The sequence below is a fragment of the Mesoplodon densirostris genome, chromosome 3 (assembly GCF_025265405.1).
Source record: "Mesoplodon densirostris isolate mMesDen1 chromosome 3, mMesDen1 primary haplotype, whole genome shotgun sequence".
Lineage (NCBI taxonomy): Eukaryota > Metazoa > Chordata > Mammalia > Artiodactyla > Ziphiidae > Mesoplodon > Mesoplodon densirostris.
This window is the reverse complement of record NC_082663.1, coordinates 177,536,949-177,681,127: the sequence shown is the minus strand read 5'-3', so window position 1 is coordinate 177,681,127 and position 144,179 is coordinate 177,536,949. Positions and strand designations below refer to the sequence as shown.

General features: G+C 44.0%; 2 protein-coding genes across 5 annotated transcripts; both read left to right on the top strand.

Moving 5' to 3' along the window:
• The first annotated feature begins 26,082 nt into the window (after positions 1-26,082).
• On the top strand, positions 26,083-71,524 carry GFPT2 (glutamine-fructose-6-phosphate transaminase 2). Of its 2 annotated transcripts, XM_060095060.1 has the most exons (19): positions 26,083-26,192; positions 41,589-41,696; positions 42,576-42,674; positions 43,173-43,298; positions 45,756-45,814; positions 46,482-46,616; positions 48,917-48,978; positions 51,345-51,424; positions 51,862-51,979; positions 57,729-57,892; positions 59,316-59,411; positions 59,491-59,588; positions 59,875-59,995; positions 62,854-63,011; positions 63,165-63,279; positions 66,004-66,131; positions 68,074-68,241; positions 69,268-69,429; positions 70,649-71,524. In XM_060095060.1, the coding sequence occupies exons 1-19, from the start codon at positions 26,186-26,188 to the stop codon at positions 70,691-70,693; spliced, it is 2,049 nt and encodes a 682-aa protein (XP_059951043.1). In that variant the 5' UTR covers positions 26,083-26,185; the 3' UTR covers positions 70,694-71,524. The 2 variants fall into 2 exon arrangements, with proteins under 2 accessions (XP_059951043.1, XP_059951044.1); XM_060095061.1 differs by lacking the exon at positions 43,173-43,298.
• An 8,668-nt stretch (positions 71,525-80,192) lies between these two features.
• MAPK9 (mitogen-activated protein kinase 9) lies at positions 80,193-139,888 on the top strand. Of its 3 annotated transcripts, none has more exons than XM_060095057.1 (12): positions 80,193-80,414; positions 98,892-99,062; positions 111,358-111,487; positions 113,975-114,033; positions 116,664-116,802; positions 125,979-126,144; positions 127,600-127,671; positions 131,066-131,248; positions 132,270-132,394; positions 133,419-133,482; positions 135,317-135,388; positions 136,755-139,888. In XM_060095057.1, the coding sequence occupies exons 2-12, from the start codon at positions 98,941-98,943 to the stop codon at positions 136,895-136,897; spliced, it is 1,275 nt and encodes a 424-aa protein (XP_059951040.1). In that variant the 5' UTR covers positions 80,193-80,414; positions 98,892-98,940; the 3' UTR covers positions 136,898-139,888. The 3 variants fall into 3 exon arrangements, with proteins under 3 accessions (XP_059951040.1, XP_059951041.1, XP_059951042.1); XM_060095058.1 differs by having other exon boundaries at positions 136,750-136,850; XM_060095059.1 differs by lacking the exon at positions 136,755-139,888 and adding an exon at positions 136,645-136,737.
• Positions 139,889-144,179: the final 4,291 nt, after the last annotated feature.

Below are 144,179 nucleotides of genomic sequence, written 5' to 3'. Positions count from 1 at the left end.
ACTCCAGGATAGGAAGCCCCACTCCTGTCTACTTCCCTGCTCCCGCAGGGTGCTGACCTATTTCTCCAGCACATTCTTGGCAGTGCCTTGTTCCTGCCCCCAGAGAGGCAGACCTTTCCCAGTGACTTCCTGTTCAAGTTCACGGGCATGGGATGCAGACTCACAGTTGAAAGGACCAGGTGTGCAAACTTGGCTGAACAAAGTTTCTTTTCTTCCTTCACAAGAAAAGTGAAGGCCAGACCTCAGGCTCCTACCAGTGAGGGGAGGGGTTTGGCCCAGCCTTCGGCTCAACTGGAAAAAAAAAGAGCACAGCATTCTCAGACACAGGACCTTCTCTATTTCAGGGACTCAGAGTTCCAAGTTTCAAGCCAGTCTCTGTGTTCATGGCAAGGACTGGCTTTGGGTTTCCAGGACAGGAGGCCTCACATGTGTTACCAAGATGGCTCCAGGGTTCTCTGAGCTGCTTCCCTGGCTCACAGATATCGCCCCAAGGACAGAGACAAAGGAAGCATAAAAGCTCACTGGGGTTCTCTCTGAAAAGACCTTTTAGAGTACTTGGTGAATTTATTCTTTATTGTTATTTGTTTTGCTTTAATTTATTGCCATGAATCATGCTTTCATAAAAAATAAATGAAAACGAAAAAGTTATTTTAAAAGGTAAGTTCTCTCAGACTTCCCTGGTGGCACAGTGGTTAAGAATCTGCCTGCCAATGCAGAGGACACAGGTTCGAGCCCTGGTCAGGGAAGATCCCACATGCCACAGAGCAACTAAGCCCGTGCGCCACAACTACTGAGCCTGCGTTCTAGAGTCCGTGCTCCACAACAAGAGAAGCCACTGCAATGAGAAGCCTGCACACTGCAATGAAGAAGAGCCCCCACTTACCACAACTAGAGAAAGCTGGCTCGCAGCAATGAAGACCCAACACAGCCATAAATTAATTGATTAATTAATTTAAAAATATATATATATATATATATAAGTTCCCTGGTTGGGTTATTTAAAGCTTTGCCTAAAATGAAGCACAGGGCAACCATTAAGAAGTATCTTAATGCATAAGCAGACAGACTCTTCCTCTTCTTTCTATTCTAAGAAAAATAAAAGAAGCAAGGCATGACTCTTGAGAAAAAAGTGGACAGAGAGCCTGTTGCTGACCAACATGGAGACAGGAGCGATTAGACGTGGCAGCCAACCAGACCCTGCAGGTCCTGGGTCTCCACCCCCATTCATCCAGCTTGGATGGACCTAAGGGGTCCTCAACCTCAGTCCACCCTCCATCCCATCCCCACACACTCTTCAACCAACATAAACAGTGTCTACACATCAGGCACTGTTCTAGAACTAGGGCTACAGCCATGGACAAAACAGACAAAAATCCCTCCCCTGATGGAGGACATTCTCATGAGGGAGATGGGCAAGGGACACAAACCCAGTGGGTGGCCAGCTGACAGAAGCTCTGTTCTGAAGATAAATAGAGCCAGGAGTGAGGGGGAGAGATGCTGGGATGTGGCGTGTGTGTGGGGGGGTGCTTCATTATTGAGCACCATGTTCAGGGAAAAGTTTCATTGAGAAAGTGACAGGGGATCAAAGACCTGGAGGAATGAGAGAGGCTCCCACAGGATTCTGGGTGAGGAGAGCACCAGGCACAGGGAACAATGTGTGAGGAAACAAGCTGACACGTTCCAGAAGCACCCAGGGGGCTGGCCATTCTGTGTGACTGGATGAAATGATGGGTGGGAGAGCGGCAGGAAGTGGAGGGAGGGGCTGAGATGGTGGTTCTGAGCAGAGGAGGGACCCACTTGTAGTGGGATCCCCCCAAAAATAGATATGTCCCTGTCCCAGAGTCTGTGAATGTGACCTTATTTAGAAAAAGAGTTTTTGCAGATGTAATTAATTGAGGATCTCAAGATGAGATCATCCTGGATTATCCAGGTGGGCCCTAAACTCAGTGATAAGTGTCCTTATAAGAAACACAGAGTAGAGACACAGACGCAGAGGAAAAACCAATGTGAAGATGAAGGAAAAGATGAGAGTGATGCAGGCACAAGCCAAGGAATGCCTGGAGCCACCAGAAGCTGGGAGAGGAAGGAAAGGATCCTCCCCTAGAGCCTTCAGAGAGTGTGACCCCGCTGACTCCTTGATTCCAGCCTCGTGAAACTGATTTCGGGCTTCTAGCCTCCAGAAACTGTGTGACTAACTGTGGGTTGTTTTAAGTCACCAGTGTTGTTACGGCAGCCACAGAAAATGAATGCACCACTGCAACGGGCCGGGGTGAAAGTGGGGAGACCAGTGTGGTGGTCATTCCAAGACCCAGCCACCCAAATGACTGCCAAGTCCATCAGGCCTGCCCATATCCAGAGTTTGCCGTGTTTACCCACCACCTGGTTTATTTTTTACTGTCTCTCCTTGTTTTAATTTAAATAAACTTATTTCAAAATGTCGTATTAGATCACTAAGTTAAGTATAAAACTAGATCCACTGTCCATAAATAGAAGGTAACCATGAAAATAAATTCAAGGAAAGCCAAACTGTTACTACATTCTAACGACATGCTCCACCACCTACTGAGTCTGTAGCCACCTCTTTGTGTCTAAAAACATAAAATACCTCTAGTGTCAGAGAAGCGGCAAAGGCCTTTAGCCTCACAGAGAGCTGCTCCAGCAACGCCCCACCTTGTCCCTGCACCCCTGAGGTCTGCGGGGCTCTGCTTTGCACGGCCCACCCACATGTGGGCCAGCACAGCCTTCACTTCTCAAGTCCCCAAGCCCCCAACAGCGGCAGTTTGGGTGGTGTTGGTCTCTGTGTCAGACCCAGTGGGTGGAGGGAAGGGTTTCCATGATGGGGGCAGGGACTTGCACACTAAGGAAGCTGCAGGAAGGTTCATTCACTGGAAATGAATGGTTAACTTGATGTGAGCTTCTCCCTTGGACGATGGACAGTCTGGGGATGAGCCCAGTTTTATTGGTATTTCTAAATGTTGAGGTATTGGTGAACAAAGTGCACCAATATTGAGTTCCAGATTTGTTTTGCTCCACATGGTTTTTAAATCACGCGCACACAGAACTCTGGCTTGAGTTTTTCAAGACACAGGGAGCACACAAAGGAATGACGCCACAGGCATGATGTAAACACTTGCCAGGTTCAGAAACAAGTTGTAGGAGACCCAAATCTCCAGCTGTGAGCTCAGAAGTATAGGAAATGAGTGTCAGTGACTTCCGTTTGCTCTGCAGAATGACTCTGCGCCCTGCTTTGTGCTCCAAGAGCCTGACCTCTGTGTAAATCATAAACCCACATGCCTTCCTCAGTGGGGAGTGCAGGTCGAGGTATTTCTTCCCCAGGGCTGTCTGTCTTCCTTTGCCAGAGGTCATAGCTCCTGGCTGGCAGCCCCTCCACATAGCCCCCTCCTTCTGCGTTTCTGATGCGGCACACTGCTCCTGTTCCTGTAGGCAGAGGGTGGTGGAAAACCTCGCCATTACAAAGCCTGGGGCTCTGCACTGTCCCTCATGGCTTTCCTACATTCTCCCCGCACCTTGATGGAGTCCTTTATTAAACTCTCCTTAACTTACCCTATTGGAATGTACCTCGGGAAACACATCCTCAGAGTGGTCCCTGGGACCCAGCTATTTACGTGTTCGAGGAACACAGACCACACCTCCTTGCCAGGGAGAAGGGGGATGTGGGATATCTGGCATGCAGTGGCATCATGAGCCCCCAAAGGATGGCTGGTGGTGGCATGAGATAAGTGCATGTGGAGGGCAAGGCATCGGAGCATCAAGTGGCTGTGATACTCAGTTGCTTAGCAACTATGATCCAGGGAACAGTAACAACCTTAGAGCATCATTTGTCAAAATGTGGCTTCTGTCCGTGGACTGGTGCCATCCACTGATTGATTGTTGCTGGTCAGAAATTAGATAAATTCAGAAATTGAGCACATTTGGAAATCTTTGTAGCATTTTGATCTAGCTGCAACATTCAAGTGCATACAAGGGCATGACCAATGTTCTTACTGCACAGGGCATAGACCTGTTGGGGCATTGTCAGAGACTCATGTGAGTCACACATGGTGCAGGAGTGTCCTTAATGTGTGAGCAGAACCTTGTTACCATGTGTGGGTTTTTAGAATTAGTCTTTTCTATAATCCGAAAGTATTTAAAATATGGAATCCATTTCTTTCTTTGAAAGATAATTTAAGTTAACTATAACTTGTAGAATTAATTGTTGTGATTTTGATTAATGAAGAATTACAGATGAATTTTTAAAATATGACATGACTTGCTCCATTTTAGAGAAAAGTTTAAAATGGACATCCCGAGCTTGCTCACTTTAAAATCTCTGCATTCATTTCAGACTGCCTTGGTTTCTCTACTATTAAATTACTAAAGCAAAGAATAGAAAAAGCTTAGATGTATATTATTCCCTAAGTGTAGCTCTGTGTCAACTCAATCTATTAGATAGATTAACAAGCAAGAAGCAAGTCCATTTAAAAGCTTCCAAAATGGGAATCATTATTGGACTCTTTTTTGTCTATTTACAGTTGCAGAATGACAGTTATTAGTGTAGTTGCGATTCTTTATATTAATCATCTGTAAGTACACTTTCAGTGAAAGGTTCAGTTTTGTGATTTTAATAATTTTTTCTGAGGCAATATTGGTTCTAATTATATTTACTGAAAGTAATTTATGTATGCTAAATCTAATATTTTCTATGTCTTGGTTTTTAATTTCTTTCTTTTGTAAATCATTTTTACTGTGTTTTACATAAGTACTGGTCTGCAGTGGATTGGAAATTTTTTTAAATGACCCTTCCCCACAGACAGTTTGAGAAGCACTGTGCTACAGAGGGAACCTAGGGGCAAGGAGAAGTTCAGAACTGAGAATGCAGGTGCAGGGTCAGGAGGCTCCCCAGCAGCCTTGAAGATGTTGTCATCTCCTGAGAAGCAAGGCAGATGTGAGGGAAGACCACACCTGGGGCCCTAACTGTGATGACAATTAAATGCTCAACACTGCTGGTACTAGTTACTCATGGTAAGGGTGTGGGGAAGAGGGGGACCCTGAGCTATGGTACAGGGACAGTCAGACAGGCGCAAATGAGACTGAACTCTGAAATCCCCAGGTGCCCCCCAAGCCTCCCTCGACAACAGAGGCACCCTCCTGCTCCAGGAAGTAGCCACCACTGCACAAAGGCCTCTCAATGGCTGTGTCTGGGCATAGCTGTACCCCTCAGGACCACTGGACCCAGAGTGAGTCACAGTTCACTACATCCAGACAGAGAAGTCCAGGGCCTAATTTCAGAAGGGGGATCCTAAACCCCCCAAAAGTTACATGGCCTTGCCAATCAATCCAGATGACCAGGAGCCCAAGGAATATGGAGGCAGGGGCTGTGGCACAGATTCTAATGCATTCATTAAGTGTAAGAATATATTTAAGAATCAACCGGTCCCTGTTCATTCACGGATGTACCTTATAGTAATGTGCTTGCTTGCGTTAAGGGAGTGATGCTGTTGGCTGGCCAATGGAAGTCTTGAAGGAATATGGTTGAAAAGTTGGAAAACCCTGGCACACTGAGCATAGAGTTTGGAGGCCTAGGAAGGTGGGCATTTGGAGTCACATAATAGGTGTAACCTGCTCTACCGCTCTCCAGCCACCACCCCTGGAAAGGCCTGGAGTCAAGCCTTTCACAAGGGCACTAAGTAAGGCTTTGGTGAGGGGCCACCCACAACCTTGGAAAGCTCGGCGGTGGCTATCTCTGCAGGCTGGCAGCACAGAGGGGGTGGAACAGGGTTTCCCACCCTCTGTGGGAATAATGGTACCCTGGAGAGGCAGAGGCCAAGTGGCAGCATGTAATCAGCTATAACAATATCCAGGTGGTACAGTTACTACAGGCACAGAGTGGTAGCAGGGTGATCTGACCATGGGAACCTGCGGTGGGGGCTAAATAACCACAGAGCCCTTGAGATGAAACTAATAAGCAAAATGTAACTCCAGTGAGTACAGGGGGGATGCGTGGCCTCTTACCAAGTTCCTAGACCAAGAGTGCCGGGACAGAAGGCGAGGCCATGTTCTTTGAGGAAGAACTCTGAAATATCAGCATTATACTTTAAATCTTCCCTTATGCCTTCCCCAGTGGGACTCACTGTCATTTTCCAGAGCAACTATGCACTGGGCAGAAGTACCTAGACCTTCTAGGAATTCGATACTGGCTATGAACTGATGCTAACACTTGGAGACCTGAAATGGTTCACTGGTCAGAGTGGGGCTTACGGAAGTGAGGTGATAGGTGGAGTCTTGGCTAGGTCCATCTCATAGTGGGTCCGATCATTATTTCATAAGTCCCAGCATGCATAGAGAGTAACATGTTTCATACCTAGACGAATCCCCACACTGACTCCCTGACTCAAGGCCATTATGTTAAGTATGGAGCCTTGGCATACTCCCATATCCCACCAGGATAGTAAACTGAAAGCAATACTGAATCACTGGGGTGTGCAGGCATTGGCCCACCCTCAAAGGCTTGAAAACTTCCAGGTGGGGACTCCCACCACATCCTCACTTAACTCACCTGTGTGTTCAGTGCAAACACTGGGGGCGGTGGAGAATGCAGTTCCATATGTGGTATCTTTACCAGAGCAAATAAACTCAGCTCCTGGCACCTATTATCCAGCTAATAAATTTGTTTTTCCTATTCCTGTCGAGAAAGAAAACCCAAAGCACTTTGTCCTCACATACCCTGGAGCCATGTCACTTTCTTCTTGAAATCGCACAAAACAAAATGCTGGTCCATTGCACTGATCACATTATGCTACAAGGGTCTGAAGGGCAGGGAGTAGCAAGCATCCTAGAAGCCCTAGTAAGATACATTCCTGCCAGGGTGTATGAGGTAAACTGTGGGAAACTTCAGGGACCTCCACAAAAGCAAAGTTCCTAAGTGTCTGATGATCTTGGACAATGCCTCTAAAGTGAGAGGTAAGTTGCTATACATTGCTTCACCCACCAGAAAAAAGGGAGGTAAAAATCTTTGGATTTTGGAGGCAACATATGCCACCTTTGAATAACTGTTCCAACCATTTCCTGGGTAACCTGTGGTTGTGAGTGAGGCCTGGAACAGGAAAGAGCCCTCCCCAGCACAGAGGCCAGGGTCCTGGAGTAAAGCCATGTCCTCTTCTGCCAACATGGTTCTCCACTTGAAAACAACTTTCTGACCTACCGCTGGGCCCTGGTAGAGCATGTACATTTGACTTTGGGATAGCAAGTGTTCCACATGACCCAAAATACCCATCAGGAACTGAGTGCTATCTGACCCAACAGATCACAAAATTGTATGTACAAAACAGCCTTCCGGTAAGTGCAAGCAGGTTGGGAAGGCACAGTGTGCTTCCCTGCCTCTTCCCCAACCCACTGTGGGTGTTTCAGGGAGCTGCTCCATAACCAGTTAACAGGGAGTTAAAGGCCCTGTCTCATGCATAGGTTCTATAGCAAGCCAGCATCAGAACAAAGTGAATGGCAGCTCCCCTACAGCCCCCTCCCCCAGCTGACCCAGAAAGAACATGGTGAAGGGAAATCCTCTCTGTGGAGGCCATGTATAATGTGCCCTTGGTGAGAGGGATGGAGACAGGCATGGGCTCAACAGCATGGACTTTGCTGCACAAAGGCTGATCTGGCCACTGCCACTGCTGGTAGGTAGCTACCAACAACAGGAGCCAGTGCCAACACCCTGGCATGGCACCACTCCCTGAGGGACCAGCTGACCATTTGTTGGCAGGTGCTTGGTCTAGACAGTAAATGATGTGTTGACCTACATAGAAAGTGCTGGGCTAGTCTAGGGGACAGTCTCATTCTTTGTCCAGGCTATCCAGCTGGCATCAGCCCCCTTACCTAGTCTGGCACTGAGCTTTCAATCCTTTCAGTTTCCAGTAGCATCCTACTCTCTCCTGACCACAGAGCCTTCCCTGTTCTGCCATTCTCTCAGCTTCTTCTGCCCACTGTTCTAGCCTCTTGGGATTTATCAGTGAACAAAACGGTGGTGGGGTGTGGAAAGCCCTGCTTGCAAGGGTTTTTCGTCTTTGTGATTTTTGAAAAGGTATTTGTAAGGCTATGAACTTTCTTCTGAATACCACTTTGGATGCATCCCCCAGGTTTTAACATGTACTTTCTTACACAATTTCTAATTCCTCTTTTTCTAGGGTTATTTAGAAGGATTTTGGTTTTTATTTTCAAGTAGTTTTTTTTTTACTATCTTTTTATTGTACTCAGAAAAGTATTTTTCTTGGCTTCTGCTTTTTGAAAAATCTTTAAATTTATCATAAAATATCATCAACATTCCTGTCACCTTCTCTTATTTAATCCTCACAAAAACTCATCCAGCTAGAGTATCATTCCCATTTCACATGAGAAAATGGAGGTCCAGAAAGGGCCAACTGTTAAGGGTCTTAGGGACAGAGCAGGGATTCAACCCTAATCCAGCAAGTTGGAAGCTGCTTCCCTGCCATGAGAAGAGTCCCTTGGGAGCTCTCAGTAGGAAGAGTCTTCTGGGCAGCTGCTTCTCAGCGCTGGCTTGAGCTTTGCTTCTTCTCAGTGCGTGACAGCAGAGGAACAAGGTTGTCCAGTCAGAGATGTGTGGTCACCCTCTCAGGTCTGAGAAGCCACCCCCTTGGATCCCAGTGGCAGCCCAGTCCCCACGTGGTCCTCCCTCCAGTGCAGCAGAGGAAGCAAGGCACTGGCAGAGAGGTTACCTCCAGCCTTGCTCACTCAGTCCTGTACTCCCAGAGGCATCAGGGTGAACAGTGGCCCAGCATTGGGTGTCAGGCAAGTAGCCAGGACCATTAGGTGGCCCCTTTTAATAGGGGCAGGCAGGGGAGGGTTCTCTGAGGGGTGACATGAGCCAGTCCTGTGTGGAAATTATGGCAAGGGAACTTCCAGGCTGAGGGAAGAGCAAGGGTCGGGACCTTGAAGATGGAAAAGGTGACTTCTTGTGATGTCCACTCCTTGTCACTAGAGAATCAAGCTCACACATCTGAGCACAGCCCTTGAGGTCTTTCATACCATCTCCTGGCCTCCAATTTGCTCTTTGTTCACACATACACATACAGACACTCATGAACACATACCTATATATACACGTGCACACACTCAAATACATACGCAAGTTCATACATGCACGCGTGTGCGCGCGCGCACACACACACACACACACACACACACACACACACTCCCCAGAACATGCTGGACCCCTCTGATAACATTCTGAACTAATGTGGGCCATGGATAGTTTTTGTGTGTGTGTGTGTGTGTTTTTGGCTGCTTTGAGTCTTTTGTTGCTGTGTGCAGGCTTTCTCTAGTTGCAGCGAGCTGGGGCTACTCTTCGTTGTGGTGTGCAGGCTTCTCATTGCACTGGCTTCTCTGGTTGCGGAGCATGGGCTCTAGATGCACAGGCTTCAGTAGTTGTGGCACACAGCCTTAGGTGATCTGCGGGATGTGGGATCTTCCCGGACCAGGGCTTGGACCTGTGTCCCCTGCATTGGAAGGTGGATTCTTAGCCACTGTGCCACCAGGGAAACCCCCATGGGTAGTTTTGAGGAGTGATGGAGCATGTGCCAAACCTAGGAGTGCCACCCCACCTGAAGGGCCAGTGTCAGCACCAGCCTGTGGTCACTTGAGGGCCCCCCAACTGACAGATGATTCTGCCCAATGCCCTGAACTTCTCTGGCTCCTCTCTCCATCTGTCCAATGGGTGGATTGGCCCAGAAGGCCTCGGAGTTCCCAAAGCCGGCCATAGTCTGACTCACCCACACTCTGTAAACAAGCAATGCACAGCTTATTTTCTTCATCTGTTAATGACAAGATGAAAATCCAAAAATCCTGTTGATCTGGGAGGGGTGGCAGAAAGGCCATCTGGCCAACACCCATCCCCATGCCAGTGATCTTTCATTTCCCAGATGTGTTTTTAGGAGAAAATAAGTAAGACTCCAAAAGCTGCCAACAGGGTGGCTCTGCAATTGTCCTTGGCAGTGACCCCACAGAGAGCCCCCAGTGATTATGCTCCCTTGCCCTGGCTGGAGCCCCACCCATTGGTCCCTGCTGGGGCCACTTTAGTTCAGATCATGGGGCAGCAGCAACAGTAGACCCCTTTCCACGGATGGCCCAGCCTCTGTCTGGGCTGTAGCTCTCAGACCCTCTCTGGGCTTCCCCACTGTCCTCTGAGCACCTATCCTGTGCTTCATGGTTTGCAGAGCCCATCCTCATCTGTCCTCATAACTGCACAGGAGCTATTATTTCTTAGCCCCTTTTGACAGATGAGAAAACCGAGGCTCAGGAAGATGAAGGGGCTTACAGGGTCACAGGCCAGCAAGAGGGAGCACCAGAAGTCTGATCAAACCTCTGGATTTGGATTCCTTGGCATTCTCTCTCTTTCCCCTTATACCCTCCATCTCTTCAAATCCAAGTCCCCAGCTCCAAACTCTGTCTCCAGCATAGTCCCCTCTCTGAGCTCCAGACTCATGTCCCACAACCTATAGACTCCTCTGCTGGGTGTAGGTGTCCACAGTCGCCTCAGATTCAACAGGGCCCAAACAGTAGTCCTCACCCCACTCACCCTGCTACCATCTTGTATTCCAAAGACCAGCAAATTGCTCTCCTGTTGCCTCTAGAGCCGAATACTGGGGGCTATACCAAGGCTCTCTTTCTCCCCACTATCCTCTTCTGTTAACTCTGCCTGGGCAACCTCCCAGGTCTCCCGCTCACCTCTCCTGTCACCCCAGGCCTGCACTGAAGCTACCCACCCAGCCTCCTACTGCTGCAGAGATCTTTCTAAAGTGCAAAGCCCACTGGGTCACTTCTGCTTAAGGACTTCCACTGAGCCTCTGTGAAGTTCTGAACTTCTGACTGAACTTCAGAAAGCATTTTTATGATTCTCAGCTGATTGAAGATCTTATTTATATTTTTCAATGGTATAATTTTTTTCCAAGCTGAGGAAAACATTGGCCATCTAGGAAATGGCCCATCCTACAGCTTAAGTATAGTCAGGGCGTTCAACATCACTTCACTTGAAGCTGGAAGCATTTGCTTTTGAAGTTGTACATAGTAATAATATGTCATTGTAGATGTTGAAACGTTTCTATGGTACTAAAAGTTGTATTTTATCAAAAATTAAATTTTTTAAGAAAATAATTGGACAGTAAAATAAACTTTTCTTCTTGTCCCCCCCCAAAAAAAACAACAACAACAGAGGAAACCCCAGGTCCCTGTGCTCCACCTACTAGCCCAACCTGAGGTCTGGTTTCACCTGGGTGGGCTTCCAACATACTACTCTTCTGCCTTACCTGTCCTACCGGTTTGTGAGAGACAAAGGCTACCCTGGAGAGGGTGTGGAGAAAAGGGAACACTCTTGCACTGCTGGTGGGAATGTGAATTGGTACAGCCACTATGGAGAACAGTATGGAGGTTCCTTAAAAAACTACAAATAGAACTACCATATGACCCAGCAATCCCACTACTGGGCATATACCCTGAGAAAACCATAATTCAAAAAGAGACATGTACCAAAATGTTCATTGCAGCTCTATTCACAATAGCCCGGAGATGGAAACAACCTAAGTGTCCATCATCAGATGAAGGGATAAAGAAGATGTGGCACATATATACAATGGAGTATTACTCAGCCATAAAAGGAAACGTAATTGAGCTATTTGTAATGAGGTGGAGAGACCTAGAGTCTGTCATACAGAGTGAAGTAAGTCAGAAAGAGAAAGACAAATACCGTATGCTAACACATATATATGGAATTTAAGAAAAGAAAATGTCATGAGGAGCCTAGGGGTAGGACAGGAATGAAGACACAGACCTACTAGAGAATGGACTTGAGGATATGGGGGGGGAAGGGTAAGCTGTGACAAAGTGAGAGAGAGGCATGGACATATATACACTACCAAACGTAAGGTAGATAGCTAGTGGGAAGCAGCCGCATAGCACAGGGAGATCAGCTCTGTGCTTTGTGACCGCCTGGAGGGGTCGGATAGGGAGGGTGGGAGGGAGGGAGATGCAAGAGGGAAGAGATATGGGGACATATGTATATGTATGACTGATTCACTTTGTTATAAAGCAGAAACGAACACACCATTGTAAAGCAATTATACTCCAATAAAGATGTAAAAAAAAAAAATCACACACACACACACACACACACACACACACACAAAAGGCTACCCCATTAGCCATGCCCGTAGTCTGGTAACAGCACCTTAGATTTTACTTGGGTATGTCCACCCCTACCCTCACTCCCTCAGACACTCAGCAAGTGTGATGGATGGATGTGGACCACCCAGCATCTTCCCCCTTTCCCATCTGGGGACCTTCCCTTTTGCCTCTCATTCCAGGTGGCTTTGGGTTGAACCCTAGTCCCCAGCTGCCAGTTCAGGTCCATGACTGGGGAAGTGAACTCACTTCTCACCCCTCACCAGGGTGGCTCATTGTATAGACCCCAGTCACAAGGAGAGGGCACCTGCCTGAGCCCTGAGACCACCCAGAGGCAGGCTGAGTGGAAGACAGCACCGTGAAGACACTGTTCAAGCCCCTGGATCTACTTTCAGGAACAGGAAACTTCCTTTCTTTATTGCTTAAGCTGATGTTGTAGTCAGATCAGGCTGTTATAACAAAATCACTGTAGACCAGGTGGTTTAAACAACAGACATTTATTTTTCAGAGTTCTGGAAGCTAGAAGTCAAGATCAAGCTGCTGGCAGATTTGATTCTTCTGGTTCCTGGTGAAAACCCTATTCCTGGCATGAAGACAACTGCTTCTCACTGCCCTCACATGGCCTTTTCTTTGGTGCATGTGCATGGAGGGAAAGAATGTTCTCTCTTCCTCTTCTTGTGAGGGCATTTATCCCTCAGGAGGATTCCACCCTCAATGACCCTTGCTAAACCTAGTCACTTCTTAAGGGCCCCACCTCCAAACACCATCACTGAAGGTCAGGGCTTCAACATATGAATTTGGGGGGACACAATTCCGTCAAACATCCAGTTTGAGGTACTTTCCTGCTCCATGAACTGAGCAGAGGCCTGAGGCTTGCACTGTGTGGGACTCCAGGGTTGGTGACAGAAGGCAGGAGGCAGGCTCAGGCAAGAACCCTGTGCTTGGCAGAGACCTTGGAGGTCCCGTCACAATGAGATGCTGAGGTGCCCAGTCAGAGGATTATAGGGATTTCCTTGTTGACAAATGAGAGAACACAGTGTCACCCCCCAATCATCTTCAGTCAGCCAGGTATGAAAGGCACCTGGCACAAAGTCACATGATAGCCAGGACCCCTGGCAGGGGCAGTCACCACAACCTGCCTGTGTGCTTAGAGAGCTGAGACAGGGTTAGCATGTCCCTTCTAGGAAAGGCTTCTGTGGTTAACTGGTATCAGTGTCTCCACCACGATTCCACATATGCACATGGACATGCCCGGCTGGAGGCAAGGGATTCTGATGTCAACCTGTTTTCAGTTATTTTTGCTCACCTTTGTCTGCAGACCCATGAGCATTTCCCAAATATTTCACTCCACAGACTGAGCCCAGTCAGCTTCAGGACACGGGATGATTTGCATCCCTGTAGGACACAGAGGCTCTTGTTCTCCTTGCCCCAGCTTCTCTGCTGAGGCGCTGGCCAGCCAGGCAGGCTGTGCCAAGAAGGCCAAGACCTCAGCTCAGCAAGCACGCAGGTGAGGGAAGTGCCAGGGGCCACCAAGAAGAGCTGGTGGTGTAGGGGATGCTGGCCCCATCATACCCCATGGGCACTGTCCCTCCCCAATGAGCCTCTGAGGTCCCCAGAACGCAGAGACCTGGTCCTGGAAGGCCTGCATGTGCCCCACAACCCTCAGACTCACAGCACCAGCTAGGCCTGAGTCACAGACCTGCCATCGGCCAATTTCCAGGCAGGACAGAAGACCCACACTGCTACTCCCAGGTGAGGGACCAGCCTCTCTGCTCCCCAGGAACACCTAAGCCTTAAGGACAAGGAGCCCTTTCTGCCAGCCTTGGAGGCTCTTGATTTTATTTTTGAAGGGAATGATGAAAACGTTCTCAAATTGATTGTGGTGATGGTTGCACAACTCTGTGCCTAAGCTTAAAACCATTGAATTGTACGCTTTACACTAGTGAGTTGCTTGGTGTGTGAATTATAACTCAATAAAACTGTTACATATGAAGCAAAACACAGTAAGGATTACACAGTACATAGCATCTCTGTAGCCCTCTTTTCTACTGAACCACCTATAGCCTGTACATATCTGTGCTGCCGTTTCACGGTGGATACTTTCCACTCTTCATGTAACCAGTCTCCTGTCTATATATATTGCCAAATTTCTCTCTAGAAAGTTGTACTCGTTGACACTTTCTCAGGCAGTGTGTGAGAGTGCCTGCTGTCTTCATCTTATGGAAGAGGAGATTGCCCTGCTCAAGACCACACCATGAGGCTGCAGACAGCCAGGGCTTATAGCTATAGCCAGCCCAGCTCTGGGGCCAGTGTCTTCTCTGCTGTCATAGCTGCCTGTGGCTTGCACTGGCATCTCCATTCCCTCCTGGTCTCCACACCTCCTGCCTGCTCCAGGCCCTGGGGTGCTGCTTTTCCAGTAGCACGTGGCCCCCACACAGCCTACTCTGTCTGCTCTGAGCCAGGCAGGAGACAGACATCCAAAGGAGCAGTTACGCAGGGCCTGGCAGGGTATAAAAACACTTGCTGTTTTCAGACCATCCCAAGTGGTAGAGGCAAAGGTGTGGCGGAGATTTTGTATGTTTTATGGATTACAAATTTAAAAGTCTTAGAGAAGTATAACACAAAGGCACTGTGTAGACGTTGTTAGTATACTGATCAACAAGTTATAAAAAAACATTTTTGAGACAATCAAGGAATATGGACTACATTCCAACATACATCAATGTTGAAAATAAGTAGACACTGCAGAAATACAAAAGAGACACTGCAGAAATACAAAAGATCATGAGAGATTACTACAAGCAACTCTATGCCAATAAAATGGACAACCTGGAAGAAATGGACAAATTCTTAGAAATGCACAACCTTCCAAGACCGAACCAGGAAGAAATAGAAAATAGGAACAGACCAATCACAAGCAGTGAAATTGAAACTGTGATTAAAAATCTTCCAACAAACAAAAGCCCAGGACCAGATGGCTTCACAGGTGAATTCTATCAAACATTGAGAGAAGAGCTAACACCTGTCCTTCTCAAACTCTTACAAAATGTAGCAGAGGGAGGAACACTCCCAAACTCATTCTACAAGGCCACCATCACCCTGATACCCAAACCAGACAAAGATGTCACAAAGAAAGAAAACCACAGGCCAATATCACTGATGAACATAGACACGAAAATCGTCAACAAAATACGAGCAAACAGAATCCAACAGTACATTAAAAGGATCATACACCATGATCAAGTGGGGTTTATTCCAGGAATGCAAGGATTCTTCAATATACGCAAATCAATCAACGTGATACGCCATATTAACAAATTGAAGGAGAAAAACCATATGATCATCTCAATAGATGCAGAGAAAGCTTTCAACAAAATTCAACACCCATTTATGATAAAAAACCCTGCAGAAAGTAGGCATAGAGGAAACTTTCCTCAACGTAATAAAGGCCATATATGACAAACCCACAGCCAACATCGTCCTCAATGGTGAAAAACTGAAAGCATTTCCACTAAGATCAGGAATAAGACAAGGTTGCCCACTCTCACCACTCTTTTTTTTTTTTTTTTTTTTGCAGTACGTGGGCCTCTCACCGTTCTGGCCTCTCCCGCTGCGGAGCACAGGCTGCAGACACGCAGGCTCAGCGGCCATGGCTCACGGGCCCAGCTGCTCCGTGGCACGTGGGATCCTCCCTCCCGGACCGGGGCACGAACCCGTGTCCCCTGCATCGGCAGGCGGACTCTCAACCACTGCACCACCAGGGAAGCCCCCCACCACTCTTATTCAACATAGTTTTGGAAGTTTTAGCCACAGAAATCAGAGAAGAAAAGGAAATAGAAGGAATCCAAATTGGAAAAGAAGAAGTAAAGCTGTCACTGTTTGCAGATGACATGATACTATACATAGAGAATCCTAAAGATGCTACCAGAAAACTACTAGAGCTAATCAATGAATTTGGTAAAGTAGCAGGATACAACATTAATGCACAGAAATCTCTGGCATTCCCATACACTAATGATGAAAAATCTGAAAGTGAAATTAAGAAAACACTCCCATTTACAACTGCAACAAAAAGAATAAAATATCTAGGAATAAACCTACCTAAGGAGACAAAAGACCTGTATGCAGAAAATTATAAGACACTGATGAAAGAAATTAAAGATGATACAAATAGATGGAGAGATATACCATGTTCTTGGATGGGAAGAATCAACATTGTGAAAATGACTCTACTACCCAAAGCAATCTATAGATTCAATGCAATCCCTATCAAGCTACCACTGGCATTTTTCACAGAACTAGAACAAAAAATTTCACAATTTGTATAGAAACACAAAAGACCCCGAATAGTCAAAGCAATCTTGAGAACGAAAAATGGAGCTGGAGGAATCAGGCTCCAGGACTTCAGATTATACTACAAAGCTACAGTAATCAAGACAGTATGGTACTGGCACAAAAACAGAAAGATAGATCAATGGAACAAGATAGGAAGCCCAGAGATAAACCCACACACATATGGTCACCTTATCTTTGATAAAGGAGGCAGGAATGTACAGTGGAGAAAGGACAGCCTGTTCAATAAGTGGTACTGGGAAAACTGGACAGGTACATGTAAAAGTATGAGATTAGAACACTCCCTAACACTATACACAAAAATAAGCTCAAAATGGATTAAAGACCTAAATGTAAGGCCAGAAATTATCAAACTCTTAGAGGAAAACATAGGCAGAACAGTCTCTGACATAAATCACAGCAATATCCTTTTTGACCCACCTCCTAGAGAAATGGAAATAAAAACAAAAATAAACAAATGGGACCTAATGAAACTTCAAAGCTTTTGCACAGCAAAGGAAACCATAAACAAGACGAAAAGACAACCCTCAGAATGGGAGAAAATATTTGCAAATGAAGCAACTGACAAAGGATTAATCTCCAAAATTTATAAGCAGCTCATGCAGCTCAATAACAAAAAAACAAACAACTCAATCCAAAAATGGGCAGAAGACCTAAATAGACATTTCTTCAAAGAAGATATAGACTGCCAACAAACACATGAAAGAATGCTCAACGTCATTAATCATTAGAGAAATGCAAATCAAAACTACAATGAGATATCATCTCACACCGGTCAGAGTGGCCATCATCAAAAAATCTAGAAACAATAAATGCTGGAGAGGGTGTGGAGAAAAGGGAACACTCTTGCACTGCTGGTGGGAATGTGAATTGGTACAGCCACTAAGGAGAAGAGTATGGAGGTTCCTTAAAAAACTACAAATAGAACTACCATATGACCCAGCAATCCCACTACTGGGCATATACCCTGAGAAAACCATAATTCAAAAAGAGTCATGTACCAAAATGTTTATTGCAGCTCTATTTACAGTAGCCCAGAGATGGAAACAACCTAAGTGTCCATCAATAGATGAATGGATAAAGAAGATGTGGCACATATATACAATGGAGTATTACTCAGCCATAAAAGGAAACGTAATTGAGCTATTTGTAATGAGGTGGAGAGACCTAGAGTCTGTCATACAGAGTGAAGTAAGTCAGAAAGAGAAAGACAAATACCGTATGCTAACACATATATATGGAATTTAAGAAAAGAAAATGTCATGAGGAGCCTAGGGGTAGGACAGGATTGAAGATGCAGACCTACTGGAGAATGGACTTGAGGATAAGGGGAGGGGGAAGGGTAAGCTGTGGCGAAGCGGGAGAGAGGCATGGGCATATGTACGCTACCTAACGTAAAATAGATAGCTGGTGGGAAGCAGCCACATAGCACAGGGAGATCAGCTCTGTGCTTTGTGACCGCCTGGAGGGGTTGGTTAGGGAGGGTGGGGGGGAGGGAGACGCAAGAGGGAAGAGATATGGGAACATGTGTATATGTATAGCTGATTCACTTTGTTGTAGAACAGAAACTAACACACCATTGTAAAGCAATTATACTCCAATAAAGATGTAAAAAAAAAAAAAGAAAAGAAGTAAGTGTCTGATAATATTAAGGTATTGCTATTAATTTTGCTTGGTGTAATAATGGAACTGAAGTCATAAGAGTATTTGTAAATACACATAATGAATTATAAACAAATCAAATCATGTCAGGATTTGTTCCAGCAAAACAAAACAAAAGCTGGAGCGATAGGTGAGACAAGGTCAGCTATATGTTGGTAATTCTTGACTCTGTGTGATAAGTACTTGGGGATTCATTAGACTATTTTTGAAATTTTTCATAACGAAAATATGTGTATATGTGTTCATATCTGCTAAGATCAAGAAGATTTTCTAAAGATAGTATTGTTAAGGATAGGAAATTAAAAACTGCACAATCTGGTTTCCATTTGCAGGAAAAGGAAGAGCGTTTTTTTAGACGGGTTATTTCAGAACATATGTAAGACATTGCCATGCCAGCAAAATGGGGAGCCCTGCTTTATTGTCCCGCTTGTCTTGTCTCTGAAGGAGGTGTTTTCACCAGTAGAGGCATCAAGGTCTTTCTTTGTGTCACCTCAGGCTGCACAGAGTAAATCTCTGTCCCTAGCAACAGAGTCACTTCACTTCACTTCAAAGGTGGAGAACAGACACCCAGCCAGGGCTCCTGCATTCTCTGGCAGCTGGTTTCCTGGAGCACCGTAAGGTGTTAGACCCCCAACTCCCCATATTGCACAGAGTGTCGAAGTTTCGGTAACAGTTGGCTCACAGGTTATATAAACAGGTGGTGATGCTACCTGCATCCTGTGAGAACCCTCAGTGCATTTCACAAAGATCAGTACTTGTAGGACCATGTCCAGCACATGGAGGACAGAAGGACCTGCCCCCACAGTGTACTGCACGGGAAGGTCGTGAACGCCCACTCGGTGAATGAGCGGGCTGCCTGGAATCCTCCAAGCAGGGGCCAAGGAGAGGGCACACAGGGCAGGAGTCCTTGTGGGCAAGGGTCAACCTCACCAGCTAAGGCAGGGCCCCTACCCAAGCAAGGACAACGTGCCTAAGAAGTCCAGGCATGCACAACTTCAGACAGGACTGGGTCCACGTGTGCAGATCTGTTTTCCTCTGTTTTATTTCCACTCCTGGATTTTCCCCACCGGGGTCAAGCTGGTTACAAATGGCATCCCAGTCTTACATTCTAATACCTTAGTAAATTCACCGGAAACCAAGTCCCTCTTTTCTGATGGGTCCAGCAAAACTCCTCCAGTATGACACTCACTGGTTCTCATAGACCTGATTTAAGCCCCTTGTCCAGCCCAGACCCAACCCCTGTGTTCAGAATATGGTGCCCTCATTATCCAGACCTGGGTCATGTGCTCACCCCAGGAGCCAGGTGGCAAGCCAGCCCCTGTGATCCAAAAGGCTGAGAGTAGAGAAGGGGTAATTCCACAGAGGAATCCAGGGTGTGGTCCCCAAAGGGGAGGGAAACAGGCCCAGATGTCTCCTCTGCCCATCGGTCACTCCAGAAGGCACCTTTGCCTGCCTACCTAGTGAACACCCAGACAGTCCCTCCCTGAAGCCTCCTTCCTGCGCCAGCAGGGTCTGGGAAGGTCTCACATCCCACTGCCTCAACAAACATGTAAATGAGGCCACACATGGGTCAGGAGTAGCTCCAGTAATGCTCTGGGGCCCGGTCCCCTGCCTGGTGGGATTGGACTGACCCTTATGTAGGATGCCCTCCATCGCCCTGCAGGGTGGCCCACCCAGAAGCACCCCCTCTCCACTGATGGGAGAGGGAAACCATCAGTGAAACTCTCCATGGAGAGTTCTGGACCCCACACCTCCACCTTCTGTCCTTTCCCGGGGCTCTAAGAATCACATCCAAATGCCACTGCTAGACTGGACGACTTGGAGGGACACTTACCCTTGGAGAGCCCCTTTCTCCACTCCCCCACCCCTACCGGGGAATCTGTAGGGTATCAGCAGTGTGAAGGAGTATCTGGCCCGGCTGCCTTCGGGGCCAGGCAGGAAACCCAGGCAGGTAGGACAGGCAGCACCAGCCTAGGAGAGACAGGGAGAATGTGGGAGTCAAGCTCTTCTCGGGACACTGCCACACTCAGTGATGGGCAACTGATCCTCAGCGTGGGGCCCGGATTGCCAGCTCTTCTAATTGGTCACAAGAAACTGGGAATCCAGGGCACAGCCTGGGCCCTTTTTAATCTCGGCTTAGTAGAGGGGAAAGCAAGGAGACAAGAATGCATATCAGAGTCTCTGCAGGGATCGGTGGCAGCTAGAGTGACCAACTGTCACGGTTTGCCCAGGATTGAGGGGTTCCCGGAACGTGGCAACTTCAGTGCTAAAACCACAACAGTCCCAGGCAAACTCAAAACAACCCAGGTCACCCTGGGTTGTGCCCTTGGACAGAGGGATTCAAAGCATTTCCTGAAGGGAATGTGCAGGGTTAAGGAGACCAGTAAGGCTGGGTCAGCTTCACGGGGTACTGAGCCCAAGCATAACCACTCTGTCAGGAGCCAGAGAGGGCAACTATGGGAGAGGCCGCCAGACAGAACCTGAGGCCGTGGGGAGAGGATGGCTATCCTGACCGTAACCCCCACCCCAGGCCCCCTGCTGGGTTTCTCCCCCTGGCTAGAGCCAACCAGAAGTCAGAGGGCTTGGGACCCCAGATGAAGGCCAGCTTCCCAGGGCACAGAGCAAGGGGAGGGATGAAGAGTGAATCTGGTGCCTTTTTGTCTCTGAGATGCTTGCCTGAAATAATATACTGCTTGGCATGGGTTGAGCTCTGGTAGTGCCATGCAGGCATTACCATCACCAGCTCCTGTGTCTTGGCCAGAGAGCCTCCAAGGCCTGCACTCTGTGGGGTGGGCCTGCTGCTCACTGCCATCCCACAGCCAATGCCTGATGCAATCTCAGACTTTTGCTCATCCCGCACAGACCCACACCCTCTCCTGGCCAAGCAGAGCAGAGACCCAGCTTTCTCTGGGTGCAATGGCACCAGAGTTACATCGGGTACAAAGCTGGCATTCCTGGGTCAAATCCAGTCTTCACAGGACAATCTGAAATTCTTTCTAATCAGAATTCAAACATCAGCTATGAAACAATTTTTGCAGTAAGGTGTTTTACCAAAAGCCCGCTTTTGGTTTCAATGTTTGTTGGATTTGCTGGCAAAATAACCACTCGTTTCACACAACTGAACAGATCTAATTAATTTTTAATAGAAGATTATTAATTTATATAACTTCAATATCCAGTCATTAGAAGGGGGAAAAGTATGAGAAACATAACAGAGTATAAATCACCAGATTGGGCCGACACCTACATCCAGATTCAAACAGCAGCTGGGAAGTACCGCGTAACAGCAATCTGGAGTCCCAACTGGGAAGGATCCTGGGCGGTGCGTCCACCCCATAGGTGAGACTTCTAATTGCAGTTCTGGGGACTTCCCTTTATAATCCCAGGCCACAAACTGTTATCATCAGTTTGCGCGCAAAAACGCAGCTTTGGTTCAATCATAACAATGCTGTTGGTTTCAACGTGTGAGTCACAAGATTTTCTAGACCCGGGGGGACTGGCCAGGTCCCCAGGGCTCAAGAAATTCTAAGACCCACTCCCTTTCTTATCGTAAGTGCTGCTTGACTTGTTTATAACAATTGTGTGTGAGCAGGCACGCAGTCCAGGCAGGGTCACAGGTTGGCCAGAGGCCTACTTCTGCCTCTGAAGCCTGAACAAGACTACTTTACTAGTTTTCCCAACATAGGGCCATGTTGTTGTTTAAATAATGACTATATATGCAAAAAAAAGAGCGTTTGTAGTGGGGGCAGGGGGAGGTGTCATAAAACGTTGACAGTGATTAACCCTTAAAAAATTTTTTATTCTGTATTTCCTAAAATGGATATGTATTTCTTCCGAAGAATGAAGTTATAAAGATTTATAATTAGCCCTATTTTTAAAAAAATTAACTTACAATTATAAAAGAATACATAAGTTCAGCCTTGTGGCAGACCTCCTCCTCAGTACCTGCAGGAGACAGAAGGTGAAACAACTTCTCCAAGGAACTCCTCAGGAAGGTCACCTCTGTGCAGCACCAGCCTGTGGTGAAAGGGTGGTCTTCTCTTGCCTCAGAGCTGGGGTGAGGTGGGGGTGGAGTGGAACCATCTGGCGGCCAAAACTTGAGCTGCACAACCCTCCCTCTTTCCCATGCCCTAGCCAAGCTTCTGAGGCCTTCCTCCCCCAGGCCCTCCCTCTGTGGAAGGATTCCTGCCTCACTTTCCCACCTAGCTCACCATTTTTGCCTGTCCTTGAACCCTGGCCCTTGGCCAGTCTCTCAGACTCTCCCTAGCCATGGGCTTTTTGTACACCACTCATCCCCCATCCACCTACCCCAGCTCCCAGGAGGGAGGGCGTGGAGGGCTGGAGGGTAGCTTCCTGCCCCACAACCAGGTCTGGTCTCATGCTTTGCTGCTCCTTGTTCTCCCCATCTCAAGTCTGAGCCGAGGCCCAGCTGTCCTGAGTCAGGGTACTGCATCTAGGTATGACATCTGAGGTCTGGCCGAGGCTCCCTGAACCCCATCTGCTGTGGGGATCACTCAAGGTGCCCTTAGAATCTTGTGCCTGCCCCCAGATGGAGTGATCCAATACAGGGCTCCCAGCTGCAAGCACCAGTACCCTGCATCCCCAGCTCCCTGGACCCCCCCGAGGCCTGGGAAGCACTGTATTCCACAGCTCTGGGCAGGGTTGGGTCTCTGGACAAAAGGAGCCAATATCGAGGTCTGCCTGGCATTTCTGCTCCCAGAGGGATACAAAGAGATAAGGAAGAATAGGTCATCATCCCAGGTTGCTCAGTGGTCACAGCCCAGCCGGGGCAGTTGGAGACGGGGGGAAAGGTCCCTGATGGTAGTCCTTGAGAGCTGGTAACAGCCCAGCCAGAACTCCTGCAGGAGTTAGAGAATGGCCTTCACCATACCATGACCCTGTAACACTCCCTATGCGCCAGCAGAAATGTCAAAGGGAAAACAGCTGAACAGGGCTTATATCAGCCTTCCAGGAGATAGCAGGCACCTTCTCTGTCTTCCAGAACAGTCATGGGACTCAGCTGTACTGTGTATGGGGTGCAGGAGAGCAAATCTTTGGGTTGTTTGGGAGAAACTAGATCAATGAGCAAATCTTCTGACTATAAAAGTTGGCTTGAGGTTGGAAAAAATGTGCAGGTGAAGAAGCCATGTCTATGGCTGCAGTTTGCAATCCCAGTGTGAGGTCCCACCCTGCTGGCCAGAGGGGTCAAGGTCATTCCTAACAAGTGGGATCAGAGCTAGCCAGGGTGATCAGTCTGGGCACTAGACACCTAGAACCCACTGGGAGTAAGCTCAGAGCCCTGCTCCACCAGGCCCCGTGGGCTTCTGGCTCCAGCTCCTCAGGCTCAACCTTCTGGAAGCACAGGTATGGGGCCAGGCTGGGGAAGGTGTCTATGCATGGTCCCACATCCTCCCTCCTCTGAGAGGGACCAAGCCTTGGTCTCCAGATCCAGACCAGCCCCCCACTTCCTGGCTTTGTGACTCTGGTCAGATTGCTTAAGTTCATCAAACCTCAGGGGACTCCTGGGCTGCACCCGGACAGGTCCCAGACAAGGCGAGAGCAGGAAGGGGCTCCAGCCAGCAAGACCTTATGGGCTGGGGCCACCAGCTGCCTATTTGCTCCCCTGGACCTCAGATCCCAGTTCCAACAGGTTGAAGGAATCAGGACTCTACTTGCTTGTAAATGATAGAAGTCACTTCAGAGTGCCTCAAGTGAAGATGGGAATTTATTGTGCTCTGATACTGAGAAGCTTAGCGATAGATCCTGGCTTCAGGCCCGGGTGAACCCAGGGCTCCAAAAATGTGTATCTTTCTCCATCTTAGGGATCTGCTTTGCTCTGGATCCTTCACTCTCAGACAGCCTCTCCCCACCCAACCCCAACGGTGACAAGAAGGTCCCGGCATCACCACTCTACCCTCTAGCCAGCTGTGCCACTGGGCAAGGGACAAGCTCATCTTTTCTGCTGATTTTCCCATGTCCATAAGCAGACTGACAAGGGCCCAGCATGGGCCACACACTAATCCCTGAACCAATGCCAGGACCAGGGGTATCTAGTGGTTATGTGGCCAGGCCCAGGCCACTGTCCTCCCAAAGGTCTCTCAGGGGCTGGTCCCCAAGGCAGGGCAGCAGCAGCAGATACCTCCACAGGGGTCCTAGCATTCATGCTCCTGTGCACCAGAGAGCTGTGAATCCCCGAGGAGGATAGGGGGCAGATGTGGACCCTGCTAGGACCTCAGGGTTCCTGCTGTCTTGGTGCTAGCAGAGGGCCTAAGAATATCATCCTATCCCCACCGCAGTTACAGAGGGTAGAGGCCCTGGGGCAGAACAGCCTGATTTCCCAACTCAAGCTCTAGCCCTCAGCCATGGGACCTTTGCACATACCAGTACCTCCCTTTTCAAGTCTGTTAACTTCCTCTGGCAACTGCCCTGACTCTATACTGACCTGCACCAGCCCCAGCCTCAGGCCCAGCCAAGTTCCAGGCAGCCTGGCACCCTCCACATCAGCCAGGCCTGTCCCTCCTCCCTATATCCCACTTGGAACCATCTGGCTCTCTGTGACACTAGACTAAGTGTCTGCTGCCCACCACTTTTTAAGTGCCACGAGGGCCCAAGCTGGATCTATTTTCACTCACCATTAGGTCCCTAGTACCAGGACAGGCATGAAGCCGGCTGCTTAGGAAAGAGGGAACGAGTGTGTGAAAGTTGACAGTGCACTGTGGAGGTTGAGAAGCAAATGCGGCAGCTCCTGAACCAGCTCTGCTGTTTCCTAGCAGGATTACTCAACCAACCCGCTCCTTACTGTCGCTGAGCCTCAGTTTCCTCAAAGGTCCAACGGGTGCAATAAACGCCTACTCCTGCCAGGGCCTGCAGAGCCTTGTGAAGCTAGAGACGGATTACATTAGGAAAAATGCTCTAGAGAAGACATAAAAAGCTTCATTTTTTCTCTAACACAACTGAAGAGTATCTGTTTAGAATTTCAGGACTTTTTTTTTTTTTTTTTTTTTTTAAGTAAAATAAAAAACACCAGATGGCTTCGAAGTACGCAAATGTTGGGCCAGTTCTCGTGACCTTCCTCGTGAGACCCAGCCCAAAGTACAGGGGGAAGGGGAGGGGACGGCCGGGAACCAGGCGGGGGAACGCAGGCCTCTGTGACTCACGGCGTGGCCAGATTAGGGCTCCCGAGATTAGGCCGGCGTGGCCAGATTAGGGCTCCCGAGATTAGGCCGGCCAAGTGCAGGCCAGCTGCGCGGAGAAGTCAACCAGCGCCCCTCTGGGAGGAGGCGGCTTCCTGGGTTCCCCCAGCTTTGCTCAATACTTGGAGAATCCCGGCCTCGGACTTCCGGCTCTGCAATAAATCCCAGGTTCGAGCTCTGACACCGCCTCGGCTGCCCAATTTTGGCAAAGTCCCTTTCCATCTCTGAGCCTACCTTGTGCTGCGTCTCTGGTGCCCTGAGAGGAGTCTGGCACACAGAGGGGCGCACACCCGGAACACGTGTTATTATGCCCGACATTGTACTCTGTGACTTACACAGACTGCCTTAAACAACATTACGACCCGGGAAGTAGGTTCCATTGTTATCCCTATTCTACAGACAGAAAGGCTGAAGCGCAGAGCGATTCAGTGCCCTGCCCAAGGTCCCACGTCTACTCACTGGTTGAGTCTGGGTCTGAACTCAGGAAGCGTGCTGCCGCCGGACACCCACGTGCTTCAGCCGGGACTTGCGTCTGGGAGCCGCCCCTAGCCCGCTGCCCAGACTACTCGGGGGGAAGTGCCCGCCGTTGTCACGACAACCGGGGGCCAATGGGAAGCGGGCAGGCGGGAGGAGGCCACGCCTCGACCCCGCCCCTGGAGGAGGGCTACGAGCTATAAGGGCCAGAGGCCGAGCGGCGAGAGCTAGAGTCCAGGAGCGCGAGGTGCGCACGGGGATATCCAGTGTCAGCTGAGCGTAGAGGCCCGGAGCCGGGAAGGGTGCGAGGAGCGGCCAAGATGTGTGGTGAGTGCAGCGCCCACCTGCGGCCCCCTCCGTGGCGGCCGCGGCTTCCGGCGCCCGGGCCTCTCAGAGCCTGGGCCCAAGAGCCGGGCCCTGGGGACTGGAGGCAGCGCGAGATGGGGGCGTCGATTTGCCCTGGTCCCCGACAGAGGGGCTTTCACGGGCTGGGCCTGCCTCCCCTTGCCCCGGCCGCCGAGTGGGTGTCCCAGGGAGGGGTGAAGGGGAGGGTGCCCAACCCCGTTCTCGAACCCACAGGGGGGAGGGAGTTGGTCCTGTCCTAGGCCTGGACCCTCGAAACACAGAGGTGTGTCCGCACCCCATGTCCAGTGAGGAAAGCGCCTCCAAGTCGCCCACAAGGCGGCCAGGCGCAAGCTAGCGCGCATCCCGGGCGCAGGGTGCCCAACGCGGCTCTTAGCCCATCGCGAACACCGATGAGAGGCGACCACACCTGCACCGTCCCCGTGGTGTCGGGAGCAGCCCCTGGTGCGCTCGGGAAGGGCCTGTGGGTCCTCCTCGCGTCCCAAAATGAACTTCTTGTCCCTAGAAGGGTTGACTCCGGATTGCCGCCTCTTCGCTGGAAAGAGCTCTCGGCGAGGCGCGGGGAAGAAGCAGCACCTACCGCCGAGCTTCGGGCGGAATCTGGGAGAGGGAGCCCTGGACTGGGAGCGGGGTCGGGCCCCGGCGTCTCGAATACCGCGGTGACTGGGCGCGGTCCCTCAAGGCTCCGGGACGGTGGGGAGGGCGGCCCGGCCCTGCGCGCACATCTGCAATTCCTTACTCTCCTTGCTGGACCGCCTCCGCTGGCTGGGGAGAGGGCCGAGAACTTCTGCTGGGACAAAAGGTCACTGTGCTTTTTTTTTTTTTTTTTTCCTTGAGTGGGATTCAGTTTCCCATTCCAGCCTCCTGTGGCTGGAGGACCTGGTGGAACTTTTGAAGCCATGAAAGGCCTCTGTCTGACCGTGTTCAGGGCTGCTGGGGTCGGGTGTGCCAGCAGTGAGCCGTGGGCCAAGGTCTGTACAGGCCTTGTTTCTGAGGCCAGGCGCTCCTGAAAAAGTGAAAAAGGACAGACAGACCAAGGAGCAGGCAGCTGACTTTTGGGGTGCAGCCTCCCCCAGGCCAAGCAGCCATCAATTTAAATTCCTGAACCCTCAGCAAAAATGTCAGGACTCCTGGGCGTCATTGGTAATGTACATATAGGGCTGCCTGTTGGCATTCCTGGGGAGAGAGATAAGGCAAAGGTGGCAATTTTGCCAAGAAGCTTTGGGTTCCAAACTCCTTAGTGTGGCATTCAAGGCCCTTGGCTACCTGGTGGTCTTAGAGCCAGACTGGTGCACCAAGACCCTCCCACTGGGTCTGCCCCTCCAGCTTGAGCAGCTTCCCTCCTTCCACCTCTCAGATGCCCTTCCGCCCCTACCACCACCCTAGCCATCCTGCTTCCTATGTACATCCACCTTTCTCCGTTGTCCTTCTGAGCCTGGGGGCGCTCAGACTCTCAATTCTGAGTTTGTTCTGCTTTCCTAAAGGGCTGCTGTGTTTTTGGCCCCTAGGGAAAGGATGAGCTTTGGTTTGTAACTACCTGTGTCCTCCCAACAGGGCTCCCTGCTGGCACACCCCACCCTCCAGCTCTCAGTGAAGTCTGGGAGTCTTGTGGAATTCCTGCATGGGAAAGTTATTTCCTTTTCAAGTAGCCAAGAGAAAGTCTCAGCTGGGTGCTAATGTGCCTTTAACATCTTTCTGACACTTGCCCCGAGCACCCCTTGCACAGAGGAAGCCGTCCTGGGCTCAGAGCTCGGAGCAGCAGATGGCTAAAATTGAACCCATTGGTTTGGTTTGTTTGTGGTTTTTTGTTGTTTGGTTTTTTTGGATTATGATCTGTGTATATATGGCTAGTGATATTAGTTTTCCTTTATGTTTGTTTTCTTTTGTAATGAATTTATTTAAGTTTTAAAAACTTCGGTCAATTTTATAGAAAAATATTAAAGAAATGATAGTGCATTTGGTACAAGGATAGTGCAAAAATTGTGAAGGTGCTCCTGGAATAAACCACTTACGTCTTCACTTTACCTTCACTTGAGGAGGTAAACCACTTACCTCCTCAATTTGGGGAAATTGAGGCCCAGAGAGGTCTGTGCATACCTTTGTCTGAGCAGTTGTTTTAGGTCTTTTCTCTGGACTGGCTGTAACCCTGCTGGGATTTGCCACCTTGAAGCCACCTCAGAGCTCAGATCTCTGGGGCTGGTTCCGCAGTGGTCAGCAGGGGTTGAGCTATAGGCCTTTCCTTATCAGTTCCTGATGACCCGGGCTCACAGTGCCTCCTGCTCTCCCTTGTCTTTGCTGCTTCTCCCACAGGAAGCTGGACCTTCTAGTTGATCATCCACACACTAAACAGATAACCCTCAAAGTTTTAATGAACTGAGAGTTTATCTGAAGCAACACGTAGGTACTCATGGGTGGTCTTGTTGACATCTGGGAATTGCTGGCATTTTGCTGACTTTCTGCTGATAAAAAGGTTACTATATTCCCTCTTCCTCCCTCCTTTCCCCACTCTGGAGAATAACTGCTCCTGGAGAGGCCCTGTTTTCCAGGCCCTGGGGCTCTGTGGGCATGGTCCTCCCATCAGAGAAGGGGCAGGTAGTTGGAGGGGCAGTCCAGAGGCTGACCAGGGACGGAGTAACTCATGAGGTAAATGCTGCCATAGCGGGAAGACCTAAGGCACGAGCTGCAGCCTGGCAGCCCCATGCCAAACCGGCAGCCGGACATCTTTCTGTTTGGTGCACAGAATTTAAACTTTTTTTTTTTTTTAATTATTGTAGTTACCAAATAACACAATTGGGAGATTTCACATTAAATAGGTAGGATTTCGACTTCTCTTGAAAAAATCCAAAGATGAGCAAATCTGAGTCCATGTTTCTGAAGTTTACACTGATACCTGGGATGACAGGTGCAAGCTCCCCATTTCTCCCTCCCTGACCCAGCTGCCCCACTCACTGATGGTACCTGATGGCCCCCATGCAGTCCGAGGTTGGGACCCCAGCACAGTGGAGGCAGAGACACTGACTTTCCCCAGAAGAGGGAGAGGGACCTGGGACAGTGTCACAGGCCTGATTTCAAGTATGAGCTCTACAGAGAGAAGAGGGTGATAGGTGTGCCAGGCTGAGGGCACAGCATATGCAAGGGCATGGTGGCATGCATGCTTGGGGATGTGACAAAAAGGATTGCATGTCCCGTCTATGAATTCTTAAATCTTCCCCGTCCTTCATTACTACACTTAGTCATCTATGAGGCGGGAAAAAAAGACTTGAAGAAGAAAAAATTCTTAGTTTTTGCTAGAAGGTAAAGCCCTTGCCTTGAATTCATCATCTTTTGTATTAGCTCCTCTGGCTGCTGTAACAAATTGCCACAAACTTGCTGATTTAAAACAACATAAATCTATTTTCTCACAGTTCTGAAGACTAGTTGTCCAACAGTCAGTTTTACTGGGCCAAAATGGAGGTGCCAACAGGGCCCCACTTCCTCCAGAAGCTCTAGGGGAGAATCTGTTCCTTGCCTCTTCCAGCTTCTGGTGGTTGCCGGCATTCTTCGGCTGGTGGCTACTCATTCCAGTCTCCTCTTCCATGGTCACGTCACTTTCTCCTCTTCCATATTAAATCTCCTTCTGCTTCCCTTTTATAAGGACACTTGTTATTTCGTTTAGGGCCCATTTGTATAACTCAGAATAATCTCCCATCTCAAGATCCTTAACTTAATCACATCTATAAAGACGCTTTTCCATTTACAGGTAGATTCTAGGAGTTAAGACCTAATATTTTTGAGGACGATTATTCATCCTGCTACAGTTGGGTTCTCGCTTTCAGATGCCTTCTGCACGAGTAGTCCAGTGTTGCCAATCCCAGATGGCTACAAGAATGTTGACCAGAGGGCTGCCAGCATCGCCTGCACCACACACACCCAACTCCTCTGGTCCCAGTCAGAAGGTGAATGTAGGCATCAGTTAAATACCCCTTCCTTCACTGGCATCATGCCACACACCCAGATGGACCAAACAGTGTTCATACTTTCTCTAATAGTCAGTTCCCATGTCATATAAATATCGTGCATCTTGCTCTCCATGTGTGTACGTGATACCCTTCCCACCCATCTCTTCTCTGCAAGAAACAGGCATAGTTTTATTCCCCAGAATCAAGAGGGGCCAGGACACACACCCACACCCACACACAGTGTGTTTACTGCACAGCAGTCTCTCAGGAGAACTTGTCAGATGCTTACAGGGACTCGCTTGCCTCTTGTCTTAGGTGAGGAAACAGCAATCCAGGGAGATTACTTGGCTCGGGAGAGCTCATCCTTTTGTCCCAAACTTCTTTTGGCTCTCAGAACCCTGTCATATTTGACACTCCCTTCCTCCTTATAACAGTTCAGTTCATGGATGGATGCCTCAGAAGAGACTGGACTGGAGTTCATGGGGCACAGACTCTGGGGTCAGGACACCTAGCTTGTTGCCTCTCCAAGCCATAGGAGCCTTGAGAAACAGAGCCCCCTACACAGTAGTGTGCAGATAAATGTTTAACAACCGGCTCTTTGGTTTGCCAGTTTCTATGGTGTGAATACTCTCACCGTGGCTAATTTCAGGTCACCAGCATGAGGTCCCTGAGCATGGAGTTGGGAAGAGATGCACACAGTTGGCTCTTCGGAGCCAGTCTTAGCAGCTCTCTAACACTCCTGCCACTACTTATGGGACTTTTGTGGCACTCTCTGGAGGGCTGCAGAGAGGCCAGCTGGGCGGCCAGCCGGGCAGGGGCTCAGCGCGGCCTCTACCCTCCTCCACATCCTCCTCCTCCCCCCCATCATCATGCCATTTCCCCATCAGTCTTATTCATCAGGGGTTTCCCAAGTTCTGAGAAACCTTCTGGACATTTTGTGATATAAGATCAGTAAATAGTGCTTTTAAATTGAGGAGTTATTTTTATATTTAGCAAAATTTGCTTATAAAGGAGTAGTAACTTGAGGTTATAAACACTCTTGGGAGATCGTTCTGAAGATTCTTTAGGTGCAAAGCCAAGTAATTTAATCTAGTCATCTGCCTCTTTAATTTTCAAAGGAAATATTTCACTGGAAAAAAAAAGTCTGGCTTTTTCGTAGCTGAATTTGGCAGTTTGAACTTCTTTTTTTTTTCTTGAAAGTTTTTTTTTTTAAGTACAATGAAGAGTATTTGTATGTTGCTTCCCCTTTGTTTTGGTGAAACCCTAATGGGACAGGGACACCAGGAATTTTCTACTAAAAAGAAAAATGCCTTGCCCACATTTACTGCAGGAAGCAGAGTCCCCTGTTATCTCAGGGATTAGAGTGTTGCGGTAACTTTAACCCTTGGAGTCCCGGGAGGCCTGAAACGGGGCAAGGCTGTCCCCAGAAGAGCCAACCGCCTCCTGACCCTGAGCCAGGCCTGGGGACTCATCTGCCTTTGTGAGGGGACCCGGCTGTGCCATCTCCACCTTTACTCTCACTTCTGTGAGGAACCAGCAGAAATCGTCCTTCCCACTTCATGAATAAAGTGGCCTTCCCCAGTCTGCACAAGGGAGGCCTGGACATCCAGAGAGGGCACAACCTCCTTTTGCAGCCCTTGCTCCTGGCCCAGTGGCCTCCCCTTCCTCGGGACCTCACCTGGAAGGGTATACTGCCCACCTCCCCTGGCATGCCACACACACACTCACACACCCAACACACTCACACATACCTGACACTCAAACACACACACACACACACTCAGGAATTTTATGAGGCATAAATCCAACTGGCCATGTCTTCCAATTTGGGACTTAGAATAGTACCTAATCTCTAGTAGACTCATGGACTAAGGAGGTCAACCTCTTCAGTTCTGAGAAGCATCGGATGGTGGTGGAAGGAGTGCCCTTGGTCTGGAGGGTCCCCTCCTGGCTGGGTGGTGACACAGCTCCAGCGGAGCGAGCCCTACCCTGTGTGAGGTACAGGTGGTATCTCTGCCTGGGACTGTTCGCCCTCAGTCACAGTGAGGGCAGTGTCTTTCATTGGGAAGCTGATCCTTGGAAAGATGGAGAAGTTTTCCAAAACGATAGCCACAGAATCATAATGTGGACCCTAGCCCACCCACTGTAAACTTAGACCTTCTTCCTTCATCCTGCAGGCCCCAAACAACCCCTCCCCCCATCCAATACCCCGAGCACCCCAGGGGTTGTGGAGAAGGTTCCAGGAGTTCAGTGATCCTAGTTCTGTCTGGGAATCCAGAGACATTGCCCCTCCATCTTGTCATTGTCATTATCTGTCACTTGAAGGTCAAAGTGCCCCTACCTGCATGAATGGACCTCTGTGGTGCGTTTGGTCCTGAGTTCCTATATGATCTCTCAAGCCGTATTTGGAGAGAACATGAGAATTCCCAGCCCCCCAAGGTGGGCTGGGCCAAGGGGCCACAGTCCCCTCTTAAAGGGCTCGTGTCTATCCTGCATCACATCTACAGTCTCTTCTGGAGTCCCTCTGAATTTATCTGGGTGTTTCTACCTTTGGAACCTTTTCTCACTCACTTTTCCCATCAGTTTTAAGAGTGGGACCCTGAAAAGCTGTTTCAAAGCTCTGGATGCTAGGATGGCAGTGTAGGCAAGGGGTATACACTGAGCTGCAGTGGTTGGGCCAAGGCAGCCTCTGCCCGAGGGCTGGGCATGTCTCCAACCAGCTTGGAGGTATTTCGCCATCCCTCTTGGGCAAGGGAGGTGTGTAGTGGGAGCCGGCCTTGCTGTGGTTGCCTCTGCCCTGGGGGGAGGGGGCTGGATGGGAAGAGGAAGGTGGAGTTAGAAGCAGGAGTGTCCTGGGGAAGGAGTGACCTCCCAGGGGTCAGGGGAGGGTGTATCAACATGGCCTGGACCTCAGCAGGGGAGCTCTGAGTGTGTCCATCAGGGGCCAGATGGGCATCTCCCCACGGGCCAGGCCCCCTCTGCAAGCTATTTTTCATCCCTTGGAGTAGGATTCTAAGACAGGTCTTATGCTAACTTGGGGGGCAGCAGTGATGAGCCCCCTGCAATCAGGTAGACCTGGTTGTGAATTACTCAACTCTTTGGACTTGGAGCCAGAGATTCCCTGTCTGTCCATGGGAACCACAGCCTGGATGTAGGCATCGTGAGGATGAGACAAGATGAGGTTCTGAAGGTATTGGCACATGGGAAGCCTTCATGAGTGGTGACGTGGTGGTTGTGACTTACCTTGCCGTCCCACCCAGTGGAGTTCTGGGATCCTTCCCCAGGGCCTGGTCCATCTATCTAGAAGGCTCTCCACTCCATTCCTAGGGTCCTCACAGTGCATGATGGTTGGGGGTGGGTAATGCTGGCGCATATACGCCTGTGCGCTTGAGTGTCTTAGGGTTACACTTAGAGCAGTGCCTCGCTGCCCTGGTGAAAGGCGCTAACGCTCAGGGACACCAGACTCAGCACTACCCACCTCTCTTACCTTTCTGTCCCTCGTGCTTACACTTGGGGGTTCTCTCTGCTTGTCCATGGTTGAGGGTGGCTGTCTTCAGCCCAGCTCAAAGGTCACCTTCTCTGATCAACACCCCTCCCCCAAATCCATTCATTTATTCATGCATTCGTTCATTCAAAAAGTAGTTACTGAGCACCTAAAATGTACCAGGCTCTCTACTGGGTTCTGGGAATATAGGAAGGAATAAGACAGAGAAACAAGACACGTGTGGTCTCCATCCTCATGAAGGTTACAATCCAGTGGGGAGTCAGACAAAAGACACGAAGGGAAGTGCTATATAGGAAATAAACAGGGCCATGTGACTTTTTAAAAATCGGGAGAGGAGAAGGCCTGTAACAGGCCGGGTGGGTGAGCTGTCGGCCACCTTTGCAGAGAGCCGGTCCAGGAGCCTCCTGCCCCTTTCTCACCTCTCAGCTCTCAGCCTCTCTGCCTGCAAGTCTCTTGAGGGGTCGGGTGGTCCCTGTGCATCATGTCCTCTCATGACTCACCCTGCAAGGCCCCCTGACTGGTCCATCTCGGCACTTCGCAGCACGTAGCACAGTGATGAAGCCTCTGTGGGCCAGAGAAATGTTTATGGGATGATTTACATCTTAATCAATCTGCAACCAGATCACACATTTGGTTTAATCATCCTTTCCCCAAGTAGAAAGCCAAAAATAAATACCAGTAAACTGCTACTATTTTCCTTCTGGTTTTATTTAAAGATAATTTCTCAAGGGCTTCCCTTGTGCTGTATACATACCTGCATTTGCGCCGCATGCTCCCCAGGAGGAGGAACCTCTTTGCCTGATCCATTTTCACAGGTACAGACACTTACTATGCGGCAGGCACTGTTCCTCTTGCTTGACAAAGACTCCCGTGAATTCTCACAACAACCCTAGCAAGTAGGTGCTGCCATCACCACGCTCCACTGGGAGTTCAGTGACTTGCCCCAGGCCACACAGAAGCAAGGAGTGGGCTGGGATTTGACATGGATATTTGGCAAAGGTGGTAGGCCATAGCCGCCACCCTCTGTGCTTCTTGCTGTCACAGACTAGTGAGCAGGCGAGGGAGGAGGAGCCCAGGCGGGGTGACCCTGAGCCTGTCTTTTTATGCATTGGACCGTGTGCTCAGACTGCTTTCTGCCTTCTTGTGGCTGTTGTCCCTCCAGGTGAGCAGAGCTGGGCAGCCACGGTGACGTTGGTTGGGCTAGCTGACAATCCTGTACCCACCACTCTCTAATTCATATAGCGGCACATGGTAACATACTACATACAGGCATGTGGCAAAATAACCTGACTGTACAAATAACCTGACTGACTGACACATGCAGTGGGAAAGGAGTTTCTGCCTTCTGTCCAGCACCCTCGTCAGTGGCAACCACTGCTCCTTGGGTCTTCCAGAAACATGCTATGTGTCTCCCTGCCCCACCTTGGGTAATTTACAGATGTTCTGCAGGCCACTTTTTCCCCTTGACACATGTTGGAGATGTAGCCTGTTTTCCAAGAGAACATACAACTTCACCTTGTTCTCTGTATAGGGCTGCCTGCATGTGGCCCTACAGTGGCCACGTGTGGCCGTGCCATCACTTACCTGGGCCCTGCCAGGCATCAGGCTGTCCCCAGTCTTCAGCTACCACAGATAGCGCTGAGCAACTATCCTAATGCACTCACACTTGAATCTCTGCACAGATATCTGTTGGATACATTCCTAGAAGTGCAGAAGCTTTGTTCAACAGATGTGTACATTTTAATTTGAGAGATTGCCAAATTGCCTTCCAAAGAGAGTGTACAAATTTAAACTCTCACTTGTCAAACTGGTGGATCTTTACTGATTTCATAGGTTAAAAATGGATTCTCATTGCAGCTTTTATTGCAGATGAATGGGATTCCAGAAGGGAATTCTGATATGAATAGCAAACAAAATTCCTGGGGAAGCAGCTTTATTCTATTTCATTATTTTTTTAAATAGTAAGAGCACAGTATAGGTGCTGTTTTATTCACTTTCATCTGGTGGCGTGCAGAGAGAAGCCAGCCAAGAGGAGAGAGGAGAGAGACAGTGCTTAAAAGAATTTACTGAACAGAGGTTGGTATGCAAGAGATTTCATGTTAAAAATTAGATTTATGCCTTCTTGCGCAAAGACCTTGAAAACCACTTCTTGGCAGCCCCTCTCACCACAGTAATCAACCAAACGGTGCTTGAGTGGCTGCCAAGCCTCCCAGCTGGGTGTGGACACAGCTGGTGGTCCTGATGGCAACGACCCTTTAGCCGTTCCAGCCATTTCCAGCCCACCAGGGGCTCTGGCAGCAGCACCTCCCACCAAGGTGGCTGTTCTGGGTCTCAGAGCCAGAGATGCATACGTGCCTGACGTGAGTTCAGAAGTGAAGTTTGTGTGTGGTGTTAGGAAGTGTTCTAATCTCATACTTTTACATGTACCAGTCCAGTTTTCCCAGCACCACTTATTGAAGAGGCTGTCCTTTCTCCACTGTACATTCCTGCCTCCTTTATGAAAGATAAGGTGACCATATGTGCGTGGGTTTATCTCTGGGCTTTCTATCCTGTTCCATTGATCTATATTTCTGTTTTTGTGCCAGTACCATACTGTCTAGATTACTGCAACTTAGTAGTATAGTCTGAAGTCAGGGAGCCTGATTCCTCCAGCCCCGTTTTTCGTTCTCAAGATTGCTTTGGCTATTCGGGGTCTTTTGTGTTTCCAATTATCAAACTCTTAGAGGAAAACATAGGCAGAACACTCTATGACATAAATCACAGCAAGATCCCTTTTGACCCACCTCCTAGAGAAATAGAAATAAAAACAAAAATAAACAAATGGGATCTAATGAAACTTAAAAGCTTTTGCACAGCAAAGGAAACCATAAACAAGACCAAAAGACAACCCTCAGAATGGGAGAAAATATTTGCAAATGAAGCAACTGACAAAGGATTAATCTCCAAAATTTACAAGCAGCTCATGCAGCTCAATAACAAAAAAACAAACAACCCAATCCAAAAATGGGCAGAAGACCTAAACAGACAGTTCTCCAAAGAAGATATACTGATTGCCAACAAACACATGAAAGAATGCTCAACATCATTAATCGTTAGAGAAATGTGAATCAAAACTACAATGAGATATCATCTCACACCGGTCAGAATGGCCATCATCAAAAAATCTAGAAACAATAAATGCTGGAGAGGGTGTGGAGAAAAGGGAACACTCTTGCACTGCTGGTGGGAATGTGAATTGGTACAGCCACTAAGGAGAAGAGTATGGAGGTTCCTTAAATAACTACAAATAGAACTACCATATGACCCAGCAATCCCACTACTGAGAAAACCATAATTCAAAAAGAGTCATGTACCAAAATGTTCATTGCAGCTCTATTTACAATAGCCAGGAGATGGAAGCAGCCTAAGTGTCCATCATCGGATGAATGGATAAAGAAGATGTGGCACATATATACAATGGAAAGAATTGTAAAGAAAATTGAAAAGAAACGAAATTGAGTTATTTGTAGTGAGGTGGATGGACCTAGAGTCTGTCATACAGAGTGAAGTAAGTCAGAAAGAGAAAGACAAATACCGTATGCTAACACACATATATGGAATCTAAGAAAAAAAAATGTCATGAAGAACCTAGGGGTAAGACGGGAATAAAGACACAGACCTACTAGAGAATGGACTTGAGGATATGGGGAGGGGGAAGGGTGAGCTGTGACAAAGTGAGAGAGTGGCATGGACATATATACACTACCAAATGTAAAATAGATAGCTAGTGGGAAGCAGCCGCATAGCACAGGGAGATCAGCTCCGTGCTTTGTGGCCACCTAGAGGGGTGGGATAGGGAGGGAGACGCAAGAGGGAAGAGATATGGGAACATATGTATATGTATAACTGATTCACTTTGTTATAAAGCAGAAACTAACACACCATTGTAAAGCAATTATACTCCAATAAAGATGTAAAAAATAAATAAATAAAAAATAAATAAATAAACACAGAAGTGAAGTTTGGCCCAGAGGATGGGGAATTGCAGGGGAGAATCGGCAAACATACAGGGCTCCTGTAAAAATTTCGGCTTTAAAAGAGTTGGTGTTTTTCCTTTCAAAACATTTAAAACAATTTATGCATATATTTGTTTGATGACCACCTCTCATTCTGACTATAAGGATCATGTATGTTTTATTTTCCTTGATATTTGTAAGACCTAACAGAGTGAATGCCACGTAGGAAAAAGGCTCTAGATATTTTCAAAAGAATGAATAAGAGGATGAATTCTGGCCAAATAAATAAATAAAAAGAAGTTGGAGAACACAGTAGATTGTATATAAAACTATGTATTATTTTTTTAAGGCATAAAGCCAACAAAGAAGACAATGCCACTGAACAAATAGGATAAAAAATATATATATCTTTTATTCCATGCTTATGGGAGAAAAATAGACAATAATTTGACTTTTGGAAGTATACATTGTCTCCACCCAGCACCCCCCCCCAAAAAAAAACAAGAGTTGGTGTATGGGCCTTTGTGTCATCTGCAATGCCTGTTAGCTCCCCTTTGTGAGGGTGCAGGTATAATTATAGAACAATTCCCAAGGTGCCAGGAGAGTTTTACAGTTTAAAAGACTACAAAAATGGTTTGTGAGTTGCTCCATCCTTCATATAGCCATCTCCCATAGCTATGTGCTCTTTACATTGACTGGAATTTGACCATATCCCTCCAGGGAACTTCCTGATTTTTTTGCAGAAAAACTAATGTTATAGAAAGTCTTACCTAAGCATAGATTATGGTGATGGCTACACAACTCTGTGAATATACTTAAAAACCATTGCATTGTACACTTTAAATGGGATAATATTATGGTATGTGACTTGTATCCCAATGAAGCTGTTAAAAATTTACATTAAAAAGTGGCTGTCTTTTTTTTTATATATATGTAAGGTGACAAAAATACATCCTCTGACCAGAAGTGTTTAGGTTTGAAGCATAGGGTAAATTGTGAGCTCTTGAAGCACAGATGCTCAGCTGGGGAAGCGCTTCTCACCTGACCTAGAAGACAAAAATAGCTGACTGCCAAAGTTATCCTTGGCCATTTTGAAAAGAAAACATCTGTAACTGCTCAGAAACCACAGTGTGCGTGTTTTTAAATATAAACCCTGCCCCTTAATACTCGTGTGCAAATATATCCTGTGTACAGTAGCATACAGTACCTAAGAATGCAAAATATAATTTTTAGCACTGTATAATTTCATCGCCTTTTTTTGACTGTGTCTAGATTTATTTTAGCAAGTTAAATTTCTATGATGTGACCCTACTTACTGCTTAGGAATATAATATTTACTTTAATCATTTAGTTTAAATCATTTAATTTAATCATTCATTCAAAAATACTGTATTGACTTGAATATAATCTAGAGACATTACAGCTATTACAGAGATATGACATGTGGTTTGCTGTATAATCGGGATCATCCCTTAGTTATCTGCAGGCAGGTTGTCCTCTCCAAGGTTTATCTCTGGCAAATTTTTTCACAGCTTTATTGAGATATAATTGATGTATAACATTGTATAAGTTTAAGATATACAACATAATGATTTGTATATGTATATATGTATTGGTATATGTTACATATGTATGTGTATATGTATATACATATTGCAAAATGATTACCCCAATATTAGTTAACATTCATCACCTCACATAGTTAAAAGTTTTTCACTATGATGAGAACTTTTAAGATCTACTCTCTTAGCAACTTTCAAATATACAATAGAATATTAACTATAGCCACCATGCTGTACATTACATCACCAGAATTCATCTTATAACTGGAAGTTTGTACCTTTTGACCACCTTCACTTAATTCCCTCACCCCTCCTCCCCCACCTCTGGCAACCACCAATCTGATTTCTTTATCTATGAGTTAGTTTTTTTGTTAGATTCTATATAAAAGTGAGATCATACAGTATTTGTCTTTCTCTGTCTGACTTATTTCACTTAGCATATTGTCCTCAAGATTCATCCATGTTGTCACAAATGGCAGGATTTCCTCCTTTTTTATGGCAGGATGATATTCCATTAATATTACATATATAGGGCTTCCTTGGTGGCTCAGTGGTTAAGAATCCGCCTGCCAATGCAGGGCACATGGGTTTGAGCCCTGGTCCAGGAAGATCCCACATGCCGTGGAGCAACTAAGCCCATGTGCCACAACTACTGAGCCTGTGCTCTAGAGCCCACGTGCCACAACTACTGAAGCCCGTGTGCCTAGAGCCCATGCTTCGCAACAAGAGAAGCCACTGCAACGAGAAGCCTGCCACCAAGAGTAGCCCCCACTTGCTGCAACTAGAGAAAGCCCGCGCACATCAACAAAGACCCAATGCAGCCAAAAATAAATAAATCAAATTAATTAATTAATAAAAAAATACTACATATATATTCCATGGCTACTTTATTCATTCATCCGTCAATGGACACTTAAGTAGTTTCCATGTCTTGGCTATTGTAAATAATGCTGCAATGAACATGGGGGTGCAGGTACAGGTATCTGGAAATTTTAAAATTTTGCTCAGACCTTTCTGTCATCCCAGAAAAATGTTGAGAAAATTTTAAAATAATAAAATTTAAAAATTAAAATTGAGAAATAAACCTTCTTTTAACCCTATTCATCCCCGAGGCAGTGCTGCCCAGAGGTTAGGATCATTTAGGTCCTAAAATCAGATCTCTTTGGTTCCACTCCTGACTCTGGCCCAGTTCCAGAAGGTAAGGGGAGGGTAATGGCAGGTCCAACCTCTAAGACTGCTTCGAGCTTTGATTGATACCTGTGTAGCAATGCTTAGCCCAGTGCCTGGCATATAGTGAGCTCTCAATAAGATGAGTCCCTTTTCACAATCCATACTGTTGCTTCCCTGCTTAATACCAATTCATGGTCATTCTATCCACATACATTTATTGAACAAGGACCATGTGCCAAGACGCCTGTGACCTTGTCAGGGGATGTAGATGCCTCAGGATCTAAGAGCAGGTAAACACTTCTGGCCAGGGCCTGGACAAGCCTGCCCTGGGAGGTGGGGTCGGAGCTAAACTTTGAGTGGGGAAGGTTTTCCTGTGTAGGGCAAAAGGACAGAGGGGTAATGGGATGGGACCCTCACAGAGCAGGATAGAGACAGACCAAGGGTCTGTAGTCTCAAGCAGGGGAGTGGAGAAGTTTGAAAAGAACCAACATGATGACTGTTTCTTCCTATTTGGGAAAATATTATTTTAATATATGAATGCAGAAAATAAAGCCAAACAAAATCTTCTAGGCTGGTGGGCCTCCCTTGAAGGTAAGGATTCTCTATGAGGCCAAGAGATGATTTTATGCTTGCTGTCGTAAAAGTAGTGCTTATTGATGGTAATGCTCCAAGCAGTAGGGCCAAGTGGAAAGTGGAGCAAAGGCCCCAGCCCCTGTTCCTACCTGTCGCAGGAGGCTGGGGTGACCTCCTTTTGACTCTTCTCAGGTGTGTTCTGTGCAAACCAAGGAGTCCACATAGCGGGGACTTCCAGATGGCCCTAGGTGGTTGCTTTGTTTTGCTGATCTTTTCTATTATAAATGTTGCCACAATGAAAGGTGTCTTCTGTGAGTATGTCCATAGGAGAAATTCTCCACAGTGGAATTGCAAGGCCGTGGTGTGTGAGTGTGTTCTTCACATGCTTTGTGTGTCCTTTTGTCACTGCAGGAGGGCTGCATACAATGTCCTTCTAGAAGCAGTAAGGGAGTTCTGCTCTTCTTCCATTATGTCTGGGGAAGGCCACACCTTCCTCTGCAGGCAGCCTGGAAGCGCTTCAGTGATGTGCCTCCAGTGGTATCTGTTTCCCCAGAAGTGTTTTCTTCTAAACATGAACCAAGTGTTCTGTAAACATATGGTTTTCCCTCTTTTAACAGGAATCTTCGCCTACATGAACTACAGAGTCCCCCGGACAAGGAAGGAGATTTTTGAAACCCTCATCAAGGGACTGCAGCGGCTTGAGTACAGAGGCTACGACTCAGCAGGTAGGCTCTGCAGGCTGCTGCCATATAAACATAATGCTTGTTCATTAAAGAAAATTGAAAATTTCTGTAGAAAAGTAGAAAGAAAAAACAAGGGTAAAAAAATATCCATCAAAAGCACCCCCCATCAATATCTGTGTCCCTCCTGTGGTCGTCCGGGGTCTGGGGACGGTAGAGGTGTCATGCAGATATTTACTGTTTTATCTAATTATAATGATGCAATTCTGTAATTTTGTGTTCTTCTTCTTTCACTTACCTTGTTTTTTTCCATTATCCTAAACACTTCCTAACATAATCTTTCTGAGTGGCTGCACAGTCCTCCACTGGATGCCTACCTCAGAGTTTACTCCTTCATCCACATAACAGGTGGATATTTAGTCTGTTTCCCATTTTTAATTAAGCAGCCTTAGGAGAAAAAGGAGAGCCAGATAATTATATATTCCTATAAATTCTTAATAGAAAGCAAGTCAGATGAAAGATTGCAGGAACACTAGTGCCATGGAAACACCAGCTAAAGTAGCAGAATGCAAAGTGCACAAATGTCCTTAAATGAGCCCGCTGCCTTTGGGTGGCAGACGTGGTGGCACCTCTCCCGCAGGCAAACTCCGAGAATTACCCTGGTTAGAAGCCGGGGTGAGGTAGCCACAGCCTGGGTTCCAGGCACATGTTCCCTGATGGCTGGTTAGCACTGTCGCAGTCACAGCCTCCTCTGTCCAAGTCAATATCCTAACACTGTCTAGTTCTCTTCTGGGCAGCAAGCCCGGGGAATAAGAACTAATAAATCCACAGTTCTGTGTAGCGCTCACCCAGGGTCATTCCCTGTAATGAAGCACGGGAGACAAAACTTAAATTCCAGTACAAAAAATCATGTTTATGTTACAGGTGTGGCAATCGATGGAAATAATAACGAAGTCAAAGAAAGACATATCCAGCTAGTCAAGAAAAGAGGAAATGTCAAGGCTCTTGATGAAGAACTTTACAGTATGTGAAAGAGATGCCAAGTCAGAGTAATAATCGCAGCCTGGGTCACTTTAAAATCTTTAATTCCAACAGCATTGGAGACTAAAAATATTAACCTACCCAAGCATGGCAAAATAGGAGGGTTAAGTCCCTGTTGCAAAACTGTTTCCCAGAGTGTGGGATGGTTTATTTCAGGTGATGGTGCGCTGAGAATTTTTTTTTCAATATTTAGTACTTATATATTTTAATGTTTCTGGCAAATGATACTGCTTTTCCGTTTATGGTAGGGACCTGTAATTTTCTTTTTAAAGTAAGTTTATTTCAGTGAAGTGAGTTAGGTTACTGATAAGTACTAATTAAAGCAAGGGTCTGGCAGAATTCTCCAGAATGGGGCCTTTGTGGTTGATGGTGGGATGTACTTTTGGTGTAGCTGATGTGTCTTCATGTAATGAAGTCACCTCATGTAACAGTACCATGTCAGTGCTTAAAGTGTGGCAAACTTATTTTTCCTTCATCTAGAACAGGACAGCATGGACTTAAAAGTGGAGTTTGAGACCCACTTTGGCATTGCCCACACACGTTGGGCCACCCACGGGGTCCCCAATGCTGTCAACAGCCACCCACAGCGCTCAGACAAAGGCAACGGTATGTAGTATAGCCTTGCTCCCCTGTCCTAGTGGTTGTGCCTGGCCCTGACCTGTGCCAGGGTTGATCCACACCCACCACCAACTGGCTTCTCAGCATCCCTGTCTTCCCCCAGTATCCAAACTGCTGGCACTGGGCCCTAGAAAGGAGGCAAATTCAACCTGATCCCTGGATAGTGCTGACCCCGCAGGCATCCACAGGAAAACAGTGGCACTTCCCATGAATGCCTTTGGCTCTGGGAACCCAGCCTGAGTGGGACTTGGTGGTGTAAAGGGTTGAAGGCCTGCGCACTTTTCCTCAGTTAGGGACCAGGGTGTTCCAGAGGGCTGGGCACTTGAGGAAAGATTGGGGTTCCTTCCTCGTCCAGCTATACCCATCCCTTCCCCTGAAGAGAGTGGTCCTGAGCCAGGGCAGGTGTCAGTGCTGATCTTGTTTAACATCTGAGGTGCCTGCTCCAATCCTGGTCCCTGTAACGAGGGCCACCCATTTCTCCCAATTCCCCCCTCACCATGTCAGCCCCAGCTCATGGGTCCACATCACTTGCCTGAGCCCCCAGGACAGTTCTTTATGTGGTGGTTCTCTTAAATGATGTCCCAGTCTCCTCTCATGGGGGAAGGACTGGTAGGTCTGGAGCTCCCACTGGAAGCTCTCAGGGACTCTGTGGTCGGCACCCAGGGGTATCAGGGCCTCTGTCAGTAGGACACATGGGCATATGAGATGGAGTCTGGGCCTTCTAGTGGGTCTCCACTCTGGGTTGGGCCTGGTCAGGTCAGAAGCCCCCATGACCCACACCTGGGCATGAAGCAAGCGGGTGTCCGGTGGAGAGAATGATTTCTGGAGTCAGCTGGGATCCTCCACCCCAAGCCAACTCCAGAATGTGGCATAATGCAGGTTCTTGCCAAGCCTCATATTAGAGTAGGGATCAGACACGTAAGAGTAGTTGTAGGGTATTTACTATTATCTAAACACTTGACAAGCCTCACTGCCATTAATTATCTTGGAAGTCAGGCCACAGGAGAGAGCAGCACCTCCCTCGTCAGTGTCCTTTGCCCCTGTGGACACTGCAGTACCTGGAGGCAGCTCACCCTGCCCGATTTGGAAAGGAAAGCCTCCCGGAGAGAACAGGAGGGCCCCATGCACCTCTGTCATCAGAGCAGCCAGAGATAGCACAGGGACCAGGCTATACATACACCTACATGGTGAGAGACTTGGGTAGTGAGGTTTCTTTGCTGGGGACCATTCCTTGCATCTGGTCCATGTCCTGAGCCATGAGACACCCCACTACAGGGGCAGGCACCCTACACTCAGGAGGGGGACAATAGACCCCACGGTGCTGAGGACCTAGGATATACATCCAGCCAAACCCCAAGCTAGATGCAGAGGCTGGTCCCTGGAGCAACAGTGTTGGCTGAGGTAACACACTGTACCGAGACCATGTGCCCTGAAATGTCACCACCTCATCCTCAGCCTCCTGCCCACTGAGATGGTAGGGTGAACCCCCGCTTCACTGCAGACAATGATTCTGTGTCCCCAAAGCAACTAGGCTCCAAGGAGATTGCCCCCACACCCAAATTTGGAAATGCCTGCCGTGACTCAGGATGAATAATTGAAAATAAAACAACATGGGAAATAAGAAAAGATTTGTAAAATTTCTCTAACGACTTATCAGTGATATCTGAAGAGCATACTTTTTTTTTTTTTTTTTTTTTTTTTGCGGCACGCGGGCCTCTCACCGTTGTGGCCTCTCCCTCTGCGGAGCACAGGCTCCGGATGCACAGGCCCAGCGGCCATGGCTCACGGGCCCAGCTGCTCCACGGCATGTGGGACCTTCCCGGACTGGGGCACAAACCCGCGTCCCCTGCATCGGCAGGCGGACTCTCAACCACTGCGCCACCAGGGAAGCCCAGAGCATACTTTTAAGGAAGACTTATACCCAGCAACTACACTGCATACGAAAATTACACAAAGAAGTTTTCACAAAGAAAACACAGATTCTAGGAAACAAATTAATGATGAGAAGTTAAGACAATAGGCTGAGATGAAAGAAAATGTGACAGGGTTAAGAAAATAATGTGAAGAAACAAAGTCACAATAGATATGAGAAAAATGGAGAACGGGATGGTTGTGAAGACAGTTAATAGATAATGAAGGGTTAATCATCCCTTTTGACATGAATACCAAAGCCTGTTTCATGCTACTGTAGGCCACAAGTCAGAGCTCAGTGCGTGGCCAGGTTGGTGGAAGCTTTTTATCAAAAGAGAAATGTGTTATTTCCTCGGGTTTAAATTGCAGTCATGGCATATGTCAGCCCTAATCCCTGTAAATGAAGTTTGCTTAACACAAGTGTCTGTATGAGCAAAGTTTGTAGGTTTCAAGCTGTCAAATTGTCTTTCTTCACATCTGACTTGAACTTCATTTCTTCATAGCATTTCTCTCTTGACTAAACTTTTCTTCCAGAATTCGTGGTCATCCATAATGGGATCATTACAAATTACAAAGACCTGAGGAAATTTCTGGTAAGATACTTCCCCTGGGTAACATCTAAGTCAAGTGGTATTGGTCTTTCCCAGAAACTTTCCAACCAGCTCATTTCCCTCCAGAAAAAAAGGCAGAAGCTGATTGAGGTCCACTCTTGGCCACATCACCACATTAGACACAAACCTCATCCCCAGCTCAGGCTCCTCCCCAGATCTTGCTGGAGGAGAGAGCAGGGCATTCTCATTTACCTCAAAGGCCATTGCAGAGTCAGAGCAGAATCAAAAGAACATGAACTTCTTTTTATTAAAGTGTCTGCACTGAATAACATTCCGACTCATACACCAAATGGAATGTGGGGTGGGAAGGCAGGCGGCGAGTGTTTCAAGTATGAAGAGGTTGTGGTATTGGTTGGGAGGTGGGTGGATTTGACTCAGTGTATTTGATCATTTTGATTGCTGTTATTTTGCAATGTCCAGATTAATGGCAAGGACAAGCTTCTGAGACGGGATGATCTCAGGGAAGACTACAATGACTCAGCTGTGTTAGGCTGTGGGATTCAGGCAAACATTTCTCATCCCTTCCCCGTTTTCCTTGTTCTTGCCTTAAGTCACTCCAAGGACAAGTCATAAGGGAGGAGAGGGAGCTGGCCAGGCCAGCATTGCACAACAACCATTATCTGACACTCTGTCCAACCAAATATTCCAGGAAAGCAAAGGCTATGAGTTTGAGTCAGAAACAGATACAGAGACCATCGCCAAGCTGATTAAATATGTGTTCGACAACAGAGAAACTGAGGACATTACATTTTCAACACTGGTCGAGAGAGTCATTCAGCAGTTGGTGAGTTACAAGTCTCACTTATCTAAATCATCCCTTCATTCCTTCAGTTTTTATAAACATTTATTAGGCAAACTGGCACCAAGTACCTGAGGATTAAAGATGGCTCATCTACAGTGCCTGGCCTTAAAATGTTACATCCTTGTAGAATTGGGAGAAGTTCTGAGGTTTTGGTAGTAAACATCAAATAGAAACTGCTTTGCTTCATTTTAACATCTCTGAAATGGTGATAGGCCTTCTGATCTGTGGCTTCTACCAATGGTGTGTTGCACAAGGGACCTTGATTGTGGCAGTTCATGTTGTCATCTTATCAGTTGACTTGTGTGCATTGTTGACTTGTGCGCATACATACCCAAGATGAATTTAACTGATGTTGGAGACTTAGAATTGTAGTCTTACCTCCTGTTTCAGTAAAGCAGTTATTTGTCACGTGGGAGAAATGCCCACAAGTCCTTACTGAGTGGAGTTGGAAGGAAGGAAGAGGAAATAAAGACAGCAGGTGTGGACTTTTGAGAAGTTTGGTTGCAGAAGAAGAAGGGTGCAAAGAAATGGCCCAGTGAAGGGAGAGGGTTGCAGTTCTGAGGCAGGATTCTGTTTTTGTGGTAGGAGATACCAGATCATGTCTGTGTGCTGAAATGAATGATCCAGGCGGGAGAAAGAGATTGGTGATGTCCCAGAGGGCTGGACCCATGGAACAAGGTCCCTGCAAAGGGGCACATGGTGGAGGGATTGTCCAAGAGAGACACCTCCTTGGAGGAGAGGTAGAGCAGACCCAGGTCCTCCATGGGACGGTGGAGGGAGGAGGAGAGGGCTCCAGACTTACTAGAATCCATCCTTCTGAGCATCAGAGCTGTCCAATAGCTCCCCTGAGATGGAGACAGCTTGGAGACAGTGTTCAGGGCTGAGAATCTAGAACATCTGGGGTCAGAGGCTGCTTTGGGTACAACACTGTGGTTTAAAATATATGACCCTTTGGTGTTTTCAGTCTTTTTTTAAAAGTAAGTCAAACCCTTTGCCCTATGACTCCCATTTGGGGGGACCTTAATTTAGAGGACATATTTATAAATAAAAGCCTGTCCCATAACTAATGTACAGTAAAGCAATATAGTTTTGCAGCATAGTACTTCCTCTTTTCCATTTGTAATTTTAAATTTTGGAAATGTCTCTCAGTGATGGCACTTTTAAACTTCAGCGATTTATCTGAAGCAACACAGGGCTCTTTTTGGCAGAGAACGGGAAGAGTTTTTCTATTTAGTCCTACTTCATTGCTGACAAAACCAGCAGGGTGAACGTCAGGCTCCTCAGGTTCTTTCTAAAGCCCCTTCATTTTGGGCAGTTTGAAAGGCCCTTAGGGACCTGGAGATGCTGGCCCTGGGGTCTCTCTGGTTGTGTCACTGAGTTGGCAAACTGGCCATAGCATGAGGCCATGAGGTCTGCCTAGGTTTCCAAACCTTGTAAATCCAGATTTATAGCTGGCTGTACATAAAGTCAAGTAGGGTCATGATTAGTACAGGATGGTCAGAATGTAGGAGAGAATTTTGCATTGAACTTTTAAAGAGGAAGAGCATTTGGAGTCTTGAGTTAGGAGACCTATATTCTAACTCTGGTTTGCACAAACCAACAAGCTGAGGCACAGAGCACAAATGGCAGTCATTGCCATAGAAATAATAATTGTAACATCTCATACTTCTGATGTGTCTCTATATGTCAGGCACTATTCTAAGCATTTAAAATGCATTAGCTCACAGAAGCCATACAAGGTAGGACTGTTCTCATTTCCATTCACCATGAGACACAAAGAAGGCTGCAGTGATTGCCCATTTAAGGGGTGGAGCCATGATTTGAACCCAGGCACTAACGTGTGTTGAGCTAAACTTAGGTCGTGGATTAGCCCCTTTAATCCTCACAATTGCTCCCTGAGTAGGTACCATCCCTGAGGCCCAGGGCAGGACCCCTGGCTACGGTTCTCATTTCCTGAGGTTCTAACTGCAGCAGTCCACCCAGGACCTCACAGAGCTGGGAACTGTTCCTTGTGGGCCTGGACAGGGAGGTTTATATTGCTTACAATGAAATCCACAAGTTCTGGTCTTTGATACTTGATTGTGGTACCGCCTGTTTCACTTTCCCCTCCTGACATCACCCTGCGCAAGCTGTGCTACATTCAGCACCCTGAGTGAGTGACCCCAGGACTGCCCGCAGTGAAGAGGCTCCCAGGGAGAGCTGTCTGGGGTAGTGGGCTGAGCTGCAGCAACCTAGCTTAGCCAGAGTAAGTTGTTCCTCACTCTCCTTTCCCGTCTTTTCAGGAAGGCGCATTTGCATTGGTTTTCAAGAGCATCCACTACCCCGGAGAAGCCGTGGCCACAAGGTGAGGCAGAACGCATTAACATTTCCAGTAACAAATAAATAAAATAAAATCACTTAGCTTGAGGCACAAGGGAGAAGTAGGGCCTCTGGCAAAACAGAAGGTGCTCACTCTATCTAAGGGACAACTGTGGCTTAGCCACAGAGAATGTACCCCACCATCTCTGTGGCTGGAGCTTCTGAATTTTTTAAAGAGAAACTAGAAAGTTGGATTTTTATTTGAAATCTCTAGACTTTTTTTTAGAAATTGACAACAAATTCAATCTAAAACTAAAGTTGTATAGCAAGGGCAGGTTCAGGTTTCAGGTCAACTTCAGAGATTCCCTTTAGAAAAAGCATGCAAAATTATGAACATGAAATTAGGAACAAAAATGAATGTTGATTTGAATCCAGTAAAGAAGAGGCCTTGAAGGCCAAGAGCTCAAGCTTCATCACCTTCATGCCAGGTGTGATCCAGGAATCAGCTGAGAGGGCCTGGGTCAGCCCACATGTCCTTCTGCTAGAGCCCTGCGGCCCCCAGCAATGTGTGGATTCACACAAGTGGGCACATGAGTGCCATCATTATATTCAGATGGGTGGATTATCCACCCATCCGTCCATCTGTCCATCTACTCATTTGTCTATCTACCAATTCATCTGTCCATCTATCTATCCATCTGTCTATCCATCCATCAATCAATCTGACCATCTATCTACCCATCTATCCATCCATCCAACTAATATTTGTTGAACATTTACTGTGTACTGGGCCCTGGGGACCTAGTGACACCCAACCTGGTCCTACCCTTAAGGTAGCAGTCCCCAGCATCTTTGGCACCAGGGACCAGTTTCATGGAAGACAGTTTTTCCATGGACCAGTGTCAGGGGGGACGGTTTCGGGATGATTCAAGCACGTTACATTTATTGTGCACTTTATTTCTATTATTATTACATTGTAATATATAATGAAATAATTATACAACTCACCATAATGCAGAATCAGTGGGAGCCCTGAGCTTGTTTTCACTTGCCACTCACCAATAGGGTTTTTTTTGTTTGTTTTGTTTTATTTATTTATTTATTTATTTATGGCTGTGTTAGGTCTTCGTTTCTGTGCGACCAATAGGATTTTGATATGAGTCTGCAAGCAGTTGATTTATTACACTCTCTGTGCAGTCAAACCTCTCTGCTAATGATGATCTGTATTTGCAGCCACTCCCCAGCGCTAGCATCACCGCCTCAGCTCCACCTCAGATCGTCAGGCATTAGATTCTCATAAGGAGCGGGCAACTTATATCCCTCACATGCGCAGATCACAGTAGGGTTCGCGGTCCTATAAAAATCTAACGCTACCGCTGATCTGACAGAAGACGGAGCTCAGGTGGTAATGCGAGCGATGGGGAGCGGCTGTAAATATAGACGAAGCTTCGCTCACTTGCCCGCCCGCCACTCACCTCCTGCTGTGTGGCCTGGTTCCTAACAGGCCATGGATCGCTACTGTGGCCCGGGGGTTGGGCACCCCTGCCTTAAGGACTGGACACTTGTGCAGGAGGACAGAGCAGGGCAGAAGATGGTGATGCTCTGTGATGGAGGTTGGGAGGCAGTGCACGGGGGGCCTCAGGGGAAGCAGGTGTCAGCCTGGGGAAGGCAGGCAGAGAAACCAGCGTGAGCAAAGGCAAGGAGCCCAGAGTGATTGTGGTGGCGCTTTAGGGATCTGCAGTTAGGCCAGGATGGTGATGGGGAGGGGCACTGGTGGGACTTGAGGCTCTTCTAGTCTCAGTGTGTGCTTACTGACACCTTTTGTGTGCCAGGCATGGGTGACAAGAGCGAACAAGATTGTAGGGACACTGCCCTATGAAACTCAAGAGCTGGTGGGGAGTGGGGAGGTGGGCAGAGGCCCAGCTCTACAGGATCTAGGTTGCCCTGTGGTTGCAGGCTTCATTGTGAAGGCACTGGGGAGCCATTGAGAATGAAACTGTGGACCAGACTGTCATAGTATCTAGGCAGGAAATTATGTGAATATATTATGATTTTATTTTTTTCTGGGACAGGAACTAATTTACCATTTGGAATTTAAGTCTTTCAAATCAGAGAATTATAAAATGCCAGTTGGTCCCTATCAAATTTTGAAACTCCTTTTAAAATCTGTTATCATGTTATTACTAGTTTGCAGAAGAAGATAGTGTGAAGAAGCAGTAAAGCTTTACTTTTCTGAATTGTCTGTAATTAGTGGCTCTATAACTTCTGGGACAAACCTTGGGATGTCTTGGGAGCCCTTTGCACTGGGGAGAGGGCTAGATGCGGGGACCCTCTCTTCAGAGCTCAGAGGACATCCAGGCCAGCCCAGGGTGTCAAGGCAATGGGTAACTCGATTCCCTCTTGTCCCTACAGGAGAGGCAGCCCCCTGCTCATTGGAGTGAGGAGCAAATATAAACTATCCACAGAACAGATCCCCATCTTATACAGGACACGTAAGTTTCTTGAGCAGGACTTGAACAGCACAGCACTGTTCTGGTGCCAGCAGCTCCCCTCAGAGGCAGGATGCCTTCCTTCACTCTGCTAGGGCCAGGTCCAAAAGGTTTTCATGCAACTGGGACGTGGCTCCATTTTTTCAAAAGCTTCTTCTTGCGGATATTTTCAAGCACATACCCAAGTTGAGGGAGCTGCTGCTGTGGTTCTGTTATATAAAGGCACCTGTGCCCTGATTGGAGTGTTGATTTGGTTTGTTTTGTTAATAGCCGATTCAGTGCTCTTACTATTTGGGGATCTTTTACGCAATTTGGCTGATGCAGCCAAAGCTAAAAATTGCACATTTCTCCCACACATATTCAAAGGGGAAATTGGCTTCTTCATGTTGTTCCAAGAAAATAGTCTAATGGGATTTGTGATCCTTTCCTTCATTTGCTAGGCAATATTGAGAATGTGAAGAATATCTGTAAAACAAGGATGAAGAGGCTGGACAGCTCGACCTGCCTTCACGCTGTAGGCGATAAAGCAGTGGAATTCTTCTTTGCTTCTGATGCAAGGTAGCTACACCTTGTTTCCTTTCTTTCCTAGGATTATGTAATCAAGAATGACTGGCTAAACACCCCCATTTCTTACTTACTCCCCCGTTTGAGCTGTTTTCTCAAGAGTCAGCAAGGCGAAGCGGGGATGGCAGATTTCAGCTCTCGGTGGCCCTCCTGACGGAATCCTTGCCCAGTGAGCACTTTTTACATGGCTGTCATCAGCAGTCCTGGTGGCCAAAGGCAAGGTCTACTGATCTACACAATGTTTGGGGCCTGTACAGAATAAATGAATTAATTGCCAACATTTTAAAATTGGGAAATTTCCCATAAAAATCTGAATTTCCAGCTTTTCTAAAAAACCAGCAGGTCTGAGCACACCAGGCTGCTCCCCCCAGCCCTCTTTGGGGCCATTCAAAGTCTGCTCCCTTTAGAATCTGGGGCAAGTGTCTCCAGACCTTTGGTCCTTCCTGAACCTTGCCCGCCTTTGCCAGAGTCTGACCATTCATACAAGACAGAGCCAAGACTGAGGGTTTTGGTCCAATAGATTCCAAAGTCCATGTTCTCATCAATACACCAAACAGTAATTCTGAAATTTGAGAAAGTAGGCTTCATGCCCATTTTAGTACAAAAAAATGTATACACACACATACACTTAGAAAAGACCAAAACACTTTCCTGCTAGTTGAAATAGAAAACCACCACAAACACCACCATTACTATCTCCTTTATCCAAACCTTTATTATGCCTCTTTCCCACCAGCCTCTGGTAAGGCCTTGGTGTGAAGCAGGGAGGACACCAGGTGAGGTCTCCTGGGTCACATGAAGTAACGGGAAGCTACAGCCCAGGCTGCAAGGCCTATTTCAGCCCACAGCCAGCATTGTACTTAATGCTGATAGGAAAGGTCAGCGTTTCCCAAACTGTGTTCCTTAGGGCACCATTTCAATGAGAAGCTAATATTATTTCAGTGATTCTAAGACATGCAATTATTCTATAGATTTTAACATCTGTAAGTGGCATCTGGCAATTATAATTTGCTACAGCTTTTATATACTTCTTAGAAGTATATAAAATAATCATGATCTTAAGATCAATGTTACCACTCTATGACATAAATCACAGCAAGATCCTTTTTGACCCACCTCCTAGAGAAATGGAAATAAAGACAAAAATAAACAAATGGGACCTAATGAAACTTCAAAGCTTTTGCACAGCAAAGGAAACCATAAACAAGACCAAAAGACAACCCTCAGAATGGGAGAAAATATTTGCAAATGAAGCAACTGACAAAGGATTAATCTCCAAAATTGATAAGCAGCTCATGCAGCTCAATAACAAAAAAACAAACAACCCAATCCAAAAATGGGCAGAAGACCTAAACAGACATATCTCCAAAGAAGATATACAGATTGCCAACAAACACATGAAAGAATGCTCAACATCATTAATCATTAGAGAAATGCAAATCAAAACCACAATGAGATATCATCTCACTCCGGTCAGAATGGCCATCATCAAAAAATCTAGAAACAATAAATGCTGGAGAGGGTGTGGCAAAAAGGAACACTCTTGCACTGCTGGTGGGAATGTGAATTGGTACAGCCACTATGGAGAACGGTATGGAGGTTCCTTAAAAAACTAAAAATAGAATTACCATACGACCCAGCAATCCCACTACTGGGCATATACCCTGAGAAAACCATAATTCAAAAAGAGTCATGTACCAAAATGTTCATTGCAGCTCTATTCACAATAGCCAGGAGATGGAAGCAGCCTAAGTGTCCATCAACAGATGAATGGGTAAAGAAGATGTGGCACATATATACAATGGAATATTACTCAGCCATAAAAAGAAACGAAATTGAGCTATTTGTAATGAGGTGGATGGACCTAGAGTCTGTCATACAGAGTGAAGTAGGTCAGAAAGAGAAAAACAAATACCCTATGCTAACACATATATATGGAATCTAAGAAAAAAACAAATGTCATGAAGCACTTAGGGGTAAGACGGGAATAAAGACACAGACCTACTGGAGAATGGACTTGAGGATATGGGGAGGGGGAAGGGTGAGCTGTGACAAAGTGAGAGAGTGGCATGGACATATATACACTACCAAATGTAAAATAGATAGCTAGTGGGAAGCAGCCGCATAGCACAGGGAGATCAGCTTGGTGCTTTGTGGCCACCTAGAGGGGTGGGATAGGGAGGGTGGGAGGGAGGGAGACGCAAGAAGGAAGAGATATGGGAACATATGTATATGAATATGTATAACTGATTCACTTTGTTATAAAGCAGAAACTAACGCACCATTGTAAAGCAATTACACTCCAATAAAGATGTTAAAAAAAAATTTCAGAGGAGAAGTCACAGAGAAATTTGTCTTTGACCTGAACTTGAGTTTCCATTAAGATTGCAATGCAGGGATATTACAGATGAAGGCAATCACATAAACCTACTATACTGAAACTTGCAGAGGTTATGAGTGTTGTTCAAGATCCCAAAGCAAGTGCATTGTGGAATCAGAATTTTAAATGAGGCCTAATGAACTAAAAACAAACAAACAAAAACAAGCCCTTTCTGTGATACCATGTTGCCTTTGAAGTCGTTTTTTTGGTGCGTTGGTAGAAACTGGTTCCAGTGTTTCTGGCAGGAATAACTAGTTCTGTCCCCCCGTGGCCCCCCACCCCCGAGTTGATCCTCAAAGTTTCCTTTAGAATGGACTTGCTAAAATGCAGACATGCAAGTATTCACGACGCCTGTGTCCAATCATTTCTCCTGCCATTGCCTACTTCACTTCTGGATTATATGAACAATTCACTGTCTTCTTTTATGCTTTTCCCTCCTCCAAGAATTCCTTTCTCCCTATGGGGCACCTGGGAAACCCACTTCATTTTTCAAACCTCAGTTTACATATTATGTCTTTTGTGCAGTCTTCTTTTTAGTGTTGTGATCACACGCTCCTTTTTGCTACCCTTGCACTTCTGCATGCCTGACTGCTGCACTCGCTACACTGTATTGTAATTGTATTGTTTACATATCTCTGTCTTCTCCTGGGCAACATTCCTTGCGGCCAGGTACTACCTTTTTTCATCTATTGATGTTGCTTTAGCATGTTAACTTGTTGTGAAGTAGTTAGTTATAAAAATGAGATTTGATTAAATTGAAAATTGTTATGTAAAAAAAAAAGATCAATGTTACCTTATATTCAATGAAGTATGGTAGATGTTTCTCAAAAGACAAAAAAAGACAAATGCTTGAAAGGAGATTAAAGAATTATTTGTAGGCAGTACAATTATATACTTTAAAAATCCACCTGAAAGGCTGTTAGAGGTCATACTCGTGGCTGGTCAGAGTATAAAGGTGTAGAAATTCGACATCCAGCAGTAGCCACTTTGCTGTCAGCTCAGTGAGGTGGGTGGTAGGGGACCACATCTACCCTGTTCCCCCTCATGTCTGGCACAGTCGGCTCTCAGCAAACCTTTGTTGAACTAAAAAAGTAATCTGTTTACCACAGCTGAAAAAGAAGTTTGAATCCCTTAAAATAAATTTAAATAAATTTAAATAAAAATAGTCCAAGAACCTGCTTGGAGAAGACTACAGAAGTTTACCATGAGAAATAAGAAGAGATTTGAATAAAGGGAGAGATTCCACATTCCTTGGTAGGAAGCCTTAATATTATTCTGAAAACATTAATTGGTTTAAAGTTAATTTAATAATTAGAAATTATTTTGAAAGATATTGACTCTTCTTAATCTGTAAATTCGATGCTATAATTAAAATCCTTGACATTATTTTGTTTGTTTAGGTTTTTGGAACTTAATAAAGTGATTCTATAATGTATTGTGTGTAGATGAAAAAGCATATACTGCAAAATAAGAGTGACAAAGGTGACCCTCTCAGGTACGACGGCACGTAGAGCTCTCGTGACAACAGTGGCCAGCATTGCTGTGCACTTATGGCTGGACACTGTGCTGAGGGCTTCACCAAGTCTATCCCATTTACTAATCACAACAAACCTCTGGTGAAGGCACAGTGGTCATCTCCCAGTTTAAAGCAGAGGAACCCGAGACGGGCTCAGAGGGGTCATGTCTGTGTTGCCCGAGGGCACAGGCTGGTAAGAGACAGGGATGAGGCTTCCACCTCAGGTCTAATTCCTGGGCCAGTAATTTTGATGACTGCCATCCATTTTGTAAATTAAAACAGTAATTATATTTAAACATGCAGATGTACACACACATGAATGCAAACACACGTATTAAGCACTGTCTGAAGGACAATACAGTGTAAGTAGCATTTATCTACTGGAGATTGAATCCGGCCGTTTTTACTTCTTCCTCTGTTGCCTGTGTTTTCTGCTTTTTATTCAAAGAATGTATATTGTTTAAAATATTTTTTCCAGTGCAGTGGCTTTCCGTCCTTCTTTGTCTTTTTCCCCTAGGATCTGGAGACACCTCTCTTAGAGCCATAGAACTTGATTATTTCTCTTTTTAACTTTGCATCAGTTTTAAATGCTCATTTTTCTGCACAGGGCACATGTTGGTGTAGCACTTGGTAGAATGAGCGGTTTTTTCTCCCATGGTCCTTCAGGTACCACCTTCATGGTTTTTACCATATCTATGTACCACCTGTACTATTGATGACCTAACTTTCTTTTTCATTTACCAACTTTTCTAACAATTTTATTTTTAAAAGAAACTTTCTGTTTCCATCTCAAGGGAAAAATCGTTATTTCCACACAGGGAAAGTTACTATAAAAATAAACACAATGACTGCACATTTCACTAGTGGATAGATCTTATAGTTTGCTTTTAAGTCCCCCTGCTTTTTCTTGCTTTGTGTATGTGTGTGTGTGTGTGTGTGTAAGAAAAGGAGTCATCTGTCCTAATGAGTTTCCCACTATATGGATTTTGTTGAGTGCCTCCTCCATGTTCTTCTGTTCACCGTATTTCCTGCAAACAGAAGTTTACAGGTGTCTAGAAGCTTGATCTTCAGGTTTGATTTTTTTTTTTTTTGGCATGACTATTTAATAGGTAGTGTGTCCTCCCATCAGGAGGCACTACGTCTTATTGTCTTTTTGTAGTACTGTTAAAATTGATCACGGGGTTCAAAGATCAGGAGCCTTATCCATCCATTATAAAGCTGCTCATAGCTTTTCATTTCTTCATTTCAGTAGCCACTGATGGACCTTGATTAGGGCTATTAATGATTAGGAATTCATAAGTTGACTATTATAATTCTATCATTCCTTCTTTATTAGCTATATTTCTCCTATAAAGAGAAACTTGCCTTCATAAACTGTGGTTATTCTGAAAGGTCATTTGGAAAGGCAAGATAAATGTTTCATCTTTTCCCTTTATGATTCAGAATGTGTTGGTTCCTGAGCATTCTCCAAAGGTGACATTGTTTGGATCCTGATTCAAGGAAAGCAATTATAAAAGGACATCTATGAGATTACTGGGGAAAATTGAACATACTGGATACTTGATGATATGAAGGAAAAACTATTACTCTTAGATGTGATAATGGTATTATAGTAGGGTGAAAAATAATCCTTGTCTTTTAGAGCTATAAGCTAAAAGGTTTACAGATGATTTGATGTCTGGGACTGGCTTCAAAATAATTCTGGGTGGAGGGGAGGGGCGGGAGGTATGAATCAATGTTTATATGCCATATCCTAAAATGCTATTCAGTGTTACTGATATGGACCCACATCTTGTAACTGCCAAGGACAGGCCCCATCTCTGACACCCATATTTTCCTTGCTCCAGTGCTATCATAGAACACACCAACCGGGTCATTTTCCTTGAGGATGATGACATTGCTGCAGTGGCTGATGGGAAACTCTCTATTCACCGGGTCAAGCGTTCGGCTAGTGATGACCCATCTCGAGCCATACAGACCTTGCAGATGGAATTGCAGCAAATCATGAAAGGCAGGTGTCCTCTGAGGGTCCCTGTGCAGCAGCCTCATGGGGCAGGTGCTCTGTGAGGGAGCTCCTGAGACTCTCTGCCCTGTCATGGGTGGGCACTACAGCCTTCCTGCCTGCTGTGAGCACCGGAGTGGGGCTGCAGGTGGTCTGTGGTTCATACATCTCAGAGGATGTGGGGCGCCTGGCCTGGCTACTGCAAAGGGGCTTCTGACCATGTCCCGGCACCAGGTCTCCCTGCTTGAACTGACCCCAGTCCATCAACTACCTCCCTTTACAGAGTCTCTGGGACACATTCCTACACCCCAGGCAACATTTCTTCTCTGGATGAGAGGCCTGCAGTAACGGGGGACTTTGGACTACTTTCTCCTTGTGAGGGGGCCTATCTTCCTGCACCCACACTTGTCTCCCTATACCCTCCTCTCCACAGGGCAGCCTGGGTAAATGTTTAAGAAAGGGAATCATACCCTCTTATCCTGCTGTGTAAAGCCCTCCAATGGCTTCCCACTGTTCTTAGCATAAAACCCACACTCCTTGCCACAGCCCACAGCCAACCACACGCAGCCTGGCCCCACCTTGCACAACCCTTCTCCATTGTGCCCCTCCCTGCCCACCCTGGCTGCCTCACTGTTACTCAGACAGGCGGAGTGCTTGCTCCCCTGGGGGTCATCACACTCACTCAGCTTCGCACAGGACCAGCTCCTTTGGATCATCTCCCCTGAAACGTCACCCCCTCAGAGAGCCCTTCCCTGATCCGTATCTGCAATGGCCCGACCCCTCCTCACTTGCTCTGTTTGCTTCGTGGCACTCTTTCTACAAGTTCTCTGCCGAGGGCAGCAGACAGGGACACTGTGATGCTTGGCATCATGCATGTGTGTATCGCAGAGGACACTCCCGCCCTGTCTGTGGACACCTGTCGACAGGCATCAGGCACAGCACCTGTCGAGGGTCTTACATGTCATCCGGTTTCATTCACATCAGAGCCCTAGAAATATGTGGCTGAAAAGATTTTTTGTTTTTTGTTTTAATACAGTGTATAGGAGGGTATTTGGTTTTAAAAAATTGCCTATTTCCTTAGGCTCGCTTAATTTGTACTTCCCTAAGTAGGTGGGTGTTAGGAAGTAAAGCACTTTACTTTCCTCTGGCCTTGCTAAGAGGAGCGTGGCCCAGGAAGGCCAGCCATGCATTTGTTACTTACATCCCTCCCTCCCTCAAGTTGCAGGGTCTGATATGCACATTGAAGATAATAATCATACCTTACCTGGCTTGTCACCATGAGTATCAGGTGGGACAATACCTGGAGACACCTTTTGTAATCTGCGGTAACCTTTACATGTGTCACTGTGACTAACTGCATAACAACTGTTCTTGATTAAAAGCTAAGCGGTGAAGGTTAAAATTGACATCCTGTTGATGTTTGTTTGACCAGGTAACTTCAGTGCATTTATGCAGAAGGAGATATTTGAACAGCCAGAATCAGTTTTCAATACCATGAGAGGTCGGGTGAATTTTGAGACCAACACAGGTAATCCCTTGTCCGAGCCCTGGGCCAATGCACAATCCCTGTGTCATGTCAGCATTAACACACTGCATGTGTCCTGCAGTGCTTCTGGGCGGCTTGAAGGACCACTTGAAGGAGATCAGACGATGTCGCCGGCTCATCGTGATTGGCTGTGGAACTAGCTACCACGCTGCTGTGGCCGTAAGTGCAACATGCTGGGCCCTTGATGGTGCCTGGGAGGCAGTGTTGGCTAGGACAAGATGAGTCTTAAATGCTGTCATGCATTTGGCCTTCCAAATGTGGTGCCATGAGCCAGTATGAGAACTGGCATGGAGCCCTTTCTCCTGCAGTTTGGCCTGTGAATGCCTGAAGTTCCCTGCTCACCTGGACGCAGAGATGCCATTTCATAAACTGTCTTAGAAGCCCAGCTGCCTTTGTCCCTGTAGTGCTCATGACTGACTTGAGTCCCCATTCTTGTTGGCTACAGACGCGGCAAGTGTTGGAGGAACTGACCGAGCTCCCGGTGATGGTGGAACTTGCTAGTGATTTTCTGGACAGGAACACACCTGTGTTCAGGGATGACGTTTGTTTTTTCATAAGCCAGTCAGGTAAGGGTTACAGGTTTTCGCTAGTTCATTTCAGGGCTCTGTCCTCTCAGTGACACACCATGCAGCTCCCTCCCTCCTTCATCCCATGAAGTTCTCTGCACATAGACCATGTGCCACACTCTGTCATGCCCAGGGTCATTCAACCCTCAGAGCCATCAGCTACTGTCCCATTTTATGGGGAGGGCCATGCAGCCAGGTTCTCCCTCCTCCTGCTGTTCCAAGTCCGGGACTTAAGGCACCACTCACCGAGATACTCAGAAGTGTGTGCTGGGTTTAAATTAGAGGAAAGTTTAATTCTGCTGGTTGAGAGTCACTTCAAGAACTGTGTGGGCACCATACAGTGCTCACGCAACCCAACAGTGGAAGGCATGGAGAGACACTACTCAGGTGTAGAGAGCCCAGGCTACCCTCAGCTCAGGAACCCCTGCCTGGGTGGCATTCTAACACTAGGCTTGGGTGTTTGCTCCAGCTCAAGGCAGGACGGAGGGTCACGGAGATGACCCATAGCCATATGCTTGGAGTCCCCACGAGCTCTAAGAGGATTTTTATAACACTGAATTATGGAAAATCCCAAACTTTTATAAAAGAGAGACTTGCATAAAGAAGCACCTAGGCTCAGCAGTTATGTTATGGAATAACTCACCCATCTTGTGTCATCATATCTACTTTAACCCCTCCCCTTCACTGGGTTATTTTAAAGTCAGTCTCAGACATCATGTTATTTCATCCATAAATATTTCAGAACGTATCTCTAAATGATAAAAGAAAAAATATAACACCAACGTCATTATCGCAACTGAAGCATTAACAGCAATACCCTAATATCTTTTTATACTGCTTTCATTATGAATTTTCAGTACCATTTCCATTTCAGTAACAAGCTAAGAAAAACTAACACAGACACACCCACCATCTAGCTGACCACCTCGTACCCAGGTGCTGCCCTCTGACTTCAGTTGCCACTGTTACCTTTGGGTTTACAATCCCGTCAGAGCCTAAAAATGTTTCATGAATTGGTGGAAGCCACTAACCAAAGAACAGAGGTGGTTTTAATGTGAAAATAATGCAGTGGCACCTCCTCAGTGACTTCACAGAAGGGGTTTAAAGTTTCATTTTGTTCAGCCCTTTACATTAAAATTTTTTAAACTGTATCAAAAATGGGGGCGTTGCCGATGAAGATAGAGCTCCCCTGCTCCCATAGGCGCTAAGGAAAGGCGTTGAGGCACCCCAGTGCACTAGACGCAAGTCTGAGCAGAAACAGGGGAGGAAAATTGGGCCATAGTAGCACCAGCCTGCACTGCAGAGAAGTTAGGACAGCACAACCAAGAGTGGTGGCTGTGTGAACATTGAATGTGTGGTTTTATGTTCTGGATCATATTTAATTTAGCTTGAGTTCTTTAGGGCTTACAAACATAGGAAGTTTGTGCTGGTTTATGCATGAACCTATTTAAGCTTTTTTTTTTTTTTTTTTTTTTTTTTTCTGTACGCGGGCCTCTCACTGCTGTGGCCTCTCCCGTTGCGGAGCACAGGCTCCGGACACACAGGCTCCGCGGCCATGGCTCGCGGGCCCAGCCGCTCCGCGGCATGTGGGATCTTCCGGGATCGGGGCACGAACCCGTGTCCCCTGCATCGGCAGGCGGACTCTCAACCACTGCGCCACCAGGGAAGCCCTAAGCTTTTTTATAAAAATAATTTAAGTACACACTAGGACAAGAAATGTTTTCCTTTAAAACAAGATCTGTTTGAGAAACACCATTTAGGGGCATTCTTGTTTTTTAACTTAAATCTCAGCCCATTCTGAATGGGCTAAAGACAGTTTAGAGTCCGAGAAAGGGCACTGGGAGCCAGGCCCACTCTATCACCCACAGCTACTTGGCCTTGAGTGAGTGAGGCATTGATTTGCTCCATCTCTGAGTACCTCATCCTCAAGGGAAAATGGGGATGATGCCCCCTACAGCGTTGTCATGAGAGTTCATTGAGACAGTGGATGAGCAAGCACTCGCCACATAAATAGTAGCAAAATCGTGACTCTGAGAATCAACCAGGGCACAAGGCCAGACTATAGTGTGTTGAATAGGAAATGGGAAGTGAGAAAGTGGAGGAGTATGTATAAACCACTCTGTCTTAATATTCAAGAGAAATTAGATTAGAGAAGAGCCGGGACAAGAGAATCTTGAGCCATTTTTAGAAAAAATAATCTCACATATTTTTCATGAAAACATCAATTGTAGAACTTAAATGTTCTATTCAACACTTAATCATGAACAAACTTTTAATAAATTCCTTCCAAATTAGTTCCACTTACTAATCAGCTTTCATCTTCTAGTTACATAAGTGATCACAATGAACCACATTAATTGCATTACTAAACACCCAAGTGATTCGAGTGACTCCCATATGCCTGTGCTGTCAGGGTCCCCACACGGAGGCCCCATCCAGTAGAACAGTTTACCAACTTTCATGAGAAAGGTCTTAACATCCCCTAGAACATGCACTTCACACTGAGTGGTAAAATGAGAAGTGATAAATTAATTTCAACCTTCAAATTCAAATCCCTATGAATGTTTTATTTTCCTATTTACTTTTAAACCTAAAAGAACTCTCCTTCTTCAAGATCTAAGTGCTAACTGTGTTTTTGGTATTCATAGCCCTTGAATAAAGAACATCTTACATAAAAAAAAAAAAAAAGAATCAACCAGAAAAATTGTTGAGCATGCATTTTCCTTTCTGAGCACACAGCGACTGTGTCTGGACATCAGTTTCTGCCCAAGGGCCAGAAGTAAATGAGTTGGGGGCTGGGGGTTAAGTCTGGCAGAGCCTACATACCTGTGAGCTGAAAAGAAGGACCTGTGTGGCAGGTGAGACCGCAGACACCCTCCTGGCACTGCGCTACTGTAAGGACCGCCGGGCCCTGACCGTGGGTGTCACCAACACTGTGGGCAGCTCCATCTCCCGAGAGACTGACTGCGGAGTCCACATCAATGCAGGACCGGAGATCGGCGTGGCCAGCACCAAGGTAGAAGGAGCCATGTGGGCACCCGCAGGAGGGCGGCCTCTGCTGGGTGGGTGGACAGGGGGCCAAGAGGGGAGCCCAGGGATCTGTCTCGTCTTGAGTGGTCACCACATGCACATCACCCCAGCTCTGCTAGCACCACTGTTTTGTCCTCAGGCTTATACCAGTCAGTTCATCTCCCTGGTGATGTTTGGTTTGATGATGTCCGAAGACCGCATTTCACTACAAAACAGAAGGCGAGAGATCATCCATGGCCTGAGATCTTTACCTGGTATGTTCCAGAGCTAAACTGCTCATTATCAAATCCTGTGGACTGTTCCTGGCTGCTCTCTTACTTGACTCTATCCCATAAACAATGCTGTTAATCATTGCCTTCTCCTCAAAACTTTTACTTACCACTGAATCCCTGAAGCAGCCCCACTGGGCCAAGATTAAAGTCCACACTTGTCACCAGGCCATGGAGCCTTGCACTCTGGGACCCTGTGCGTCTGACCTCATCGAGCTCCCTCCCCCTCCCTGAGCTGCCTCACTGACCTTCCGATCCTCAGCAATGCCAAGCTCTTTCCACCACAGGGCTTTTGCACTGGCTCTTTCCTCTACCAAAACCCTCTTTCTCCAGCTCTTCATATGACTGACGCCTCCCATCACCCAAGTCTCAGCTCAAATGTCACCTCCGGGACCCTCCCTGGCCACCCTAATAGGGGCACTAATCCCCTGCCCAGCTCTCTAAAAAACATTAGCCCATTTCTTTTCTTTATAGCACATACCATGATCTGAAATTACCTGCTCTCCTGTGAATTGGCTTGTCTTCCCCAACCGTGTCAGCTCAGTGAGCACACAAGCACGTCTGTCAGAGTCACTGCTGGATGCCAGGTGTCCAGCCAGGGCAGACATTCAGTAGTTGCTCAGGAAATACACAAGAAGGAGTGAATGGCCTCACACCTCTTCCTGGCCCAAACTGCTCCTTCACAGCCTCACCAGACTTTATTCTGGAACCCAGGGCAAACCCCAGGGAAGGCAGTGAGGGAAAGCCACCATGTAACCATACAAGGTCTAGGGGTCTGAATCTGACCAAGACAACATGCTGAAAATGTATTGACAAGAAAAACTTTCTTAACTCTAAGCCATATAATAATCCTGCAAAAACAGGACTCTATTCTGCTAAGTAGGCAGTTACCAAGATGTAAACCCAAAGGTCCTGGGGTCCCTTTCAGTCAAAACTATTTTCTTAGTAATATGTTATTTATAGTGAATAAGATGCTTTTGCCTGTCTCTCTGTGAACATCTGCAAAGGCAGTGGTGGCCGCCGCCGGCACTAGCACATTTCAAGGCAGAGGCACCACACTGTTCCCGTGACAGAAATGCACATAGCTTCACTTAGGAATGTCTTTGATGATACGGTAAAATGCATTAGTCTTATTAAACTGCAACACTTTTTAATATTCTATGTGACAAATGGGAGGTAGGCAGCACCCTGAGGTTGTTCCAGAGAAAAGCGCCCTATGATTGATTGAGTAACAAGCTGAGTTGGTACTTGGCAGACATTTTCTCAAAAGTGAACCAAGTTATCCCGACACGTTGAGAAAAACAACTGATAACAGTTTTTTGGGGTTTTGTTTTTTTTTTTTGGTGTGGAGCATAGGCTCCGGACGCGCAGGCTCAGCAGCCATGGCTCACGGGCCCAGCCGCTCCGCGGCATGTGGGATCTTCCCGGACCTGGGGCACAAACCCATGTCCCCTGCATCGGCAGGCGGACTCTCAACCACTGCGCCACCAGGGAAGCCCCTGATAACAGTTTTTGTTGCTAATGATAACCTTCGAGCTTTCAACCGAAACATGATCTGGAATACTTGTAGCTGTCAGCTCGAGTTTGACCTCCTCCCAATACTCAGAAACATCTCTGATGAGATCACAGTGATTTTAACAAATATGATTTTTTAAAAGAATATTTTATAATGAAATGTGTCCATTTTTAGAAGATTTGTGTAACTCAGTGAACCAATATTTTGCAAATGGCCAATGCAGTGTTATAAAAGTATGCACATATAAAAGACCCATTTAAGTAAGTGCAAGATAGACTAATACATTTTAATGTAACAAGGTAGGAAAAGTTTGTTGATATGATCTCAGATTCCACATTTGCACCTACCCTTTTAAGAAATTGTCACCTCTTAAGTTTGGTGTACTATCAAAGAACATTCACAATTATTTGAAAAAGTTATTTAAATACGCCTTCTTTCTCCAAGTACAAATCTCTGTGAGGCCAGATTTTCTTCCTGTACTTCAACCAAAAAACCTATCAAAACAGATTGAATGGAGAAGCAGATAAGAGAATCTGTCTTTTATGAAAAAGTCAGGCATTAAAGATTTGCAAAAATGTAAAATAGTGCCACTCTTCTCACTGATTTTTTTTCATTTCATGGGTTTATTGTTATTTTTAAATGAATTAATAAGTATCTTTACTTTTCTCAGTTTCTATTCTGGTAAATATTGATAGCTATAACCCACAAAAATAAAGGCTCTTAGAAGTTCACAGTAAATGTTAAGAGTGTAAGGGAGTCCTGAGACCAAAAAGTTTGAGAAGGGCTGCTCCAACCTACACAGGCTTTGTTTCCAGACATGGCATGTGGCCCGGATGAGGGACATTACTATGGAGTGTCAGCTGTGTGGCTGGTCAGCTGGGGATTTAGCCTCTCTGAACCTCTGTTGCCTTGCCTGTAAAATGGAGCTAGACATAACACTTCCCTACTTACCTTATGTGCTCAGGAAAGTATAAACACAAATACGAATCACCATCACAATAAAATCCTGGCCGATAACACAAGCTATTTCCCATAATCTACATTTAAAGTCCTTTTAAACTAATACAAGGAAGGCAAGTGTGTAAGTGATGTGAGTTCTAAAACCTTGTCTTATACACCATGACTTTTCTTTGTGAATCTTGCTTTATAATTGGTGTGACGGGCTCTCCCCCTCTGCTATGTGCTTGACTTAGAGCTGATCAAGGAAGTGTTGTCACTGGATGAGAAGATCCACGACCTGGCCCTGGAGCTCTACACACAGAGGTCGCTCCTGGTCATGGGCCGGGGCTATAACTATGCCACGTGCCTGGAAGGAGCGCTGGTGAGCCCCCTCTGACCAACCCCCACCTCCACGGGCCCCTGCATGACGTCAGGCATGGGAGACACCCCAAGAAACCAGCAGGAAGGAGGGCAGGGCATTGTGCTAGGGGAGGGGAGGGTGTCGCTCACTGACCAGGTATTCTAGCCCTGGCCACACGGATATGAGGGCTCCTGATCTCCTGAAGACAAAGGGGCAGGGCACCCTTATGGGAACCCCTGAGGTGTCAACCTGCACCAGGCTCCATCTGGAATAGCTCATTCTTACCTCATGAGTATCTTCTGAGAGGCTGGTAGTTATTGTTTACATTTTACCCAGGAGGAAACTGAGCCTCCAAAAAATTCATCTTGCTCAAGGTTACATAGTGGAAGTGATCAGCCTAAGATTTGAAATCAGGTCCATTTGGACTTTGCTTTTTTCCACTGCCACAAGCGGTCTGCATGGGAGGATTTGGGCAGACCAGAGTTGCAGCGTTGGGTCTCTGTAGAGTGTCCCTGTTACTCCTCAAACTTCCAAGGGGAGCTGGGATCCTTCAGGAATGAGCATTGAAATTCCTGCATTTTTTATATCAGTGATTGGCTGTTTTGCCCACTGCAGCTATAAAGATCCATACCGGCTTAAGAGAAAGCCGATGGAGTAGGAGTAAGATGCCAGGACCACAGGGCTGCTGAGAGGGTGGGAAGTGATGTCCAGGGACCCGAGCCTAGTGCTTGCCCTTTACTCACTATCCACCTGCTGTTTATGGATCAACAAGCAAGGTAAATGGGAGACTGTCACAGGTGAGGCAGTATTTGGTACCCACACATGGGTATCATCTATAACTCAACTTGGCTGCCCTCCTCTCCCTGTGGGAACAAGTGGCTGCTCCCCACCACCACCCCCATTTGGAAGAACGATGCCAGTTGTGGGAAACATTCACAGTATTACAGGAAGTGGGGAGTGGGTGTGGGGTACAAGCCATGAATTGCCTGACTGCAGTGAGCTTCAACTTCCACATCCTTCCAGTGGATATTCTGACCCCTGTCAAAGGAAGTGAGGGGCCAGACAGACTGCTTCTCAGGGGTAATAGAGGCAATGCCTCGGTGGGGCACACTTTCAGTGCCCCAGCCCTGTGCCTCTGCCATCCGGTGTGGGGTGCTCAGCTGCAGCTCCTGAGTGTGCTGGTGAAAGATAAGTATTCAGCTGTGTCTCCAAGTTAGTCTTGGGGGAAAGAAAGAAGCTTTTACGCTGCTGCTGGCACAAGTCAGTGGCCCCTCTGTGGTGACTTGGGTACCAGCATTCCAGCTGTCTGCGGCATCCAGGATGGAGCCACACTCCTGACAATGTTTCCCTGACCCAAATAAATAGTTCTAGGGAGTTGAGAAATGTTTTCTTCAACACTCTCACCAGTTCGATGACATGGGTTTAATGGTAACTGAAAAAAATGCGTCTCTCTAAACATAGGGGGAAAACTCCATTAACACCCCAGTATGTGTGTGATTTTGCTTGATAGTTAAGTTGGAGCAACCCTTTGGAAGTTATTAATGATCTAGAATTGGGGGAGTGATTAATCAGATAACTGAATGAAGCTGTAGAATAAAATGCCATCATTACAAATTATAACTGTTAGGGAGGCCATGGGGCTGGCTCCAGAGGGGAAGGGGGAAAGCTAGAGTGACACTGACTTGTCCATCCAAGGGGGGTGACTGTGTCCCAGAGCTGGTCTGGGTTCACAGGTTGTGTGCTGGGCTTTGTGCGTGCTCTGGACAGCAGCCAGCCCTCTCCCCTGGCCCTGGCCTTTTCGGCTGCCCTCAGTGCTGTTGACCGCTCCATATGTCCATCTGCCTCTTGGCCCTCAGCTCCCTGCTTCCTGGAATCGTTCCTTCCCGGCTCCCCTTTCTCCCCTCTGGCTGATCTGCTCCCTGTCTTCCCAGTGTGACACTGATCCCACCTCGTGTTTCCCCAGAAAATTAAAGAGATAACCTACATGCACTCAGAAGGCATCCTAGCTGGGGAGCTGAAGCATGGGCCCCTGGCGCTGATTGACAAGCAGATGCCCGTCATCATGGTCATCATGAAGGATCCTTGCTTTGCCAAATGCCAGAATGCCCTGCAGCAGGTCACGGCCCGCCAGGTGAGGGCTCTGTGCCAGGCTGGGCCACTTTTCTCCTGTTCTCTTCCACACATGCCCACCTCACCCACCATCTGCCGGTACCAGCTATGGGTATTCCTGCTGGGGAGTAGGCGTGAGCACTCACTCTCCCCTGGGGCCCCTCATGCGTGGTGCACATTCAGAAAGGGACTGGCCAGCCTGCGGTCATGCCCACAGAAGCTCTTAGGTGAGGCCCAGTGATCCAGATTGCCCAGAGTGGTCCTGGATCCCAGGCGTGGAGACCAGAGGAGGTCTGGTGGAGAGCCCTGGGGGTAGTTCTGATATTGGCCACCCAGAGTTAGTCAGATTTCACAGGTGAAGGGCACTGTCCTCCACAAGACCGCCCTCACTTCAGCCACTAGCTGCAATCTTTGGGCTTCCTAGGCCACCCACACTTCTGACCAACTGGATCCAAATTCAGGAGTTCCCACCACCCCCTCAGTTTCAATAATTCGCTAGAACTTGTAGAACACAGGCTGCTCTCTCTGCCCCGAACATTCTTCCCACACTTCTTCGGGCAGTTGGCCTCTCATCATTCAGGTCTCAATACAAATGTCTCCTTTTTTAGAGAGCTCCTCGGACCTCACCACTGTCTCCCAATCATGTTACGGGGTTTTACTGCCCTGGTGGCTTTTATCTGAAATTCATTGTTATTTATCGGTTTGCTTATTTACGTTTTTGTTTTCCTACCACTTGACTATGAGCCCCTGGAGTAAGGGGTAAGAGCTCCTGCTCTTTGCAAGGTACATTGGAGCCACTCAACAAACGGGTGCTGCATGAACGCAGCAGGAGGTGACCCCCTACCAGGGAAGCATACGAACCTCGCCAAAAAGCCTCCAAACTCTTTGTCCTTTACAGAAATCGGATACATCGCCTCATCCATAACTCCAGCAAAAGCAACAGATCACTGTTATGATTGCAATATGTTTATCTCAGAAACTGCTGTGTGTGAGGGATTGCTTCTTTCAGAGATGATCTGCATCTTGTGATCACATTTCTCTGTCTTAGGGTCGCCCAATCATACTGTGCTCCAAGGATGACACTGAAAGTTCCAAGTTTGCATATAAAACAATCGAGCTGCCCCACACCGTGGACTGCCTCCAGGGCATTCTGAGTGTGATTCCACTACAGCTCCTCTCCTTCCACCTGGCTGTACTCCGAGGATATGACGTACGTCTAAAAATTGCACATCACCCAGCAAAGGGGAGAGACTAACCCAGAGTTCCATTTGGTTCTTAAATACTTATTTGGCATAAAAATTCATGAGAAATATTTTCATTTAAAATAACTCTTTTTAAAGTAACTTATACCCCCGAAAACAAGATGGGAACTGCAAGATGTATGAAGGCCATATTAAACCATAAGCTTCTCACCCAGAGGCAATGTTAATTAGCAAGTTTAATATTTTATTCCAGTCTATTCCTTGTGCCTGTGAATTTTTAAAGATTTTTTTGAGATAATATCAAGGATGAAATTTTATAACTTTCTTTTTAACATATTACAAATATTTTCTCACATCTGAACTTGTAAGCAACATTTGATCATTGCACAATATTCCACCGCAGTCTTACAACATAGATTTTAACAATTACTTAACCAGTCTTCTATTATTTAAACTGTTTCTAATTTTTGGGAATATCTGCATAAATAACAATTGCAGTGAATTATCTTTGTACATACATCTTCCTCCCACATTAGAAGAATTTATCCTCAGTCTAGCAAATCATTCAACATTTTGGAACTCCTATATTGTCGATTTCTGTTCCAGAAAAGAACCAATTTATGATCTCACCGGAAAGTGAGAAAAGAAATAGTTTTATTACAATTTTGAGAAGCTTTAAAAAAGACATATCAATACCAAAAACAATATAACAAACATCCGATGGTATATATATCATCCAGTGTTGACATTTGCCAACAGTTTGTCATTTTTGTTTCTTCTCTTTTTTAATGTTATTGTAAATAAAATAAGACCCTGTAGATAAAGTTGAAGGCTACTTTATCAACCATCCTCAGTCACATTTCCTTCCCAGTCCCCACCCTTAACCAATCATTTAGTGCATCTACTTCCAAGAAAAGTAAATTTTTAACAGTACAAATTGAGCTAGCTGTTCTTAATAGCATGAATCATATCCTTTTAATAGTGTTAACACTGCATGACACATAGGTGCACCATAAATATTTATTGCATAAACTAAACATTGTACAGTTCAGTGAAGTTTCTGGAATAAGGAACTGCTTCCAAGATGCAGGTCTCAAGGAGCTCATGGTTGGAGGTGCCCAGGAACACCTGTCTCCTTGTAGTCAAGTACTCTGAGAGTAGGCTTTATAAACACAGTGTGTTGCTGAGACTTGTGGGGTCCTGAGCCACTACTTTCTGTCATTTTAGGTTGACTTCCCCAGAAATCTGGCCAAGTCTGTAACCGTGGAATGAGAACAAGAGTGTGAGGAGACCATCACCACCTTTAATCTGATTCAAGACCTGTCCCAGTGACACCAAGTGGGAAGAAAAGCTGGCATTCTGCGTGTTCTGAGTAGATTCCAGTAGAGCTTGACAGCTTTGACGTGCCTTGTACCCAAGTGCTTTGCTTACAGCAGATAGTGTTTCTCTTTGTCCTGAAGTCGCCAGAGGAGAAGGGAATCATTGTTTACACATGGGATCTGAGTGGACTTTTCCAATACCGTGCAATAGAGATACAGCTCTCTTCAGAGTAACTGTGAACCTTTTTTAACCAACACTAGTTAGTTTTAAAGACAAAATATTTATAATGACAATTGTATAGCTTTTAAGTTATTTTTCTAGTATGTGGCTTTCTGTAGCCGAGGTAACGCCCAGACCACGCCCTCAGGCCACCCAGTGCACCCAGTCTCCTGGCAGGGAGCATTCATCTCAGATTTGAGCGCCAGGCATTGCCCCTCTGGACTCCTTTCTCCTTTCCCATCCTCTCTTGGCTGCTCCTGAGTCCTGTCCCCTGACTTCAGGGAAGCCCCCTCCCACCATCTTCCTATGCCTCCTATAAGTCCTGTCAAATCTCAACTCCCTTCATCAGTGTCTTCTCATCTAAATCTCTCCGACAACTTCTCTCTGATCATGGTTCTTTTTAAGATCAGGCAGCATTTTGGTCCCTGCTCCTGCCCATAGTAAAACAGCCTGAAAAATCCCATGCAAGAGAGTAGTTTCAAGAGGGCTACCTTGGCCTCTATTTAAAAGCATGCACAATCAAAGTACTATGCAATTTTAAGACAATAAATACAGTACAGTTTTTTTGTCTTGTGCGTGTGGATTTTTGTTAATCTCATTCTTTTCTCATGCTTTTGAGGGCTCCTCAAAACAAACTCAGCAATGTTTTGTGGGGGCAGCCCTGTTTGTTGGTAGCCACACCCGTGACCTATGTGCTTCTAGGATGAAAATGAGGGCTATTTTAACAGAATGGAACAAAATGCAGAAGATTTGGGACTCTGGAATGAGAATCCACTGAACAGCTGTTGGAGGGGGTTGCCCAGAGCCCGAATGCAGCATACAGAGGTGAAACTCAAATTTGTACTTTTTCCCCCCAGTAAGCCTATAAAGTCATCTATTTTTATTAATAGAATCAGGCAGGAAGATAGAAAGCCAGAGACAGAATTCTTGTGGAGTTCGAGTTTGGCTGTCTATGAAAGTGCTATCCCAGACAGCTCGAATGGTGTCTTCACGGCAACTACTTGGTATGTGTAGCTCTAGAATCCCATCAGATCTTTGTTCTGGATTATCTGCGGGTTATTCAGTGACTTTTCCATCCTCTTCCATGCTCTCCTCTGTATCACAGGGGTTGGAAACCTGGGAACTACATTTCCAGGTTAAATTCCACCAGCAAGAGACACTCCTGGGATATTTGAAAGACAGTTTAGAAATTATATTATTCAATGAGAAATTCATATCACTTATTCATATAACTGTGCTGGCGGAGGCAGACAGGAGGTCCTGTTGTGGCCCTTGGCACAAAAATACCCTCTATGGTGGGGCTCCCTAAAACTCACCCATCACTCAGTGCTCCAAGCTGTGGTGGCCACCAGCAGAGCTTTCCTGTGGCTCCTCCAAAATCCTAATTCTGGAGAGTTGGCAGGAACCCAAGGGGCTGTGATGGCATTCTCTGACCTTCCTCCTGCCCTTCTCACAGATTAACAAGTGTGTAAGTCTTGTTGGAAATGCCTGCTCTGGTTTCTGTCTTCCTGACCAAACAATGACCAATACAACTCCAGGTTAGGAGACTACAAACTAGCCAGAACATTTTTATCTGAACAAGAACCAGAAAAATGTATTTCGTCCCTAACACCTGAGAGGTGATGACCATCCCGACTTCTGTGCTCATTGTTCCCTTGCTTTTCTTTATAGTTCTACCTGTGTATCTACGCCATACAATAATACTCAAACAATCATACTGCCTAATCTTGAAATCAGAGGGCAAGCACACACCAGCCATGCAAGGAGTGGGCATCACTGTCCCCGCTGGGCAGAGGCTCCAGGAGGAGGTGCGTGGAGCAGTCTTGGGTCTTGGTCTGACTTCCGCTTCTCTGAGAGGTGACAAGCCCCTTTCTGGGGATCTCACGAGCAAGGTCACAAGTGAGTCTTGGGAAACACTGGGCTCTCCACGGTCGGGTGCCTGGCAAGACTGAGGTGTAGACCAGGAGCTGGACATGCAGCAGAAGTACGGTCAGTGAGAGTGGGCTGCTCTGTCCTTTCTATATCCGAGCCCACCGTGGTCTACCTCCCGCTCTCAGGGAAAAGCTGGAAACTTCTGTGAGTGATATGTGTGTCCTCAGCAGAGCCTGAGGGGAGAGACCCTCATCAGCACATGGTCAAGACAAGCCAAGTACTGATGAGAAGCTGGCCCAAGTTCTCCTGGGTTTTCTGTCCTTGGGTTAAGAAGATGGCCTGATGGAAGGGTGGGGGGGGGGTCTTGGTGATGACAGTCTATGTGCCGGGTCACACTGCTGCAGTGTGGCTCAGTTGCCCTCCACAGCTGCTGCAGAGCTGTCACCTTGGGATCACCTTTCACCATCCTCCAGGGGATTCTCTCCTCATCTCTCATGTCTCTTGCTTCCTGTCTCTGTGTCTTCCTTCTTCTGAGTTTCCTTTTTTGTTTTGGTGGAGCACATACTTCTTGAGTAAAGATGCTGGGAGATAAATGTTTTGAGACCTTGCATGTCTGGAAATGACTTTATGACTCACACTTGATTGAGGGTTTAGCTAATTATAGAATTCTAGGTCAGATAAAAATGTTTCTTTCAGAATCATAAAGGTAATGCTCCCTTACCTTGTTCCCAGTATTGCAGTTGAGGAGTCCAAAGTCACTCTGGTGTGCCTTTGTCAGTGACCTCTTTACTTCCTTCTTTTTGTTCCCTGTGTTCTGAAATATCACAACAAAGGTGCCTTGGATCTCTTTTCATTTAGTGTTGATTTCAGTCTGGTTACTCATGACCTTCAAGTCTGGGATGTTTTCTTGAGTTACTTTTTTATGGATTTCTTTTTGTTTCTCTAGCCTCTCCGTTATTTGGAGGTGAAGCTGCTAGGGGGTATAGCTCAGGGGTAGAGCATTTGACTGCAGAGGTGAAGCTGCTGGAATGGCCTATAATTTCTTATCCTTCTATTGTTCATCTTATCTTTTTTCTCTACTAATTGGGAGATTTCTTCAATTTTCTCTCCCAACCTGTCTACTACCAAGATTTTTCATTTCTGCCAAATGATTTAATTTCCAAGAGCTCTTTTTTTGGCTCTGAATATATATATATATTTCCATACTGAATTTTTTGGAAGGAAGCCATCATGCCTATCCCACACCTAAAGAGTAGGGAGTTATGCTTCACCTCCGTGAGGGGAGTATCCACATAAATTATTTGGAACTCAGTACAGATTTGTCTGTTCTCCATCTTTTTGTTAAATCATTTATTTCTGTTACTATGAAACTCATGGATATTTATTTTACACTTGGAGTCATAACCCAGTGCTATGTTACTTATTTTGTTGTTCGAATTGTTCTAGCTATGGCTATTGGGAGCTCTTTCAGTTGGCTCTTGTGACATGCCCCCTCGTTTGTGTGTGTACTTTGTAAGCACTTCCCTTTCTTGCACTACAACTTGCTCTAGGCTCATCTTGTATATTCCCTGCCCCTGCCCTAGAATCAGCCATTGCTCCAAGGACTCCTGGTTTCCTTTATTTGAGAATGGCATTAGAAAACAAGACCTGGGCTCTGGCTGTGTTTTCACTCCTGGGATGTCATTGCTTCTAGGCCATCTCAGCTGAGAGAGCAAGACATAACTTGTGTGCTGAATTTTTTTAATGGTGGTTCTTGTTACAAGGATGCAATATTTTTTCATACTCTTTGAAGCCTGCAATGTTTTTTTTTTTCCCTTTGGAATTTTCTTCTCTACAGTTTCTGTTTCTTTCAAGATGCAGTTTTCTGTTTGTCTTAATTTTCTTTGCCATGTGACCTTGGGCTGTCCAGTCAGATTCAAGGTAGGTGGAAAGTCCTGAGCACACAGTGGGGCTTATCAGATTCAAGGTAGGTGGAAAGTCCTGAGCACACAGTGGGGCTTATTTTGATGCCAAGATTCACTGCCGGTCAATCTGGAAGGGGGCTTGTGGGGAGATGGAGGTCAAGCCTTTACTTTAGGCTTCAGGGCTGGTCAGACTTCCAGAGAAGAGCTTTCCAGTCCCTTGCCTTTGAGCAAGGGTCCAATGGCTGGTGCTCTGGGAGATACCTGGAAGAGGAGGGCTGAGGGTCACTGCATTCAGCATTCAGTCATACAGTCATGGGTCAACCCCATTTTCCATACAGCTCCCATGCCTTCAGCTGTGCCCCCAGCTCAGACATGCTGTTATTTTTCCTTTAACATCTTTATTGGAGTATAATTGCTTTCCATTGTTGTGTTAGTTGCTGCTGTATAACAAAGTGAATCAGCTATACGTATACATATATCCCCATATCCCCTCCCTCTTGTGTCTCCCTCCCACCCTCCCTATCCCACCCCTCTAGGTGGTCACAAAGCATGAGCTGATCTCCCTGTGCTATGTGGCTGCTTCCCACTAGCTATCTATTTTACATTTGGTAGTGTATATAAGACACCCTGTTTCTTATTACCAGAGAATAAAACCCAGACTTCTGTCTTTCCCAACTGTTTTCTGCCCTTTTGCCTGCCACATCCTCACATGAGCCTGACTGACCAGCAAAGGGTGGGAGCCCTGCAAGGGGGAGCCATCAGAGTCCTCCTATGGGGGTGTTCAAACTTGACTTGAGACAGAGGGTCACCCCCCTTGGGTGGTGGAACAGCAGAAGGTGACATGGAGAGAAGGAAGCTGACACAGAGGAACGGGATGGGTAGAGAGCTTGCCTCTGGCTTTCAAGGCCTCAGCCTGTCTCTCAAGCCTGCAGTACTGAAGCCAGCCCTACCCCTGCTCTCCCTCAGGTGCAACAATGCAGGAAACTCCCCCAAATTGTCCCCATTGGTTTAAGGGCAATGTGGCTTTCTATAACACACAACTAAAACAGTCCTAACTTGAATCCTTTGGCACATCTCTGGTCTTGGTAAGGGCTGGGTAGAAGTGAGAGGAGGGGTTAACGGACTGTGGGGAGAGCAGGCAAAGTCGAGGGAGGGGGCCGAAAGCAGCCAGAATGAGAACACTCACATACTCCCTGTGTTAAGGTCCGCACCCCACGTTTGGTACTTTGCTCCTTGAGTCCTCACAGCGCCCCCATCAGGTTGGGGTCACCACCGATGCCCACTCCCCATGGAACTGAGGCTCTCTGAGCCTAATCCCTTGCCCAGAGGAGCACAACTAAGTGGAGAGCCTGACTGGAACCCAGGTGAAAAGGCCCACATGGGGTGGGGAGGTGGGCAGTGTCTGCCAGCAGCAGCATCAAGGGCAGGGAAGGGCAGCCAGAAACGCTCTAATGAGCCTTGACAGAAGCATGAGCAGGCCAAGGGCAGAAGTCCCCAGCCAAGAACCAAGCCAGGTTCTTCTGACTACTCACTCTTCTCTCACCCCTACATCCTACCTGTAAGACCTGACCATTCCACCTCTTGAACAGTTTTTTTTTTCCTTTACATCAAGTTTGTTTTGTATAATTTACACACATTAAAAGTCATCCTAGGGGCTTCCCTGGTGGCGCAGTGGTTGAGAGTCCGCCTGCTGATGCAGGGGACACAGGTTCGTGCCCCGGTCCAGGAGGATCCCACATGCCACGGAGCGGCTGGGCCCGTAAGCCATGGCCACTGAGCCTGTGCATCCGGAGCCTGTGCTCCGCAACGGGATAGGCCACAACAGTGAGAGGCCCGCGTACCGCAAAAAAAAAAAAAAAAAAAAAAAAAGTCATCCTTTCTTAGGTGCACAATTCTGAGTTTTGACACATAGTCATATGAGGACCACCATAATTAAAATACAACAGAGTATGCCCATCATCCCAAAAAATTAACTCGTGGCCCCTGGGAGTCATTCCCCTCCCCCCACTTGACTTTTGGCAACGACTGATGTGACTCTGCTTTTTCCAGAAGGTCATATAAATGGAATCATGTATAGTTTTACATTTGGCTTCTTTCACTTACCATGTTTTTAATACTTATCCATGCTGTGCTGTGCACTCGCCACCAGGCCAGTCCTTTCTGTGTCAGGTAATATCCTACTGCATGGATGTACCACAGTTTGTCTTTCCATTCACTGAATTATGGACACATGGGTTGTTTCTAATTTTTAACTGTTTTGGGTAAGGCTGCTATGAACATTCATGTAAGCTCTTTGTGTGAACATGCTTTTATTTCTCTAGGGTATATATTGAGGAATGGGATTGCTGGGTGGTATGACCGGTATGTGTTTAATGTTATCTGAAACTATCAAACTGTTTCCAAAGTGGATAAACCATTTTGCTTTTCCACCAGCAGTGTATGGGAGTTCCATTTGCTCCACATCACCATCAACACTTGCTATTGTCTTTTTTCATACAGCCATCCTAGTGGGATGTGTAGTGATAGTGGGTTGTAATTTAATTTGAATTTCCCTAAAGTCTTGAAACAGTTTTAAAATCAGATCCTTCCTTTTGACACCTGCTGCCTTGGCCCCAGACCAGACCTCATCTTCTCTTACAAGGACCTTTGCAATAGCTCCCTAATTGGTCTTGTGGTCTTAAGCCCCTCATCCCTGAAACTTCATGTGCCCTAGTGATCTTTCCAAAATAAACATCTAATCACTCTGCTCACTTCCTTTCTTAATACTCCACAACAGCTGCCCTTTACCTCCACAGACAGGTCTCCACCCTGCGATGCCCCAAGGCCTAGCAGGTAAGAGATGAGTGAAGTTGCAGGCAGATGTGGGTAATAGGGAGTTGTGGAGACTGTGGTGAACTAGGGGTCTCACCTAAAGGGGCAGCTGCCACTCAGTTCCAGCTGACTACTATGCGAATGTGGGCCCCACGTTGCCAGAGCTTTAATTATTCAAGAGAAACCAACAATTGAGTGTTTCCAAGGTGAAAGCTCCCAATTTTTAAATGTTGGCAACTAAAAAACTTAAAAAACAAAGAAACAAACAACTCTCAGGCTTTAACAAGGCATATCAGTGAGCTGAAGCCAGCCTATGGGCCTCCGGTCAGCTGTGCCAGTCCACGCACCTCAAAGCCCTCAAAATTCTCCAGTCCCCCTTCTCCGTCTCCAGCAAGACTAGGTGATATGTGGTTCCCTGAACATAGCATGCATGTCCTCAGTTCTGAACCTCTGGGTCTTAGTGTGCTTTCTGCCGAAAGCACTGGCCCAGAACATTCCTGCTGGCTTTCCAGCCTCAGCTGGGGCTTCCTCCCGTCCAGGAGGCCTTCCTCAACTGCTCCTCTCCACCTGGCAGGCTAGATCAGCTGTCAGTGCTCATGTGTTCCCCCTTCCCCCACCCCTGCAGTTCTCACCACACTTGTGGCAGGATCTTCTCACTTGTTGGCCTCAACCGGCATCCTGTGCGCTCTTCCAAGCACAGACCAGCTCCCTGGCCCCCACCCTGTCACCTCAGCCCTATGTCCATAAATGTTCCCTGTACTTCATAAGCCAGAAAAAAAGCAGAATCCTTTCAGAAAACTCAGCAGGAAATGCATAGAGGTTTGTATGTGTGTACTATGATTTTTGGTACTCACTTTCCATGGGGTGAGTGCTGCAGTCAGGGCTGGAGTGTGTGTGAGAATGGGTGCTCCTTCCTAATCTGAGGAGAAGCACCCACGAGTGCTCCACTGTAAAACCACAGCTCCGACAGTTTCCCATAATCCTTGATGGTGGCAATGTTTGCTCCGTTTTCTGTTGTGCACCTGGGGCAGGTGGCAGTAAGATTGAGTGTGGGCAGGAGCCTATCAGGTGGGCCCTCCTCAATCAGGCAACACTCAGGAGTGACAATTTCAAGCAGGGCCATACTCAGTTTTAGAAAACTTGTTCTGGTAGCCAAGGTGGGGGTGGCCTAAGGGGGACACCGTACCTGGATCCCTTCCTCTACCCTACCTCTCTTCTGAAGTCCTGGTGCCCCCAGCCTGGCCGTGGGTCACAGGCTTGCCACCTTCCCCCAGTTCTGCCACCCTGCTCCGTGCCCCTCAGCCCCGTAACCTCCCCCCTTTGCAGAGTCCTGCTCCTTCCCCCAAGTTTGGCCCCTGCCCTGACCACCCTGTGGTCCCAGCCACCCTGTGAGGGCAGTTTCTCCTTCACAGTCCACCAGTCTCCCCATCCGCAAAGTCCAATTCCCCTCACGCCAGCCACGGACCTCTGAGCTTTTCCCCACTGTGTCCAGCCTCCTTGCCTCACTTCCAGCCTTGCTCATCCAAACACAGATCCGACAACACCTCTCCCATCATTTCACACGACTCCAGACATGCTGGAACCAGATCCAGAGACTAGAGGGCTGTGGGAGATGCCTCAAAAGAAGGTCAGTGTCTATATGTCAACGCTACTCTCTGTCTTCTTCCCAGCTTACCCTTCCCCCTCCCCGTGTCCTCAAGTCCATTCTCTACACCTGCGTGTTTAATCCTGTCCTGCCCCTCGGTTCATCAGAACCATTTTTTTTAAAGAGTCCATTCACTTTGTTATACAGCAGAAACTAACACAACATTGTAAAGCAATTATACTCCAATAAAAATGTTTAAAAAATAAATAAATGAAGTGATCAGGATAAGGGAAAAAAAAAGAGGTCAGTGTCAACAAACCCCAGGTCCTAGGGGCCCTCAGCACTGCACTCCCTTCCCTCCATTTACACGACTCTGCCATTCTCCTCTGAGACAGAAGCTTGAACTCTGCCCCAGGCGCACCAGCCTGTCCTCTCCTGCCTTGTCGCTGACCTGCCGAGGAAACTTGTCTGCATATGGCCATCTCCTCGCATCTCCGTCCCCGACTTCTGGGAGCACCCCTACAAACTCGTTCACAGTGAGCAGAGGAATCCAAGGTCCTCTTCTCTCGTCCCCACTCCCTCGCCGCCTCCGCCTCCCGGTCCTGGATGCCAAGGCCCCAGCTTCCCCTCGCCCTCACCCTCACCCCGGGCTCTCCCCCAAATGGGCCGGCTCCGTCTCCCTCCAGGCCGACTCGCCGCTGCCAGTCTGCAGCTGCAGCCCAGTGGCCCGGCTTTCGGTCGCGCCAGCCCGCCCTCTCCACCGTCTCCCGGCTCCGTGTTCGGCCGCTGCGCCGCGGGCCCCTGTGGGGGCAACGAGCTCAGCTAGCTCGCAGAACAGTGACTGCGTCAATAAGGCGCGGATCCGATCTGCTACGCTGCCTTCGAGCGCAGCTCCCCCAGCACTGAGGGCCCTGGCTCCGCCCGCCGTCCCGCCCGAGCCGCCCGGTAGTAGTTCGCCCCCACCACCCCACGCGCGATTGGCTGCACCAGCCCGGCTTACCGCGCGCTGATTGGTCGGCGCACGGGTCGGTCAGGCCGGGCGCCGCTGCGGCGGCGGCGGCGGAGGAGAAGGGAGCTAGACCGGAAGGGATCTAAGCGCTCCGGCGTCCCTCACACCCACTGCGGCGGCGGCGGCAGCGGCGACGGCGGCGGGGCGGAGCGGAGCAGAGCGGGGCGGGGCGGCCGGCCGAGCCCCGGACAGCGGAGCCGCGAGCTGCCAGCGCGCAGCGCCGCCAGTCCGCCCGCCTGCCCTCTCCTCTTGGCGCGGCGGCGGGGAGGCGAGGTGAGCCCGGCGGGCGGGTTAGGCCCAGCGGGGACTCTCGGGCCGAGCCTCGCTGTGGAGGGACGGCGGGAGGGCCGCGCGGCCAGGATCCGCGGGGAAGGGGGAGCGCGGGGCTGGAGGACTGGGTTCTGTGGGGCCGACCGGGGTCTGCGGGGTGCTGGTGACCCCGGCCGCAGCCCCTCGTCTCCCGGGCTGCCGCAGTCACCCCCTCCCGCCCGGCTGTCAGCACCCCAAAGCTGAGGGCCCGCTCCCTAGTCTGGCCTTGGAAGACCTACCGTAGGGTCTGTGGGCGCCCCCCCCCCCGATTGTTTGGCACACAGCAGCACACCTGCTCCGGGATGCTCAGAAGCCTGGGATTTGGTTCCTGCGACCTTAGCAAAGGCACTGACACTTGATGTTTCTCGGTTTTCCCCTCAGCAAAGTGGGAGAAATGTCTGCCCTTTGGGACAGTGTTGTTGTCAGGCTATATGAATATGTGTGAAAGCGACTGGGCAGGAGCCCAGTGCACATTTGTGAAAAATTGGGCGGCATACTGCTCCTTGCTGGTTTGAGTGTGGCAGGAACCCCCTCCCCATCCGCCCAGAGTCCCCCATACTCACGCTGCTCCAGTGCCTTGTCATTGCACACTCAGTGCCCAGCAACGCCAGAGCGGGCCTTGCCCAACCCACCCCGCCAACCCCCCACCACTCCCCCAACCCAGAGCACCGTTCTCCTGTCCCACCCACCTTACTTGCCTTGAACATTCAGCCCTGTTTACCTCAGGACCTTTGCACTTGCTGTGTCCAGTGATTGGAGTTGTCTCCCGGATCTTTGCACAGCTGGCTCCTTCTGGTTCTTCTTCTGGTCAGATGTCTCACTTTACACAATGCCTTCCTTGACCACCCTCTTTCTTCCCTTAGTAATTCTTTCTCATTATGTTGTTTAATTTTCTTCCTAGTATCTGGTTTGAAACTATTCTATTGATTTGCCTGTTTATTTTCTGTCTCTCCCACTAGGATGTAGCTTTATGAAAACAGGTAGTTGTCTGATTTGTCCACTGCTTTATCCCCAGTGCTTAGAAAGCACACAGTAAGTACTCAGTAATATCAGTCCAGTGAATGAATGAATGACCCTGCCCGCCTGTTGCTTCTCCTTTATGTTTGTTTAGTGACTTCTGACTAACTTGTGAAACTAGTATGCAGATGGATGCTTGCTTTCATTTTGTGAAACATTTTAATGTCCTTGACCCCTTTATTTGGTAACTGTCAGAACAAGCTGTGATATAAAATCTTACATTTTTATAATGTTTTAGCTGTAACTTCCTTCCACACATTCAGGAGACATTTACTGAATTCTACATTATCTAGGTCAGGCTTTCTGCTCGGCCCTGGGGACACAAAGGCAATAGCAACAGGGTCCCTTCCTCCAGAGAACCCAAGAGCCCAGTAGGGAAGGCAGACATGTAGACAGTATTAGGACAGCTGGCTGTAGAGGGGGGGCTGTGCCATGGAAACTTGGAGGAGGTGATGGGTGGTGCTGGAGTTGAGCCTTGAATGGTGATGAGAAACTTGTCAGGTGGGGGAAGCAAGAAGTGGGAAAGGGCAGGGTGAAGGAAGAACTTTAGCCCAATGTGGGGTCAAAATCAGCCTGTTGGGCCAGGTGTAAGAGAGCTTGGAGTAGTGGGGACCCTGGAGAACCAGACCCAGCTCACCCAGCAATTTTTAGAAAGAAGTCAGAACTCGACATTTGTATCTACACTCTCTTGATTTTGAAATGTTGGCAGTAGCTAATTTTAAAATGTTTTAAATGCTGTGAACCAAGCAAAATACAGACCTCATTCAGCTTTGTTGCAGGATTGTCGACCTCCAGTGTAGGTTGTATAGGAGGAAAGAGTTGCAATGAGCTGGAAAGGTAGCCCAAGGCCAGAGGAGCTAGGCCCTATTTGTCCAGGTACTCTCATTTAATTGTCACTGGAGCTCTGTGATAGCAGCTATGAAGCCCATTTCTGCAGAGGAGGAAACAGGCTCCCAGAGTTTCAGCAGTCTTGTTTCATAGCAAGCAGCTGGAAAGTGAAATTTGAACCCAGGTCTCCCCCAGATCAGCATTCTTTCCTGGGTCCCTCAGCTCTGAGTATTCTCTTTTGGCTCTTCATTTGTTCTGGAAGAACAACATCCAATTTAGATAATGTTTCCCTTCATTTAACCCTTTTTTTTCCCCCTTCAAAAGGATTCTGCAGGGTTAAAATAATACTATTTTGGCATAGTCTTCTCTGAAGAGTTTTGATTCTCCTGAGTCTCCTGAGGAGAATCCACTCCTGAGGATTTAATTTTCAGGATACCACTTTAAGTAATTTGTTGACAGATTAAAATGTGTTTATTTGGCCTCCCTAAATAAATGTTAGAGGATACACCTCAATTTGTCTATTTAAAATCAAATTGCTTAATTTTCTGGATAGAGAAAAGTGCCAGATGAAGCAATTAACAGTGAGAAAACCAATTTATTTCATGATGCATAAGGTAAAACAAAACCACATTGTTTTCTTAACACTATTGATTTGGCAGTAGGGCAGCTATTTCTAATCTAAATATGTAGTTATACTTGGTTAAGAAGGTGACATTTTTACATAATTTTCCCTAAGAATTAAGGAAAATTAAATTTGTATTTGGCCTTCTGTGATTGTATGAACTAGTTTCAACATCAGTCTTTATTTTAACTGTTTATTATGAGGAATTTCAAACATACATGGAAGTAGACAGAGTAGTATCTGGCTTTAACAATTACCAACTCACGGCCAATCTTGTTCGTCCCTAATCCCATCCATACACCTCACCCCACCTATTATTTTCAAGCAAATCCTAACTATGATGTCATTTCATCCATGAATTTTTCAGTTTATGTTCTAAAAGATAAGGATTCTTTTAAACTTTGAAGAGCAATAATTCCTTAATATCATCAAATAGCCAGTCAGCATTCAAATTTCTAGTTGTCTCATAAATTTTATAGTTTCTTTAATAGTTTCTTCATTGGAATCAGGATCCAGATAAGGTCCCTACATTGTGATAAGTTGATATGTCTTTTAAATTTCTTTTAATCTGTAGATCCACCTTTATTTCTTTTTTTCTTTTCCTTGTAGTTTATTTGTTGAAGCAATAGCTTTTCCATTATTGGGATTTTACCGATTGTACCTCTCCAATGTAATTTCTTGTGTTTCTCTGTATTTCTTGAAAAGTTGTAGTTGGATCTAGGCGAGGTTTGGTCGGATCCAGGCTGCCTTCCTAAGGGGGTGCATGCTTCCTCTAGAGGCAAGTAGTCCTGGTTGGCTCACACTATGATGTTAGCCACTGTTTGATACTCAGTGCCTGGACCCACTGATTCATTAAGAGGGCATATTATTTCTGGGACAAGTTTGTATATCATTAGCCCAGCAAGAACTCATTTTTTAGAAAGGACTGTGGATCTTTTCACATTTTTTATTGGCCTTTGGATTGCCAGTTAAAGTATTGTTAAAAGGTGCCTCAAATCCTCTTTGGAAAATGTTGGGGTGTAAATTAATAGATATAAAAATAATGAGCAAGAATTGTCTCCATTTTAGCATAGGAATTCCTTACAGCTAAGGAAATTTACTAAACATTTGAAGGTGAAATTCAACAAATTTGATTTTATTTAATGTCATTTGGTTTCTTGGTTCTTTTTTTGTTTTTGGATTCTATAAAGTATTCTACTCCTTTTTTTTCCCCAGCTAATTTTACCTTAGAACCTTTCTTAAGCAAAGACTACATACTCTGAAACATTTCAGGAATAGTAAAGTTTCTAAGGATATATGGATTACAAATGAGGCAGGTTTTTTTCCCCTTAAAAGAGAGGCATTAATATTAACTCTCATTATGTTAAACGGGTTCTTGCCTGTTGTGAAGTTGTTATTTGAATATTTCTATAACAATTATTTGGCTATTAGGAGAATGAACAGTGTGAAAACCACCTGTTAGTTTGTCTTTCCATAGGCCAGTGTAGGAAAATCTTGGGGATTTGTTTTAAAAACGTATTGTTTTTTTAGAACAATTTGTTTAAAAAACATGTCTCCACTCCCCTACAATGATTTTAAGAGAAAAAATCATTGAGAATGATTGCTTTTAAAAACCTCCTTTTCCTTAAAAAAGAAAAAAATATATATATATACACACACACATAAACATACACACACATGTATTTCTACAGAACTGTAAATGATTTAATTTGTTCGACTATTTAAATATTGTATATCTAAACTGATGCTGCTACTAGTTTGATTTCAGCATATCTAGGCATGAGGGTGCAACCCAGGTAGTAAATCCCCCAGCTCTGATTCTAGAATCAAATCCATTTTTCCAATTCTTAACTCTCAGAAACATAACTACTATTATATGTTGGAAAGTGGGTGTCTTCTAAAAATTTCCTGAGAAGATGGCAGACTAGAAGGATGTGTGCTCACTCCCTCTAGCAAGAGCACTGGGATCACAACTAACTGCTGAACAGTCATTGACAGGAAGACAGTGGAACTAACCAAAAAAGATACCCCACATCCAAAGACAAAGGAGAAGCCGCAGTGAGATGGTAGGAGGGGTGCAATCACAATAAAATCAAATCCCATAACTGCTGGGTGGGTGACTCACAAACTGGAGAACAATTATGCCACAGAAGTCCACCCACGGGAGTGAAGGTTCTGAGCCCAACATAAGGCTTTCCAACCTGGTGGTCCGGCAACAGGAGGAGGAATTCCCAGAGAATCAGACTTTGAAGGCTACCAGGATTTGATTGCTGCACTTCAACAGGACTGGGGGAAACAGAGACTCCACTCTTGGAGGACACACACAAAGTAGTGTGTGCATCAAGACCCAGGGGGAAGAAGCAATGACCCTATAGCAGACTGAACCAGACCTACCTGCTAGTGTTGGAGGGTCTCCTGCAGAGGCAGTGAGCAGCTTTGGCTCACCACAGGGACAAGGACACTGGCAGCAGAAGTTCAAGCCTGTAGGCTCCAGTGCTGGGTTGCCTCAGGCCAAACAACCAACAGGGAGGGAACTCAGCCCCACCCATCAAGCAGATTAAAGTTTTACTGAGCTCTGCCACCAGAGCAACACCCAGCTCTACCCACCACCAGTCCCTCCCATCAGGAAGCTTGCACAAGCCTCTTAGATAACCTCATCCACCAGAGGGAAGACAGCAGAAGCAAGAAGAACTACAATCCTGCAGCCTGTGGAACATAAGCCACATTCACAGAAAGACAGACAAAATGAAAAGGCAGAGGACTGTATACCAGGTGAAGGAACAAGGTAAAACCCGAGAAAAACAACTAATTGAAGTGGAGATAGGCAACCTTCCAGAAAAAGAAATCAGAACAATGATAGTGAAGATGATCCAGGACCTCTGAAAAAGAATGGAGGCAAAGATTGAGAAGATGCAAGAAATGTTTAACAAAGACCTAGAAGAATTAAAGAGCAAACATCTTGAAGAATTAAAGAACAAACAAACAGAGATGAACAATACAATAACTGAAATGAAAAATACACTAGAAGGAATCAATAGCAGAATAACTACGGCAGTAGAATGGATCGGTGACCTGAAAGATAGAATGATGGAATTCACTGCCTCAGAACAGAATGAAGAAAAGAGAATGAAAATAAATGAAGATAGCCTAAGAGACCTCTGGGACAACATTAAACGCACCAACATTCGCATTATAGGGGTCCCAGAAGGGGAAGAAAGAGGGAAAGGACCTGAGAAAATATTTGGAGAGATTATAGTCAAAAACTTCCCGAACATGGGAAAGGAAATAGCCATCCAAGTCCAGGAAGTGCAGAGAGCCCCAGGCAGGGTAAACCCAAGGAGAAACACGCCGAGACACATAGTAATCAAATTGACAAACATTAAAGACAAAGGAAGATTATTAAAAGCAACAAGGAAAAAACAACAAATAACATACAAGGGAACTCCCATAAGGTTAACAGCTGATTTCTCAGCAGAAACTCTACAAGCCAGAAGGGAGTGGCACAATATATTTAAAGTGATGAAAGGGAAGAACCTACAACCAAGATTACTCTACCCAGCAAGGATCTCATTCAGATTCGATGGAGAAATCAAAAGCTTTACAGACAAGCAAAAGCTAAGAGAATTCAGCACCACCAGACCAGCTTTGTAACAGATGCTAAAGGAACTTCTCTAAGTGGGAAACACAAGGTAAGAAAAGGACCTACAAAGACCCAAAATGGTTAAGAAAATGGTAATAGGTGCATACATATCGATAATTACCTTAAATGTGAATGGATTAAATGCTCCAACTAAAAGACACAGGCTCGCTGAATGGATACAAAAACAAGACCCATATGTATGCTGCCTACAAGAGAACCACTTCAGACCTAGGGACACATACAGACTGAAAGTGAGGGGATGGAGAAAGATGTTCCATGCAAATGGAAATCAAAAGAAAGCTGGAGTAGCAATACTCATACCAGATAAAATAGACTTTAAAATGAAGCATGTTATAAGAGACAAGGAAGGACACTACATAATGATCAAGGGATCAATCCAAGAAGAAGATATAACAATTATAAATATATATACACCCAACATAGAAGCACCTCATAAGGCAAATGCTAACAGCTATAAAAGAGGAAATCAACAGTAAGACAATAATAGTGGGGGCCTTTAGCACCTCACTTACACCAATGGGCAGATCATCCAGGCAGAAAATTAATATGGAAACACAAGCTTTAAATGACACAATAGACCAGATAGATTTAATTGATATTTATAAGACATTCCACCTAAAACAGCAGATTACATTTCTTCTCAAGTGCACATGGAACCTTCTCCAGGATAGATCACATATTGGGTCACAAATCAAGTCTTGGTAAATGAAAAAAACTGAAATCATATCAAGCATCTTTTCTGACCACAGCACTATGAGATTAGAAATAAATTACAGGGGAAAAAACGTTAAAAACACAAACACATGGAGGCTAAACAATACGTTACTAAATAACCAAGAGATAACTGAAGAAATCAGAAAGGAAATCAAAAAATTCCTAGAAACAAATGACAACGAAAACACGATGATCCAAAACCTATGGGATGCAGCAAAAGCAGTTCTAAGAGGGAAGTTTATAGCAATACAATCCTACCTCAAGAAACATCTCAAATAAACAACCTAACCTTACACCTAAAGCAATTAGAGAAAGAAGAACAAACAGAACCCAAAGTTAGTAGAAGGAAAGAAATCATAAAAATCAAAGCAGAAATAAATGAAATAGAAATGAAGAAAACAATTGCAAAAAATCAATGAAACTAAAAGCTGGTTCTTTGAGAAGATAAACAAAATTGATAAACCTTTAGCCAGAATCATCAAGAAAAAGAGGGAGAGGACTCAAATCAATAAAATTAGAATTGAAAAAGGAGAAGTTACAGTAGACATCGCAGAAATACAAAGCATCATAAGAGACTACTACAAGCAACTCTACACCAATAAAATGGACAACCTGGAAGAAGTGGACAAATTCTTAGAAAGGTATAACCTTCCAAGACTGAACCAGGAAGAAATAGAAAATATGAACAGACCAATCACAAGTAATGAAATTGAAACTGTGATTAAAAAATCTTCCAACAGGGGCTTCCCTGGTGGCACAGTGGTTGAGAGTCCGCCTGCCGATGCAGGGGACACGGGTTCGTGCCCCAGTCTGGGAAGATCCCACATGCCGTGGAGCGGCTGGGCCCGTAAGCCATGGCCGTTGAGCCTGCGCGTCGGAGCCTGTGCTCCACAACGGGAGAGGCCACAACAGTGAGAGGCCCACATACCATAAAAAAAAAAAAAAAATCTTCCAACAAACAAAAGTCCAGGACCAGATGGCTTCACTGGTGAATTCTATCAAACATTTAGAGAAGAGCTAACACCCATCCTTCTCAAACTCTTCCAAAAAAATGCAGAGGAAGGAACAATCCCAAACTCATTCTATGAGGCCAACATCATCCTGATACCAAAACTAGACTAAGGTACTACAAAAAAAAGAAAATTAAAGACCAATATCACTGATGAATATACGTGCAAAAATCCTCAACAAAATACTAGCAAACAGGGCCTCCCTGGTGGCGCAAGTGGTTGAGAGTCCGCCTGCCGATGCAGGGGATACGGGTTCGTGCCCCGGTCTGGGAGGATCCCATATGCCGCGGAGCGGCTGGGCCCGTGAGCCATGGCCGCTGAGCCTGTGCGTCCGGAGCCTGCGCGTCCGGAGCCTGTGCTCCGCAATGGGGGAGGCCACAACAGTGAGAGGCCCGCATACCGCAAAAAAAAAAAAAAAAAAAAAAATACTAGCAAACAGAATCCAACAGCAGTTAAAAGGATCACACACTATGATCAAGTGGGATTTATCCCAGGGCTGCAAGGATTCTTCAATATATGCAAATCAATCAATGTGATACACTATATTAACAAATTAAAGAATAAAAACCATATGATCATCTCAATAGATGCAGAAAAAGCTTTTGACAAAATTCAACACCCATTTATGATAAAATAACTCTCCAGAAAGTGGGCATAGAGGGAACCTACCTCAACATCATAAAGGCCATATAGGACAAACCCACAGCAAACATCATTCTCAATGGTGAAAAACTGAAAGCATTTCCTCTAAGATCAGGAACAAGACAAGGATATCCACTCTCGCCACTTTTATTCAACATAGTTTTGGAAGTCCTAGCGACGGCAATCGGAGAGGAAAAAGAAATAAAAGGACTACAAATTGGAAAAGAAGTAAAACTGTCATTGTTTGCAGATGACATGATACTATATGTAGAGAATCCTAAAGATGCCACCAGAACTCTGCTAGAGCTAATCAATGAATTTGGTAAAGTTGCAGGATACAAAATTAATGCACAGAAATCTCTTGCATTCCTATACACTAACAATGAAAGATCAGAAGGAAATTAAGGAAATAGTCCCATTCACCACTGCAACAAAAAGAGTAAAATACCTAGGAGTAAACCTACCTAAGGAGGTAAAAGACCTGTACTCAGAAAACTGTAAAACACTGATGAAAGAAATCAAAGATGACACAAACAAATGGAGAGATATACCATGTTGTTGGATGGGAAGAATCAATATTGTGAAAATGACTATGCTACCCAAAGCAATCTACAGATTCAATGCAATCCCTATCAAACTACCACTGGCATTTTTCACAGAACTAGAACAAAAAATTTCACAATTTGTATGGAAACACAAAAGACCCCGAATAGCCAAAGCAATCTTGAGAAAGAAAAACGGAGCTGGAGGAATCAGGCTCCCTGACTCCAGACTATACTACAAAGCTACAGTAATCAAGACAGTATGGTACTGGTACAAAAACAGAAAGATAGATCAATGGAACAGGATAGAAAGCCCAGAGAGAAACCCACGCACATATGGTCACCTTATCTTTGATAAAGGAGGCAAGAATATACGATGGAGAAAAGACAGCCCGTTCAGTAAGTGGTTCTGGGCAAACTGGACAGCTACATATAAAAGAATGAAATTAGAACACTCCCTAACACCATACACAAAAATAAACTCAAAATGGATTAAAGACCTAAATGTAAGACCGGACACTATGAAACTCTTAGAGGAAAACATAGGCAGAATACTCTTTGACTTAAATCACAGCAAGATCTTTTTTGACCCACTTCCTAGATTAATGGAAATAAAAACAAAAGTAAACAAATGGGACCAAATGAAATTTAAAAGCTTTTGCACAGCAAAGGAAACTATAAACAAGACGAAAAGACAACCCTCAGAATGGGTGAAAATATTTGCAAACGAATCAACAAGGATTATTCTCCAAAATATATAAACAGCTCATGCAGCTCAATATTAAAAAAACCAACAACACAATCAAAAAATTGGCAGAGGACCTAAGTAGACATCTCTCCAAAGAAGATATACAGATTGCCAACAAACACATGAAAGGGTGCTCAACATCACTAATTATTAGAGAAATGCAAATCAATACTACAATGAGGTATCACCTCACACCAGTTAGAATGGGCATCATCAGAAAATTTACAAGCAACAAATGCTGGAGAGGGTGTGGAGAAAAGGGAACCCTCTTGCACTGTTGGTGGGAATGTCAATTGATACAGCCACTATGGAGAACAGTATGGAGGTTCCTTAACAAACTAAAAATAGAATTACCATATGACCCAGCAGTCCCACTACTGGGCATATACCCAGAGAAAAACATAAAAAGATACATGCACCTCTATGTTCATTGCAGCACTATTTACAATAGCCAGGACATTGATGCGACCTAAATGCCCATTGACAGATGAATGGATAAAGAAGATGTGGTACATATATACAATGGAAGGAACGAAATTGGGTCATTTGTAGAGACATGGATGGACTTAGAGACTGTCGTACAGAGTGAAGTAAGTCAGAAAGAGGAAAACAAATACTGTATATTAACACATATATGTGGAATCTAGAAAAATGGTACAGATGAACCCGTTTGCAAGACAGAAATAGAGACACAGATGTGGAGAACAAATATATGGACATCAAGGGGGGAAAGCAGGGAGGGGGAGTGATGGTTGTGGGATGAACTGGGAGATTGTGATTGACATATATACACTAAAATGGATAACTAATAAGAACCTGCTGTATAAAAAAAAATTCAAAAATTTCCTGCAACATCATCTGCCTACCACACCCTAGAATGAAAAGTAAATTCTGTGCATTGCCTCCTGTCTATCGTGTCTTTCAGTGAGGTGCTCACCAGTATTAACCATGTCATCAGCTTTTGCACTTACCAGACTTTAATTCACATTTGCAGAATACAGACATTTGTTAGGATAAGTAGAATGGGTGTCCTAAGGTCAGCTGACGTTGAGACCTTGCCCTGTGCTAGGCACTGTGGTAGTTTTCCTCTGAGGTTGATTCTGCAATTATTCCCATTCTACACATGAGTGTAATTGCTTGCCCAAGTTCACTCACCCAGATAAATGGCAGACCCACTGCTCTCTGACTCCAGAGTCCTCATCTTAACCATTGCACGAAGCTGCCTTACCGTATTTACTCTCCCGCTTAGTTTTGCCTTAACATATATTTCCTGGGAACCCACTGTGTACTTAGTAAAGGATTGAGAAATAGATCAGACACATTTTCTGCCCTTGAGGAGCTCACAGGGTAGAAGTAGAGATAGACTTGCAGTGCAAATGAATACATGATGTGGTGCCAAAAAAGGGACATGCCCTGCACAGTTTGAAAGGAAAGCCTAGAGAGGAAAACGTGCAGGAGAAGCAGGTGCTTGCACTAGACTTTGGAGGATGAAGTTTGTCCAGGAGAGCAAAAGGGGGAGGGAAGTCATTTCAGGCAGATGGGATAGCTCTGGCAGAGGCCTGAGGTATGCAGCAGCTGGGGTCTGCTGCTCCCAGGTGGATTGATAGTGCCAAAGAGTGGGCCAGAGGCCCTGCAGACCCCCTCTGCTCTTCTAAGAGTTAGAAGTTTACTGTCAAGGCAGTCAGTCACTACTGAAGGAATTTAAACAGGAGAGCGGTATGATCACTGCATATTTTCAACAAATCTCTTTTAATTCCTTATTTTGAAATAATGACAGATTCACAAGAGGTTGCAAAAATAGTAGAGAGGTCCTGTACACTCTTCACCCAGTTTTCACCAATGGTTGTATATTTATGTAACTATAGTACAATACCAGCATCAGGCAGTTAGCATTGGTACAATGCTTGTACAGTTCTATGTCATTTTATCACATGTGGAGGTTCATATAATCACCACCATCGCCATCAAGATACAGAACTATTTCATCATCCCAAAGATCTCCCTTGTACTACCCCTTTATAACCACACCACCCGCCTTGCCCCTCACCATCCATAACCCCTGGCAACCACTAACCTGTTCTATATCTCTATAATATAGAGAATTTTCATTTTAAGAATATTGTATAAATGGAATTATGTCCTATGGACCTTGTGAAATTGGCTTTTATCACTAAAAATTGTCACTAAAATTTCATAACACCCTTATGACCCACCCAAGTTGTAATGTATATCAGTAGTTCGATCATTTTTATTGCTGGGGGATGGTCCGTGGTATTGACATACAGCAATTTGTTTAACCACCCACCCACTGAAGGACATCTGGATTGTTTCCAGTTTTGAACTATTAGAAATACAGCTGCTATAAGCATTCATGTAAAGGTTTTCAAGTGGACAGATCTTTCTTTCTAATGTGGTATGTATACAGTGGTTTGGAGGTATCAGGAATGGAGGCTGGAAGAGCACTTTGGCTATTGGTATGTCTGGGGATCAATGAGGTCTTTACTCACAACACTGGGTATTGGGCATTGGGCCTGGAGATGGGGAGACTGACGACTACAAGGGGCCGGCAGGAAGAATCCTTGCTGGAGTCACTCACGTCCCTGTGAGTGACATAATAACCAAATTCTGTATCATAGTATGTACTGTAACTTAAGAACTGATGTTCAGAAGAATGGCCCTGAGGTGCTGTGAAGTTTTTGGTTATCCAAGAAAGATTAAGTTGTTGTGCTATGCTATTTTTAATACGAATTAAAGTAGGAAAAAAGAACAATTTGATTCAAACTTTCAGCAGCAAGCATTGAAACAAAGAGGGTGATTGTGAAAATCTGCTTTTAATCACAGCAGTCAGTTAATTTAAATATTGAATGTCCTGGGTATTCTGAAACATTAGTGTGATTAAAGGTTCGAGTCTATGGATCACTGAATTATCTTCATCATCAGAAGAAAGTGTCTTAGTGGGGTGAAGACAACACGATGAGATGTGAAGATCTGTGTTATTCTGGCCTGGTCATGACCAGCCCTTGGACAGTCACTTTACTTTCTAAATAAAATTAGAGATATTACAGTAGTATATTGGGGAAAACATGAATAATCTTTCTTGGATAACCAAATACACCTCAATTCAAATACAGGCTGTGCCACTTTCCAGCTGAGAATTTGGGCAAGTTCCTTACTGTCTCCGAGTTGTTTCCTCATTTGCAGAGTGAGGACAGTACCACGCACCTCACAGGCTGTTACGAGAAGGTGTATAACTGTGTACTCAGAGCCTGGCCCACTTGCCTTCCTGCCTCCAGTCTCATCTGCCTCAAATCCATTCTCTGTAAAGGTGTCAGAGTGACCATTTTGCAGCTTTTCATTTAAAAGTGTTTGTTTAGTTTTTAAAATGTGAAATATGTGCATAGTTTTAAAAAAAAGAACAAAGTTATAATGGCAAGAATGAAAGTCTCATTTCCCACTGTTTCCCTGCACTTGCTAGCATATTGTGTGTTTGTGTGTGTGTGCATGTGTTTGTGTATTTTTCCATACATTGGCATTTACCGTATGCACTCTTCTTTAACTTGGTTTATTTCCTTATATATGTTAGACATCTTTCCATATCAATGCATAAAGTCCCTGCATTGTTTTTAATGGCTTCATTATACTTTTGTGCCATAATTTATTCAGTCATTCCAAGGGTACTTTTTAAGTTACTTCTAGTTTTTTGCCTGTTACAATCAGTGCTACAGACATCCTTGCACAAATATCTTTGAATATTTGTACACATGTATTTGTCAGATACATTTATAGAATTGTAGTTGCCAGGTTAGGAGTCTTGTGCATTTAAATGTTTTCTTAGGTATTACCTATTTTGCTTCCAAAAAATGTTTTACCAATTTATAGTTCTCACCATCATGTGTGAAAGTACCTGCTTCGTCACACCTAGGTTGATACTTAACTTGCACGCAGGTCTTGCCTCCTCCAGGAAGCCTTCCTTTACGTCCATCTCTCACTCACACATTCCACTTGTTCTCTCGCTCTGCCCTCTGGACACTACTCTGCTGGGCTTCTGCCATGCAGCCTGTGCATTCCCCTAGGACACTTTCTACGTGGTGTGATAATTATGCAGTTGGTGGTTTGAGGGAAGGGACTGTCCGATTAGTACCCCATTGACAGCTGCTACCTCATGCTTGGCACACAGGAGGCCGTCAGGAGTTTGTTAGGAGAACTCAGTAAATGGTAGCTGTCATCCCCACAAGACTCAGACTGTATGCTCTCCACTGTTCTTTCCCACTTTAAAATTTTATAATTATGTAAAGCTGTAGTTAGAGCTAATTTTTCTATTTAGAGAAATTAATCAGATTTAATATTTATAGTACCTGAATTGCTTATATTTAGAATACTAGAGGTAAAGAAAAAAAATTTTAAAGCATTTCTTACTCTAGGCTCTAAACAGGTAGGAATGTTCCTCCTGCCCAATGTTTATTTATAGAGTGGGTAGATTTTACAGGTCTCCAGTCTTGGAGAAATAGAGATTTTCGATTAGAGCATTTCATTAAACAAGCATTCCTCGAAGCAGCATGGTAAGTGGAGAGAGTGTGGACATGAGCCAGATGCCTTTAGCAAAGGCCGTGCCGATTCCTAACCTCGAGGTACCCACTCACCACACTTAGGTCTGTAGGAGCAGAGTGTGTTCTTCTAGGAGCTTTTTCAGTGGAAAAATGGTGGGCATTGAACAATGTCGTATGAGACGGAAGACAGGCCCTCCCTGCTTTTGAGGAGCTCCTGACCTGGCGGAGGGAGGCAGAGGCAGACCTGCAGAAGCTGAGTGACAGTGAACACAGTAGGCACTGGGTCCCACTGCTGGGAACCGAGGTGAGGAACCAGCACCTTCTGGTGAGGGAAGTTAAGGCAGGGACTGCACCTTCAGTGTGTTGGTAATGTGGTTGCATGAAGAATTCTTAATGTGTTGGTAATGTGGTTGCAAGAAGAATTCTTAACACCTCTCAATTTGTAAATTGTCTTCTGAAACCAGGTTGACGTCCATTTTGTTGAAATACAATCTCAAGAGAGAGTTGATTTCATTAATAGCTAAATTACATGCTTTCTTAGTTTGGTTTGGGGTTCTTTCTCTGGCTCTCATGAAGCCCATGAAGCCCAAGCTTGACAGAGGAGGTGGCTTTGACAGATTCTGTCTTAGGTGATTTTTTTTTCTGCCTAATAGGGGAAACTTATTTTAATTTTTAAATTATTTAAAATCTTGAGATGAAATTATGTTAATTATTGACCTAATAATGTAATGTACTCCCCAAATTCACAAAAGCTAACCTAATACTGTACCAGTCTGAGTACAGGTTACAACAGCTGTAGCAGAGAGAGTTCCAGAGTTGTTCAACAAGGTTGAGATTAATTTGTGCCAATCTCAATGTGGGCAGGTGGACCAGAATGGGGGCCAGCTCAGTGCCACAAGGTCATTCCAGACTCAGGCTGGTGGGTGACCCTAGCATCTTCCGCATGTGACTTCCATCTCTGGGTCTATGACTGCTGATCCCTCAGCCAACAGCAAGGGAGAAAGATAGATTGAAAGGCAAGCAGCTTTCTGTTTAAAAAAATGATCTGGGAGTAGCATACATCACTTCTGCTCACATCTCATTAGCTAAAGGTTGGTCATCTGGCCACACCTGGCTGCCAGGAAAGTGGCCAGATGTCATCTCTAGTTAGGTAGCCATTTGTCCAGCTGGAACAGGGTGGCTTCTGTTACTAAAATGAAGGGAGGGGTGGATCCTGGAGTAGGTCAGCAGCCTAGGCCTGCCATACTGTCCCTTGGCCACTTCAGACTTAACTTGTCCAAAGCCGAACTTTCCGACTCAGCTATCTCCTGCTTACCTCCAGCTGTTTCACCTTTGTTTCTCCCCATCTACTGCAGGGCAACAAGTCACGTACATTCTTCCTCCAAGCCGTGCATTTCCTTCTTTTCCCCACCTGCCACGATCCTGCCATTTTTGTCAGGTCTGCCTGTTTTGAGTCCTACCCATTCGAATCCAACCCTTTCTCAGCTTCCCGAATGACCTCTCTGAAAAGCAAGTGTGAGCCCATGCCTCTCGTGCTTTGATGGCTCCACAGCCCTCAGGTCCAGGCCCAGATGGCTCCGAGCGGCTTCCAGGGCCTGGGGTGATCTGGCCTTGTTTTCTCTCCAGTTTTTTCCCCCCATGACCCAGCAGAATCAAATCTCAAATGATTTGTCATGCTTGGAAGGCACCTCTAGCTCTCTGCACATGCTACTTCTTATCCCCGCACCCTAAACCTCCATCCTTCTGGATTTAGGGCTCTCCTTGCATCCGATCTCTTCTGAGTGTACCCGCAGTGTATGCCCTCTGTAAGCTCGAAACACAGAAGGCAGGTTCTGGCAAAGCACCTGGTCCACAGTGGTGCTCAAGAAATGCTTTATGAATGACCAGCATTGCTGGTGCATTACAATATGGCCAAGAAATAGCAGGTTGTAGTGGCTCCTGCCTTCTCGCTGAGTCTGTCTCTGATCCTTTGCGTTTTCACCCCACTCATCAAGCTGAGCAGTTCACCATGTCTGGGCACAGTCAGTTTGAGTTTTGTGCTTCTACTCTGTCTCTGGCAAAACTATCCAGGGCAAATGCCACCTCCCCCATGAAGCTCTTCTTGTTTTCTGCACCCCTGCTCGTGGGTAGGACCTCTTTTGCCTTTCAGCTTTGTTTCTATTTTGCTTATGGCCCTTACCTCTTTATAACTTACATTACAATGTAGATAATAGACTCATTCCTCCCACTTCTCCCCCAAATAGTGAAGTAGGTGCTGCTTCAAGACCAATACCTGTTTGATCTTGATATATGTCTTCTATATTATTTATCACTTTCTTGTACAAAGGTACCCCGTAAATGTTGAGATGAATTGTCTCAGTCTCTTAAAAACTGTAAATAAATTAGAAAAGGATACTCCTTCAGATGTCAGTAAAATAGAGCAGCATTGTGAGGGAATCCTTAGCTACAGTGTTATGGGTCAGATCAGCAGAGGTATACTGAATGGTCACTCTGTCCCAGGGGCCAGGCCCTCCCTGTCCTCCTGTTCTGGGAGTACAGGGTGCCGCCGTGAACAAGACAGACCTGTCCCTGCCCTCCTAGAGCTTAGGGCCCCCTTCCCACAGCAGCATGGCTTGGCCAGCTCACTAAGCCTTGGGTCACTCCAGTGTAACACAGGGCTGATAATTCCTGTCGGTCGTTGTGAACAGTGTGTTAGTTTATCTAGTGCACCGCTGACCTCTGAGATGCGATCCCCAGCCAGTGTGCAATGGCTCTTGGTCAAAATGGCCGCTGGTACTACCAGCTGTGCCTCAGCCACTGCCCTGAGGATGGTAAAACATGAAGCAACAGTCAGCTGGGGAAACTATTCACTTGATTCAAATTCTTTGTTCAGTCTTGTTGTTAATCAGTTTCCATGTTTAATGGAAGTCCTAGACGTCATCGTGTTGAAACACATATCATCACTCCAAAAAACTCAGTGGGTAGATATTAAATATTAGGTGTTAGAACAAACAAGCAGGAATTTGGGGAAGCTGTAGAATAAAATTTAAATTCTGTGTTTGTAAACAGTGTAGAATATTTACCTAAATGATTCTGTTGTTGGCTTTTTAATTTTTAAGAAATGACCAATATAAATAGCTTGCTAACTTTTGAATAAACATTATCAGACAAGAGCTAGGGAACGGCGTAAAGGTAGCTGCCTGCCGACTTCTGTTTGCTTTGTTTTCTGTATAGAATCATACAGGCTCCTGCAGCGTAGGAATCTCAGCCTACTGTCTAAACCACAGAAAGGCTGCTCTGGGGCTGCCAGTTTATACTCATGCCTCGTGGATAACATAGCGTCCATGTTACTGACTGTAGCTTATGACAGAGTTCTCTGTCTATGGCTGTCTGTATTAAAGCTAGTGATGTAGGGTTTGGGGAATGTAGGCCGGCTCCGGGACCACCTCACAAGGTAGGAGCGCACTCACGAGCATCCACGGCACACACAGGTGTCACCAGGCCTCCAACACCCTGTTGTTCTTTAACTTACCACTTTTACAATCACTTTGGCATCAGACTTGCTTTCTGGTTCATCACTTTAACCTGAATTTGTGGACACAGCAGAAGACTGGTCCATTTCTTTTTCCGCATGAATGAATTGTAGACATGTTCCTTTTGCAGCATCTCCAGAGTGCCTCCATATCTGCTTGAGACAGCGCGGTGTAATCTGGTCCCACAGGAAGCAATCTGATGAGAATCACATAGTGATGTAGTCTTGTCATGGCTAATAAAAATGTACAAATTCTTTTCTCCAAAGGTTGTTATTTCCTAATCCAATCCCTTAAGATGTGGTCATGCAGGGTCTCAGAATTCCTTCCTTTCATGATAATCTTGTACCATTAAAATGTCTTTGCAAGGGAGGGGATATGGGAACATATGTATATGTATAACTGATTAAATTTGTAAAATTAAAAAAAAAAAATGTCTTTGCATTCTTTGCATGTTGCTTAAGTTCAGAACTTGGTCTAACTGAGTTTACCAACTTACAGCCACATTGTCTTATATACCAATAAATCTGAAACACTATTAAGTGAGCTATGCATGTATAATTTCAGTAAGAATGCATGTTCATTCTGTTTCTCTTTCAAGGAATCTGACGACTGTACCAGCTCTTCGGAATATTATATGACACTACATCATGAGTGACAGTAAATGTGATAGTCAGTTTTACAGTGTACAAGTGGCAGACTCAACTTTCACTGTCCTAAAACGTTACCAGCAGTTGAAACCAATTGGCTCTGGAGCCCAAGGAATTGTCTGGTAAGTATGGTCTGTTTCAGTAGTGTAGATTGAGTTTTTGTTGTAATAAAAACTTAATAGATCTAAGTCGTCAGAATGTAGAAACACTGATGATAAAAATACCCTTTTCTTTGCTATAGGTTTATAAGCTAAATTGAATCAACCTCTTGCTTTAGTTACATATAGTCAGATTGTAGGATACAAGCTCAAATTCTTAGAATGCTGCGTAAATTTAAATAGGTAGCAATTTTTCTTTTTTCTTTGTTTCTTTTCTCTTTTTTTTTCTTTTCCATTCCCCCTGTCATTATGATATTAGAGTAATAGGTATGACAGTGAGTTGTAACAGAAATTTGGAGTTTTATTCATTTCTTCATCCTGGCCACCTTTCCCCCCTCCCCCTTTTATTCCCAATCACTCCTATTCATTTCTAGGCGCCGTCATTGCAGTGCCTTGCCCTTCATTGGCAGGATGAGGCCAGTCAGTGTCATTATCACCCCATGGATTAACCAGGAAGGGATGCCGTATGAGGGGTTGGGCTGGCCGTCTCTTCCTTGGTGTCTCACTTCAACTATGTGTCCAGCCCAGAACGTCAGAACCGTTGGTCTGACCCTGAACCTTAGTCTCTTGCTTGGTAAGACAGTCAGCTGCCGCGACATCACTGGCCAGCTAAAGGTAAAGTTTTTCACATGTTTTCTAGACTACAGTTATCAGCACTTCCCAAGCTTTTTATCCCTTAGTTTTTTGGCAAAATCTTTTCTTTTTTTGGTTAGTAAAAACAAGATTGTCTTTGCATCTAAAAGGAACTGTGGTAAAGCTAAAACACCCAATGATTACAGCTTGTAGGTAAAGGGGATTCAAGATAAAAGAGAACTCTTGTATGGTCTGGTAGGAGAGTTTATATTTTTATTAGAGATGTTGAGTTTAGAGAATCTGCATCAGTGGTTAGTAATTGATCCTCTGTTGTAGAGATATGTGATCAGGGAAGTTAGTTGTTTTATTCGGCTTAGGTAGTTAGAGGCCCTGGAAGCTGAGAGGAGATGGTAGTTCAGAGATTCCCAGAAAAACTAATGAGGGGGAAGGGGCTGTTTGGAAGGAATGCCTGGCTTGCATCTAAAATAGTGGTGATCTTAACTTCCAATTGATAACATGCTATATTGATACTTAAATCCAGTGTGCCAGGAAAGTTTTAAAGTGAATGGATGGTTCATATTAGGATACTTTGATGTTAATAAAAAGTTCTAGACAGTAAAATATTCTTTTGATTTATAACCCGTCTCTTATTTGGAACTGGATGGTAATTTGGCATAGGGAATTAAGCAAGACTGATATCAAGGACATTTAATGTAATAACCACATTAAGAGCTTGACTAGAAATTCATAATTAATTGTATAATGGAGAGCTTTACAAGGGTTATACAGTTAAAATTAATGACTTCATTACAGCATGGTAAATGACAATAAAATTACATGCTACTTTAAAAAATACTGTTTTTCAGAGATTAGTTTTGATTTCCAGTTTTCATATACTACTTCCCACCTTTGTTTTTTAAAGAAGTGTTTAATAATGAAATTACTCATTATGGGTGTATATTTTTCATTAAAAAAATTCTAGTTTTGAAATGAAAGTTCCCAAATAAACAGTTATAAGCTAAACCTCCTCTGGTAAAAGCAGTGGTAGAATTATAGGATGGAAAGTTCTGAATTTTTAAAGAATTTTAAACACTAAGAGTCCAGAAATAAACCCATACATCTGTGGCCAGTTGATTTTCAAAAAGGGTGCCAAGGTTATTCAATGGGGAAAGAACAGTCTCTTCAACAAATGGTGCTGGGACAACTGGATACCCACATGCAAAAGAATGAAGTTGGACTCCTACCTCACATCATGTAAAAGGTTAATTCAAAATTGATCAATGACCTAAATATAAGAGTTAAAACCATAAAACTCTTAGAAGAAAACAAAGGGGGAAGCTTCATGACTTTGAATTCTTAGAAATGACACCAAAAGCATGAGCAACAAAAGAAGAAATTGGACTTTATCAAAATTAAAAATTTTTGTGTATCAAAGAACACTGTCAAGAGAGTGAAAAAACAACCCACAAATGGGAAAATATTTGCAAATCGCGTATCTGGTAAGAGTCTAATATTCAGAATATAAAGAACTCCTACAACTCAACAGCAAACAGACAAACAACCCAATTTATTTATTTATTTATTTTTAGGTAAAAGCATCTTTTTTTTTTTTTAAATTGAAGTATAGTTGCTTTACAATGTTGTGTTAGTTTCTGCTGTATAACAAAGTGAATCAGCTATACGTATACATATATCCCCTCCTTTTTGGATTTTCCTTCTCATTTAGGTCACCACAGAGCACTGAGTAGAGTTCCCTGTGCTATACAGTAGGTTCTCATCAAACAACCCAATTAAAAAAAAAAAAAAAGCAGGCAAAGACTTGAATAGACATTTCCCCAAAGAAGATTTATGGCCAATAAACATATGAAAAGATGCTCATTGTTAGTCATTTGGGAAATGCAAATCAAAACCACAATGAGGTACTACTTCATACCCACTAGGGGGCCATAATCAACAAAATGGAAAATCACAAAGGTTGGCAGGGATGTGAAGAAATTACAACCCTCCTACATTGTCCGTGAGAATGTAAAATGGTGCAGCCACTTGTGTAAAACAGTTTGACAGTTCCTCAACAAGTTAAACGTAGAATTATTACATGACCCAGTAAATACCCCTAGATATATTCCCAAAAGAATTAAAAACAGATGTTCAAAAAAGACTTGTATACAAATGTTCATAGCAGCACTATTCTCAATAGCCAAAAGGTGGAAACAGCCCAAATGTCCATCAATAAATGAATGGATACACAAGCTGTGTTTTATACATACATGGAATATTATTCATAAGAAAAAATGAAGCACTGATATATGCTACAACATAGATGATCCTCAGAAACATGCTAAGTGAAAGAAGCCAAACATAAAAGGTAGTATTATTATATGAGTCCATTTATGTGAAATATCCAAAGTAGGTAAATCCATAGAGAAAGATGCAGATTGGTGGTAACAAGGGCATGGGGGAGAGAGGAATGGGGAGCAACTTCATAATGGGTATGGAGTTTCCTTTTGGGGTGATGAAAATCTTTTGGGGTTACTTAAAGGTGGTGATTGCACAACACTGTGAATGTGCTAAATGCTACTGAATTGTTCACTTTAAAATGGTTCATTTTATGTTTATGTGAATCCCCCCTTAATAAAAATTTTTTTGAAAAAAAATGTAAACTGAAAGGTGCCTTAACTTAAGGATATTTGTCATTTTTAATGGATATTTTACCCCTGATACTACAGTATTATATGTAATATTTTCATGTTATATTATGCATTAAAATATGTTGTCATTTTCTTGTAACTTAAGTTATATATTGCTATAATCTTAACTGTACTTTCACTTAACTCTTAGTATTTTCATTTAAATAATTTTATGACAATTTTATTAACATTTGTAGGAGCAACTTTCACCTCACATACACGTAGAGGCTAAAATTTTAACACCATCCTAAATTTCACATCTTGCAAACCCCCATTTCCATAGCCTAAATTTTGATTTTAAGGAAGGATCAAAAACTGGGTTTCACCCTTTTCTGCTCAAGAAGGAAGTCTTTGAACTGATTAAAATAGCTTTTAATGAGCCTCTTGCACAGCTAACAGTTTATTTTGTGATCTTTGATGTAATTATTCACTTAACTTTGTACCCCAAGCCAGTTGTTCATTACCAAATCAAAACCTTTTAGTTGGGTTAACTTTACTGATGCATGGGAAAGAGGTTAGTTAACTTGATTCAGATTATTGATGGTTTCTTTTAGAAATGTTTGTGCAATTATGAAAATTATTCTTAGATTTCTGGGATGTTTTCTTTTGGCTTTTAGACGAGGTGCCGTCACGAGAGCTGGGCCTCGATGGTTGGAGACCTGGTTTCCATTATTACTTTACTGCTACTTTCTACCAGAGCCTGTGCTGGCTTCCTCTCAGCCGGGAAGGTGGGTGACTGCTCCTCACCTTCCTTCTAGGCTTGAGGCTTCGTGGTCCCATTGAACTGCAGCAGTGGTGGTGCAGGCAATGGTAGTCCCAGACTGACAAGAGAGAAACTTTTCCCGTGATACTTCCCCCACATGTCTTCAGAGGATTTTTTCCTGGCTCTGTTTTGCACAGAGTCTTGGATATTGGTATTATGCTTTAAGGTCCTTAAAAGAAAAGTGTTCTTTTTATATGAGGTTCAAGGAGAGGATCTTTCACCTTGTTCTGCTGTGTAGATAGAGCAAGAAACTATGAATGGTGCCAGTCAGACTCCTTTCTTCCTCATCAGTGATGGAAGGGCTTGAGTATACCCACCATCAAGCCCTAACTTTTAGATAACTTCTTACCTCCAATGGTCCCTTCTCTGCAAATATGACAGGTTCTTTCCCACGCCCATCACTTTTGTCCCCACTGCATCTCCTCGTTGGAGTCTCCTTTGAAACCCTGCTCTTCTGTCCCTGTCCTGACACTATCCCTGATCTTTTGAGACTTATCTGTGGAACTTCAGATAATCTCAGCTCATGCTTGGAATAGAGCCTTCTCTCTGATCGAACCAAAGAGTGTGTGATTGATTTGATTGACGCACATGCGCGTGCACACAGACACACAGACACACGCTCCAGAACTGTAAGATAATATGTGTTTTAAATCAGTAAATCTGTGCTAATTTGTAATAGCAACAATAGGAAACTAATATACATGTGTTTTTACATTTTTGAGAAGTAAAATATCATAGCAATAATGCATTGTTTACAAAACTTGTTAATCATCTATTTAAACTAGAGCTTGATAAAGATATAGGGACAGGTGTGCAGGTACACCAAAGTGCAGGTATTGTTACAGGATTAAAAGGAGGAGCTGGGATCCAAATAAAATATTCTGACTCCCAATTTTGAATTGTTTTTACAGTTGTCTGATTTATTTGTTTCTATGTTTTTGTTGTTCATTAAAACTGTTAGTAAAATAATTAAGTTTTAAAATGTTTATCATTTGAAGTATTTATAAAATTAAGTTATTAGTAGAATTAAGTAATTCAAGGTTTTAAAGCTCTACGGGGAAAATGTGTGTACATTTCTTTCATATATATATATATTCACTTTTTCTCTCTCCTTCTAAAATCTCAAGTTCTTTAACCAAAGTAGTGAGGACTGTTTGTTTTACGAAACAGTTCTACGAAGTGCTTAACTTTTTTTTTTTGCTTTTATTAAAAAAATTTTTAATTGAAATATACTTGATTTACAATGTTGTTAATTTTTGCTGTACAGCAGAATGGTTCAGTTATATGTATATATGCATTCTTTTTTTAAAATATTCTTTTCCATTATGGTTTATAGTACAATATTGAATATAGTTCCCTGTGCTATACAGTTGGACCTTGTCATTTATCTATTCTAACATATAATAGTTTGCATCTGCTAACCCCAAATTCCCAGTCCATCCCTCTCCCACCTCTCTCCCCCTTGGCAATCGCAAGTCTGTTCTCTATGTCTATGAGCCTGTTTCTGTTTCATAAAGGTTCATTGGTGTCATATTTTAGATTCCACATATAAGTGATATCATATGGTATTTGTCTTTCTCTTTTTGACTTACTTCACTTAGTATGATCATCTCATTCCATCCATGTTGCTGCAAATGGCATTATTTCATTCTTTTTTATGGCTGAGTAGTATTCCATTGTATATATGTCCCACATCTTCTTTATCCTTTCCTCTGTAGATGGACATTTACATTGTTTCCATGTCTTGGCTATTGTGAATAGTGCTGCTATGAACATAGGGGTGCATGTATCTTTTTGAATTATAATTTTCTCTTTATATATACCCAGGAGTGGGATTGCTGGATCATATGGTAGCTCTATTTTTAGTTTTTTGAGGAACCTCCATACTGTTCTCCACAGTGGCTGCACCAGCTTACATTCCCACCAACAGTGTAGGAGGGTTCCCCTTCTCCACACCCTCTCCAGCATTTGTTATTTGTAGACTTTTTATGTATATATATATATATATATATATATATATATATATATAAATTTATTTATTTATTTATGGCTGCATTGGGTCTTCACTGCTGCATGCAGGCTTTCTCTAGTTACGGCGAGCAGGGGCTGCTCTTCGTTGTGGTGTGTGGGCTTCTCATTGTGGTGGCTTCTTTTGTTGTGGAGCACGGGCTCTAGGCGGGTGGGCTCAGTAGTTGGGGTTCGCGAGCTCTAGAGCGCAGGCTCAGTAGTTGTGGTGCAGGGGCTCAGTTGCTCCGCAGCATGTGGGGTCTTCCTGGACCAGGGCTTGAACCCGTGTCCCCTGCATTGGCAGGCAGATTCCTAACCACTGTGCCTCCAGGGAAGTCCCTTGTAGACTTTTTAATGATGGCCATTCTGACTGGTATGAGGTGGTACCTCATTGTAGCTTTGATTTGCATTTCTCTAATAATCAACAATGTTGAGCATCTTTTATGAAGTGTTTTAAAAAAAAAAGTGTAATATTAGATCTGACAATGCTTAGAAGTGACAGTTACAACCTTAACATGAAATGGTTGGTATAGCTCTTACTCCTTTTTGCTTCCTCTAGTTTTGTACAAGCATGAATGTTGGCCTGTTTTATACTGTTTTGTTTTCTATTAGTATATATAAATAACCATAATGTCCACAACAAAATTTTTGTGATAAAGAAGATATAGGCTATAAGGCATAGGAAGGCTATGATTCAGGAGAATTGACTTCTAAGTCCAGCTCAGATCCTCATAGCAGTAGTTCTTAGTGACCTTGGGCAAATCATTGTGTCTTCATAGTTACACCTCTAAAATGTATAGTTTGGAACTTCTAATTTAAGATGGTGGGTCAGACACCTAAACAAAGAGACAGGAGAGCAGTAATCAGTGGATATGAGAGCATTTAACAAGTTTCTGCAGAGGAAGTGAGAATAAGTAGATAAGACATTTGCCACAAAGAAGAGAACCTATCTATAGTAGAACTCCAAAGAGGCTGTGAGTATACAGATGCCTGATACAAAAAAACGAAGATGAAACGATGGCTAGAAGCAGGGATGTTAATTAAAAGTGTGTCTATGAAACAGTTTTGCTAGTTGGCTCCCAACGTTCCCACCCCCACCCCCATGCTCAGCATTTGCCCCTAGAGAGTAAGTAAATGAAGAATTATTAGGCCAGTATCTGGGGAAGGAGAAGCCTAGTAAGAGGAGCCCAGGATTTGGGGTGTTCTTTCCCTTGAGGGCATTTGAAAATTCTGGAGTGGGCAGCTGAGAGAGTCCTTTGGACTGCTTTGTGGGGCTATAGGAGACAGGGATTGGAGTCCAGGGCCCTCTAAAGGGGCTTAGTGAACTTCCTTTGCTTTAACTGGGTCCAATAAAGGGCTGCATCCTAGAAGTAAGGATGAACCAAAAAGAAACCGGCCCTTGCAGGAACTGCCACTTAGCTTCACATCATCTCATTTGCTGAACCCAAAGTGAGGTGAGCCCAAATTGCTAGTGCCCCCAGGTACCCAGCAGAAATAAATGTAAATTCTACCTGGAGGAAGATAGCGTCATACTGGATATCAAATTATTTCTAGATAGCAAACAGTTTTGCAAGTTCAAGGTGCAACACGTAATCAGAAATAACTAGTCACACAAGGAGATTGGACAACATTCACAAAATCCAGCACAAACAACAGAGAAAAGAAACAGATCCACAGGGGTTATTGGCATTATTGGATCCAGACTTCCAAAGAGTTATGATGTTATGTTCCAGATGATAAAAGACAGTATGAAAAATTTTTGGTGGAAAATGAAAACTTAAAAAAACTAAATAGAAATTATAGAACTATAAGACATAGTAATTAAATTATGAAGTTAATGGGTGGGTTTAAAAGCATATTAGATATAACTGAAGAGAGAATTGTGATCTGAAAGATAGGTGAGGAAAAAAGTATCCAGAAAGAAGCCTGGGGAGAGAAAAGGGTAGAAAAATATAGAAGAGGATGTATTTGTTTTCTGTTGCCATATAACAAATTACCATAAACTTAGTGGTTTAAAGCAAAACAACAACCATTTATAATTTCGTAGTTCTGTAGGTCAGAAATCTGGGTGGGCTTCCCTGGGTTCTCTGCTTGGCATTTCACAAGGCTGAAATCAAGGTGTCACTGGACTGGGCTCTTATTATCTGGAGGCTCTGGGGAAGAATTTGCTTTCAAGTGCATTCGGGTTCTTGGCAGAACCCAGTTCCTTGCAGCTGTAGGTCAGAGGTCTCCATTCCATTCCCTTGCTCTCTATCAGCCAGGGGCCACTCTGCTCCTAGAGGCTCCCACATTCCTTCTAATGTGACCCCCCTTCCATCTTAAAGGCCACAACATGTCTAGTCCTTCTCAGGATTCAGATCTCTCTGACAGTCCCCTCTTCCCACCAGCCAAAACAAACTCTGCTTCTAAAGGGCTCTTGTGATTGGATTAGTGCCCCCCCTTCCCTTGTGATCTCCCTTTTGTTAAACTTGGCCCTCTTGCAGGACATAGGGTCGATATACTACAAAAATATCAAATGCCTAGAAATTGATAGAACAAACCACTTCAGAAAACAGTTTGGCATTATCTACTAAAATAAACTATATGTAATACCACTTTTAGCTATCTACTCATCAGAAATGCATGCCCAGAACCATGTACAAGAATGTTTATGACCATGTTTTTTGCTTGCAAACTGAAAACAACCAATGTATCTATCAACATTATGTCATATAATCATAACAAAGGAATATTATAGCGATGACACAGAATGAGTTATAGCTTCACACAACAACGGATGTACCTCACAAATATAATGTTGAGTGAAAGAAGTCAGACATAGACAGTTTCAAAAACCAGGCAAAAATAAATGATGCAGGGGCTTGAAGATACATGTTTAGCTGGTAAAAGCAAGGAAGTGATTATCATAAAAGTCAGAAGTAGGGGACTTCCCTGGTAGTCCAGTGGCTAAGACTCCGTGCTCCCAATGCAGGGGGCCCAGGTTCGATCCCTGGTCAGGGAACTAGATCCCACATGCCACAAGTAAAAGATCCTGCATGCCGCAATGAAGATTGAAGATCCTGTGTGCAGCAGCTAAGACCCAGCACAGCCAAATAAATATTTTTTTTAATTATACTATAAAAAAAAGTCAGAAGTAGTTATCGTCTTTGGGGGGCAGGAAGGATAGTGATTAGTTGGGGGGGAGCGCTTTGGGGTTGTTGACAAAACATGGTTCTTTGTAATAAATCATTGAGATGAGGAACAAAAAAGGAAGCAAAAGAATGAATACCAGACAGGCATACGCCTTCTCACCAACAACACTCAGCTTTGGAAATCATTGGAGCTCTGAGAGAAAATTGATTTCGAGCTTAGAAGACAAACTTATCAGTCAAGGATAAAGGAAGAGTAAGGTAATTTATCTTCCATGCCCTTTTTTCTGAGGAAATTCCTTGAGAATGTACTCCAACAAGAAGGAATACAAGAATGTGTAACACCAGAAGCAGTGGAAGGCAGAGAAAAGAAATCCCAGGGCGATAGGTACACATCAGGCCTTGAAACCGCAAGAAAAATGTCTTCGCCCAAAATGGAATAGATTCCAAACAATAGATAATGTGAGTAAGAAGGTAAGAAGTACTAGTGGCAGGTTCTAAAGAGGTATATTTGTCTTCTCTTAATAAGGAAAAAAAAAGCTTATTAGAAACTTGTGGTAGAAAAGTTAGAAAAAGTCATGATCTAAGAATAAAACAAATTTAAAGCGGCATGATGTTTGAGAACTTATGGAATGTTAGAAGAGAATCCATTTAACCTTAATGCTGGAAACAATCACATTCTCTTATGAGTGGCAAGGGTCATGTGATCTTTAGAAATGAAATGTAATCCTCGCTCTGAAATTAGTAATGTTTACATGTGTGCCCATACATACATACACTCTGCAAGTTGATTTTCAACTTTTAGATACATCCTAAGGAAGAAACACAGAAGATTTCATTACAGAGATTGAAAGATGTGTTATTAAACTTGACCACTTAAGACAGAAATTGGAGGAGAAGCGATTAGAGAGCTGGAGGGAAAAGGAGATGAAGTGTAATATTCTCATTTTACATAGTGAGGAGCAGGAGGTTCCTTTGAAAGTTGATGCAACAAGTTTAGGCATGTTATTTAAAGTTACAAGGGTGACCAAGAGAAAAGTTAAAAATAACATGAGAGGGCTTCCCTAGTGGCGCAGTGGTTAAGAGTCCACCTGCCGATGCAGGGGACACGGGTTCGCGCCCCGGTCCGGGAAGATCCCACATGCCGCAGAGCGGCTGGACCCGTGAGCCATGGCCTCTGAGCCTGCGCGTCCGGAGCCTGTGCTCCGCAATGGGAGAGGCCACAGCAGTGAGAGGCCTGCGTACTGCAAAATAAAATAAAATAACATGAGAACCAAAAACTAGGAGGAGTTGGGGGTTTCAACTAAGTGACTAAATCCTCAGTTTTCATAATGGGGAGCAAATAGCTAATTTCTGAAGTTGATAAATGAGGAAATAGTGATAAAAGTATATTCTTTGGAGTTGAGATATTACTAAAAGAAGTAAAGCCAGGAATAACTGAAGGTAGCTCCTCCTGGAGTTGGAACTAGGAATGGGGAAGCATGAGTCCGCTCAGATATTCAGAATTGGTCCATTTGGCTCATTGGACAAAAACTTTTGAGACCAAAAAAGGTGTGTCTGTTTTTAAATTCTCAAGACTGAGAAATATATATATATATAAGTACAAATCACATGTGTATGTATTAATTAATGATTTGTTTCACATAGATTTATTTTTAACATTTTATAATCCATATGAATATTACATTTGCATATGGGCATGTGATTTTAATTAATTTATTTATTTTCTTTATTATTTTTTTAGCTCCATCATGTCCTAGTTGTGGCACGCAGGGCCTTCATTGAGGCATGTGGGATCTTTCCTTGTGGCATGCGGGCTTCTCTACTTGTGGCCCATAGGCTCCAGAGCGCGTGGGCTCTGCAGTTTGCGGCACGTGAGCTCAGTAGTTGTGGCACACAGGCTTAGTTGCCCCACAGCATGTGGGATCTTAGTTCCCCAACCAGGGATCGAACCCAAGTCCCTTGAATTGGAAGGCGGATTCTTTACCACTGGACCACCAGGGAAGTCCCTGGGCATGTGATTTTACATCTGTGTATACATGAACACATAATGTGAACTGAATTTAAAAAAAAGTAATTCCAAAGTAACATGAAGCTTCTAATAATTCTTAACCAAATGCTACAGCAGACAGCCTTCAATTTAAAAAAAGTTAAAATTGAGTTAAGTTTGGGGTTTTTGGCAAAAAAAATTAATAGAAGTGAATAATGTAAACAGTGTTATAAACTGAATAGAATAAATAAATAGAAACAGTATTTTAAATGGTGCTTAGGTTCTCAGATGGTCTTTAGCAGCTTTTAACCCCTGATGAGGAGCCAAAAGGTAACCGTGACAGCAATCATACTGTTAGTGCTAGCTTGAAACTAGTACAGAAGGTATTCCATTTTTCCTATCTATTTTCTGGAGGAAAATCAATCATAAACTTCAGCTGGGAACTTGAGATTCTGGAAACACAGCTCCTAGAATATTTTATTTCTTACCATAGTAGTATGAGGAGGTATTTCTAGCAGAATTTTATGGATAGCAATTGCTTATGTTAGGGATTTTGTATCTTGGGGATTTACCATGAAGTGAGATTTTGGCTTCTGTTTTCCTTTTAGATTCTTATATCTGGGACAAACACAATCAATCAAAACTTAGATTTATTATATCCATCTCATGACTTCAAACCATTTTCTCCACTGTGATACTCCAAAATATACTTATATTTCATTCTGTGATACCAGTGACTTTTTTTCAACTTATTGGCATATTTAAACTGAAGATTTTGTTTCCCGAGCAGTCTTACATGCTCTCTATTAAATTACTTGGTTCTGAACATAATAATCTCAACTAATATAATGAGACGTCCACGTGCAAAGGATTGCTGAATCCCATCCTAGCTTCAGCTGCCATGGTGGCGCCTCTGCGGAGGAGTCCGTTCGTCCTGCACTCTTAGCCAACTCACCTTGCTCTTAATGTGCAGAAGTACCAGAGTGGAAGCAAGCTGATTTTTCCTTATTTGTTATTCATTTAAAAAGATAATACATTGAATGTACATTCTGCATTGCTGTCTATTCCAAGATCATCCTAATGGGTTGCCTGTTATATTTCTTAATTATAGTGCTGCTTTTGATACAGTTCTTGGGATAAATGTTGCAGTCAAGAAACTAAGCCGTCCTTTTCAGAATCAGACTCATGCAAAGAGAGCTTATCGTGAACTTGTCCTCTTAAAATGTGTCAATCATAAAAATGTAAGTTACGTCTGCGTTTCCTCTAATACTTGAACGTTGTCAATGCTGTCATAATCATCGGGGTCTTTGGAGACACAATGAGCTGAGACCTAGGGCAAACTAGTGATAAAAATACGATTTAAATGGTTATATTTTACTGACAGAATTTCTAATCAACATTGGGGATATTGAAGTCAGCAAGAGGCATCATTGTCCATAGACATTTAGGTCACTCAGCACAGATGGGAATGTCAAATAACCTTGTAACCATTTGGTTTTCACTGTTTCCCTGTGTATAAAATGGCAAAAGTATTGACCTGGCAAATTGAAAAATATCCAAATACTTTTTAGAAAAACGTTGTTCTATAAGTAGCTTTTACATATTCACATTGATTTAAATAAATGTTATTAGATGATGTTATATTCAAGATAGTTGTACTTGGCATCTCTACAGAAATCAAAGCATTGTAAGTTTTAAGGAAAAACAGTATATCTCTAGAAAATGAGGTACTCAGGCCCATTTTATGTTCTACTACTGATGCCTGAGCATTATTTTGAACATGATTTTGATAACCTTGCCATGTTATAAAATTATAAAATGTTAAGTCTGGCAGGGGCTTTGGAGATCCCCTCCCATGTGACCTCTTTTTGTTACGGGGTGGGGGGGATAAGTATTTAAAAGTACACTCAACTCTATATGGCTCCTTTTGTTGTAACATTTATGCTGCATTTCTCTGGTGTAGGGACATTAAACACAAAACTAAGATAGGTTCAGTCTTTTGAGTCTGTGGTTTGAGTTTGTTTTTAAATTCTCCAATGCATGCTTTATTTTACAGGTTTAAAAAAAAAAGTAAAGTTTTTTTCTCAGGTTACAAAAAAATAGGTTTATTATTTTTTTTAATTCAGACAGTATAAACAAGAAAGAAAAATCCTTGAATCCCACCACCCACAGGTCACTATCATTAACATTTTGGTGAGCGTTCTTATACATATGTGTACACACATACATAAATAAGCTCAGTTATGTTATTATGCATCCTGCTTTTTCCCTAGTGGAATGTTGCTAGATCTCATACACATTAATGAACATAGATATAAACCATTTTTTAAATGGCTACATAGTACAGATGCACAGTAATTCATTTAACCAATCACCTATTATCAGATTTTTAGATTGTTTCCAGTGTTTTGCTATTATAAGCGGTGCTGCAGTGAACATCCTTATACATTGCATCTTTGCACACTTGTCCAGGTGAATTCCTTGGCCAAGATTGCTGGGTCAAAGACTATGCACACTTTTAGTTTTAATAATATATACTGACAAATTAACCTCAAAGAAGACTGTCAGTTTTACACTTTTATTGAGTATCTGAGTATGTCTTTTATTTCAAAATACCCCAGAGCTACATACTGTTGATCTTTTGTTTTACCTTACCAAACTGATAGATGACAAATGATACCTTATTTTTATTTGTGAGGTTGATTTTCTTTCCATATCTCTATTAGCCATTTATTTTTATTCCTCGAGAGTTTGTTTTTCATGGCCTGTGTCCATTTTTCTCTAGAACTGTTGGTTTCTTTCTTATGCATTTATAGAAGATCTTTGTATATTAAAGCTGTCAACCCTCACTTCTTTTCCATCTGACCTAATTTAGGTTGTTTTTGTCATACTGATTTTTGTTGTTGTTGTTGAACATAATCAAATCTCCTAGGTTTCCTGTCATGCTTAGAAAAGGCTTTTCTACACTAGAATTTTATAAATGTTTATTCATATTTTAATGTTTCATGGTTTCATGTTTTAGATTTAAATTTTTGTTCCATTTTGAGTTTATCTTGGTGTAAAGATTGAAGTATGAATCTAGTTTTTTTTCCCCTTGGCTAGCCAGCCACTCCAATCCTATATACTGAATAATTCATCTTTCCCTCAGTCATTTGAAATGATTGAGGACGTGTGTTTGATGCTCAAGCAGCAGAATTCATTGTTTAACCATTGGGGTGCCAGGACCAAGGCCTGTGGTGGGGTCAGTTCTTGAATCCTCCTTACGTAAAGGTAATGTAAATAGGTAATGCTATGAGGCATTTCATCTTTATCATACCAAAAATATAAGCTTAGCCTTCACATTTCAAAACTTTTTAGAAATTTGAATATTGTATTTAAGTTTTCAGAGTTAACATATTGCTTTATTTAGTGTTTTTCTACTTGTAATTGCTACTTTTTTATGTTCAGAGCTAGAAAGACATTATGTGTTAAAATTCTATAAGTTACTGGGGACACATAAAAGTGATTTGATTAAAAGTGCATATTATTTCCAAGATGAGAATCCTAATCATTTAGCTTTTTTCAAATGTTGTGTAATAGAATGTTTTGGTAAAAGCAATAACAATAATAATAAATACAAAGCTCTGCTGTGATTTTTTTTGTAGTTTTAATACACTTTAATGTTAAACTTAATTTTTATAATCAGGTAGAGTCATTTGACATGCTGAGATATAATTTTCTCTTTTCAGATAATTAGTTTGTTAAATGTGTTTACACCACAAAAAACTCTAGAAGAATTTCAAGATGTGTAAGTATAATTTTTATTCGGCAATACACTGCTCATCAAAGACTGAAAATTTAGAAAAGAAAGTAACTGCTTTTTTTACTTAGGAAATATAGGTGAGAACACATTTTTAAATGATATCCTAGCCACTTTCTCTGTGGAAGAGAAATATTAAGGAAAATGAATAATAATATTCAACTATTTGTGCCTAGATGGTTATCATTTCTACAATAGATAAAGGATGACTGAAAATAATTCTTCAGAGCAGACAGTGCCATTAATGCTGGTGATTTCCTTTACTGAAATATAAAATATAACATGTTTTTCTCTAGTCCCCTGAAAGCCAAATTGTAAGGTTTAGGTGTTTATAATTATTATTTGAAATGGGTAAGTCATTAAACTTCCAAAATCTGAAATAGAATTATCTTAGTAATGATGAAATGAGATACTAATTTATTATTGACATATAATGCACAACTTTATCCTAAATTTATTCGTGTATTCATTGATTCAACAAATATTTGATTGCCAGGAATTCCCTGGCAGTCTGGTGGTTAGGACGCCATGCTTTCAGCCCGCAAGCCACACGGTGAGGCCAAAACAAACAAACAAACAAATATTTGATTGCCAACTGTGTGCTAGGCACTCTTATTTTTTATTTTTTATTTTTTTTGCGGTACGCAGGCTTGTCACTGTTGTGGCCTCTCCCATTGCGGAGCACAGGCTCAGTGGCCATGGCTCACGGGCCCAGCCGCTCCGAGGCATGTGGGATCCTCCCGGACCGGGGCACAAACCCGTGTCCCCTGCATCGGCAGGCAGACTTTCAACCACTGCGCCACCAGGAAGCCCTAGGCACTCTCTTGAACTTGGCATACTTTAGTGACCAAAACAGCAAAAATCCCTCTCATTTTTTAAGAATTGCAGGTGGTCATATTTCTTCCTAGAGCTTTCAGGAAAGCCAGGGAAGATAGACAGTCAACATAACAAATAAGGAAATGATGTCATTCATTAGGATGTGTGGCAAATGTTGTAGAAGAAATGGAGCTGGGTAAGGGGGATCAGAAGTGCTGGGCGTTAGGAGTCAGGTTGCAACTTTAAGTAGGGTAGTTAGGGAAGGACCTCACTGGTTTGGTGACATTTGAAGAAAGCCTTCAAGGAAGTGAGGAGGTTAGTCCTACAGATATTTGGAGGAAGGCAGTATCAAGATAGAAGGAACAGGCAGTGTAAAGGAGCAGAAGGGGGAGTGTGCCTGGTGTGTTCTAAGAACAGCAAGAGCCAGTGTGGCTGGATCAGAGGAAGCAGAGGAAAGTCGAAGAGGTGGGCTCAAAGAAGTGACAGGGCCAGACACTGCTGGGCTTCTAGGCCATTGTAAGGATTTTCCTTTACAAGTCAGTAAGACTTTCAGCAGGAAGAGTGAGCTTATCTGACTTATGTTTTAAAAGAATAACTTCAGTTTCTGAATCAAGAACCCACTGTTAGGGGTAGGACACAGAAGACCAGTCAGGAGGCTATTGCAGCAATTCAGGTGAGAGATTATGATGGCTGCATTTAGACCAGAGGGGTGATAGTGATGGTAAAGGCAAGAGATAGGATGTTGACGCTGTTTTGAAGGTAGAACCCCAGTGTTTGCTCCTAGAGAGGATGTGTGGTATGAGAGAAAGAGGAGCTGAGAACAACACTTGGATTTTTGGCCTGAGCACCAGAAGGATAAAAGTGCTCTCAACTGAGATGTGGAAGGCTACAGGAAGAACAGATTGCGAGGTAGGGTAGAATCAGGAACTCAGTTTTAGTTCAAGATGTCTATTGGACGTCCAAGTGGAACTGTGAAATAGGCAGTTAGATAAATGGGCCTGGAGTTCAGCGGGGGGTCTGGGTTGAAGGTATTAATTTGGTAGTTGTCAGTCTCTAGATGGTATTTAAAGTCTTGAGACCAGAGACCACCAAGATTGTAAGTACAGTTAGAGAAAAGAAGACCAAGGACCGAGTGCTGGCACTTCAACAGTAAGAAGCTGGAGATAGGAAAAGGGCACAGTCAGCCAGGATTGTAGGACTGGCCACTGGATTTAGCAACCCGGAAGGCCGACATGGAGGCTTGAGGACAGTTTCAGCAAAGTGGTGGGGGTGGGGGCAAAAGCCTGATTAAAGTGGGATTAAGGAAAAATGGGAGAAAAAATTGGAGATGGTAAGTATAGACACCTCTTTGGGGAGTTTTTGCTTGCATAGGGAGCAAAAATATAGGATGGTAGCTGGTGGGGGAAGTAAGGTCAAAAGTTTTCTTAAGATGAGAGCAATAACAGCATGGTTTCTATATTGGTAACAATGATCCAATAGCAAAAATGTTTAAATATAGGAGAATTTGAATGTTTGAGATTCTATTTACTATGATATAAAAATTGTTTTATATTTAACTTGAAAGGCATTTTGTTGCTGTTTTTATTTTTATTTTTTGAAAACTTTTACAAACTTTCATTATACATTTGCTTCTTTTCAAGATACCTTATAAATGTTTAGGGAAAACAAGTTATCTTTTTACTTTAGCCAGTGCAGTGACTAGGCGGTAAGTTATTACTATTTCATAAAAATTCTAGTTTAATAACCATAAAGGAATTTTGGATAATTTTCATGTGTACATGGCTGATCATTTATTTCCTCAGGTATTTGGTTATGGAATTAATGGATGCTAACTTATGTCAGGTTATTCATATGGAGTTGGACCACGAAAGAATGTCCTACCTTCTTTACCAGATGCTCTGTGGTATTAAACATCTACATTCAGCTGGTATAATTCATAGAGTAAGTAGTGATACTATATTGTTTTGTTTTGTTTTGTAATCACAATCATTTCGTTGTCATAATCTCCAGTTACAAAAGAACGTAATATTTTTTAAAAATTTGTCAATGTTGAAAATCCAAATAAACTATGGGATCATGTTACTCTTCCAAATATAGTTGAGATTAGAAGACATTTGTGGAATGCCTGGTTTGCCTGGGTGCATGTGAGCCACCCTGGATGCAGGCATGAGCCAGCTGTTCAGACTAGTACTGCAGAAAAATACTTCTTTTTTTTTTTAAGTTCTTATTTGAAAGTAACTTAAAACTTTGAGAAAAATTGCAAGAATAGGGCAAAGAACTTTACTCTATACCCAGATTTACCTGGTGTTAATAGTTTTTCCATATTTGAAATCCCATTTTTAGTGAGCAAGGAATTTGGATTTGGGGTGGGGGAAAGTTAGAGGCCAAGTAGCATATGATACAGTTGCTTGAGAAGTCTTACGTGAATTATGGCCCAAGTGTTCATTGCTTACATCGTAAAATTCTACCACTCCAGCATCCCAGCCATACTGGTGGGAGCTTTTGGAAAGGCTCCAGGCAGACCTCTAGACTAGGCCAAGGCTGGAATTTGAATGATGGTGTTGCCTGTCAGGGGGTACATATTTTAAAACCAGAGAGATATTCTCTAAGCTGGTTTTATGAGTTTTTGTTATTTTCTTCACTTTTACTGCTGTGTGAGCAGATTATGATAGAGTTGTGTTTTTTTGTTTGGTTTTTTGTTTTTTGGTTTTTTTTAGCAACTATAATGTTGAGTGAGACTAGAGGCAGAGATAGTTTTATTGAAAACATTCTTAGCATTCCTTAAATTATTACTATACTAATTTTGTTGACAGACTGTCTTTCAATATTATGTTTCAACAGCAAGAAGTTGTATTTTCTCTGAACTGAAATCTGTGGGGGGAAGAAGATAGACAAAAACAATGAAGCCTTTTCATACAAAAAAGAATAGAGAGATTTTTGATGGTGTAGTAGTAATAATTCTTTGGATCTGTTGGGTGCCAGGAAAGGCTGTTTCCATCACAGCCACTGAACAGAGGCCTAACACAGTAGCAGAGCCCACCAATCCAGAGAGGGCCAAACTCTTACCCCTTGTGAGCATGAGGCCTGAGGCCTGAGTGAGGTCTGCAGCCTGAGGCCAGTCCTGGCCCTCCCAGTGCCTGTTGGGGGCCTGGCACAAAGATTCCTGACCAGTCTTCAGTCATTTAAAATACAGCCTTCGCTGCCGCCAAGTGTTCAGTTTAAATTATATAAATACTGTTGACGAATTTGCTTTAAAAATAGTAACACTAGTCTTTTTAATTAAAAATAAAGATTCCCCAGCATAACATTCTGTTTCTCTTCATAAAATAGTCACAGACCTTTACATAAATTAAGGCACTCTTAATTTCTCTTAAGTACATTTTGTATTAAAGTCTTAACTGAGAATAAGTTCCCAGATTATTAGGCTTCATTATGTTAGGCCTTATTAATTTTGTAAAAGGAAACAGATTGCCTTGCTTGTATCTCCCCTCTTGGGCCCAGACATACATGGGGAAGCAATATCCTCCCGTTTTAGGGGGCCTTGTAAGAGCTGCAGCATGCATGTGCCTGTGTTAGGTGATGTTCCGTCCCTGTGGTTTAGGCCCATGCCTGCAGACTAGAAGGTCCAAGGAAGTTTTGGTTTGCCCAGCATGATTCCGCCAACCACCTCTCCATCCCATTTACCTCCCCACTGGATCTCCCTCCCCTTATCTTATGCCCTCCTGTTCACACATTTGTGGGTCTGCCAGACTTTGTGTCTGCTGTAAAAGTACCATGTGGTCATTGTGGGAAAGGTAGATAAGGCACCTGTTTGCACACCCACCACCCCTCCAGGTCCCAAGAGGTGATGAACCGCAGTTATCCCTTTAAGCCTGTTAACGGTTTTCTGTGAACTTTTCCTGTCCTTTTTTCTGTATACTATACCATAGGCATAAATACACACATTCGGTTTCACTTACTAAGATGGTTTCGTTCTAAACATAAAATTTAATTACTTGAAAAATAAAACACCTGTAATCTCACCAATTTTTACCTTGTATAATTCAAAAAATTGAATGGAAGTCCCCAGCCCTCCATTGTCACCTGGAGGAGGCCAGTGATAGTAGTTGGGTGTGTTTCCTTCCTAACTTTACACTGACACATTTTCTTACTGATGCTAATACTAGCATATCTGTCTATACTTACGTCCTTTTTAACTTACATTTTTCAAAAACAGGATCATCTTGTACATATATTGTTCTGCAACTTGCTGAATAAGTTGGTCAATCTGTTTTGTATTTTTATCAAGGATCAAATAATTTGACAAATACTTACTAAAAAAGAGCCCCCACCTCCTCCCTCTTATTTCTCTCTCCCCAGAACAAATTCTTTCAGTTCTTTTAGCTGTTATTTTGGTGTTTATCTCCATATCTTGAAATAATATGATGAGATCTCTATTCGTTGATCTTTCTTCAGTTTGGGACATAAGGTACTGATTTAGCTCTTTTTCACCAATCGTGCCCCTCACCTGCCACCTTTCCTGTCCCCCTGTCCTCCCAGTATAGTTACAATGTAATTGGTTTGGATCAGTGTCCATAGTGTGTTTTACGTCATCGTGACCCTATAAACGCTTTTCACAGCTAAGCCTATATTTACACCATGATTATATTTCTTTTCCTTTCAACTTTTTGTCCCTAGAGTTAACAACACTTGTCTTTTATCTGTTAGAGTTTTGGTCTTTTTTGTTTGTTTTAAGGAGGGAGCAGTTTTCCACGTCCTTATTGCTAATTAAACCCTAAGGTTTCTACCAGGTATCTAAGTCTTCTCTCACTGCATCCAAATGTCTTAGCTGTTCCATCACCTTGATTGTCTCCTGGCGCTTCAGCCCTGCTCGCATCTGGACTGGCTGCCCCCATACCTGATGCAGAGACCTTATCCTGGACCTCGCTCCAGCATTTTCCTGGGGATTTCCTTCACCTGTCTCTGGAGTTGGAGCCCGCTTCCTGATCCCCATCTCTCCTTTGTTTTGGTGGGACACATCCTCCAATAGCTTCCCCAGAAGTGGTGCATGGGAAGTAAAGTTTTTGAGGCCTCAGATAGCTGAAACTCTTTATTCTGCCCTCTAACATGATTAATAATTTGGTTGGATGTAAAATTCTTACTTACAAATCAGTTCCCCTCTAAGGTGTAAATACAGTACCCTGTTGTAGTGTAGTGTTGTATGGCTTTTGAACTTCCTAATGCCATTCTTATTACTGATCCTTTGCAAGTGCCCTGGTTTGGGTTTTGTTTTATCTCTGGAAACATTTTTTAAAGTTTCTTTATTTCTTATATTCTGAAATGTTAGGATGATATGCCTTGATATGGAAATTTTTTTCGTTAATTGTGGTGGGCACTTGGTGGGCACTTCAGTCTGGAAGAACATGCCATAGAGTTCTGGAAAATTTTTTATTATTTCTTTCAGAATGCCTTCTTTACTGTGTTCTTTATTCTATATTTCTCTGAAGTACCAGTTAGTTGGAGTTCTTTTTTATCTTTAAAAGTTCCTTTTTATAGCATTTAGTTCTTTTTTTTATTGGAGTATGGCTAATTTACAATATTGTGTTAGTTTCAGGTGTACAGCATAGTGATTCAGTATTTTTTCAGATTACATTCCATTGCAGGTTATTACCAGATAATGTGTGTAATTCCCTGTGCTATACAGTATTTCCCTGTTGCTTACCTACTTTATATATGGTAGTTTTGTATCTATTACTCCCATACCCCTAATTTGTATCTGTTAATTTGTATCTGTTAATCCCATACCCCTCTTCCCTCTCCCTTTTGTTAACCACAAATTTGTTTTCTATATCTGTGAGTCTATTTCTGTTTTGTATATATATTAATTTGTATCAATTTTTAGATTCCAAGTGATATCATATAGTATTTGTCTTTCTCTGACTTATTTCACTAAGCATAATATTCTCTAGGTCCATTCATGTTGCTGCAAATGGCAGTATTTCATTCCTTTTTTTATGGCTGAGTAATTCCATATACACACACACATACCACATCTTATTCAGTCGTCTGTTGATAGGCGCTTGAGTTGCTTCCATGTCTTGGCTATTGTAAATAGCATTTTGTTCTTCTTGTATGGAGACACTGTCATCTCTACAAGGCTAAAATTTCTTTGAAGTTTGTTTTCTGGGTTTTTCTTGTTTGTTTTTAGGCACGCTGTGTGGCATGTGGAATCTTAGTTCCCCGACCAGGGATCGAACCCATGCCCCCTGCATTGGGAGTCTTAACTACTGGTCTGCCAGGGAAGTCCCTTTGAAGTTTTCTTATTGCTGCCTGCAGTGTTTTTCTTTCCCCTGAGGTTTTGTTTTGTTTGTTTTAGTGCATTTGGTCTCTCGCTGTCACATGTGAGGTTTTCCTCAAATGTCTGGTGACCTTTTGTCACTGGTCCTATTTAAGACTGAAGGATTAGAAGGCCTGGCTTGGGATTGTTGAATGAGGGGTTTTTCTCTAGAGCAACACATAGCCACAGGTGTCTCTGTTTGCAGGTCTTTTCTCTGGACATCATTTAGTTTCTCTAGAAAAGGCTCCGGTCTCTTGACTGAGGGAGAGCAGTCTGGCTGCTGGTATGAAAGGCTGTGTGGGGTGGGGCTGAGGTTCTCATGTGGCAAAATGCAGACCTTCACTACAACACCCTGTCTTCAGGCTGGACCCCTCACCCATGCCCTTCCTCTGCCTCATACCAGCAGATCTGTTGGTATTGTGCTTGAGGCCTGAGTCTGGAAACTTGGTTTCAGTTTTTCTAGATAATAGGCCAGTAGGAGTGAAGGAGGAACCAACACCTCTGTGTGGATCTGGGAGGCCTACCTTTACCTTTCTGTGAACCTTCCCCCACCCCGGATCCCTCAGTGTCCTGCTCCCTGCCCCATCCTGCCTTCCACAGTACTTGTCGTTCAATTCCTAAGCCCTTCCCAGGAGTTATGGTCCACAGTATTTCACTGTGGGCCACTCACTGAGGTTGGAATTTACTCCACTCAGCCAAGTCATTTATTCCTCTCTGCTGCCTTCCCTCCCCATAGAGCATGTGGGGTTTTTCATTGAAGGCATTAGTGTAGCATGATGACATTGGACATGCAAGAGATGCATGGGGAGAAGGCCTGTGAGGAAGAACAGAGGGAGTGAGTCAGAGGAGGTGGAGAAGCTGACAGGGGTCAGCCCAGTCTGACCCCTTGGAGTAGAGAGGGCATGAAGGAGGGTTGGGCTGCCCGTCAGAGGAATCTGGTGTCTCATAAGAATGGACCTCCTTCCCCATGCAGTCATTAGCCAAGAGCCACTGTGGGTTGTGTGGCCTTGTCATAAGCAGAGGGGAGGGTCAGGGTACCTCAGTGGGGTGTCTGTTCGTTGCACTCCCACAGCAGAGAGCCAGGTACGCATTTTCATGGCTACCACCATCCACCCTTGCCCCCCTCAGCTCTGCTTCTCCACACAGGTCAGGAGCAGCCCCCTCAGGCTCCCCGTGGGCCTCCCTTCCTGAGGGGAAGGGACCAACTATAGCCCCTTTCACTACAGTTGACCTCGGAGCCACAACAGGTACTCATTCTCTCCATTCTCCATTATTCATACCCTCAGCCATCACCTTGGCAGGTCTCTGTGCCTTACCTGAGTGTGACCCAGACCTTCATTCCTGAGGTGTCTAAGTCTGGTGGCTCACAGTGGGCCACTGGGTCCATGGACCCACCCAACAGTCATCTCCCCAGTCCCTGAGTGTGTGATTGGAACTGATACAGTTGGCAGTTGATACTCTTAGCAGAGTGACCCCTACATTGGTTCCCTGGTCTGTGAGGTAAGAGTTATGATGGGGAAGGCCAAGTGGAAACCTGAAACTTCCCCCCTCAAGATAGTACATCAAAAACATTATTGAACTCTGGGAGGTGGGGGAGAATGGAGGAGATTAATACTGCCATTAAAACCTAAAGAATGCGAGGATGGTGGTCCCTCATAGCTCAGTTTAATTCACTAGTCCAGCCCTTGAAGAAACTAGATGGATGCTAGAGAATGTAGACCATCGAGCCTTAGCTGATCAGTAGTCCTCATTGTAGCTGCTTGTGCTGGACATGGTGTCATTGCTAGAGCAGATTAATAAAGCCTCAGGTGTGGCATGTAGCCTTTGACTGGGCAGATGCATTCTTCTACTGATTAGAAAAGACGATCAGAAACCATTCACACTCGTGAGGTGAACAGCAATATTCTTTCACAGTTTTGCCCTAGGCCTGTGTCATAATATAGCTGGAAGAGATCTGGACCAGTCTCCATTTATTACCTGGCCTCCACAACTCACCCCCTACCACCACCTAGAGGAGGCATGATGTTGCTTTGAGTCTTTGACTTTCAGTATCCACTTAGAACTTGTGTCTAATTCTTCTCCAAATGTCTGCTGTTCCCAGGTACCGTCACCTGAGTAAGGGGTCATAGGTACCTGTGGGGAAATCAAGGCAGTGGACGCTTGTTACAATGTGCAGGGTTCTCCCTCTTAGGACACCTCCAGTCAGTGGGTTCTAGACCGAGAACTGACCAGGAGTAGCAACGGCCTCAACCTTCCACTCCTCTGCTCTTGCCCTTTTTTGGTTGCAGATATTTCGTGCACCCTTATTGGCTGCCCCAGCGATACCATCCCCGCACTCTGGGTCAATTCCCCAAATTTAGGTGTTATTTTTATTGTAATGTGTGTTTCTTGTTTTCCTTGTTGGGGATGGTTTTCAAGATTTGACGGGGCAGAACTGTCTTTACTCTGCCATCTTCAAACTACAAGTCCAGTTCGTTTGTGGACAGCTGCTTCTGGTTGTGTGTGGAGACTGATGGGAGAGCGGCTGTGCATGTGGGGAGCCCTCAGGCGCCCTGAGACCTCTTTAAGCACCTTCCCATGGGCAAGCATTGGGAGGCAGGGCTGCCTCTCCCAGCCCAGTCCTGCCAAGACAACAGTCCACACCTTGGACAGCTTGGTTTGCATTTTATTATCATAGTTTTCCAGCAGATGGCAGTAAAGTGCATTGTTCCAACAAAATCAGTGCAAGAGGACAATCTTCTGACAGGTGGAGGTGGCTGGAATGGGCATGTTTTCTAATCACGCAGCAGTTCATCAGACTGGCTGGTGGCACTACTCTAATCATCCTTGTTCACGTGGCGCTGTGTTAGTTCAGGGCCAGGTTGGATTTCAGGGGCTGTTGGTGGTAAAGTGTAGACATCTCAAATTTTTTAAAAAATCAGTCTCCTAAAAAGAAAGCACCTATTGACGTCCCCACCAACAGTGTAAGGAAGGGTCTGTTTCTGCTTCTTCCTCCAGCACTGGGTATTGCCATCTTTTCCTCATTGCCAGAAGAGAGACTAAAAATTGTTCCTTGTCATTTGGGTTTTTAATTTTCATGAAGTTGAGCATTATTTTATGTGTTAGTAATTTGTATTCTAAAATGCCTGTTCTTGCCATATTCTTTGGTTTTAAAAAAGGAACCTAGAAACAGATTGGTTTGTTTTACCTTAGCTGCATTACTGCCTTCTCACAGGAAGGGATCACTGGTTTGAGCGTGGGGCTGATTCTTCGCTCACTTTCCTTTGTGCAGAATAGCAGCTGTGGGTGAGTTGGCAGTGTTCCCCACAGCACATCTCCACATCGGGACATGCACAGCAGAAGTGCTCTGGGGCCGGCCAGGGACCAGTGCATCTGCATGGGCTTGGTGGGAATTTTAATTATGTTTTTAAACGATATATATTTATAAGTTATATTTTACTGAATTCCGGATGTTTAGAAAGAGAGCGCTTAGCAGTAATGAAACATAATTTTAGCTGATGTAATTTTTAAGTGTTTTTCTGCTTATCCCAATAACACCTGGCAGCCGTCACTCAAGGCACACCTATACCCTTTGGTGACACATCGATTGGAAAGTTTCAGCCAGGTGCTGGGCCTGAAACGTCACTAAAAGTGACGGTCTTACTGTGTGGTGTGACTTGGCAGTTTGACGTTGTAGCTACACGTTGGAAAGCACTTGTGAAAAGAATAGATGTGGATTGTTTAGAAGTCATAGTTCCTAGGGTGGATTTGCAGGCTGGAGTCCAAGGCAAGAGTCAAATTCCTGTGGCCTGAGGAAGGGTCTGGGATGTGGGGGATCACCATGGAGAAAGTCCCTAGAGTTATGAAGGAGAAAACTGCATAAGTGGTAGGTTGTGTTGAGAGTGTGGTGGAGTATGATGTGTACATTCACTCAGCAAACATTTTCTGAGAGTTTGCTGTGCCAGACTCCGGGCTGAGAGCTGAGAGCACAGGGAGGCCCTTGAGGCCTCCTCTTACAGAGCCCGTGCTGGGCGGGGCAGAGGAGGGACTCTGAGGGTAGTATGTGTGGTGGGGAGTGGGAGGTCCCAGGGAAGGGTGGGAAGTTGGGGTTGGTAATCATGGGATTCTTCTACCAAGGAAAGAAGCAGCCTTTGGAAGATTCCAGGGTCAGAGAATTCTAGCCATGTGCTGTCCAGTATTATAGCCACTAGCCACCTGAGGCTATTAAGTACTCAGAATGTGGCTATAATTGTAAATAAACACTGGATTTCAAAGATAGTACCCAAAAAAAAGAATGCAAAATATCTCATTAATAATTTTTATATGTTGGTTACATCTTAAAATGAATATTCTGGAAATATACTGTATTGGAATAAAGGAAAATATTATTAAAATTAATTTTACCTTTTGTAGTCACTTTTTTAAAGGTGGCTATTAGAAAATGTAAATTACACATGTGAGTTGAGTTATATTTATATTGGACAGCAAGGAAGAGCCAGAGTGTTGGGAACTGAAGGATGACCAGGCGTGGAGCGAGGGAGGAGAGGGTGTTGTGGAAGCTCTCAGAAGGTTTTAAGCCAAGGAGTGTCATGAAGGTTTCCACACAGGGGTAAGGGCAACCATCTGGCCTCTCTAGGCTGATCTGTATTAGTTTCAACATGAGAGTAGGATTTTCCAAAATGGTTCCAAAATCCCAGGGTTCAATTCTAACTTTCCTCCTTCTCCCAGTACTCTCACGTAACTCACAAATCCTTACCAATGTGAGATTGTTTACTTAGCATGCTCTGGTTCCTTTTATTAATTTAAATCATTTCTGCCCTAGGATTTGAAACCTAGCAACATTGTAGTAAAGTCAGACTGTACCCTTAAGATTCTTGACTTTGGCCTGGCTCGCACAGCATGCACCAACTTTATGATGACCCCCTACGTGGTAACGCGGTATTATCGGGCACCTGAAGTCATCCTGGGCATGGGCTACAAAGAGAACGGTGAGTACAGACAGAACTGGAAGACGCTGAGATGTGTAAAAATAGTGCTATTCGTCATCACTAGTTTTTTTCTCTTTCCTGTGAACTGTATGAAGTATAATGTGGAGACTGTGTTATACATAGATTATCATAGTTCACAGATGAGAAATAATTAATTTTATATTTCCATTGGCTAAAATTATCCACTTAAAAAATTCACTTTTAAAGTTAATATTTTTGAACATTTATCAAAGTATAACATACTTACAGAAAAGTATGCAAATCCCGAGTGTACAGCTCAGTGGGAGCACACCCACATAACCAGCAGCACCCAAGGCCTCCCCAGCCCTGCCCTGGGTCTCAATCCCCAAAGGAAGCCATTATCCTGATTTCCAGCAACATAGATTGATTTTGCTTATTTTTGAACTTGATATAAATGGAATAATACAACATGTGCTTTTTGTGTGTAAAATTGGTATTTTTTTCACAGCAAAACTTATTCAAGCAATATCAGAGCTCTTTGAAACTTAGCTTTTGAAAAATTTGTCAAAAAGAACTAAATCACATTCACATGTTAAAAAAAAGAATCTGAAAGTTTGCCTAAGTCATCTGAAATGAGCTGTGCTTCAAGTTTGTTCAGATGTTTTATAACCTGTGCTCCCATTCTGAGAGACACAGCTCTGTGGGCTTCCAGTCCTCTGTGGACATGAGAGAAAATTAGGTCCCCTGTTAGCTTCTCTCACCCCACCCCCAGCAGCAGGGGCAATAAATAGCCCTCTGCCTGGTCATCTGAGGCCTGTAATTCAGCTGGGCCCCCACAGAAGATGGTGAACAGCCAGAAGCTGGGGCACCTCTGGCCCTCACCTGGAACCCAGACAAGCCTGTCCCTGGGAGGCCCTGCTGACTTGACAGTTTAGAAAAGGATCATTCTGGAGGCATGGTGTTCATATTTTACAAAAGTCCTGCTGACAAGCTGGGTTTGTCTTTGTTTGGGAGGGGGCTTGAGAAAGGACATGTGTGTGGGGGTCTCTGGCTGGTTTTAATCACCTGGTGTTTGGTAGTGGACATCTGGTCTGTCGGGTGCATCATGGCAGAAATGGTCCTCCATAAAGTCCTGTTCCCAGGAAGAGACTGTATCCTTCACAGGGAGAGACCCAGCACTGACCACGAAGGCTGGGGGCAGGGGTGGGCATGTGCCTGGAAACAGCTTTGTGGGGACAGGCATTTCTTGCTTCTGGGACTTTGTTTGTTTCTGAAGCTGTAAAGTATTGGACTCTTTGGCACTAAAAGCCCAGATTGCTGCAAACTGAAGGCCAAAATAGAGGTCAGCAATATTTCATACTGTGTAAAAAAGTTCACCTGTTACGAGCAATTTATTTTCCTTGTTTGTGTGTTTAGTACACTGTTAGAATCCTTTTTCTCACCTTTGTTTTGTTCATGGCACTTCATAATTTTGTCATTTCACTTTATTTTCAGTTGATATCTGGTCAGTGGGTTGCATCATGGGAGAGCTGGTGAAAGGTTGTGTGATATTCCAAGGCACTGATCGTATCCTTCCCGGGGGACCTTCCCGGCCATGTTTTCCATAAATACCAAGGGCAGCAGGAGGTCAAAAGGAAAATGTCATAATTCTAGACTATTCTAAGGGGGTCTTGATTATGTTTGTTAAACTAGTGCCACACACCAAATGGTTCAATTTTATGTTTCTTTTTTACTTGACTACCTGTAACAATTTTATTGAGGCATAGAATTAAGTTAAACCAATTTATATTAGTTCTTAGTTTTATTAAAAATAGCTTATAAGAAATGTATTTACTCTTTGACAAGTGTATTCTGATATTTAAATGAAAATTCTGTTTAGTTAATTCAGTTAATTTAGCTATCTAGAAAGTTGTCTAAATTTAATAGGCCAATAATTTGTAATTTGTTTAATTTGTTTAATATACTATTTCATTAGTTACCAGGATGAATTAAAATATTTTCCTCCAAAGTAAGAACTGAAGCACACTACATAAAGACCTAAATGAAAAAGATTAAAGTAAAAAGTTTGTGAGAAACAATATTTGCTACATTTTTTTGTTTTGTTACTCTTCTGACATTTTGTAGAAATTTTTAGAAGATCCACTTAGAAGGTTATTTTGTGACACACTGGGGAAGTTTAACAGACATTTAAATAAATATAAAATGCAAAAGGTTAACTTATACTGTGGTCAGCAAATCATATTAATGACATATAGCATAAAGGAGAATAGATACATGATAGTTTCAATAGCTTTCTTTTCTCATATTCCTCATATTCTTCCATCTTCAATATTTTTTGCTCTAACATGGTTCTTCACATATACCCTTTTTCATTTGTGTTCTAACCACCTAAAATTTTCATTAGTCTTTTGATTTTGTTTTTTGTTATGAAAGTGGTCTCTGTCTGCTGGGCAGATTGATGGTTACCTTTAAAAGAAATTAAGTTGTAGAGTCATGTTTTATACGTATTTTATTAAAGTAATTTTAGTTTTTTATAATTTTATGGGGGTGGTTTATTTGTAATATAAATTCTTCACAACACAAACCTGCAATGAAAAGATTTTATTCCTATCATTTTATTTACCTTCCTTGACATTTTTCACATCACAGATTTTATGTGAAGTTAAATACAGCATTTTATTTTGTTCTAATAAATTTTCTAGCAATTTCCCATAACCTTACCTTAGATTCAGTTGTTTCAAAATGTAAATAAGGAGATCTTTAATTTGCAAATAAATTCATTTAAAAAGGGGAAAGTTGATGTATTCCAAAGATTGGTTGATTGATTGATTGACTGATTGATGGCCATGCCACAAGGCTTGTGGGATCTTAGTGCCCCGACCAGGGATTGAACCTGGACCCACAGCAGTGAAAGCGCAGAGTCCTAACCACCAGACTGCCAGGGAATGCCCTAAAGATACATAATTAGAAGTATCTACTTAACATTCTTTGTCTCAATTTTTAATTCATTTTGTGACTTTCCTTTCTTTAATTAATTAAGGTTTTCTTCAGAAAGTACAGAAATGAAAAGTGTAGGAACTCTTTGGTGCACTATTAAGTAATATAAAATTCTTAATTTACATATTAGCATCTTGCAATGTCAGTAATAATAATTTTATGAATAACGTCACCTACTGTCATTCTCAGGACACACCCAGAGATTACATCATTTTCCAAAGACAATTTTGCTAACTTTTTCCAACATTAGATAGAAAAAGATTCCAGAAACCAGCTTACAGTTCTCAGAGATTTGTTTTAGATTCGTAACCTGAGGTAGAAAAGGAACTCCTGTCCCCACATGGCCTAAGAGAAAGAGAAGACTTTAGGCAGGCACCTCCCAGAGAGCAAGGGACCCTGGAGGCCAGGAAGCAGGTTACTGAGGGAGGCTCACTGACACTGTCAAAAAGGTGAGGACTGAGAATTGAGGGATGGTCACCTGCAACTTTGATGGGTGCAGTTTTCATGAAGTGATGGGGGAAAAGCCTGATGAGAGGATGTTTAAGAGAGAATGAGAGGCTGGGAGTTAGAGATACAAGTATAGACAACTCTGTTTTGCTGCAAATGGGAGTGGTAGCTAAGCTACGGATGTTCAGCCAAAGGAGAGTGGCTGTTGCTTTAAGATGGGAGAAAAAAAATAGTTTGATTGGTGATGGAATCCTCCAGTGGGTGGTGTAGCGGCAAGAAGAAAGACATTACAGGAAGCGAGAGGGCCTTCTCCTTTGTTCTTTAAAGAACGTGTCTGGGGGCCTCCCTGGTGGCGCAGTGGTTGAGAGTCCGCCTGCCGATGCAGGGGATACGGGTTCGTGCCCCGGTCTGGGAGGATCCCATATGCCGCGGAGCGGCTGGGCCCGTGAGCCATGGCCGCTGGGCCTGCGCATCCGGAGCCTGTGCTCCGCAACGGGAGAGGCCACAACAGTGAGAGGCCCGCATACCGCAAAAAGAAAAAAAAAAAAAAAAAAAAAGAACGTGTCTGTTCCCTAGGTTCTTTCACAGTGATGTCATTTTATCTTTCTAAGACATAGCTCAATTAGTCACTTTTTAAAGATGCTGTTTATTTGATTCCTCTGGCTCGCGTTCTGTTGTATAATTTTTATGGTTTTATCAATAGAATCCCTTTCCACATTCATCTTGCCAGTTATCTCAAGCCCTAAGTGAAAGAGGCAAAGCTGGTATTGTCTGCATTTTACAAATAGGAAGGTGAGATCCAAGGGAGATTGACTGCCTGACACCTAGTGAGTGTCTAATACACAATGGAGTCTGAAACCCAGGTCATGTACTTTGAAAGGAAATGAAACACACTCCTTTGTATTGCAGTGATGGTCCGGGTCAGTGCCAAGTAAAACAGAATGACCTCTCAAAGCTGTCACAATGTAAGCACAGCTACAGTGGGGAAGGACATGGTGAGAGCTCAGAAAGTCCAGAGCCTTGTCTCCTGCGCACCCCATCCCGCCAGGCCTGCCTCGCAGGGGTGGCTCCCAGCTGTGAATTGAGCAGTCAGATAGGTCTCTCTACTTCAGGGAGCTTTAGATCTAACATAGTTTTATTATGAGAACTGATTTCAATTTGCCTATATAATTACTACCTAATTTCATGTTTAAGCCTTTCAGTCATAGGTATTCTTCAGTTACAAGATAACTTTATTTTGATCTAGAGTGGGAAGGCATATAGACTTCATCGTGTTGATTTAATAAACTGTGATCAGAGTTTATAAAAATGCAGAGTTTTTTTTAAATAGTCTTAACTTGGAGCCCAAACCTTTTTCAAATATTATTTCAGAATGCTTCTGCTGACCCAGTGAGGTGGCCTGGTTAATTACTTGTTGATAAGTATAAATATAATTTAAGTTTTCTTTGAATGATGCTACTTTATGTAATATGAATATAAGGCATTTCAGTTGTATTTTCCTCAAGAGACTCCTTAGATATTGATCAGTGGAATAAAGTTATTGAGCAGCTAGGAACACCATCTGCAGATTTCATGAAGAAACTTCAGCCAACTGTGAGGAATTACGTAGAAAACAGACCAAAGTATCCTGGAATCAAATTTGAAGAACTCTTTCCAGATTGGATATTCCCATCAGAATCTGAACGAGACAAAATTAAAAGTAAGATATCCTTTTTTCTTATACTGGGTGAAGCTTTCACTTCATATTTGCATTCTAAAAGCTGTGAACCTTGAGAGACAAAGTAGTTGAAACCCTCAGAGTCATTTACAGGTAGAATGAAGGCATTTCAAAAAGAAAGCTTAAAGACCTAGAAGTTTTGTCCTCAATAAAGTGACGAAACTGAAGCCTGTGGTCAAAATATTTACATCAGTCTGAAAGACTCTTATGTTAATTACAGCAAATGGAATTCACACAGTTTTCAGGTATAAAGAATACTTGAATAAAGATTCTAGCCCAGTTGAAGAGTCAGAAATTTTAAAAGACTCTTTCTCCCCTTCTCCTGTGCCTATCACTAAGTGTTTTAAGGGAAAGAATAGATTTGTTTCTCTCTACATCAAGGTAAACTGTGCCTCATTCAGAAAAGCCCCATCTCTTCTTTGCCTATACTATACCTGTGAATTTTAATTGCTAAAACCTAGGTGAGCCTTGTATTTAACCAAGTTATCAAAGTTGTTGGATTTTTTTCTAACTAATCTCTAGATTTTAAAAAAAAGTGTATGTTGCCAACATTGTATACAGGTAGGCAAAGCAGAGAGGTATCTGTGAAGTGTTCTATACTGTGCAAATATGAAATCATTGTGTGCCTTAGTCTGTTCTAATTTCACTTCGATGTGGCATCAAGAAAAAAACCCTTGCCTATGCTTCATGCCTGCATTCTTGGCAGTGCCGCCCTTAGCTTAGCTCCTGCACCCTCCCTGGACGTGGCTTCTCAGCCTCGTGCCCTGTCCTTCTCCCCTCCCAGATTCAGAGGCTGAAAGCACATTTGAAAGCCTGGTTTGTAGTGGAAGTGGCTGCTTGACTTACTATTAAATAAAAAGACTCTAATAATCTTGAAGCTATCAACAATTTCTCAAAGTTAATATATTTTTGTTCTGTCTCTGCTATTACATTTAGTTCTTTATTGTGTGATTTTCAGGTTAACGGTATTACTTTATTAATCTAATATTTGTTTTTACCCTAGCAAGTCAAGCCAGAGACTTACTATCAAAAATGTTAGTGATAGATCCCGACAAGCGAATCTCTGTAGATGAAGCTTTGCGTCACCCTTATATCACTGTTTGGTATGACCCTGCTGAAGCAGAAGCGGTAAGCATCTATTTTGAAAAGACTTGTGTGTAAAGGCAGGGTATACATTTCCTTGGACCTTCTGTCTGTTAGTCTGGAATGGCTGCGTAAAGTCCTAGATTTAAAAGGACTCCTGATTACAACGAGGCCATGTAACATAGGTCACAACCCCTTTTGGGACTCTTGTTACTGGGGCTCTACTCAGAGTACCTCAGGAGTGAACATGCTTATGCTGTGGTGATATAATTATCTTCATTTATGCAGATGCTGATGTGTGATCATAATATCACCTTTTTTAGGCATCCATTTGTGTACCTGGCACTGTGCCTTGGGCTTTGCTTTACATCATCTTGTTTAGGCATCCAGTCAGGCTAAGAAACTTCCTGAAAATCACAAGTTTGTTCATCCTTCCCCAGAGGTACCTGCTAGGGGGGTTCCACTTCTGAGTTTGGTGCTCATGTGCATTTTTCTGTAGCAGCATTGGTATGGATGGTCTTTAGTTGGAAGTGAAATAACCACATAGTGGCATGCTCATTATTATGTCTTGGCCTATGCATTTAACCACCATTTTAAACATTGTTTTATATGAAAAGAATTTGATTTATAAACACGTGATTTTAAGCAGATTTTTGAAGCAGTCCATTTATGAATTGGGGATTGAGTTTGGGAGTTCTAACAGGAAGAAATATAAACCTGAAATGTGTTTTGCAGCTTCTGTATTTCATAGCACAGTACCTTGTCCAGGGTGGATCTCTAGGAAGCAGCCTGTAACTACTAATTTTATAATTACATTTGGGCAGATGTCTTTAGAGTGTGATTATTAAGAGGACTATAATAGCTCTATTTTTTTGGTTAACTTTTCCTCAATTAATTTGATTCTGAAACTGATGGAAAATCATACTTATAAAGAAATCTTTAATAAGCCAAGTATTTAATGAAACTACATCCATATTATAAATATTTTAGAAGTCTTACAAAGTGATTCTTTTTCTTCATGCCTCATTATTTTTTTCACTATTGACTTTACCTGTAATTTAATTTGTAGCCACCACCTCAAATTTATGATGCCCAGTTGGAAGAAAGAGAACATGCAATTGAAGAATGGAAAGGTAAAGACGGAACTTATTTTGATTGTTACTTATGACATTTCTTGCAATGGGGCAACATCACTTTTTGACAATAGCCTTTCTAAGAGAGGGGCAAGAAACCCTGCAGCCCATTTATCCTCTCTCTTCCCACTTCCCAGTAGAAAAAGAACTTGAAGGTAACAGAATTAGAGAGGAACGTGTATGAATTGCATATTATTTGCTTCAAAAGAGAAAAATAAAGGTTTTTTCACACAATCTTACATTATCAAATCTTGGTTTTTAAACTAAACTCAGTGATTGTATCACACTTACCTTGACAACATGTTGCAAGTTGTTGAGTAACCCCAATTCACAGGTCCCTGTAAAGCAGACGTGGGAGACCCCACTGGGGTCATGTGAACTTCTGCTGTATTTGTAATCCATGTAGTTATATATGTGTTTTAAAATAAGAGTTTGGGGAAAATTGCAGATCAAAAATATGCAGATAGTTATTATTACCACTCTAAGATTAACCAAACAACCCACAGCAAACTAAACCAGTAAAAAAGAGGCTAAACTAAAAATGTTTCATTAGGGCCTCCCTGGTGGCGCAAGTGGTTGAGAGTCCGCCTGCCGATGCAGGGGATACGGGTTCGTGCCCCGGTCTGGGAGGATCCCATATGCCGCGGAGCGGCTGGGCCCGTGAGCCATGGCCGCTGAGCCTGCACGTCCGGAGCCTGTGCTCCGCAACGGGGGAGGCCACAACAGTGAGAGGCCCGCATACCGCAAAAAAAAAAAAATAAATAAATAAAAAGTTTCATTAAAAAGCAGAATCAGTAGTAATTGAGAACTATGGTCAGCGCAAGTCAAACATGTTGATGTGTCCTTCCCAAGAGCCCCTCCCCGGGATATAGGGATGCCAACAACCTGCATGTGCACACACCCATAGGCCTCACTAAGTGCTTGCAATATGCTAATTTTATTTCATGAATAGCAAAGTTTTAGGAAGCTACTTAGTTAATAAGTAATTAGTTTTTCTTACAAATGAAAATTGAGGAAAACTGAGATTGAAGCCAAGAAAAAACTTAGGTAATTAGATTAATTTCTGACCAATCTGGAGGGGTTATATTTGGAGAACCACAGTAATGATGGAGGAAAATATGTGCAAAAAGATGTGAGAATATCCAGTACTTAAACTGTTCTGTTAGAGCCACTTTGCTAGTACTTTCCCTCCCTCTCTCCCCACCTCTCTCCCTCTGTGTGCCTCTCTCATTCTCTCTCCCTCACCCCCACTTTGTAAAATCCCCATCATGGATCCAGAGCTACCATACATTTTTGGCTGTCTTGTTTTTTTGTTTTTTTGTTTTGGCTGTGTTGGGTCTTGATTGCTGCGCGCAGGCTTTCTCTAGTTGCGGCAAGTGGGGGCTACTCTTCGTTGCAGTGCACAGGCGGTGGCTTCTTTTGTGGAGCACGGGCTCTAGGCGTCCGAGCTTCCGTAGTTGTGGCACGCAGGCTCAGTAGTTGTGGCTTGCGGGCTCTAGAGCGCAGGCTCAGTAGTTGTGGCGCACGGGCTTAGCTGCTCTGCAGCATGTGGGATCTTCCCGGACCAGGGATCAAACCCATGTCCCCTGCATTGGCAGGCAGATTGTTAACCATTGCGCCACCAGGGAAGTCCCTGGCTGTCTTAATAGGTGGGTTGAAGAGATATAATGGATCAAATTATATTTTGGTCTAGATAAACTATATTACTTAATTGTCTATCACAATTAAAATAACACATCACAGTGCCCTTGGAGTGGTTCCAATTGATTTGGAAGCAGGATTTTGAGATGCAAGGAAACTGATGAAGCATTTTAACTTGCATTTCTATTTGAAGAGCTAATTTACAAAGAAGTAATGGATTGGGAAGAAAGAAGCAAGAATGGTGTTGTGAAAGATCAACCTTCAGGTTAGTGATTGCTTTAATAGTTTGACTGCATAATATTTTTCCTTCCCTATTCATTTTTTATAAGTGGCAACAGTGTGTTAAATGCCAGCTTGACCAGCATTGGATTTGAAAACTCCTTATGTGAAACAGTCTTCTCCTTTTTGGTTTGTCCTGGTGGTGGCAGCTAACATTGTACTGTTGTGCCAGGTAGCGAACCAACTATATTATGAACATTCTTGTTTCATCCTTGTAACAGCTGCTGTCAGTTTCGTTAATAGATAAAGAAATTGAATTTAAAGCCTTTTCAATGTGCATGACCCTCTTTGTACTGTCCCCAACCAGTTAAAAATGAAAATTAATGTGAATCTAGATAAAATGGAATTGGGTTTTCTTTTGAGAAAATTGTTCATATAATTCTCTCATCTTTCTACATGCTCTACTTAGTGGTAGAAGTCTGACTAACAATTAGGTAATTGTATGAGTATTAAAGACATAGTATATATGGTGTCCTGTAGGGTTCTACTTAAACAAAACTCTTTAGTTATATTTATTTTCTCACTCCACTCCCACTGGAAAGCACGTGCACACACACACACGTAAGTACATGTTGGACTGCTTCTTATTCTTGAATTTTATATTCAGCATGACAAATGTGTCAAGTGTCTAGAGATTATATAACTTCAATACGAATTTAGGTGCTCATTGTTAACTCAGCACAAATTTAAGACTTACCTCTGAGAGCCTGGATGTTTTGTTTTTGTTCAAACCAGACTAAAATATAGGTAGTAGGAAATAGGATAGTTTCATTTGCCTTAACATGTCAGCTTTGGGGATTTAGAAAGCAAAAATAAAATGAACAAGAGTCCACTAATTTTTTTACCTTTTTTAATTTGCATGCAATCCTTCTTTTAGAAGGTATTTTTATTGCAAAAGAATTTTTCAAAGGTTGATGCTTTTTTCCTTGGACTAAGTGTTTATGATCATAATTGAAATATCTGATGACACTTGAATCCTACTTGGGCTTAAGCCTTTTGTGATACTGATAGTTTTAGGATAAATTCAGCAATTTTATTTTAATATCTTTTTAAAACCAGCAGGTATTTTTAAAGTAGTTAATAACATGATTATACATGAGTACATATATGATGTTTAGCCACTGGGAAGAAAGAGACTATTGCAGGGAAAGACAGAGGAATAATTGGGATTTTGAGCCTAAAGAAAGACTCCAGGGAAAGTTCAAAATGGACAGTCAACTAACTTCTTGTTTATACTAATAGTATAGGAAACTACAAAAGGACAGAGCTGAGAAATGACCTGAAGTCTCATTGCCTGGATTTGCAGCAGTGTCGTGCCTCAGATTTTATTATATTTGGTTTTCTTAGCACAGATGCAGCAGTAAGTAGCAACGCCACTCCTTCTCAGTCGTCATCTATCAATGACATTTCATCCATGTCCACTGAGCAGACGCTGGCCTCAGACACAGACAGCAGTCTGGATGCCTCAACAGGACCCCTTGAAGGTTGTCGATGATAAGTTAGAAATAGCAAGCTTGTCATCAGTGAAGGAACTCTCGCTTCCATGGGCCTGAAATACTTGGGAGTTGATGGAACCAAATAGAAAAACTCCATGTTCTGCATGTAAGAAACACGATGCCTTGCCCCTACTCAGTCGTACTAGGCTTGCCTTGCTTAGATTATAAAATGAAGCAGATTATGTCTAAAGAAAAAAAGTGCAAACCACACTTTTAGAGATTTTGTTCAAGGTCATTTCAGGTGAGCAATTAGAATAGATGAATTTTTTCTTAAGTTGTGCAGTAATAGTGACAGTTTCTCATCCTCAGTAACCGTTGGGACTTATATGCATGTGACCACAAATGCTTGCTCAGACTTGCCCTCTAGCACTTTGGAAATCAGTATTTATAAAGCCAAATAATCTTCAAGGTAGTGCTGCTTCTAGAATTGTCTCTTAATCCTCTTAAGTAATTTGGTGTCTGTCCAGAAAAATAGATTTATGTGTATTAATTGGCCACCATCATATTATCATATCTTACCTTCTTTTAGGGTATGAGTTATTTTCTTTCATATTTCAGAAGGAATATAATTAAATCTATATAATAAATTTAAAATGTAACTTTTCTTAAATTTGTCATGTTTTGGGCTGAGAATTACCACTGCTAAGACCAGGACACTTTGTTTTCTCTAAATTGTCTTAGTCTGGGTGACTGTACATTCAGCTTTACTGCATGATAAAATTTTAAGTTTTGTTTTGTGCTGCTTAAAACATATATACCTTTAAAATCCTATCTTCTCTATCTCTTTTTTCTTGGTCTTCTGGACTTATTAATTTAAAATGCTACCTAGAACTTCACCTTCTTTATTAGCCACCTTATACCTATGTCAATAATATGATGGCAAATAGATTCTTGAACCCATCACCTGCTGTTAGAGTAGAATTTTATGAAGTGATCACTAAAGATGATTGCAGTCACTTACTAAGTGCTTGCTTTGCTTGAGCCTGGACTGGGTCCTTTCTTACCTTCTGTCACTCAAGGTGAGATACATGATTTCACAAGGCAGAGTTTCCCTCTTCCAACATAACATTCTTACTCGACTTTCTTTCTTCTCCGAAAGAAACCACATAAATCCCCCTTTGATCTGTTTTAGGAAGCAGACTGATTCAGAATGCCTGTTTGTGGTTTGTTTTCCACTTTGTGGAGGCATTTCCTTTTCCTAAGGGAAATCCATGAATGTTCTGGAAAAACTTCTGAGGGATATGGAGGAAATATCTGTTGAACTATTGAACATTTTCTGATTTTAAACTGCTCACCTGAAATTGATACTTTCAGACTGATATGGAAATCATTCAAAGTTCAGTAAAATACTGAGTATTGAAGTGTCATTGCAGAAATGGAGTTACGATGGTCACATATGGCTACCTGTGCTCATAATGCTTTTCCCTTGAGCTTATTCTGTTACAAATTCATATCTTGTGTTTAGTTATTTTGGAAGCTATTGAATCAACATTGTTCACATTCTATAGAATGTGTTCTGAGGAGGAACTTTGATAAGAAAGTTTATTATAAATATTATCTAAAATATATGATTATCTCTACACCAGTTGTATCTTATTGGTCTTATCACTGGAAACTGGAACCCTTGATGAACAAAATTAATATTGAAGTAATAAATAGTTTTATATTGTGAGGTTTAGACACATTCAACTATAAGATGGAAATACTAACTTGAATTGAGGCAGAAACACCTATTACATGGCTTAGGATTATTTTGGTTTTGGAGGCCTGATGGTATTGTGAAGCAAGTTATCACTATACTTATATAAACATCTTAAAATGGCCTCCTCTCTAATACACATTCTTTAAAAAGACTTTACTAAATCTATCTTTAAAGAGAAAAACAAAGAAAGGTGAGAGTTTTAAAAATACATTATCTGTCCTAGGCTTATGTATATGCAGCACAGGCATGCTGAGGGCGCATCGAGGTTTCGCTGGGTGCTTGTACATTCAGCCAGGCGCCATTTGTAAGTGGAGCTAGGTGCCACACAGATTGGCTTTCTGCTCACTCATTCCTCTGTGTGTTCACGGATGGAGTCCGTGATGGTGTGGACGGGTTTCCTGCCAAGACTACCTTCCATCAGAGATCAGTGAGTGCACCTAGGACAGGCCACAGGGCTGCAGACAGCCCAGCTCCATAGAAATACCTCACCCCACTTCAGGGTCCTCCCTCCTGAGCCGAGATGTGCCAGGGCCCTGGTGCAATGCAGATGGTTTCAAACTGCTCTCCATAGATAAATGCTGATGTTGGATAAAGAACTGAAAAATTTGCTCAATTTTTCATCTTTTCTATTTTATTTTTGTAATTTATATTGTACACAACCCTGAAGTAACTATTTTGGACACATATTTTTATAAACCAGGTAATTTATTATTAGCCTGGAATTTGGACTAGGTTCGTTTTGTTTGTTGACTTAGTTTTTTGTTAAAAAGGAAATGACTGCCTCCCCTATGTCGGGTCTTGATTTCAAGTACAGGTTCCAGAGAGCAGACAGAGTCTGTCAGAGTAGGAGAGCATTCTCGAAACACATCCTGCTCAGTGTAGACCAGCTGTGGAAACAGGAGATGGAAACAGGGCTCTGTGTTTATCTCTGCACCATGAAACTCAGAGCTGCAGTGCTGAAAGGAGAAAACCCTTGGCAGGGCCCCTTACTGAAACCCAGAGTCCATAGTTGAAACACTGAATGGGATACTGGTTTAATCCAGATTTGATGCTGTGTAAGTCATGGTAATGATGTATGATGAATTCGTCTCGTTGATTTCTAATGTAACTCCTCTGGTGTTTCACACTGGTAGTAAACACAGGTGTGACCTTTCAGATTGCATATCTCAAAAGTAACATTGCCTAATGTTTTATAATAAAATATATTATGTGTGCTTTGATTGGTGAAAATAATACAAATACATTTTAAAAGAGAAGTGTATAGCATGTCCAATTTTTGTGGTGTGTTTTTAAGTGACAGTTGACTATTTCTACATCACCATCTCTGATTACAGATTTAACGTGAACACAGGTAGATATTGGAGTGTCGTCATTTCAATCAATATTAGCAAATGTTTTTACATTGAAAAGCAAAACATTTCTGTTAGATCTCTTACTAAAAATATTCTGCAGATTCCTGAATCTGAGTTTTCAAAAACATGCAGTGCAAAATCGAGTATTCGGAGTAATTGTTTTCTCACAAGGTGTGGCCAGAAGAATCCCCCAATCCGTCAGTCTTTCCTTGTATTACTTCAAATCCTTAATGGTGCTTGTGTGCTTGTGGTTTTGTGCATGGATGAGCCTCTTTCATTTTGCTTCTGGTTTTGAGGCACTTTAGGATGTTTACTACTTAAAACCATAGGAATAGAAGGGCCCACAATGGCTCACTCTCTTCACTGCTTAAAAGGAGTAGAATCATTCCAGATGGATGAGTATCAATCTTAATTTTAAAGGTTTCTAGAAAAGGAAAACATTTCTCTTGATAATGATCTGGGTTCCATTTCTCTATCTTACCCCCTTCCCACTTTTAGTGTAGATAGTACTAAAATACTTTTAATTTATTTACTTAAATGGTACATGTAGGTGGGTGAGATTTTTTTTTGGTGGGAGGAGGGGTAGTATTTCAGAATAACTTAGTATATACTTTCCTGAAGATTCTGTAGCTACTTGTGTGAATTTAAGTGTAAGCTTACCTTTGACAATAAGGCAGTTGTTTGATATTTTTGGTCTTTAATCAGTAAAGCTGGTAATAAAATCCGTAATAACAGTGACAGAGTGGCCAGTGACGTCTCTTTGAAGCCAAATGTGACCATGATTTAAGAGGGATGTGCCTGTCATGGCCATTGGGAACCTTTCATTCGCTGTGTCCTCAGGGCCCAGGGGTCCTTGTGAACAAGGGTGTTTGCTATGCCATTTCTGTGCTGTGGGGTTTTAGTGTTGGAAGGGAAATCCAGAATCAGTTCTCTAACCCCCTGCACAACAGTGAGGAAGCTGCAGCCCCTGACCCACATCAGGAAGGGAGCAGCAGGATTGCCCGCAGAGTGCTGTCACACGCGTGCAGCTCTTACTCTTCTTATAGTCATGAACACCTTTGAGAGTCTGATGAAAACTGTGATCCTCTCCTTAGACAAAGGCCATGAGCACAGAATTTTGCCAAAGTTTCTGAGGAATCCTGAACCCTGGTGGATACCATGTTAAGAGCCCCTTTCTAGAAGCAGCTTCTAGATGCTTCGTGGTCTTAGAGGGAAGCAGAGCTTGAAGGAGGGTTCTGCTGGCCTTTTCTGCTCTTAGTGGTTCTGACACTTTTACAACAGATCTTGGGTATAAATAGGGGCATTTTTACTCTGAGCCCCAGCACAAGTCAACGTTCTTGTTCTGTGTCAAAAAGAGCATATAGAGTCTCAGTTCAGTGAAATGGATCATTTACAGTATTCCTTCCACATGGAACTTAGGTGCAAGGTAGGAACTATAGGCTTATAGTATAGACTTCATAGAAACATAGGTGTGATTAAATGCATCTCTTCATTTTAAAGAAGAAGTTCTGTGCTGAGCTTTGAAATAAACTCTGGGCTTTATTTTGTCTACGCACTTAGATTTCATAGAGAGTGGGAATGGACGAAGAGGTTCTCCAGTTCATACTGCCATTCAGGGTAGGAATCAACCTGAAGAGGTTACCCAGCCTCTGCTCAGATGGTTTTAATGAAGAGAATGCGCCTCCCACTGAATTTTTTGTAGTTTTGACTGTTAGAAAGTTCTTTCTTTAACTGAACCAAAACCTGGTTCCCACAACTTCCACCCATTGGTCCCGCGTCTTTCCTTCTGGTGAAACAGATTGAGTCTGATCCACCTTTATGAGACAGGCTTTAATACGTTAGTTGGAAAAGTGAGCTCCAAGGCTTCCCTTCTCTAGCTTAAACTGATAGTTCTCCCAACCCTCTTTCATATGAAAAAGCCCCCAGAGCCTCACCACCTCAGTGCACCCTAAGAACATGGGCCCAGAAGTGAATGTAGTATTTCAGATACAGCCTGAGCACACACCCTCTAAACAAGACCCCACTAATGAACACAGTCTCAGGTGGCCTTGGCTTTAACAGCCACATCACACTCGCAGCCTGTAATCCAGCAAAAGTACTGGATTTTGTGACGTTGCAGTTAATCCTGATTCTGCCATTCTTCATAAGCATTCTGTCTGCCAGCTTGTGACATCCGTCAGTTTTATGAGCATGAACAGGCCTTCTGAAAATTTATCCACAAGGTGACTAATAACCTTGAGCGGCAGGATGGAGCCTTTAGGCAGACCCCACAGTCACAGTGACAGGAGCCATGTGGCCAGCACTTTGCCAGCCTCCTCTGTAGGGTTCTCAGCCCAGTGGCTTGTCATTCAGCTCATGTGGAGTGTTACCTTGCCATGAGGTCAGGAAGAAGAATCTTCATGGACACCTCAAAGAAATCATGTAGACACTTCAGCAGCTGTCTCTGATCTACTTCAAGAAAAGAAATGAGTTTGGCACCAGGCACTGGTTCTCAGAGTTCATTCTTTTATTTTCTCTTGGGAGGAGAAGGTGGTGAGCTCCAGCTTCCCCTTCATGTCTACACCTTTGAGATCTTGTGGCCACTTAGAAATGTGACCAGTTGCTGCCTCAGTGTCCACAAGTGAGTGAGTGGGCAGGGGAGCAGGGTAGAAACAAGTGTTGGCCTTATTTTATTTCCACGTGAATAAAGAAGTGATGTTTCGAAGTGCACGCAACTGTGATTCCACAAGGGGCCAAGCTGCCCTCCAGTAGCCTGTTGATCACAGGATTGTGTCCATCCAGCACAGTTTATCACCTTGAACATACCTTGCCTTTTTTCAGCTAATAGCAGTCAGGCTACTTTGTTTTTATTTGATTTTAATCTGGGCTAGAGTTGCATAACAGAAGTTCACTAATAGTTAAGTTTGTCCACCTCTCCACATTAAAGTTGATGTCTTGGGTGTTTTTAAGCAGCAAATTCTCATACTAAAGATGCTCTTTAAAAAAATAACTATTTGACCAGAACACTCAGCTGTACGTGTTTGTTCTCACATATTCTCAAAGATGGCTCCCTAACGGTACTTGACAAAGGAATAGAATGCAGCAAGTGAAGGCTTGCCTCTTCCCCCCCTCACCCACCCTCCCTGCTCCCATGGGAACTGAACCCCGGCCCCTTGCAGGAACTTCACTCCTGCAGTCCTCTCTGTCCTGTGTCGTCACTCTCCCCACCTCTGCTCCATCACTTCCTACCTTTATGTCACCTGTGTTAAAAAGAAGACGCTGCTTAACCCTTGAGTTGCTCCCCTCACAACAGAAATGAAGAGTCTATACTCATCCTCTCCGCCTCCTCTCGTCCCGTCTGCTCCCGTTTTTAAATAAAAAAGATATGTGTGAAAACACAATCAAGAATGAAACACTAAACAACATATTCCCCCATCCACAGATGACCACTTGATACTTTATTGTCTATCTTTCAGGTAGTTTTCTATGGACACATACATATCTAGATTATTTTTTGTTTTGCTTTTTGCCCAAATGAGGTCACACTGTACATGCTTTTTATCACCTACATTTTTCAGTTAATGGTCTCCAGCTGTCCATGTCGGTAAGTTTTCATCTGGTTTAATACCCAGAGCCTTGGGATTTCCCTAGTGTCCCCAAAGTCCTTTTACTAGTGTGTCCTGCCAGGATCTAGTTGAAGCTCTTGCATTCCTGGTGTCTGGTTTCTGGTTGTCATGTTCTTAAGAATCTTTTAATCCTCCATGACACCAGGATTGTCCAGCAGGTTGGCCTGCAGGATGTGCACCCTCTAGCTCTGGGTGGCTGCTTCCACGGGGTTGCACTGACCGTGCTCTTCATCTCCAGTATTTCTTGGACCTGGAATGCACAACCAAAGGTTTGAGAGATACACCCACATCGTTTGGTTATAATACATTTAAGTGACAGTGTGTTCTTTGTATGAACTCACACCAGAAGACATTTCATATCTTTTTGACCCACTGTCACTGATGCTAAAATTGGCCTCTGGGTTCAGATGATGCCCGTCCAGTCCTCTGTCACACAGTCGTGTTTTTCTCATGACTAGAAAGTCATCCACGTGGGCTTACTTTGGCAGGGGGCCCATCCACCACATATCTTGTGCAGTTAACCCCAGGTGATAATCCTTGCCATGAGCAGGAATTTTACAAGGGCTTAGTTCAGCCATCCCACTGACGTCATTCGCTGTCACTCTGCTCTCAGGGAGAGCTT

Coding starts and splice junctions, on each gene's coding strand:
- MAPK9 (XM_060095057.1), top strand. CDS start 98,941: ATGAGTGACAGTAAATGTGATAGTCAGTTTTACAGTGTACAAGTGGCA. Junction 116,803..125,978: donor CAGCTGGTATAATTCATAGA/GTAAGTAGTGAT, acceptor TTTCTGCCCTAG/GATTTGAAACCTAGCAACAT. Junction 131,249..132,269: donor TGAACGAGACAAAATTAAAA/GTAAGATATCCT, acceptor TTTTTACCCTAG/CAAGTCAAGCCAGAGACTTA.
- GFPT2 (XM_060095060.1), top strand. Junction 59,412..59,490: donor GAATTTTGAGACCAACACAG/GTAATCCCTTGT, acceptor TGTGTCCTGCAG/TGCTTCTGGGCGGCTTGAAG. Junction 66,132..68,073: donor CGTGCCTGGAAGGAGCGCTG/GTGAGCCCCCTC, acceptor GTGTTTCCCCAG/AAAATTAAAGAGATAACCTA.